Source organism: Taudactylus pleione, unplaced genomic scaffold, assembly GCF_031769625.1.
Source record: "Taudactylus pleione unplaced genomic scaffold, aTauple2 ptg000195l, whole genome shotgun sequence".
In the NCBI taxonomy this organism is placed as follows: domain Eukaryota; kingdom Metazoa; phylum Chordata; class Amphibia; order Anura; family Myobatrachidae; genus Taudactylus; species Taudactylus pleione.
In genome coordinates, this window is record NW_028284597.1 from 3779479 (window position 1) to 3923657 (window position 144179).

Sequence of the window (144179 nt, forward strand, 5' to 3'; positions counted from 1 at the left end):
GCTGGCTGTTGTGCATAACCCATATAGGGGCTGGCTGTTGTCCATAATCCATATAGGGGATGGCTGGCTGGCTGTAGTCCATAGGGGCTGGCTGGCTGTTGTCCTGTCCATAGGGGCTGGCTGGCTGGAGGTGCTCTGTCCATCAGGGGTGCTCTTCTTCACCCCCAGTGTGAAAATAAAAACAATTTTTTGGGTGTGCGTGTTAGCCACAGTTATCAGCAACGTAGGTGCACAGGGGTGCTGTGTTGCCTGTGTCGTTTATCAAGAGGCTGGTGCCTCATTCGGGTGCTCTCCCTCCCAACTGCCCCCCAAAAATTAAATCAATCAATCAATCTGTTTTTTTTCTGTGTGTGCGTTAGCCATGGCATCACAAAACACCTCTGCTGAGATTTGCATAAACATTTCCAAAGGTGAAATTAGAGGATATGGTTTAAAAAATGGAATAAAGAAGCTAAAACTGCGTTCTCTGATTATAGTGTCACTGCCTATGGCCTCTCTTCCTGAATTTCAGTGAGTCAGAGGGGCAACTCCATGCAACTGTATTCCAGAGTGTAGCTGCTCCTCCTGTAGCCCAGGTCAGAAGATGTGTAGGGGGTGTGGTGATGATATGGACTATTGGAGCTCACATCCATTAAAGTGGACAATGAATCCCCAATCTAACAGGGAGCGTAGCTGTAATTTATAACAACACAGGATGGGATGACGATATAGGCTTGGGTGAGGGTATAATCTGGGGTGATGTATACATCATCTTCTTCACACAATATTAATTTGTACCCACTGGAATCCACCATTACAGGTGCCTCTGTAATTTTTGCATGGAATTGACGGTAAAGATCTTTCTCATAGAGTTTGTAGTTCATTTTGATAGGCATCATCTTTTCCACATTTTGGGGAAGTAGTCTCAGGCCGATCACAGACAAGGTTCCTGGCTGTGCTGAAAACTCTTTCTGAGTACACACTGGAAGGTGGGCAGCTCAAGTAAAGCAAAGGCAGTTTTGTGTAAGGGCCTCCAAATTGCCTCTTGTTCCTGTCAGTAGTTATTTACATCTCCTTAGATCTGTGTCCGTTGGGAAGAAAAAAACAATGTCTTCATCCCTTCTGGGATGAAAATCCACTCCCAGCAGCAGGCATGGCACTCAAGAATTCTCAAGAAAGACATAATGTAAGACTTAAACCTTTAAATGTTGCATTTGCTACTCTGTTCTGCTTGTCCACAATATCTGCTGCGGTTAAGTGGACAGTAGGTACAATGGCAGTTTGAACTGAAGGCCACTAACTATGTTTTTTTTAATGTCTCTGTACAGGTTGTGAAATGCCTTTACAGGAGGTTTGCAAAGGATTATTTGTTGTTTTTGAAAAGCACTCTTCCTGGTCCCCTTCTGCGATGAAAATCCACTCCTAGATGCAGAAGCAGGCGCAGGATTCTCAAGAAAGACACAACTTAAGTCCTTAAATCAGGGGTAGCCAACCTCTGTCCTCGAGAGCTACTAACAGTTCACGTTTTACAGACACCTAGCTGATGCACAGGTGTATTCATTACTCACCAACATATTTGGAAAGATCCACAGGTGGAGTTAATTATTTATTACACTTGTGATTCTGTGACAAGACCAGGAAAACATGCACTGTTGGTAGCTCCCGAGGACCAGGGTTGGCTACCCCTGCCTTAAATCATAGATCTTATGTTTGTCCACATAGCTGTTCTGGCTAAATGGCACTTTGAGGTCACTAACTAACTATGTTTTTTTTAATGTTCCTGTACAGGTTGGGAAATGCTTTTTCATGTGGAAAGTCTTCCTGGTCCCCTTCTGGGATGAGAAAATCCACTCCCAGCAGAAGCAGCAGGCTTGGCCCTCAAGGATTCTTCTGGGGCAAGGACTGACGTGAATGAGTAAAATATTTTTTTGTAAATGCCTCCCTTCCTCCCCTCCCCTACTCCCTCATAAATTTTCTTTGGAATCAAAAAATGAAATTAAATTTACTACCAATCAACCCTTCCTGTCCCTGCCCTGCCTTCAACTACATACATACTCCAACTCCCTCAGGCCGCTCTTGAATAATAAAAACATTTCTTGCCTGATGTGCCATGTTGAAATTTTAACTGCCACGTGCTTGTGCGCCCACTGCTGCCACTTAGCTTAGTCAGCCAGCTAGCTTGGTGCAAATTTTGGGCCTAAACTGGATGAAAACAATATAGTGAGTTGTGAGGTGGTCAAAATTGACTGGAAACGAGTCAAATGTTACAAAAAGACACAGGATAATTACATACATAAGTGTTAGGAAGCTATGAGAACCATTTTTTTATAGGATTTTCTTTTGTATTCTTGTTGCGGGCAGTCCCACTGCAGACTCCAACAGTATAGTAACATCCGGCTCAAGACGGTGCTTTTCTTGAAGTCTGGATGCTAAAAGCTCAGCTCCTTTTTTCGATAAATTCAAGTCACAAATTAAATCATTTAGTTCCTTTTGAGAAAATTTGTTTGGAGTAGAGGAACTTTCTTCAAACTCACTTTTATCTGTGTTGTCACTTGCACTGGATGAAATTAACATTTCCACATCATCACATTCAACATTGCACTAAGAACTGAATGATGGTACAGGTAAATCTTCGCAATGTGGTATCGGTTGTTTTGCAGAATTCATACTTGGGTATTCCCATTTGCATTTCTTAAATCATTTCATACCCTTCACAGCACAAAAATAGCAGTAACTCAAGTGATCTTTTGGCTCACACCATATCATAGGTATGCCGAAATCAAGTCCTTCTCGATCACCTTTAGTCCAATTGCGGAGTGATTCCATGCAGGTTTTACAAACTTTGTGAGGCACCCAAATCCTGTCTTGCTGGCTTATGTGATGTCCAAAATAAGCCTGATACTCTTGTTTTACGAATACAGTTAAATTTTTTCTTTCATTTGCAACACTGTATTTGCCACAAATATAACAAAAAACATCAGGGTTGTTAGTACACCGTCTGCAAGAGGAATTAAATTGTTATGGAGAAAACGTTTTGTTTCACACATTCAGTGCTAACTCCCAACAAAAGCCGGATGTACTGAACAACACAAGCCCAACCGGTGGGAAATTGGTTGTGGTGGGACAGAAAGAGGGACGAACAAAGGAACAGGAGGTATGCTAACTGCGTCACTCGGTCCTCTCCATTGCTCCTCTCTGTATGCTGGGAGGAGGCGTGGCTGTGGTGTGAGGATGTCCCAGCAGGCTCAGCAGTGCACTGCCACGCCTCCTCCCAGCGTTAGTGAGGAGATATGAATGTGTTATGTGTTGCTCCTCTCTGTATGCTGGGAGGAGGCGTGGCTGTGGTGTGAGGATGTCCCAGCAGTACACTGCCACGCCTCCTCCCAGTGTTAGTGAGGAGATATGAATGTGTTATGTGTTGCTCCTCTCTGTATGCTGGGAGGTGGCGTGGCTGTGGTGTGAGGATGTCCCAGCAGTACACTGCCACGCCTCCTCCCAGCGTTAGTGAGGAGATCTGAATGTGTTATGTGTCTCAAACGTGACTACCAGCTATGTTATCACAAATAAAACAAATTCTTGTTATTGTTGAAAGAGGGTAGTTGTTAAAAAAGCTAAATTAAGTCTATTATGTTAAGTAATGCAGGCCTAGACTAGTAAGGTACTTCACATGGAGAAAATAATTGAATTTTATAATTTTTCAGTAATTTGAAAACTGGAACCAATTCAGCTATAGCGAAGATCTAATGCTAGAAAAGGGCCTGCGAGTACTCTCAAACCGAACTTAAATTCTTGGCAATAAAAAAAAAATTTCCCAAATTTAATGGATGCAAGTGTGAGCCCTAACATAGGTGGAAGTTTAATATATAGTTTTATTTATAATACATATTAATCAGATATTTTTTATTTACTTCAATCACCCAGTCTACAGACTATGCCAAGTTTGCAAAAACAAATCACCTCATTTGCAGATTGTTGTTAATCTCAATGAAAAGGTGCCAGACTAATTGTGCAGCTTGTTCTGTGGTTGCTGTGCGACTGGCTGTTAGTGAGAATTTCCTTTTGCAGTTGCTGTGCGACCAGCTGCAAACCTAACTGCTCACTGGGTCTATAGAATGTTAACGTGGACACTATGGGCCATGCTTATTGTTTACTGTATAAAAGGGTCTGATCTGCTTCTACCGAGTAAACGGAATTCTTTTTTTCCCATATCTGACCCATCACCCGCTCTTAGGCACTGCCTGAGGAACAGATTACCGTTTATAAAACAGTCCTAACATATATAAAAACTGTATATTGTTTTCTGCAATAGTATATATAGGTTAAAAAAAGCAATTGTAAGTTTGAAGATTAATAAATGAGTGTAGTTTAGAATAGCAATAGATAAGTAATAGAAATAAGTAACACAACCAGACTAAAGTTCCACATGTCAGTAGTTGCCTGTGTCATTCCGGCAATCTCTCACAGTTGCTCACATCCCGCTGCTGTGTGGCCTCGGCCTAACATATACAAAAGACAAGTCCTTCACTTTAATAGACAGCTCCACCCAAAATCAAATTTTAATTGTAAATTTGAAAAATGTGGCACCCGTTATAGGCCCCCTCCTTTTGTCTTGTCACTTCCGCTTAAGGCGCTGATTCAATCATTGGCAATTTTGGCGCGAGAAGAACGCTCATAATGGCGGCACATCATGACGGCAACATAGCTAATTTTTCTGTACGTAGCCACACATCGCGGATAATCGAATATTCCCCTAAAACGTCCATCGCTGATCCAACTACATGGCGACATTCCAAGTGCGTCACCCACTTACAGGTATGTGTTATTGCTGTGCTGGTTTAAATAAACTGAAAAACAATCAATGACAATAACATCAATAAATTATTCAATAATAACATACAATATAAAAATGCAAGTAAAAATCTTTAAAAAAAAAATTATTCAGATGATAAAAAAATATCAAAAACAGCAGATGATAAAGCTGGTTTTTAGTACATGGTTAACCCCTTTTAGATACTGTCATTTCAGTTTTATTTGATAGCCCTTCTTCATTTATTAAACATAAGGTAAATGTGTTATACACACAGCGAAGAGTAATGGTGCATACACACGATCAGATCTGTCAGATGAACGATTTGAACGATTTTACCAACGATTTGAACGATTTCAGATAGTATTAAAATTAATGAAATTGCCAAAATCTGACTGCAAACACAGATGATGTCAGATATCGTTATCTATCAAACGGGAACGAGCATCGTTTATCGTTGCAGGCTCACATGTCAGATTTTCTTTCAGATATGAATGATCGAACGATTTTTTAAATCGTTATCGTTCATATCTGACAATCTGACCGTGTGTATGCACCATAAGTCCCTAGTCAACTAATAGGCTCCATTGTCAGGAAGAAGAATATCCTTTCAGCCCAAGCAGTGGCTGCCTCCACTATATGTGAACGATGGGAATACTCTCCTATGACTGCTGTCGCTTATGTTGGATTGGTAATCCATAGATAATGTCTGTCATGGGTCACAGGGCCTGATTCAGAACCGCTCGTAAGCGGCCGCTCATTCGCTCCGAGCAATGTTTGCCCAACTGCGCATGCGTACGGATCGTAATACGCAAGCGCGAACCAGTCAGTGCGGTCGAAATTCATGTGCTCGCAAAATAGCGAATGCCTGAAAATTTGAGTGACAGAAAGAGGCGTATGTGGGTGGTAACGGGAAGGTGCTTGAAAACGGGGAGTGGAGATCCGAACGCAGGCGTGCTTAAAGGTCAAAACGGGTATTTTATGGGTGTGCATAATTAAAACAGCAGCGTCATTAACCACGTCACTCGGTTATTTTATAGCCAGAACTGCTCGCAAAATTGTGGTAGGAAAAACCAACCACAAGAATAGCGAGCAGTTCATACCCTGGTTGATGTACTCGATTAATCTAATAAATAGCGGACATGACATAGGATGCGAGCGGCCAGGGGGCGTATTTTTCCAAAAAACGACCGCAAGTTTTTTTCGCTCGTTCAGACCTAGAGGCGTGAACAGACCGCAAAGAGCGAACAGTTCATTTGAATAGCCACCCCTATTTTCTGGACGAGCGAGCGCTAATTGCGTCCGGCTCTGAATCAGGCCCACAGTCCCTTCAATGTTGTATTACAGTGTTTGTACACGTTTATTCAAATACTGATTCAGAAAGTCCATGGAACTTGAAGTCTTCTACAACTTGCTTGGAGTGCTTTATTTTAGCTGCCAGGGCTTCAAAAACATCAATCTGGTCCACGGCGGTAGCAATTTTATAAATGAACTCTTCTGACGATTCGAGACCACGGAGGCCGAGGTTGACGCCACAGCCTGCAAGAGAGCAGCAGAATAGAGACCTTATCATGGAAAGAGAGGGGAACAGGCTTAACTTTGACATTTCGTGCCTTAAAACCGCATTTCATTTTAGTCCAGTATTACATTATATAATAATGCACTGGAAAACCTGGTCTAGAAATAAGATGTAGCAACAGATGACATGACAGGCTGGGAAGAAGCAATAGGAGCAAAAATGTAGGGGTATATATAAGTGCAGGTTTTCAGAAGTGTAGATGTTGCCCATAGCAACCAATAAGATTCATACTTGCCTACTTTTGAAAAACACCTTCAGGGAGATTGCAGATGGCAGCAGTTGAGGGGCGTGTCTAACTCCACCTATGGGCGTATATATTCCTATAAACTGAGATCCTAGCTCCCCCACTGACATTAGCATATCTCTGCCCTGACACATTTACATTAATACACCATCTCACCCTGTCACATTCACATTAATAGATGCCATCCTACTTTTGAAAAGTGGTTTCAGAGAAACCATAGATGGCAGTAGAATGTGCGGCACGCAGCGTCATTGAGGGGGCGTGACCAGCTCTGCTAAATGGGCATGTCTATCCACCTGGAGGGCTACCCATAGCATCTTCACACCTAAGGCATGTATAGTGTGTGTGTATGCATATTTCTTTTCTGTTTTGTATACATATATGGCATTAATATTGCCATGCTACTGGTACCATGTATGATATGGGTAAAACCGAGCACGGGCTTATTTCTTTTCTGTTTTGTTTCAAAATTTTGCCTTGTGCTATCATGGCAGCTTTCAATTAAGGCTATAAAAGGCCTAGTTGGGCGTGGCTAACAGCCAGCCCCTGTATAGATGTGTCCCTCTGTATCTAGGAGGTGAGTACATTTAACTGCAATGTAATGATGTGCTAGGCATATATGCTAGTGTTAGGGACCTGCAGAAAAATGGGGTCCCTTGATGCTGGGCTGCAGGCTTAAATGCTTTGATCAAATCATGACAAATTCCCCTTTGCAAATTTATGTGTGTGCAGCAAATAAAACAGTGTATTATTGTTAGCGCCAATAGCAAAAGTTTTTCTGTAAATATATATATATATATATATATATATATATAGTAGTTGGCTGGACCAGTAAAGTCATTACTAGTGCTTACCATGGGGTCTCCCCTATTACCTGTCCCGGTGCAGAGCACTCGTCCCCCGACACAGATCACTCTGCTCAGCTGCTGCAGCACTAGTCGCTTGTATCGGACTCCGGGCGGGGAGGAACTGCACTGAAGTACAGCTGCACGATGGGCTAAGCGCCGGTGGCCAGCACTACCCATAGCCCCGTGCTGGCCGGCCTATAGTATTAAAGACGTCACACGTCGGGCCCGGGCCCCACCCCAGCTACATCAAAATTTTCATTGGGACAGTGGGGAAACCAGGGGATCCTGTGTACTTTCTGGGGCAGCGGGAAGCTCCCATGTAAATTGGGAGGGTAGGCAAGTATGATCAGATTCTACTTAACATTCACCTTCTAGAAGATAATAGCTAGAATCTGATTGGTTGCTATGGGCAACATCTCCACTTCTAAAAACCTGCATTTAAGTAAATATACCCCGTAATATGGGTCAGCCACAAGAGGTGAGACACTTCATAAATAATGCCCCATAGCTGAGCACATAGACAGCCCACTAATAGGTTTATACTGGTAGAACTTGCTGAATTTCTAGAAGTCATTGTTCTTAGGAATAATTTTGGCAAGAAAGGTGGGGTACAGAGGACTGGAGTGTGCTCTTTAGTAATTAAAAAAAAAACAATTCACTTAAACATAAGAATAGCGTAACTTTTGTCTTAGCTTAAGGCCTGATTCAGAGATGTACATTATGCCGACATTTACACAGCGATTATCGGTAAACTGCGCATGCGTCTAAGCCACACAGCGCATGCGTCAGGGTACAGTAGCATAGTCTCTCGCTGAGACTCGCAGTGTGATTGACAGTTAGGGAGCGTTTGGGAGAGGTAAAGGGGAGTGGCAGCACAGAAAGCAGGCCTGTCGCGATTGTTTGGGGGCGTATTATATCCTGCATCTGCAATCCCGTACGCAAGAAAATGGCTCGTGCGTCTCAGTTCCCGCAGCTATTCTGAGTAGCCACAGAGTTGCTCAGAACTGTGATAATCGAATGATCTTTGTACGCAGATGCCTGGATTTGCAAAGCCGTGGGTGGACGTCTCAATACATTCCACGGGGTCTGCGACATTTGCATATTTCCGCATAAGTAGCTGCATTCACACATGCACTAGTGGCAGCATTAATGCACAGCTCTGAATCAGGCGCTTCATTCGAAATTTCAGTGTAAAAATCAAAGTTGTCCAGTATTTTCCATGCATGCATATAAATAAATAACTGTATTTTCACCCCTTGCATTGCAACAATTGCACCTTTTTTTTGCTGGTATAAATAACTTTGAATAAGGCCACCAATGCCCATCACAGACAACAGTAAATCATTCACAACTCATCCACTCTCTAGTGCAGATGTTCTCAAACTCAGTCCTCAGGACCCCACACAGGTCACGTTTTCCAGGTCACCTAGCAGGTGCACAGGTGTAGTCATTACTCACTGACACATTTTAAAAAGATCCACAGGTGGAGCTAATTATTTCACGTGCGATTCTGTGAGGAGACCTGGAAAACATGCACTGTTGGGAGTCCTGAGGACCGAGTTTGAGAACCTGTGCTCTAGAGAGATGTAAGAGTTAATTACAGGCTTTAAAATGAATTATAAGGTAAATGAGTCTACTAATCACAGAGGGGCAGAATAGGCCCACACCGTTATTGAATAGAATGGCCTTTAAAAGGACTTTAATTCGCCTTTTAGGTAAAAAATTTACTGCATTGCATTTCCCATCTTATCCAGAAGGGGGAGCTCTGCAATGTCCAAAGCATTGTTTAAGTACAATGCAATTGCCAAGATAATATGAATGAGGCTGTCAGCTTAGCGGAAGCTACAAAGTAGTAACATACAGTTGTAATCCATAAAGCCATAAATTGACTAGCATTACCATTATTCCGGCAATGCTCAATTGAGACAAAGCTTATTGATTTCCTTTTTGAGCACTTTAAATTCTATTATAAAAATAAAAGCATACACATAAAAGTACAACAATTAAATAAAATGGATTAAACATTTAAATCTTTTTTAAATATTTAATAGAGAAAAAAATTATATCAAAGTGCTTTCATTTATAAGCAAATCCCTTTTGTGTCTATTTGTGATAGATGCTATGGAACAGTTTCTGAACCTGTACGCAAAAACAGGATGCAGTCAGGAAGCCGACGGTCGCAATGCTGAACGCCGGCTTCCGACTGTCTAATCCCGGCAAGGGTCTAATGGCAGGCATCGAGATCCTGACGCCTGTCACTTTACCTACGCCAGGAGACCAGCATACTGATCGAAGGTAAGCCAGCACAGGGCACGGACAGCCGTGTGGGGGGGGGTTAGGGTTAGGTTAGGTTAGGGACTCCCGGGGGGGACTTAGGGTTAGGCTAGGGGAAGGGGGAGTTAGGGTTAGGCACCCCCGGGGGGATGTTAGGTTAGGGCCCCCGCCGGGGTTAGGTTTAGGCAGCGGGGAAGGGGGGATTAGGTTTTGGCACTTAGAGGGGGGTTAGGGTTAGGCACTAGGGCGGGAGGTTAGGGTTAGGCACCCCTAAAGGAGGGTTAGGGTTATGGAGAGGGGTTAGGTTAGTTAGTACTTACCTTTAGTGCAGTCGGGATCTTCACTGGTGCCATGCTTGCGGGAACGGGATTGAACCACCGGACATCGGTCCAGCGGTATTTCAGACCGTTCCCTGCAAAAACATATGGTCAACTTTGTTCTGTGACAGTATCTGCCTCACTCAACACTTGGGGCTTATGTAATAGAGCACAACTAACAACCTCTGTGGAACTCCTGCAAATCTTTCTGTATTTTTAAAGCGGCAATTATTTTAAAAGCAAAATCAAGCTGGTTTTGCCTTTAAAATGATTGCTGCTTTAAAAATGTAGAAAGCCTCGCAGGAGTTTCTGCGGGGGCTGGAAGCTATTACATAAGCTCCATGGTGTCCGAATTTCTCACATCAGCAGAGGAATATGGCCTAAAGTGTTGTACGTGGGATTCCCACTTCTTTGTATTCTGTCCCTATAAATGATGTTCCGGCCGGACCTCCCTTATATGTGCATCATAATTACTCAGTGGTTAGAAAGGGGTCATGTTGAGTTTCCACCCTCAGTTCAAAAATATTTTGGTAGGTTAATTAGCTGTGGACAAATGTGGATACTAGAGTGTGTGTGTCTGTGTATGGTACAGAATTCAAACTGTATTAAGTAATATGGTGGTGCCATAAGAATAATGCTAATAATTATAGCCCTACCAGTGGCTGATACGGGAAAAAAATTACATGAGGGACATCATAATACAAATAATAATATTACATATACGGGCCAACTACCAATTAATATGAACTCAATAAACAAAATAAATTATTGCCTCAATAATTAATTTATAAATAACATTGGTCCCTTAATTTTTATTAACTATTGTCTGCATACCCTACATTTTTTTTATGATTTACTATTTACATGCCCACAATAATAAATGAATTAAATATTTGTGCCCTATGAGAAAGCACTGATTATTGCCCATTATTATTGCCCATTTACTCTGCTTCCCGCTATCTTCCCAGATGTCCATACCGCCTTGGGGTTGGCCCAAGTGAATACCGGAAGGTCCATTAGATTTTACGCCTTGACACTACCAGTGCAAATCCCTCACTAAAAAAAATCAGGATGGTGATTTGCAGCGACAGGTGATTGAAAATCAACAAATTTTGGTGTTTTTACGGTAATTTTCACTTTTTTTGGGTGGTTTGTAACTCACCCAAAAAATTTCCATAAATTGGTAATTTCAACATTTCACACTATAATAAAATTTTCCTATTGAATCCCATACAAGAAATTACAGATCAATGATTCTGGAATGATACAGAGAATAAATAACAACTCCCTTTCACTATATATGACAACAAACCATTCAAACCCTTACAAAGTATTGCAGGGGGTATGATACCATCTAGGAATTAGCAGATCATTTCCCAAAGGCCTCTCATTTTGTTTCCTTAAAGGCTCTTCCCCCGGCCCCCAAGCTTGTGATTAATTTCATTGACATTTTTCAGCTACAGAATTTCCCACAAGAGACCGGGGTCCCATCCTTCCTGAGTTACCATTCTGTTCTGTTGTACCAGCTGTGTAGTTTGGAGTTACTCAAAATTTGGAGTCTGATCAAGAAAAACCTTCAAAAGATGCCCATCAGATATAAACTCTTTGGAGACAGGAAGAGGAAAGTTAGTCCTAAACTTCTCCCTGGAGAATGCGTCTGTCTCTCCAGCTTCAACTTGGGTATAATAGTACCTAGCATTAGTAATACCACGTGGTCCTTTTAAGATTCTCCAAGTAGTGGACCCTGTATCTTTCATTAGAGCTCCTTCATACCCTACAAGTTCCTAATGCAATCCTCCTCTACTCATTAATCATTTGACTTCTATCACTCCTTCTCCCTCTTCTGTTAAAGTCCATCAGTAAGAATTTGAAGTGAACCAACTAATTCATTTTAGGATTATAGAGGCACTCTATAATTTTGAGTAGACTGGAAGGGCTTTAGCCCAAAAGAGCGCTGTTGGGAGAAAGCTTCAGATATCCATGCACCTTGTCTTCTACGTTTTTTTCACAAGAGCTTTCCCCACAAATCCTTTACAGGGTGTCCTGAGACCACCACTAAGAAAGAGGTAATGTCACACACCGCCAGAGCCCGACATGCTCTTACCAGGTCCAACACCTCTGCTTCCCGCTCTCCTCTGGTTTCCCCCAACCGCCAGCAAATGTTCAACTTTCTTCTATCATTCATGGCTTGCTTTATTTCCCCTGTGCATGACCCAGTCTGTTTGACCTACTCTCTGGTACCATCTCTCCCTGTTTGGTGCCACATTGTGATCGCCTGTTACTGATCTTGGCTTGTGTGTTGTTGACTACTCTATCTCATATATCCCTGTGGCTCGGACATTACTGCTCTGTGTACTAGACCTTGCCTGAGAAGGGGGATGTGTTTTATAGTAGCTACTTAGTAAAGTTCTATTTATTGTTATTAAAAACACAGATGATGTGCACCACCAGGGATGTGCAGCCTATTGCAACACTGCATGCACAGTTTTCCTCTTGGTTGTGCCTCCTACTCATATACTATGGAGGAATATTCCTCTGGAATCCTGCCCAGTCACTCTGTGTGTCAATAATCAGCAAGTGCAACAGGAAGATAAGTCAGATCATCAGCAAGTGAGCAGGGGAGAAACAGAAACAGCAGTTGGTGAGTGGGGGTGAAATGTTAACATTGCCAGAATGTCAACATTAGAGATAGATGGCGGGCCGGGAGGTTTAGGCTATGGGGGAAAAAGGTTAGGGTTAGGCACTAGAGGTAGGGGATAGGGATAGTATACTCACCAAAACACAGCTTTGTCATATGACTCTGCCGGAAGTGACACACATGATCACCAGGACCCAGAAGATGCAGCTGAAACTGCTGGAGCAGGTAAGTCACCGCTGGACCACCAGGGATTATATGTCAACATTCTATCATATCTATAATTAATCTGTGTCTACATGATGAATGTTGACAAGGTCAATGTCGACATTATGACCATGTCAACACTCTCATGTTGATAGTATGTTGACATATCATACCTAAATTGATTATTATGGGAGGTAATAAGGGAGTTTTTGGTTTTTATATTCAAGTTAGGACCCGAGGACTGGGATGACAGGCTGTAGCTGCATAGTGGTGGTAGGATCAGAGGTCTACTCATGGGTGAGACCCATGTGGTAAATGCCTGGGGTCTTGTGGTCAGTGATACCTGCAAGGCTCCAATCTGCCCCCGGAACCAACTGAGTGGCATTCATCCCCTTATCCTGAATATAGGGATAAGGGGCTGGAACCAGTGTTTGAGAACTCAGGTAATCGGCAGCCCGTCTGGAATCTGCTAACAGATGCTGCAGACCGATTATCAGAGCTGGGTCACTGGAGCCTAATTTCTAAATGAGAAACCTAAATCCAGCATCCAGTCGCCAACAACCGGAATGAACACTGTAGCAGACACTCAGCACAAACCTCAACACTCTAGAAGAGAACCCATAGGGCAACAACCTCCATCGATAGGGGTACCGATGGTATGGTGAGTATTGAGTCCCAGAGTAGGTCAAGAGCTACAATGCTAAGTAAAGGCAATATAATTACAGCTATCAGAGTGCAGGGTTTGTTAACATATTCCTAAAAGTATTGCTTTGTATGCAAGATGAAAGCAATGTGAAATGTTTGCTTGGTAGTAAAATATAATGGTCTCCCCAGACCTTCCCGCAGGTGCTGTTTATGCCTGATTGCCAGTTTGCAAAGCTAAGTATTCTGTTTACCCATTTCATATTGACTAGTTTTACTGTGTTGAGTCATGGCTTAAAATAAGAGGCCTCTTATAGCTGTTTTATATGTGTCCCGGATACTTTAAATAGGTAAATCTTCAGTAGCGTTTATCTGAAAATATACTGAGGTAGCTTCACTAATTTGTTGGGAAACTGCAGGATGTAATAGACATAATCTTAAATATTCAAGAAGTCTCAATAGCTCTTAATGTTTCATATATTGAGAAGACGATATGAAGCAATGGAGTCATGGTCTGACCAATCAGCTTTTTGGATTACAGCATGTGATGTGTATTGACCCTGGCTTAGGGGTAAATTTACTAAAGTGAGAGTTTTTAGAAGTGGAGATGTTGCCCATAGCAACCAATCAGATTCTACTGTACTTAACATTAACTAGCACCCTCCAGAAGATAATAGTCCCTGATTGGGACTGTGCCATGACCACAGTCCCAATCAGCTTACTCCCAATGTTACCTAAAGACAGGCTTTGCATTGCGAGAGTAGCTGTACAGGAGTTGGAGGAAAATCCCCCGAGTCTGAAGAATCCTGGGATGGGAGTAAATTGAGTAGTGCATCTTTTATAAACCTTTAAAAGTTTATTTTACTTACTGTGTTTTTTTTAATATCTATAATGGAAATAAACAGTAAATAAAGAGTTATGTTATGTGACCCAGTCGGACCTGTATCAAAGTTCAGCACCCGAGCAGCTTCTCCCTCTAACGTGACCACAACATTGTCTCCTTCAATGAAAGCAGACGTCACCCTCCTATATGACAGCATGATCTCAAATAGTCTGCGACTGCACTGCAGGTGAGGGAATGTTAAGTCGCTCATTCTGGGCTCGATGTCAGTCTTGTAAGCATTGAATGACTGGTGGAAAATGTTCTTCATGACCTGGAGGTAGAGAAACCAGTGACATAATCGTATGAGACAAATATATTCAATGTATTAAGAACAGTACATGACCTGCAAATATGTAGCTGACAATACTGTTTAATTGTGCGTCCAAAACTATTAGTTGTGTCGTGCTATATAGATGTATCGCAAACACTGTGCTTATAAAGAAAATACACCTGTAAACCTAATTTGTTCTACTTTTAAGCCCAACATTCCTGCACCAGGCAGTGACAAACCATCTTAGGGGTGGTGACTAGTACTGTGGGCCCTTCTAATGAGAACTTGCCCCATTTAGATTGTCCATTTCTACATAGAAAAAATAGCGGGTCAGTGATCAGTCTTGAAGCGTCAGACTAATGCCGCCATCAGAGCTACCACCTCTTGTGGCATACGTGGCACAAACCAGGGGACACAAAACAAGGCATAGGAGATTCACAGTATCAAACCTTCTAAAAAGAACAGAAAATGATAGCTATATTCTTATCGGTTGCTATAGGCAACACCTCTATTTTTACTTTATAGAAGATTTGATAAATCACCTGTCAAAGCTGGATAATTGGCTGAGACAAGATCAGTTTAAAATTGAAGCGTGCGCGACGCCATCTTGCGAATGGCAGCTAGACTCCATTTTAGAAACAAGAATCTGCAAGACGCCATTTTGCGACCAGCGTCACTTTAAGTTACAACTCACGAGCTAAGAACAGATGGCAATGTTTTTGATAATCTAAATAGAATAGACAATGCACCAGAAACTGTGAGTGTTTCACATACAAATTGGGAATCCCTATTGGCAATTGTAATATAATCCAGGCATTGATCGACACAATTGGATTTGTCTGAATCCAAACAGGTTTTAGTTTCATACCCAGACAGGATGGTTTAGTTTCACAGTTGGAGGTCACATTTGCATTGCAGTCTGAAACTGTGAGTGAGGAATGATATGTGTGTGTATGTGTGTGTTTATATATATATATATATAAAGTCCATCATAGATGGAATCTCATGCATAAACACCGCACATTACGCACAATTGAGCTGCTAACATGACGCCCAGTAGCGAATGCACAATTATTAGCATCATGTGATTGCATCTTTCACCATTTTACATACACACATTATGCTTAAGACCCCGAATGAAATACCGTTTAGTAGCTAAATGCGCACCCATCTGTCCCCAGTTAACTAGTGTCTTCATATCAAACCCCGAATACTCACACATTACATATTCACACATAAGGTTTAATAAGCTTTTAAAGTATATGCTTTAAGTTGATTCAGTTAGTTTAAATGCTGAGAAATAAAGATATTTGGCAACTAAGGTTTTATACATGCTAAACAAGTCGTGTTTGGTTTCGTACTGATGCGTACTCTTTTTACAGTATTTCAGTGTTATCGGTGGGGAGGTCGCATCATGCATTCTCGAGTTATGGATCGCAGAGGCTACAAGCAACAAAATGTATATTTCATGAACAACTGTTAGGATGTTACAGGGGGCGGGAAGGGAAAGACACCCAGCTGTTAGAGGCAGGGAGAGTCTATTTGAACCAGCCTGTTAAATGCTTTGTAACAGATGCTTCTCCCCTGGGAACCAATGACATCAGCAGCAAACTTCTCTATTGTCTTGTATATTCTGGGGGGGTATAAATATGTGTGCTCCAACACTGGGTCTTTAGTCTTCTTGCTGAATGCTGACTGAGGGGTTTCTTGCTGATGCCTAACATCTGGTACCGGAAGCGCTGTGTATGTATACTGTACTTGGGTCTGTATAATTCCTTTTGCGCCTAAATTGTGTCTGGATCAATTACGTGTAACTGTCTGAACTTTTACTTGAATAACACTTGTGCTTTGGAACCACAGATTCCAGGTCTAAGTCTTTATTTACTGTATGACTGCGTACGCAAATTAGCGTCATCCTTAGAGGTTTATAGGAAGGATTTTAGAAGGTACAGGCAGGGGTATATAGAGGTTAAATTTTAATATCATCACACCCCATCAGATTCCTCCTAGAAACAGCCTCCCTATAGACCAACACATTCATGTTAGGACTCTGAGAAAATAATCCCTGTTGCCATTGTCACCAACCAACCAAAGTCCACCATGCCAATTCTCCTAACCCTAGAGGTAGGAGCATATATGTTTCTTTTGGGGAGATGTATCAAACCTTGGAGAGAGATAAAGTAGAAAGAAATAAAGTACCAACCAATCAGTACTTTATAGCTGTCATTTTTCAAACACAGGGCCTGATTCAGAGCCGGATGGTAATGCAAACGCCACTGCATTCTCTCACAGGTCGCGGTTGCTAAAATATACTAATGCCTTCCAAAGCTTACCCGAGCCAGGGGCGTATCTATAATGGGTGCAAGGTGTGCAGGGCACACGGGCCCCTGGGCAGGGCCGGATTAAGGCTTGAGGGGGCCCCCGGGGCAACTAAGTTGTGGGAGGCCCTACCAGTAAAATTTCCACACACCCCCGCAGCCACTATTACTATGCCCCTTGCCGGGAGAGAGAGAGAGGGGATAGAGTAAAAGAGAGAGAGGGGGGAGAGAGATGGAAAATGGGGGAGATGAGGGAGACAAAGAGAGGGAGAGAGAGACAGAGAAAGAAAGAGATGGGTAGGGAGAAAGAGGGTGAGAGGAAGAGAGGGGGGGAGGGAGAGAAAAGGAGAAAGACAGTTTGGGATGGAGACAAAGAGAGGAGAGAGAGACAGAGGGAGGGAGAGAGAGATGGGGTGACAGAGGGAAAGAAGGAGGGAGACAGAGATGAAGACCGCATAGTACCTGTTTCTGCTTCATGTTCCTGACAGGGGAGGGCATGCGACGGCATTAGCCCCGCCCCCTACCCATACACCCATAAATCACGGCATCTACGCAAGGGGGCGGTGCTTAGAGATCAGCAGTCATTGCCACCCACTGTAGAGGCGGAGAAATGCTGCTGCTGTCTCCGTCTTAAATCCTCAAAAGTCCATCAATAAGTGACAGACTGCCAGGAGCCGGCCAGGGAGGAACCAGAGTGGCCCGGTTCAGGACCATGTTTGCTGAGTGTCGGGGCCCCCAATGTGTGGGGGCCCCTGGATGACCGCCCCGTCCACCCTGCCTATAATCTGGCCCTGCCCCTGGGTCCAGGGGAACCCACACAGCACCCATCTTTTGAATACTTACCTCTCCGGAGTCCCACATCGGTGCCAATCGATTGGGAAATTGCCGCGGTGGCCATTTTTCCAGCGTTTTGCGAATGCACAGTAGACTCTGGGCATAGAGTCTACTGCTGCACCCCAGCGCTCAATGCACTACCGGCTGCCGGAGAGAGAGGGGTGCCCCGGACGGAGACTGCACACGAACCCCTCCTCTCTTAAAACACCCCAGACCCGAGCATAGGGACACCCACTGCTGTCTTCTTATATCCGTATGGCGACGTGCAACAGCGTAAACATCGATGCACATCAGACAGTCACACAGCATATAAGTCACGTCTGACCAACCACAAACACTGCAGCTCTCCTAACACACAGAGGGCTCTCATGCTGCACAGGAGATCACAATGACTAATATATGCACGTGGGTCCTCTGTGCGTGCATGATCGCAATGCAATTGCTGAATGTGCGCAGTGCGGCGTTCGTGCATGCACATTAGCAAACAATCGCTCGATCTGCGTAAAGATCACCATTGCTTGTCTCTGAATCCAGCTCACAGCCTGTAAAATGACAGTTAGAAGCTGATTGGCTGGTACTTTACCTCTCTCCACTTTATATCTCTCCAATGTTTGAAATAGCTCCCCCTATGTTCCACAATAAAAAAAAAAAAATGCTATCAAAATAACCCCGTATAGTATGGCGACAGAGCTGTGGAATTGTGCCATGGGACACTTCTTGCAACAACTGCAGTAAGATGAAAAAGTGAAACACTGATAACTATAAGATCTACATTGGTTTACTGCTTCAATTGGTTTACTGCTTCAATAAACTTTAACACCTTCTTAACTTACTTAACTACTAAATATAAGTAAATAAAGACACGGACACCAGAGCTTGGCTAAAAAAGGTCACAGCTTTTTATTTATCAATTAAACAATCAACCTAACCAGGGTGGCTAAGAGACGCTGCAAGCTCAGTTCTAGCTTTTACGCTGAACAAAACTCGGAGGACTACTTAAAAGTCCCCCCTCTAGACGCACTAACGATGTGAGAGTCTCACTTCCCTCTAGGGCCAATCCGAGGTGCTACCGTACAGCCAGCACCCGGGTCCTCCCGCGCGGAGCAGGACAAATTCGCCAGGGGCAACGAGGGTCAGTGCCCCCACAAAGTTGTCTTACGCCACTTAAAGCCACTGAGTTGCAGCGTACTCCCGCCATGCTGTGCCTCACCTGTTTGGAAATAAAAGTTAGTGTACACAACTTAAATAACTGGGTGGGATGGTGGGTGAAGATGATCCACTTACAAGAGACCGAGCTGAGCTCTTGCAGCACTTTAAATAGACTCCCTATAACTCCTCCCTCTAAACATCCCATAGGCTAATCCAAACAAATTGACACACACAGATTAACCCAGTAACAAGGCTGTCATCAATCCCACACCAGCAGAAAACCAGCAATTTTATCTTCCCTCAATTCTATCCAAATTTCGTCTTCTATAAGATCTACATTGGTTTACTGCTTCAAATAAACTTTAACACCTTCTTAACTTACTTAACTACTAAATATAAGTAAATAAAGACACGGACACCAGAGCTTGGCTAAAAAAGGTCACAGCTTGTTATTTATCAATTAAACAATCAACCTAACCAGGGTGGCTAAGAGACGCTGCAAGCTCAGTTCTAGCTTTTACGCTGAACAAAACTCGGAGGACTACTTAAAAGTCCCCCCTCTAGACGCACTAACGATGTGAGAGTCTCACGTCCCTCTAGGGGGAAAATCCGAGGTGCTACCGTACAGCCAGCACCCGGGTCCTCCCGCGCGGAGCAGGACAAATTCGCCAGGGGCAACGAGGGTCAGTGCCCCCACAAAGTTGTCTTACGCCACTTAAAGCCACTGAGCTGCAGCGTACTCCCGCCAAAGCCAGGCCCTAAAAACTGGCCAGCCACCCAAAACAAAACTAGCCCAAAAACGAGAATAAGTCCTTCACGAATAAAGCTGTACGCAACCCATTCAGATGCACACCATCATTCCGGAAAAACTTCCCAAGCTCCCCAACAAGAAAAACATGCCTAATTGCCACACCATCCAAAGACTCGACATGCCTAGTAACCGCCACATTCACTTTCTTCCGAGTCCTCTCTATCGCCCCATGCTTACGCACTCCTCTCCATTGCAAACGAGGCATCATGTCCGACCATACAATCCGCACAGATGGCCAACGTACGTGAATCTCATCCAACACTCCACGCAGTCTCACAATCAGCTCCACTCCTTTCACTTGACCCAAGTCATTCCCTCCAATGAGTAAGACCAAGAATGTTGGAACTCCCCATTTTGCCACTGAAGACATCAGCAATGCCAACACCGCCTCCACACGCAAACCTCTCACGCCAATCCAGCGGACACTAACGCTACTAGGCCACAAGTTCTGGCCTTGCGACAAAACATGCTTTTCGGCCCAGAATACATAAGAATGGCCCACTAGCCAAACTGTCCCGTCTTCTTTTGCCAATTCTGTGAAAAAAGAAAACCCTAACCATGAGAACCTCACCATACCCACAACTTAACCACTTTAAGCAAAACACAACTTTACAAACACATAGCAACTAATCTAGCAGGGATGCCAATGTGGGGAAAACTGTAACCCGAGTGAAGAAGAAAACCCAAAAAACCTTCCCGTGAACCAAATTGGGCCAAATCATGGCTAACGGGAGGAAAAATTAAAAAATCCCTTCACACCCCCAATTGCTCAACGCTAATCATTGAACAACTGGCGGGTAAGCGACGCTTTCGGGTTGACGCAAGGAGCGCATCTAATACTCAAACACAAGGCACAACTATATCTTGTCGCATCGCACATATTTTGAAGCGCCTGATAGAGCAGCGCAAGTAGCAGCACCAATGCGAAAGGAATGAGTACCATATTCTGACGGATCTATTCCTAATTCTACTAAGCCTTTCTTAAATACGGCAGCAAATTGGTACTTAGTGAGAGGAGATTTGTCAGCATGCACTAACCATTGATTTCCTCCAGAAGGACGTATCCCCATATAACTTGACACTAATTGGACTGGACAAACGCTCTTGCCGACCTGTTGACTCAAAGCAACCCACTTGCCTCTGCCGGTTTGATCGGTTTTAGAGAATCGAAGCTTGCAAAGCACAGCCGAATCCCGAAAAACGATGTCACTTAACAAGATTCCCGAGGAATTAGAAGTTTTACTGGAAGCCACCAACTCACTGACCCTAAATGCACCAAAAAATGCAGCTGTAAAAGCTAGTCTAAACAAAGCAACTTCAAAATTATCTGAAGCTATTTTTCCCAAAACTGATAACAAACCCTCCAACAACTGTATATCTACTGGTCGACGGGCATCCGACCGAGCGGGTACCCGCCGAGCCCAACCCTTCATAGACTTCACTAAAACAAAAGACCTAGTAGGGTCGTGCAAACCCTTTAACTTGCAAAAAAAAGAAATACCGGCAAGCGCAGATGCCATGGAGGCCCTGGACCTACCCTGTTTAAATCTCTCCCAAACAAAGGAAGAAATTAACTCATCTGTTGACTTACCCTCCTTTTCAGGTAGCGAACCATGTGCGCACCAATCACGCCAAGCCGCCGAGTAAGCCTTGAAAGTTGCTGGGGCAAGCGATTGTAACGCCAAACCTTCTAAACCGGTCTGATGATCTGCCACACAAATGAGGGGCACACCAAACCAACGTCAGAAGCCGACGGGACAAGTGCTCTAAAGCGCGCAAATTGAAAACGGGACAACGCATCAGCAATCTCATTGGACGTTCCTGGGACATGTCTAGCTCTGAATCTTATATTACCCTCAAGGCAGCGCAGAACTAAATGCCTCAGTAAACGCAACACCAAAGGCGAAGAGGAACGTTGATTGTTGATAGCGTGAACTACACCCAGATTGTCACACCAAAAAACTACATGGCAGTTACTCAGTCGTACGGACCAGAGTTCCACCGCTACGACAATTGGGAATAGCTCCAACAACAACATGTTGTTCGTCAGTCCCTCCTCTCGCCATTCAAGAGGCCACGACGCAGCACACCATTCCCCATTAAAGAAAGCCCCAAAACCGGACGAACCCGCCGCATCAGTGAAAAGTTGTAGTATGCTGTTCGCTAGCGGAGGCGAAGGCCAAATACGTTCACCATTGAATTGTAACAAGAACCTCGACCAATTACGAAGATCATCCTTGATTTCGGTCGACAGGCGAACAAACTGATGCGGCCGAGTCGCCCCGACTGTGGCTCTCTCCAATTTTCTACAAAAGACTCTACCCATGGGGATGATCCTACAGGCAAAGTTCAAAGAACCTAACAGTGACTGGACCCTGCGCAATCTAACTGAGTCCTTTGCTAAACAAACTGCAATAATCTCAAGTAGTTTCTCAACTTTATCTCGAGGTAGTCTACAACAACCCTCCACCGTGTCAATCTCAATACCTAAGTATGATAAACAAGGCACCGGACCCTCCGTCTTCTCGTGGGCAATGGGGACACCTAAAACTCTAAACAAAGCCTGCGCAGAAAACAAGAGATCAGAACAAACCCCGCTCTCTCCTGGGCCTATGAAGAGAAAATCATCCAGATAGTGCGCTATGCCCGTCTGACCTGTTCCGGCATGCAGACACCATTGGAGAAAAGAGCTGAATTTCTCAAAATAGGCACAGGAAACCGCGCAACCCATTGGCAAACATTTATCTACAAAATACCCAGACCCCAGACGAAAACCCATGAATTGCATGGCCTCAGGGTGCATAGGCAACAAACGAAAAGCCGCTTCTATGTCTAGCTTCGCCATTAAAGCGCCACGCCCAAAACTACGCACTAAGCTTAAGGTATCATCAAAAGATTGATACACCACCCTGCAATAGCTATCGGGTATAGCGTCATTAACTGAGCCGCTAGGAGGATGGGAGAGATGCTGAATCAAGCGGAACTTGCCTGGCGTTTTTTTGGGTACCACCCCAACTGGTGATATACAAAGGTTACGCAAAGGAGGACAAGAAAAAGGACCCTCCATCCTCCCCAGCAAAACCTCCGCATTCACTTTATCACTCAATTCCCTGGGAAATTCCCTCGCAGAGCGCAAGTTCTGTGACGCCCTAATAATTAAAGTCTCTGTTATAGGTAAGCGAAAGCCAACTGAAAAACCTTCCAACAAAAACAAAGCATCTTCTCTACAGGGATACAACTGTAACCATCTAGTGAGAGAAGTCAAGCAAACTGGGGAAACAGCTTTAACTAACTCATTTGTGCCCCTCCCCTTTGTCCTGTGAAAGACTTCCAGCTCCACGTCGACAGTCCTTGGCCGGATGCTTCCCCCCGCAGAGACGACAGGAGTGGCGAAAACGACAGCCCGAACCCCTCGTACACTTGGAGTCGTTATACGCAAAGCATTTTCCTCTCCCCAAACCTGCCGTCCCTTGTCTGCTGGTAGAATAAATCTTGCGGGAGGGGGCTCCGTCCACGGGAGCCCGACGCTGCTGAGACACCGCCAGCCATACCTCTACATCTTTTACCCCAAACGGAATGACGGGAGCACCATCATGCTTCTTTCGAAATTGAGCGTCATATTCACGCCATGCCAAGTTGCAAGACCGAACGAACATGTCAAGAACCCAGAATAAGTATCTCATGATATTCACATGCTCGTCTGCCCTGGTCTCCAGGTAACATGTCGTGAAAATGAGCATGCCTTTCAACCAGGTATTAAAATTGCAAAAGGCATCTTCGCCAATGCCTCCCGCCTTTTTCGCCTGCGTGAAACCTTTCTTCATCTCATCAGTGAGTGAAAAAAGGTCCACAAATTTTCCTCTTCGAATTCTGTGTCTGACACTTTTTTGCAAGCCGCGCAATACCGCAGTATTCGCGCAATGCACTGTGTCTGCGCCTGTTTCTTGCGCCTTAGCCCCTGACTCGACATTTTTCTTAGCCAAGTTACTCGCCTTTTTCTTCAAACGCCGCGCCACCATTCTAGCAATCTTACGGGGGCGTGCAGGGGAACCAGAGGAGTGGGAAGAGGAAGATTCAGAGGAAGAACAAGCAGTGTCATACTCACCAGAACCGGATGGGCCAGGAACTTCATCACTCGCTTCAACTGCCCCGACCATCTGTGTCAAGTCGTCCTGAACCGGTTCGGGCAAAGAAGGCACCACTTGACTAACTCCCGCTTGACCGCTAGCCATTTCGGATACTGCAACTGAAATAGACGTGTGAGGCACCGGCAAAGAGGGCACAGTGGAAGTGGAGGGAGGGGGGGTACGCACCCCGACATTGGGGGAAATGTTTGGAGGACGGGTAGTAGATGTATGCAGAAAACCATCCACAATAGGTGACACGGGTGCCGGGTGAGGAACGCGGGGGAGGGGAGGTGCTTGAAAAGATGGCGTTGAATGGGGAGGCGGGTAAACCTGCAAAGGCGCCATATAAGGGTAATAAAATTGCTGGTGTTGCACGGGTGGCAGGTAGGGCATAGAATGTGTAGCGAAATAAGGTGCGGACATGGTTGAGGAAGGAGCCACTGCAGGGGAAGCTAACACTGGTGGAGCAAAACCAGAGCTCCAGGATGCATGAATACCTGATGGCCCGGTGCCGGCCGAAGGCATTGAAAATGTGCTCGCCGCCGCCTGACTTACTGATCCCGTCAACCAGGGGGGAGCAATTGAAGATTGCGACACCAAGCCGACGGTAACAACCCCGCTCTGAGCAGGGAGCCAGCCTGCTGTTGTTAAAGCAGGCTGTAAACTGCTGCTAACTGGCAGGAAGGAGTTTAGAAAATGGGGGGAGCTCCTACTCAAAATGGCCGCCGGCTGCGAGATGGGCGCAAGGTCCGCCGTATAAGCCAGACCAGCGTGTCCACTCACGGGCAGCAATGCGGGGGCCCGCTGCTCTATGGGGAAACAGCCCAGCAACCGCCCTGGCGTAAGGCCAAGCAAGCGGTGCTGAGTATGGGCTGTGAAGCACCGCTGCCGTCGGGAGCCCTGCAAACCCATGACCCCCGCTGTGCTGCACGCTGAAGGGATTAGCCGGCGGAGCAGAGCTGGCCACGTAGCTACTACCTGTGGGTGCTTGCACGGTGAAACTGCCGAGGAACGCGCCGGAGGCTGGAGATGCTGAAGCGGCAGTGAGCGTGGGGGGATGCGCGGGTGCCTGCCCGTCCACGTGACCTCCGTCGCTGCGTGTAAGGGAGGGGGAAGCCCGGATGCCTGAGGGAGAGCCCAGAGAAACAGGTGGGGCGTCTGCAGGGACAGGAACAGCGGGGGCAGGGGAAACTGCGGGAGGGGTGGAATTGCCGGTGGGGGATGCCATGGAGAGGGGAGGCTGGGAGATGGGTGATGAAATGAGGGAGGGAGAGGCACGGGCAGAGTGCTCAAAATCCGCCAGCCGGCTGGGTGGGGGAGCAGAGCGACGGGGCCTGGACATGAAAGACAAACTTAATTTGAAGGTAAAAGAAATAGCAACTGAGCTAAATAAACAGCAACAGCTAACAACACTGATACTTAGCTGAAGATGATCCACTTACAAGAGACCGAGCTGAGCTCTTGCAGCACTTTAAATAGACTCCCTATAACTCCTCCCTCTAAACATCCCATAGGCTAATCCAAACAAATTGACACACACAGATTAACCCAGTAACAAGGCTGTCATCAATCCCACACCAGCAGAAAACCAGCAATCTTATCTTCCCTCAATTCTATCCAAATTTCGTCTTCTATTAAAGCTGCATAAATGGAAACCTTATAAGAGCCTAAATTACTGGAAATGCAAGTATAGTGTTGGTATTTCTTACATACATACATAAAAAAAAAAAAAAGTATTGAGGAATTTTAAAATGGCAACCAAGGAGTTAAGTGAGGGGGTTCGCCTGAACCTGTACTTTGGTAACTTGGTAACCAGATGAGCAGGCAGGTTAGTGAGTAAAGGGAGGCTATTGAGTCCTGTGACTCACCATCATTTCACATCGCAAAAATAATGAACTGCAGTGACTCACAACAGTAAAACGCCAGTAAATGACCTTTAGACAATGCATGACTTGTGTTTATAATTGGTAGGTTGCAGTACAAAGCAATGCTCCCAGGGCACCCATACACTGAATGGAATACAATGTGTATCTGGAGAACTACAGTAGATGGTGCTATTTATGTAAATGGTTTTCTATCTTCAGAATCAGAATATAATGTATTATGCTTTGTATTCCTAGTGCAGTGGACTCTGAGGGCCTGATTCACTACCATACGTAACTCCGTATGCAATAGCGATTACGCACGCAGTTCAACTGTGATAGTATGCTAATATGTTGAGATCGCAATGCCCTCACAGCACAAGTACGCCCACTTTACTCAGCACACATACGTACTGTTTAGCAAGACTACGAAACCAACGGTACAATCGAGTACATTCGCAGTCTCGCGCACACTTGCTAACTTCCACGTACGCTATGTGACCTCAGGCTGCATATGGCATCGCAGTGGCTTTATGCACGCCCATGCAACGGCGTGCGAATGCACTGGCACGCCTGCATTTCCCTGACCACCTCCCCGTTACCACCCACAAATGGCACTTTCTGTCAATCACTCTGTGATGTGTCTGTGTAGCCAGGGACATATCTATAATGGGTGCAGGGGGTGTGGTGCACACTGACCCCCAGGTCCCGGGGGGAGCCCGCACCACACACCCTTCACTCATATTATCTAAAACGTACTCCTCCAAGGTCCCACGTCGGGTGTCTCAGTGCTGCACTATATGCCGGAAAATGGCCGCCGTGGCTTTTCCAGGGTTTTGCGCATGCGCAGTAAGGAAATCGCCGAGAAAATGGCGGCCACTCCATTTCCCTGGCGATCTGCGCATGAGCAGTAGACTCTGGGCACACTCTAATGTCCAGAGTCTACTGATGCTGCGATGGCCGGCCAGCCGCGTCAATTGTCTGCTGGCCACTGGGGAGAGTAGAGGGGGCCCAAGATGGGGAATGCACACGGGCCTCCTCCTCTCTTAAGACGCCCCTGTGCGTAGCCTCTGTGATCCCAGTCCCGATCGCGGCGGTCAGTTCGCGCTCTGCGATGCGTACGCATGTGCAGTGAAATATAATCGGCCGAAAGTAGAGACATGGTCATTAAGCCTCTCACGAAGCTGTTTGATACAAAAAAACGCGATAGGCAGACCTAGCGAACAGAACCAGGATTACCTTGCACAAGAAATCCACTGGACTAATAGGATACTTTTTGAGTGAACTTTCTGTCCTAACATTCTACCCCTCAAAAAGGCACAGGAAGATAGGAACCCTCAAGTGAACTGCACAGAGCTGCACAAGAATTTCAGACACTAAGAGGTAAATTTACTAAGATCTGTGTTGGTCCCAATTTGCATTTTCAGGTGATAATATAACTTTTTTGCAAATCGGGAATTTACTATCATTAAAGTCGGGTGATTTCTTAATTTTTTCAGGTTGAAGTCGGGTGGTTTAATGCCACGAATTCGTCCGGTTTGAACAATAGAAATGATATCACCATCGGCTCAATTCGGGAAGTACTTTTCACTTATTTCATACAAATCGTGAATTTACCATTATTCGTTTTGCTAAAGTCGCCCGTTTTACACTCAAATCGAGACTCAATAGAAGTTTTCAATGCACCACCTCCTGAGCTGCGAGTTGTCATCGAACATACATAAATCAGTGTGATTTGTGTATGTTTCTTAATGGCAAGTGTGTTCTAAGGGTTAATTAAATAAAAAAAAATGACATGAGGTCCCCCCCAAAAGGCTAACCAGCCCCGGACTTGCCAGCCAGTCCTGGTACCTAAAATTACGGGGAACAAAACGTGTAGGGTTCCTCAGTAAATTAGGTACCAGCACCAGGCTGCAGGGCCAGTCCTGGTTTTAATTATAGGGGGGAAAAATTGCGTAGGGGTCCCCTTATAACTAAAACCAGTACAGGACACTTTCTAGCAGGGGGCTGATGCCACAGCCAGGGGAGCCCTGTCACAGGGCCCCCCAGCCGCAGCATCAGTCCTGACCGCTAGTCAGCCCAGGCCAGTGACCTCAAATAAAGGGGTCCCCCTCTCCAGGGCACCCCTAGCCTAAGCTGATAGCCCGGGGCTATCCCCACCACCCAAGTCGGTGGGTGGCGGGATGATAGTGTATGTAGTTGAATTAACAACATTGTCTTTACAGTGGAACTACAGGTCCCAGCAAGGTTCCCCCGCATGCTGGCTGGTACTTGGAGAACCACAAGTACCAGCATGCGGGGCATTAAGGCCCTCTGCTACCTGTTGTTCACCTGTAAAGAAATGTGTAAAAAAACACACAACACACACACAGTGAAAGTACAGTTTTATTTCATACATACACACACACACATACTGACCTACATTACTAGGAGTGGTCCCCTTGTCCAAAGTAGGCATCCAAGGTCTTAGAAAACAAAAAATTGAAAATCGCGACCCACGCAACAGATAACAACCAGGATGGTTGATATCTCCCGAATGAAATGCTCAGACGCGGCTTCTGTCTTTATAGAGCCGTATCTGAGCGTTCATTGGCTGAGAGAGGTGAGCCCCCACCTCTCTCAGCCAATGAACGGTTCCTCCATTGAAGTCAATGGTGGGAGCCGCAGGTTACTAAAGTTTATTCTGCGGTTCCCACCATTGACTTCAATGGAGGAGCGGCATTTCATACCGATCCCATTTGTACAGTATGTATTTGTCATAGTGGATTACTAATCAGAGCTTAAATGATATTTATGGTAAAGAAAACTCCTGTTCAAGTTATATCATACAGTACTGTAGATGATTTTATTATTTTAAGATGAGCTTTATCTATGTCGATCTCTTCTTCCCAGATATGTAAAAATACAGCCAGGAGTGAAGCTGATAAGTCTGTGGTAGATCATGCAGATGTTTCGCTAGTTACATCTCTCAGATAATATCTTCTGGTAGGATGCAATACATCACACTCTCCATGCAACAAGTACAGGGGGGGAATCACAAACACAACTCGCAAATCAAGTACAATTTATAAACTAACTGCACAAACATGTTTATCGTGACAGTTGCACAGAGCAGACGCAGATCTTGTTTTTTTCTTGGAACCTTTGAGGTCATTCAAGAGATATTAATGAGGACGGGAACTGAAATCCAGAAAAATAATCAAGGCCGGAAACTCACCAAACAAGTGAAATAACACAGCAAGCAACTTCAAGGGTAAAAGCAGTCTAGGCACAGGCAAAGGAGCAGCAAAAACCACTGGGAAAATGGCGGTGGCCATTTTCCCAGTGACCTGTGCATGTGCAGTACTAGTGTCCCCGGGAAAACCACGCAGGCGCCATTTTCCCGGAGACCCGCGCATGCACAGTAGAGTCTGGCTCCAATCCAAACACATACTGGTAGGTTGATTGACAAAAATGAACACGTGTGTGTGTATGTATGTCTATGTGATAGGGAATATACAGGTCTATGTACTATTAGTACACTTTCTGTGGTGTGACAGCAGCTCCTGCTTCAGCTCAAAGAAGGAGGGAGCTACCTCTCTGTTTACTAATAAAGCAGCTGCCGAAGAGGGTGACATCTTAGATACTTTCTGTCTGCTGGTTCTTGTCGGCACATGCTCCCTACAAGCACTTACCTGCATGACCTCCGGCGTCTGCGTGACCTCTCAGCCGCCCAGGCACCTGGAAGCAGAGATGACGTCCTTAGTAACACCTGCTTCCCTTAGCCTCTGTGCTCAGTGTACATAGTTTTTCCTCTATCTCATTGGTTGGTATGAATAAGTAAACGCCATGTTTGTTTTCCTCCTTTGAGCAGATTGGTTGTAGCTGAATTTTTGTGGCATTTCAGAAAATGATGAGGGTAACTTAGCTCTGAGCTATCCTGTGTTGCCTGTATTGTGTAGCGTTGAGGCTGTTCTTACAGCTCATCTGCACATATATTGTAAGATAAATACCTTTATACTAATTTGACAACCTAGTGCCGACAAAGCTGTCAGCGTCTACCCGTGTCACACTCAACAATAGGGTATGTTATAGGGTGGGGCTATTACAGCATGGATGGCCGAATATCAGTAATTTGGATTATGTTTCCTCTTTATAAAACTTGTGTACTGGAAAAGGCTCCTGCCTATTTTATGGCCGTATGGCTGGATTAAGAGGTATTTGGAACATGGACAGACGTGACAAGACAGTGCTGCGGTGTCAATTTAGTTTAGATTAGGAATGGTATATTGATAGAACATTTCAGCCTGATGTTCAGATTGAGTTGCAGTGATCAAGAAATAGTTTGGCTGCTCATAACAAAGTTGATAGGGACTTAATTTGACACAAAATACACAGTCGAGTCACATTATTATTACCATCAGCTAATAGCCAGAGTAACCGCCGTGTGCAGCATGGACAGAAGCTAGACGGGCTGGGAGTGACTCAGTGAGGTGCTGGTAGGTTGGCACAGGTATCTGGAGCCATGCTGACTGCAGTACATCCCACAGCTGCAGGAGGGTGTGTGGTGGAGTATCCATAGAGCAAACACAACAATCAATACAGTCTCACAGATGCTCAATTGGGTTCAAGTCTGGGGAATTAGGGGGCCAGGGAATTACTTGGAAGTCTTGGTCGTGCTTGTCCAACCACTGCCAGACATTTCTAGCCGTGTGACATGTCACATTGTCTTGCTGGAACATCCTATCCGCCTCAGGGAAGACAATGTATGGGTGTACGTAATCTGCAAGGATGGAGTCATAACCAAATTGGTTGCGGGTGCCTTCTACATGGATGAGTGGGTCCAGAGAATGCCATGAAAACATTCCCCAGACCATGATGCTCCCACCACCAGCTTGTGTTCTTCCAGCAATGGGTGCAGGGTGTTTGTTCTCCAATGTTTCTCGTTTGACCCACCAACATCCATCCGTCCAATGAAACAGAAAACATGACTCATCGGAAAAGGCAGGTCCAATTTCGATAAAGGCTTGAAAATTGAAGCCATTTCCACCGATGCACCTTCGTTACCATAGGTGCAGTGACCATCTATCTGCTTCAGAGCCCCATACGCAGCAGGGTTCGCTGAACTGTCTTTCTAGACACATTTCTGATGGCCCCCAGGTCGATTTTGACAGTGAGCTGCTCCACTGTAGCGTCTCGGCCAGCCCTCAAGCACCTTCGTAGCCGGCGTTCACCTCTCACATCAATGGCACGTGGTGCCCCGCAGTTTCCAAGACTGTTATTCGCAATGGTGCCATTTATCCAGTCACGATACATCTTCACCACAGCAGCACAAAACTGCGCTGTTTCAGAAATACTGCCACCCTTGGTACGGAAGCCATTAATCATCCCTTTTTGCAATTCTGATAAATTGCCCCTTTTATTCGTGACAGCAATGAGTGATATGTGTGCAGACGGCATATCGCACACCTTATATACCCACCAAGCCAGCGCACAGCACCTGACTAACTTCATGGGCTATACGCTGCCGATGTCAAATGTAGGAGGTGGTCATAATAATGTGACTCAACTGTGTATATTGGTAGCCTACTCGTATTTTACTGACTGAGAAGAGCATTAGATAGAGCATTGGTTCTCAAACTCAGTCCTCAGGACCCCACACAGGTCACTTTTTCCAAGTCACCCAGCAGGTGCACAGGTGTATTCATTACTCACTGACACATTTTAGAAGATCCACAGGTGGAGCTAATTATATCACTTGTGATTCTGTGAGGAGACCTGGAAAACATGCACTGTTTGGGGTCCTGAGGACCGAGTTTGAGAACCTGTAAGATAGAGGCTTCATTTTTTTTTTTTTTTTTAAATGTCAATTTAATATGGAATGGGTACAGGATGCCGACATTTGGGATCCCGGCGTTCAAAATACAGACGACGGAAGGGTTAGGCTACCGTCAGTATCCTAACCCTCTCCCTACCCTAACTCTAATCTTCTCCGGTGCCTAAACCTAACCTCCCCCCTAGTGCCTAAACCTAACCTCTCCCTCCCTGTACTCTAAACCTAACCCTCCCCCCTAGTGCCTAACCCTAACCCTCCCCCTAACCCTGCTACTTACCGTAGGAATTCCAGCTGTCGGGATGCTGGCGCCGGATGTCTGACAGGTCTGGATTCTGGCGCCTGCGGAATCCTATCTGCGAGATATTGAACATGGAATCGGTATGATTTACCGTCGGACCCATGCCCGGCGGTTGGAATCCCGCCTTCCCCTCCACCTAAACCTAAGTCCCCCGGGGGGGTGCCTAACCTTAAATCCCCTCCCGGGGGTGCCTAAGCCCCCTTCCCCTTACCTAAACCTAACCTCCCGAGGGGTGCCTAACTCTAAGTCCCCCCCAGGAACCCTAAACCTAACCCCCCCCCGTGGCTATTCGCACTCGGCACCCGGCGTCCCTTTGATCGGGATGCCGGGCGTCGGGCTATATAAGGTCCGCTAGCTTCCCGACTGCATACCATTGAACATAACCCATTTAATATTCCCTGCCTGTTTGGACTGGAAGGAGTGAAGGTGCCTGATTTCTGAAAGTATCTGTACAACTAAGAATATGATTTTATTTTAAGTTCAGTTTAAATTCAAAGTAGATGTACACTGATTAAACCTTTACTGTCACTGTACAATTATGCAAATTATAATTAAAGTGTCTGGAATGCAGAAAGCATCTGTAAAGTCAGGAGAACAAACATACTTAAATAGAAAATACTGGTTGCCTAATGGTGGTAATTGCTGAAAGAGGAGTGTGCTACTGCTCAGACTCCAGGCTTCCTGTCTCTACAAGGAGGCTTCATGTCCTGTTCCAAGATGGCCACTGAGCTCACTACTGAGCTTGGGCAGGGGCCATCTTGTGTTTGCTGTGAAGAGTGACATGATGGGAGACAGTAGTCTCCTACTTAGCTCATATATGAGAGACCAGGTTATTACCTGCTATTGACGCTGTTCCAGTATCCTACTCTGCTACCCGTTTGCTGCACACCTTCACCAGTTGGTAAGCTATATAGCCCCCCGTTCTGCTCATGCTCTGTTCCATTACCATGCTTTATTAATTAGACTTATAGGTGACTGATACCACTTTTACACCTAAATTCCGGGTCTGCCCCGGAGTTGGAACAGGGTTCCAACTCCGGATCAGACCCAGAATTTAGCCGGCGCCGACCCAAGACATTCCCGAGTCGGCGCCGTTCACACCAGACCCGGCTTTTCAGGTATTGAAGTGGACGCTTGGAGATGACATCATCTCCAAGTGCCACTGAAGCTGGACCAATCGGCTGGCTTGCGGCACGCTCCAGGTCATCGTGACCCAGAGCGCGCCGTTCACACTGCAGGGTTTCATGGGTTACTCCCGTGTTAAACCCTGCTAGTTAGTCACTCGACCCGGCGATCCAACCCTCTCCCCTTTTACACCAAGGAGCTACCTGGGTTAACCCTGTAAAAACCCGGGTTTTAGCTCCTGTGTAAAAGGGGTATGAATTTGACTGCAGAGTATTCTACCTCCTGTGCCTGCTTTATTAATTAGACTTATAGGTAACTAGCTTTTTCTTTACTGAATCCTTATGCTATTGTTCCTAATGCCTTATGATTTGTAATAGTTAATTTGTTATAAGGATTCTCTCCAGCCTATTGACCAAAGTGAGTGCTTGATTTATTTCTAGCCCTAGATGTTTGGTAAGTGTCGCTTTTTTACTTAAGCCATTTTTATTGCTAGCTGTCTTTTGGATGGCCAATGGGGGGGGTTTTCATTAATTAGTGTCCACACTTGCCTGCATCTCTGTATAAGTGTCAGTATATAGGCTGAATAGCTGGCTAGCTGGCTGGATGGTGCAGTTTCTAAAGTGCAGTCTTTTTTTAGTGCAAAACTGTAGCGTTATACCTGCGTTAAACCGAAGCTAAACAGAAGGAGAAAACTCTAAGGGCCTGATTCAGACCTGGTCGCAAGCGCTGAGCGCTCGCAACTGGGTCGATGTTTGCCCACTGGGCATGCGCACGTCGTGCGCATGTTCGAGACCTGGCTAGCGATGGGTGCTCCGTCACTCCGGGTCTTGCACCAAAGGGGATGAGCTGTCAATGGTGATTGACAGCTCGCCTCGTTTGGTAGGTGGGCAGGGGGGGTGGCTAGCCAAACGGAAACGCCTGCCATTTGGGGGCGGCCCCGCTGACATCACCAGTGATGTCAGTGGGAGAGCTTCCGGCTCTATTAGAAATCCTTCACTCTCTTGGTCTATGTGGCACTGCCCTCTCCTGGCTGTCCTCCTACCTCTCTGATCGTTTCTTCTCTATCTCCTCTCATGACTCCTCTTCCCCCCCATTTCCACTAACAGTAGGAGTTCCTCAAGGTTCTGTTCTTGGACCTCTCCTGTTCTCCCTATATACCTCCTCTTTAGGTGAACTCATAAACTCTTTTGACCTCCAATATCATCTCTATGCTGATGATACTCAAATTTACCTTTCCACAGATGAGCTCTCATTCCCGCTCCTCACCCGTATCTCCAACTGTCTCTCTGCTGTCTCTTCATGGATGTCCCAGCACTTTCTTAAATTTAACATGTCTAAGACTGAGCTGATCATCTACCCACCCTTCTCCACTACCTCACTTCCCACAATTTCAGTATCTATTGATAGCACAACTATCTCCTCTAGCCCCAAAGTGCGCTGTCTTGGAGTTATCCTAGACTCTTCCCTCTCCTTTAAACCACACATTCAGCACCTCTCACAGTCCTTCCATTCCACATAAAAAATCTCTCCAGGACGCCACTAAAACCCTCATCCACTCGCTGGTCATCTCCAGATTGGACTACTGTAACCTTCTCCTAGCTGGCCTCCCAGTCTCTCACCTCTCTCCACTCTCTCCACTACAATCGGTTCTCATTGCTGCTGCTCGGCTCATCTTCCTCTCCAGATGTTCTACATCTGCTTCCCCTCTCCTTCAAGCCCTACACTGGCTGCCCTTCCCCTTCAGATGCCAATTCAAGGTTCTTACACTCGCCTACAAAGCCCTCACCAAATCCTCTCCCACATACATTTCTGACCTTCTCTCCCTTCACACTCCCGCCCACCCACTTCGCTCAACAAATGCCTTTCTTGCCAACTGATTACTTCTTCCCACTCCCACATCCAAGATTTTGCCTGTGCCACTCCCTACCTTTGGAACGCTCTCCCTACCCTTTCAGACTCTCCACCTATCTACAAATCTTCAAATGGGCTCTTAAAACCCACTACTTCATCAAGGCCTTCCAGCTCTCATCCTAGCCCACTTCATGTTCTTTCCTCCCTATCTTCCCCTTCTGTGTCACGCCTGTCTGTCTGCCCCTCCCTTTATAATGTAAGCTCTCACGAGCAGGGCCCTCTTCCCTCATGTGCTTCTTTTTACATTTTCTTCTACTCCTTACTCCCCATAAGGGCACCTAACACTTGACTGCCAACTCCGTGCTGCTGCTTATTGTGAGTGCTTTAATCGCTATTGCAGCAATGTAGGAGGGTTGTTCAAATAGTAATGCCTAAATGCTCATAACTATGAAATAATATGCAACATTTATTTGAAACTTTGTCAGATTGTAGTTTAATATGTCTGCTAACTATATTTGTATTTTTGTTTAGGTAGTCCAAGAAATACCATGGAATCCAAGATGAAACAAAGAGCCGTCATTGAATTTCTGGAAAAAAAAAGGCTGCAGTGCTACAGAAATCCACAGAAGACTGAAAAAAGTGTATGGTGAGCGTACAATTGACTATAGCAATGTCAGAAGGTGGATGAAGCATTTTCAATTGGGAGAATCATCTGTGTGCGACAAACCTTGTGGTGGCAGATCATCAACTGCAGTGACAGCAGAGAACCGACACAAAGTCAATGCCATGATTCAGAAAGACCATTGTGTGACCATCAGAGATATCAGTGATGAACTTGAATGTAGCCACGGCACTGTAGAAACACTAATCAATGATTTGGGATATCGTAAAGTGTGTGCTAAATGGGTTCCAAAGCAATTAACCAGGGATCATAAGGCCAAGAGAGTTTGGAAGTGTGCAATGACCTTTTGACCAACCTTGAAGCCAACCCTGAGACGGTTTTGGAAAATGTCATTACAGGAGATGAGACCTGGGTATTCCTTTATGACCCAGAAACAAAGGCCCAATCAAAGCAATGGAAACACCTAAATTCACCTAGGCCAAAAAAGTTTAAACCACAGCGATCCGTAAACAAAGTCATGGCCACATTCTTCTGGGATTGCTGAGGTGTTATTCTCATCGATTACTTGGAACAAAACCAATCAATCAACAGTGATCGATACATTATTACACTTAAGAAGCTGAAAGAAGCCATCCACAAAAAAAGTCAACAATTCGACTTTAAAATGTCATCTTACACCACAACAATGCCAGACCTCACACTTCGTTAGCAACCAGTAGCGGCTCCAGGCACGGGCAAGCCGATCCATCGCCCGGAGTGCTACTGTTTCTGGAGGGCGCAGGAAACGTCCACCTCCCTCCCAGCGCTATAGGATATATTTAAGCTCAGTGGGAGGGAGCGGAGGAGGGAAGGGGCAGCAACACAGGACGGCGCTGGGCGCAGCACAGCCTAGCGCCGGCCCTGATGGCAACATCTGCGGCCATTGACAAAATGAGGTGGGCAATAATGCCAATTCCACCATACAGTCCTGATTTGGCCCCTTCTGACTTTCATCTGTTTGGCCCTCTCAAAAACTGTTACCGTGGTCAACATTTTGAAGACATAGAGGTTGTTAAAAACGCCATACGTTCCTGGGTCAAACACCAACCAATGGAATTTTTCCAAAGTGGATTCACAGCTTGGGTTGAGAGGTTGAGAAAATGTTTGAGGGCAGATGATTAATTTTTTGAGTAGAGTCATTCTGTTACTAAGACTTCAAAGTATTTTACTGCAAATTTTAAAATCTATATCTATAATAAAATTTGAGTTCTGAGCATTTAGGCATTACTTTATGAACAACCCTCATATATAAATCATGTCCTTGTCCTGCACTGTAATGTACTGTAAGTTACTTGTTTCTTGTTCACTTACTTGTTTTATGTACTATGTAAGGCGCTGCTAAACACTTGTGGTGCCATATAAATAAAAGATAATAATAATAATTACCAGTGTGCATGTAACAGTGAGTACAACTGTACCTGCTATCTCTCAATTAACCAACACCACTGGTTAAGTAACTGGGCTGTTCCTAGCTTGAGTCATTTATTTATTTAAAACTTTTCTTTTGCACCGCAAAGATCTGTGCTGATGATCAGTAGCAAGGGTGTATCTACCATGGGTGCAGGGTTTGTGGGGGCCCTCACTGCACACCCTGCATTCATTGATTATACTTATTTGTCCTCTGACACCATAGAAATCAATGGGAAATGGTGCAGATTTGTGCACTCGCTGTAGAGTAATCACAAGGAAAATGGGGGCCAAGCTCCTAGAGATCTATGCATGCAAAGTAGATTCTGGCACAGTGCCAGATGCTACTCAGAGAATGAGCTGGAAAGGGGTGATGGGGGCATGTAGATTGCACATGGGCCCCCTCCTGTCTTAATCCGCCTCTGATCAGTAGCAGCACCACGAATGTTTGATCCAGCGGTAGAGGAACCACAACAACTACATCTCCTTATATTGATGCTGCCCCCTGTAATATGGGGAGGACGCCAGCAAAGCAGGAGATGTACAAGTTACGTTAATACATTTTTCTGTACAGTGTATTGTTACAGATATGCGGTTGAGTAGTTGAGTTAATTACAATAGTTTCCCTGATAAATATAGAATAATGAATAATAGTAATTCAAGGTTACAGGCTGCCTTGAAGTACAAAGAACTGCATGAGCTGTAATCTAGTACAATATACTGTCGGGTGGTTCTAATATGTCTTCAAGGTTTTGTTATAAGCTTCCTATACATTAAATCCTGAGTCAACTTCAGTTTTTTTACATTGAGCAACATGAGCCAAATTGTACTTACTGAAGAATTGGGAGTATATCTCAGAAATCGGACAACTTTGGCATCTGAAGCTCTACATGCTAAAGCCATATATCGATTCCGAAATGTCCCGTAGATTTTCAGGTGAAATCCAGGCTTGCCCGATGTGTCTTTACCACTGCTGGCGACATCAATTCCGTAGGCTGATAGATCAAAGTATAAATTGTGCGCTCGGATCTCAGGAGTTGGTACCTGGGTACGTGGAGAAAAACAACTATTAATGAGCTGAACATTTCCAGGTCTGATAAATCAAAGTGAGATAACTATTTCCCCTAATCCAAACATCAGCCTAATTTTGTCCAATTATAATAAAACAAGTACATAATTACTGATTCTGAGCGTTGCCATAGCGATGTTTCAGTAAGTAATTATGCTTTCTATTTGAATAGTTATCAGCAGAGAATAATGTTTCTAATTATATTTGCAGATGTTTAATTTCCTGTGATAAACTAATATAAAGATTATTGTAGTAGCAACATAATACAACAAAAGGAAAAAACAACTCTACCTCAACGAGCTGAACATATTTCAATGAATAAACAATGGAAAAGAGAAAAAAGAATAAAAAAAAAACACAAAATGTTTTGGGGTTGTAATTTTTAGTTGTGAAATGGGAGTAGATATTTAAAATGCTGAAAGCATAAAGGCTTTTTTTAAGTGTTAATCTAACCACTATAACCATTTACCTGGAGTCATGGCACTCGGAGCAAGTGCATGTCACAGCACCCCTTCACCCCCCCCCCCCCCCCCAGTGGATGTCTGGCGCCACCGTGTGGCGGTGTTTAGAAAGTCTTTTCTGCATTACACACCAATACTTGATCTTTTTTTTATAGTTTTTATAGAATTCCCTTTAACTATTGACACACCTCCCCTTGTAATGTTAATACTTCCAGATATTCTTTCTGTGACTAATTCCTGTTTTCCCCAGTAGTATAACTAATCCCCCTCCTCAATATAGCTCCCTAGGTGATGCCACCTCCCCTTCATTGATTACAGATCCCCCTATTTGCCCTCCTCCCCCTCCAACCTCAATGAGATTCATGAAACCAGGGTACCCACCCTTAGAGGCAGCTCTGGAATGTCACCAACATATTTTAGTGTTGTTTGGACAATACTAGTAGAGAGCTAGTTAGACCTTTAAAAACAACTTTATGAAGTCTTCACCTATAGAAAGCTGTCTTTCCCTTAAAGCTGAACACACTTACCTATACTCAGATGCACCACAGGTGTTCAACTCCAGGTAGTAAAGGCATATCACTCCAAACTCAAGGTATTACCAAAGTTTAGCGATGGACAGGATAATAAACAGAAGTACTAGATATTATTACTAGATGAAACAGGAACTGGATAGCCACTGGCAGATGGCTATAGCCAAGATTGCCAAGTAGGAGCTTGTAAGCAACAGAACTGGTAGCAGACAGATAGTATAATATTTGCATTGGGGGCTTGGGCTGGCAGATAAACTGTACAAGTAAATTTCTGGGTTAGCTGCAGACAAACTTTATTAATAAACAATAATGGTTCATGGCTGGTGACAACCAAGTTACAGTAAGTATACAATATGGGGTCAGGGCTGGCAGTAGACAAGCTATATTGAGTATACAGTCCAGGGTCAGGACTGGCAGTATGCACACTATACAGACTAGAGTATACAATCTGGGTCAGGGCTGGCAGCAGACAAAATATAAACCAAAATCAAGACAAAGGGGCCTATTCATGGTGTTAATTATCGAGGTCTGAACGGACCCCAATAATTAACATTCTAACTCGCCACTGAATCTGAAGCAATTCAACATTGCTCCGGCGCGGTGACAGCTGATGCAAAATCAGCTGTCCCCGCAAGCGGCTTTCCTGCACCTTTTCGGAGCAGTGAATCTTTTCACTGATCCTTACGGAGCATTGACGGTAGTGCGCATGCGTGACCTACAGGTCACGCATGCGCACAAGAACCCCGACGTCCGGCGGAAGGAACCAGACAGGGGTGGAGGCATCTGAATGGATCCCTCTTGGCAACCTGGACCTCCATCCCATAGGGAAGGAATAGGTTGCGATCCACTAGCGGGAGCACTCGCCATCTGAAGATGGTGAATGCTACCGCACTCAAGCTCCGAAAATAATGTATTTTCGGAGCTTGTTGAATTCTGTCCCCATACTAGTGTATGGGGACAGCGGGCCATTCCGCGAGTGGAAGATAAGTAGGAGATATCTGTGATACTAGTGTATGGGGACAGCGGGCCATTCCGCGAGAGGAAGGTAAGTAGGAGATATCTGTGATACTAGTGTATGGGGACAGCGGGCCATTCCGCAAGAGGAAGGTTTAGTAGGAGATATCTGTGATACTAGTGTATGGAGACAGTGGGCCATTCCGCCAGAGGAGGGTAAGTAGGAGCTATCTGTGATACTAGTGTATGGGGCAGCGGGCCATTCCGTCAGAGGAAGGTAAGTAGGAGAGATCTGTGATACTAGTGTATGGGGACAGTGGGCCATTCCGCCAGAGGAAGGTAAGTAGGAGAGATCTGTGATATCTCCTGCTTTACCTTCTTGATGAATGGCCCGATAACTTAATCTTTTACAACTTCAGGTGAAAATGTTCATTTTCACCTGCTTTTGTAAAAATTGAGTGATGATGAATAGGCCCCATACTCAGGACAGGAGAGGGTATCCAATGAAAAACTGAGTCAGCAGCTGTAAACAGGACACAGGAATGCAGGTTCACCTTGTAGCAAAGCAGAAGCTATAACTGGTGCTGGTACTCTCCTTCTTCTGCATCCTCTCCTTTCTCTGCATCCTATCCTGTGGGGCTTTGCTAAACATCACTGAATCGCTTACAGCAGGCATTGGGTTATAGAGGGAGAACATCTTTCCGGTTTAAAGTGTCCACGCTCCTATTCACCCATTATACCCCAACATATTCCAGTGTCCTCTAATAAACTCACAGGGGAGAATTTGCGAAGCAGCGGCTTCAGTAAGCCGCTGCTTCCAGGCGGGTTGCAAGTGAGTATTTTAAACGGCATAGGGAGTCAGTGTTAAGCACGTTGGCTTTACACTGACTGTGGGAGCCATTTTAAATATGTACCCGCAACCCGCCGGGAAGCAGCGGCTTACTGAATCCGCTGCTTCGTAAATTCTCCCCAATGTATAGAAATCCTGTTTTTACATTTCCTTAATACACAGATCAAAGATCAATTTTAAAGAGAGTGGATCATTTCAACACAAATTATAGGGTAAAGGTTTCTGCAACTGAAAAAAAAAAAGTAATCTCAGTAACACTTTACAGTTATACAGATACCATGGAAGCACAGCATATGTCTGACGTACATACCCTGCTCACTCGCAGATTACACAGATATATTTAATCCATTCAGCCGTGGATCACACTTAGATAAAGCTTTGACGAAAAAAAAAAAAATTAAACAATGGTCACCCCCCTTTTTTTTCAACAAAAGTTCTTTATTCACAAAGGCAGGATGTCATTAATTTAATGGTTGTTTACCACGCTTTATGCTGCAAATGACGTTCTTTGCTTGCACACAAGACTGTTATTATCTTTGCAGATAGCTTCAGTAAAAACGTCTGCATCTCATTGCAGTTATGGATTATAGTATTGCATGAGTAGCTGCAGAGTTTTCTTTATTATTATTTATTTAACAGCCTATTCCATTGCACTTTGCAATTGGGAACAAACAGTAATAGAACAAGACTGGGTAATAACAAACAGACATAGAGGTAGGAGGGCCCTGCTCACAAGCTTACACTATATAGAGAAATAGGCATTGATACACAAGGATAGGTGCTACCTGTTACATATCAGACGTGTATATGATGGGTCATGGTAATGGTAATTTTATTTAGTTTGGAAAGCAGTGGTCTTAGTAAACATGAGACAGCAAAATAACAGTGGGTTCTGCAATTCACAGGCCCAAAATTATATTCATAGGTGTAAGAGTACATTGTAATGTCTTAACCCAAAACAATCAGTCTGCATAAAGAGATACACAGATATAGCGTTACCATGATATCCGTCACGCCATTGCAACATCTGATGACGTACAAGTGTTACCATAATATAACAATATTACAGTCCTCCGCCACAAATCACACACACCAACATCCGCACTGAAAGCTCTTGGTTAGGATTCTTGCCCACTGCCATTTAAAAAATGGTTGTTAAAAATATAACGGCGCAATAAATAGTAAAAAATAAGAAAAAGATACTTTCCAAACATGGAACACATCCACATTGTTATCATAGTTTCTATGTCAGACCCATTTTTGTGTTTCAGTAGCATACCCTACAGTATATAAAGCTTGTAAAACATATGTAAAAATTTGCAATTGGTAAGTAAGTACCCAATAGCGGAAGCCAATAGTGGGAATGGGAGAGCTCTGCCTGGCAAAGTGATTAGCATATATATGTAAAAAGAGAAAAACAGCGCTACTACTTAATTAATAATCAATTAGAGATGGAGTGGTTGTAGTGTCTAAAATTAATTTAATACAATTCTATAAAAAATAATATTACAATTTGTGTATGGTAGATATAGCAGCAATAGACAACACAATAACAAGTGCAATGGTAGTCAGTTAAAATAATTGGAAATTAGTATGCCCCACTATCCTATATTTTTCATGGGATATAAACAGTTACTTAGCAAGAATTAATAAATATCCAGCAGTGTATAGATACCACAGCCAATTGCAGGGGTTCCTTAACTAGCGGACATGATTCACGCAGGAGTAAGAGTCCCTTGGCTTTGAATTGTGACAAGTGTTGTTGTTCTTTGTATCACAGCTATTCGAGTGGCCAGGAGGCCGCTCCGAAAAGTAAGAGGGATGGCCCTGATTCAGAGCGAGCGCTCTGTCAGAGCGTCCGGCTCTGAATCAGGGCCAGAGCCTCCATGTGCATGCAATTATCCCTGTCTGTGAAATGAGCATTTCTGGGTGTCAACTAAGTGTTCCATCCGGCACTCTTCTTACACTGCCTAGCACCCAGCGCCGGCCGGAATACAGAGTACTGCACAGAGTCGCCCCCGCCTCCATCTCGATCCAGGCTGGCAGACAGAGTGTTTGGTCAGTACAGGCTGTGCTCTCTGCAGTTAGGGATTGTTCGGTCTGTACCTCAAACTACCCCGCCGCCTCCCCAATTTTTTGGCGTTTAGTCGGAGTTCCGTGCTATTCTTAGGCATACGTATATAATGAAGGAACACCTATTTCTGGCGGATCTCTTGCGCCCAGCATGGGTTAGGTGCAAGTGGTGATACAGATGATGATGGTTTCAGCTGTGGATGGAAAAAATTGTGTGTGGTGCAACTATATGCATGGAGCCCGGGCTTCCTGAGGGGCCTGGCGGGGGCCTGGGTCCGACACTGTCCCCCCTCCCTCACAGCAGACCAGCACACAGCGTGTGCTGAGCTGCAGTGGGAGACTGCTAGTGGCTGCTGAGCAGCAGCCACAACAGTCTCCTATGCCTTTAGGGGGAGCGATCACACTGATCGCGCCCCCCCTGGCTTTGTGCCGGGCTGAGGGGGCTCAGAGCGCCCCCCTCGCCAGCGAGCGGCGCTGATTTTTTTAAAAAGGGGGCGTGGCCACGCCTCCCTCTATTAGGCCACGCCCCCTGTTACCCGGGCCTGCCGCAGCTCTTGGCAGGCCTGGATCTGGGGCGAGAACTGAGTTCGATTCAGGTTTTCCCACCAGGCTTGGATCTCAAAACGAGGCAAAACGTCATCCTCCCGCTGTTGGATTCTCGCGGGGCTTTGGATCCTATAAAGGTCCCCGTGCTTGCCGCCATTTTCATTCCGGCTGTGGAGAGTGAAGAGGAAGCTAGGGAGGGGCTGTGCTGTTGTTGTCCATAGCGGCTGTGCTGTTGCTGTTGTCATAGGGGCTGGCTGCTGTTGTCATAGGGGCTGTCTGGACTGTGATGTGCTGTTGTCCATAAGGGCTGTGTTGCTCTCTATAGGAGCTGTGCTGCAGACAGAAGAGGGGGGCTTCAGTGGCTCATGTGTCACTGCAGTCCATAAAGGGGTGCTGTTGTGTTGTCCAGGGAGTGCTCTGTCCATCAGGGTTGCTCTTCACCCCCAGTGTGAAAAAACAAAAAATGTAAAAAGAGGTTTTTTTTTCTGTGTGTGTGCGTGTTAGCCAAGCGTGCTGCCTGTGTTGTTAATCAAGGGGCTGCTGCCTTGTTCAGGGGTGCTCTCCTCCATTAATAAGTGTTTTTTTTCTGTGTGTGTGTGTGCGTTAGCCGCACTTATCAACAACGTAGCTGCACAGGGGTGCTGCCTCTGTCGTTTATCAAGGGGTTCTTATCAACAATGTAGCTGCACTATAATTGCTTGGTGACACTGCTGCAAGACCGCAGTGAGTATGGAGGACAGTCACATGACAGCAGGATCCACATACCAGTCATGATGACAATGCAAGGCCGTCATCACCATCTATGAAGGCCGATGCACCAGGGCATAAGTTAGGCCATGTTAAAATTTTACCCTGTTAAAGAAAAAAAAATCTAAAGCTAAGTTAGCTTTAGAGAAACAAAAAATTGCCAATATGCCATTCACTACACAAAGTGGCTAGGAAAGGATAAGGCCTTGGCCTTTATTTATGACTGATGGTTCTAGTTGTGATGATTTAAGCCCTTCTGCTTGTAGTAGACTTATAAAAAATAATTAAATTGTTAAGACGAGTAAGACACCGGAACCAACTGTGTGCTCCGAAAAATCACAAATTCTCGAGGAGAGTCCAAGTGTGTCCGAGGTTGCCATGCGTGAGCCTGACCTTTCAAATAGTGTACTTAAAGAGGATCCTCCTTCCAACATTTTTGTGCCCTCTATAAATGTGGGGAAGGGCAGTCAACATATTGCCAACATAGAAATCGAGGATGCTTCTGTGGAATTGCACCAGGAGGATGAGGATGATATTCCTGTAGTAATTGGCACTGTCGCTAATAAAGATGATGAGGATGTTGCTGATGAGGATGTTGATGCCGAGGAGGATGTTGTTTGTGCATGTGGAATTATTTCCACCCAAATCCGGACAACAACTGTCAAGCTATCTGTACCCTTTGCAAAGCAAGAGTGAGTAGAGGTAAGGACCTTAACCATCTTGGAACCTCCTCCCTCTTGCGTCACTTCACTTGCAGCGCATTCATCAAAAGTGTTTACAAAATGTAGACAGTTTAGCTAACAAATGTAACAACAAGCAGTCCACTGTCACTGCTCCCTCCTCTCTGTTACATCCAAGCGCCTGCAATCTCCACCACCAACACCTGCATCATCAACATCTTCAATCTTCATTGGAAGTAGTCCTTCATCCAATTTCCAAAGACGAATGACTAAACTCATCTCCTATCCGTGATTCCTGAGAAGGATCCTTGACTGCTATGCCTGTTGCTGCTGCTGCTGCTGTTGCTGTTGCTGTGAGTGGATCTTCATCCCAGAAGGGGACCAGGAGGAAGACTACTTGTACTTTAACAAAACAATTGACTGTCAAACAATCCTTTGCAAGGGGGAGCAAGTACGACAGCAGTCACCCAGTTGCACAGCGGATTACTGATGACATAACTCTCCTTCAGTGACAGGAGCCGGGTGCTGCACTGTATAAGTAAGTGCAGCACTCGGCTCTTGACACAGTGAGGAAGCCAGCCGCCACTGAAAACAGGGCAGTCCACACCTTCGGCATCCCCCCTGCCCCCCAGTAATAACGGGACCGCACGGGGTTTAGCCATGAGGCCACACCCCCTTCCTGTGTGGCCACACCTCCTTTTCGCAAGTGCGTGGCTGCGCCGTGCAAACAGCATCCCTCCCTCCCGCGTGGAGGGTCGCCACTGGCCGTGAATAGCAGTGATGTGCAGTAAGGTGAGGCAGGGCCTCTCCTGTCATACACAGGTATACTCCAGAGTTTTGAGTATAAAAATTCTAAGAAAAATGTAAAGAAAATATTCTAAATATCTATAAAATATGTATGGCATGTTAGGCACTGCCTCCCCTCTCTACCTTTTCCACACATCCCTAATCAAAAAACACCACATTTTCAGCACTAAATACTGCTGCACCTTTGTATAATGCCCACATGAACCCTCGGGTTCATATATGTTTGTGTAAATCTGGCACTGATACTAGCCAGTGCCTCTCCAGCCATTTAATTCACTGCACGTCTCTGGCATATAGCAGTGACGTGCGGTGAGGTCAATGACTGGGGAGGCACACATGGAGATGGGTCTGAGCGCTGGGAGCCTCTCTCACCCCTACTCACTGTAACTCTCCCTTCACTACACTAAGCTTCAGTGTCCATTGAATCTCCTGCCTGCATCACTGTGTCTTCTTGTGCTGCTGCTGACCGAGCTCCGATCTCTGAACACTGCAGTGCACTTCCTGGTCATATGACACATCCAAGGTATCCATTAGTGCTCAAGGTACACACCCCCATACTCAGAGGCATGACTCTATTAGCTCTCTTACTGTGCATCATACTGCCTGTGGTGTGGCCCCACCTCCATCTCTGCAAGCAGTGAGGCTGAGCTGTTGTTGCCTCATCTCTCGTCTCTCTGCAGTCCCATGGAGCTCCACAAAGCTGGTTAGTGTTAACTCTAAAAATGATTACAATAAACAAAGAAGATGTTTATAAGTTATAACGGGGAGACGTACTAACGGCGAAAATGTGGTAAAACCCCCGAAAATGCAGTTTTCGGGGGTTTTACCGCATTCCCCATATGTACTAAGCAGCAGAACGCGATGCATTCTGCTGCTTTGCGTCGCTAGGTGACGCCACCTTCAGGTGGTGTTACCCAATAGAAGCCTATGGGCTTCTTAACGCGACGCTCGTGGCTGGGAGGGATCTGATCGGATCCCTCCCATGAGCCCCCGCAGCCCGCGTCCTTCTGCGCATGCACAGAAGGACTTCTGGGTGTTCAACCCAGAAGTCCCTCTGCCCGGCAGCATCGTAAAGGCCAGCTCTTATCGAGAGAGCTGTCCTTTGCAAAATCTTTTGTACATACCGCAGTAATTAACCGCGGTATGTACGCGAAGTCAGGGGGGATGTACCACATCGTGATAGTGATGCTTAGTACAAGTCCCCCTAAATATCTTCTTTGTATTATTCTAATCATTTTTATATGAAATCTCAGTATGACAGGGGAGGTTCTGCCTCAGCAACCTACAGTAAACGGCAGCATTCATTTTCTGCCGATTCAACCATATAATTATGTTGCAGTGCTAAGATATTTGCACAATTATGCAAATACCTTAGAGAATCAGTTTCTTTCAGAGGGAAATTTGATCACTTTCCTCCATAGATTCAAAGCTGAGATTGACCAGGAGGTCAAGGAGAATCCTTTGCTCTGGTCAGTGTATCGCTTATGGCATATATTGACACGTAAAGCCACTTTGAGTTTAAATGCACATAGGTCTTTATTCTTGAACTTTCTGGGTAACCATGCATTCCAACATGGGAGACGGACTCCCCCTTCTAAATTTTATGGGAGGGGCTTACAAACATCAGAGGTGTGGTGGACCCCTCTACTAAAAAGCTAAGACTGTTTGCAGAGGCCAAACAAATCTTTCCATTGGCATATTTCCACATGCAACATCACGCCAACTTAGTAATTGGGGTTTTTTCAGAACTAGATTGGTCAAATACTCTAGATTGCTTGTTGGGGTCTCCACTTGCCACCAACAAAGCGATATCCACACATTATTCTTTTTTGCGATCTCCGATGGACCACTCTGTTACTCAGTCGGAAGCACAACAATGGCTAACAGGCTTCCCATCACTTAGTTGCCCTATATTACTTAAAAACTTGATTTATTCATGCCGTTTGCTTCCCTCAATACAATACCAAGAAATGTTCTCAAGTATATTTCATAGAGCATGTTTCGCCCCATAGGCCATACCTGGCAGGTATGTCTGCTTCCCATGAGTGTCGTAGTTGCCGTATACCAGAAGCAGATCTTTTTCATTGCTTTTGGGCATGCCCTTTGATAAGACGATTCTGGCTATATGTTCAGAATTATTCAATGGAACATTTAGTGAATGATTTACCGTCCACTGCGGAATGGGCGATCTTTGAAATTATTCCTGAAAACCAGAGGTTGTAGAAAGCTACTGCCGCAGCCCACAAATCTGTCTTGCAAGCATGGATTCTTCCCCTCCCACCTTCTCTGAACCTCTTTAAAGGGAAACTACACCACATTTTTCAAATGGACTGGCTGGAGACGACCTTAGATAAAGGGAAATTAGTTTAAAAATATTTTAAGTCCTGGGAAACTTATATTGCTATCCTCCCAAATAGATTTTCAGGGTCAGATTAGACATTCCCTTAGAAATACGAATGGTACGAAACCAGATTGTTGCTGGATCATTCCCCTATAATATTGGATAGTTAGCTTCTTGATAATTCTTTATTCCTTTTGGATAATTGACTCCTCCTGTCTCCAACAAGGGCGCTATTGGGATATGGGCCTGGAAATGATACTGTACTCAATATGTACTTGCTATTGTGACAGCTGTATTGGGCGATTTAGTCATGTGAATGACTACATTTATGTATATTACTGTATATGATTATAAACATGGAAGTGTTTTTCTATTTTTCTTCTGTATACTTGACACATTGTGCTTGATGTTTGTGATTTGGTGTGATGCTGTAATAAAGTGTTTTTTTTTTTTTTTTCTTTGTAAATCTCTTTATTAATGGTTGAACAGGACATAGTTATACAGACAATATAATATATAATTTTCTTTTTTTCCTTGCATAACAGTAGGAATTAAAATAATAATAGAAGAAAAAGAAGAAGAACAGTCACATATTCCTATTATCTATTGTACATTTAATTTTTATCAAGAGTGTATGAATTGTCACATGTATCCATATGGGCATCCTATCTTGACAAATAAAATATAAAACATAAAACACAAGAGATATATAAAGTAGGCAAAATATCACCATTCCAGAAATCAAAAAAAAAGAAAAAAAGCTAATGTGACCAGAAAATGCATCACTGCGGCATACACTACCACAGTAATCCCTAAGAAGAGCTAATAAGTTGTCTTATTACATACCATTCGGTACCTTCAAACAATTTTAAAATCGAATGTTGTGTATGATTGTCTAGTTGGTCTATAAAATAGGACCATTTTTTATAGAAAGTTTTAACTCCTTTCTCTATATTAGGCAGTGTGGATCTCCTATCGAAATATAATAGTTTTAATAGCCATGACTTAAGTTGAGTAAGAAATGGAGAATTTTTAGAGATCCATTTTTTTAATATAATCTTTTTTGCTACCGTTAATATAACTGTAAGGAGGGGAATAATGTCCCGTTTATTGGGACCTAGATCCCAATTCGAGAATATAACAAAGAGGAGTGCCAGAGGATCAGGATGAACATTAATAGAAAACAATACGTTAATATATGCCACAATCTTATTCCAAAATAGTCTAATCTTTGGACATTCCCAAAAGTTATGGTAATAAGTAGCTGGATAATGATGACATTTAGGACAGACTCCAGATTCATCCTGAACCATGTGTTTGCGTTGTTGTTGTGTTATATATGCCCTATTTATAAATTTAAAGTGGACTTCCTGAAGAAGAGCCGATTGGGCGTATTTCATGGTGGAATCAAATCGTGATAATACATCCAAGGATTCTGGGTTGCATGCCATATCTGATGCCCATCTAGCATTGGTGACCCTCCATATCTTCCTCACATTTCTGTCTAGTAAGTCTCCATAGAGAAGTCTGGTATGGTATGTGTTACTTTTAATAAAGACAAGTAAATCAGATAAGATGTCTGTGGAGTCATCAAGAGACCCTAACGAAGGAAGGGAGTTTGCAAAATGTCGGGCCTGTAAATACATAAAAAATTGGGCATGAGGTAAATCGAAAGCTATTCGAAGATCACCAAAAGAGCTCAGATTTCCTCCAGGATCAAAAATATCTTTTATTTTCATTATTCCTTTGTCTCTCCATTGTAAAAATCTGATATTTTCCAAGGCAGGTGTGAAAGCCGGATTTCCCCAAAATGTAGTGTAATGAGAGCTACTGAAGTTTCTATTAAGTTTACGGTTAATAAATAACCAGGCATTGTATGTATCGAAAAACAAAGGATTGTGGAGTATATCTCGAGGAATTAATGAACGGGGAGAGTGTAGTAATGCTGCTGGTGAGAAAGGGGCTAATATAGCCTTGTCTATAGAGATGTCAGTGTATAGATCTCTGTCAAGCAGCCAATCTGATATATATCTGAAAAAAATTGTCTGCGAGAAAATTTTTAGATTTGGGAAACCCAACCCTCCGTCTGCTCGTGGAAGGTATAATTTATTCATATTTATTCTGGCCTTTTTTCCCTGCCAGATAAATTTGGAGAATGCTTGAGTGCAGGATGTAAGGTCTGTTTTGTTAAGTGATATGGGTAACATCTGTATGATATATGTTATTTTAGGGATAATTATACTTTTTATTAAAGCAATTCGCCCCAACAGGGAAAGGGGGAGGCTTTTCCAGAGGTCTAAGAGATGGAACATTTTTTTAAGTAATGGTGTGAAATTGCTTGTATATAGATGTTTCAGGTCTGACGTTATAAAGGTACCCAAATATTTCAGTTTTGAGTTAGCACGTTTGAATATAGAAAGGGGTGAGGGTAAGGGATTGTGGGTTGAGCATCCCGAGACCGTAAGAATCTCCGATTTATCAACATTAATTTTATAACCAGTGAAAGACCCGAACTCAGAAATGATATCTAAAATGTTTGGAATGGATTGTGATGGGTTGGAAATAAGTAACATCATGTCATCTGCAAAAAGACTGACTTTTAATTCTAAATGTCCAATTTTGATACCACTGAATAATTTGGATTGTCGTAAGGCCACCGCCAGGGGTTCTAATGCTAAGGCAAATAGCAGTGGTGATAATGGACATCCCTGACGTGTTCCACAAAGAATCGGGAAAGGGGAGGATAAAAATCCATTGCATAGAATTTGGGAAGATGAGTTTGAGTATAGGGATTTAAGAATATTAACAAATTCATTAGGGAAGCCAAATCTTGTCATTGTGTCAAATAGGTGGACCCATGATACTAGGTCGAACGCCTTCTCGGCGTCCAGTGAAATAAGAACACTGGGAGTCTCTGGATTATGAAGTTTTATGTAGTGAATTGCAGACAGTACTTTACGAATATTAGTCACTGAATGACGTTGCCAAATAAAGCCAGATTGGTCTTTATGAATTAGTTGTGGCATTAAAATTTTAATACGCTCTGCCAATATTTTAGTGAATAATTTGTAATCCGTATTTAACAGAGAAATCGGTCTATATGACCCTGGTAAAGTAGGGTCTCTTCCCGGTTTAGGAAGTAATTTGATCAGAGCAGCATTAAAATATTTAGGTATAATTTTATCGTTCAATATAATATTAAACACACTAACAAGTATATTTATAATCTTTGGTTCTAAAATTTTGTAATAATCACCTGTAAGCCCATCAGGCCCAGGTGCTTTCCCTGGTTTTAAAGCTTTAATGGCATTCTGAATTTCCTCCACTGTGATTGGTAAAAGCAATTTTTCTGCCAAAGTATCAGGTAGTTTTGGTATATTAATATTGGACCAAAAAGAAGTTTGATTTTTATCATCGTAAGATTTTTGGGTATATAAAGATTCATAAAATGAGGAGAAGACTGATAAAATTTGTGAGCTAACTGAAGTGATAGTACCATTAGGTTTAGTTATGTGTTTGATGGTGGTGGAAGGAAGCGAGCCCCGTATTAAGTTGGATAGCAGTCGTCCTGATTTGTTACCTAATTTGTGAAATTGGAAGTCTCTATTGAATGAGGATCGATCACCTAACTGATTAAGAATTTCTTCAAACTGTGTTTTTCTCTGGAGGTAGTCAGCCTTATGAATGGTAGAAGGGGTGTCTTTGTATTTTTGGTAGGCCTCTGTCAGGTCTCTCTGAGCCGCCATGTAAGATTTAGAGAATTCTTTTTTTGTGTAAGCAGTGTATGATAATATATTTCCTCGTAGTACGGATTTGGAGGCCTGCCAGAACAGAAGTGGGTCTTCTGATTCGTGAGTTGAGTTATTAATCTTGTATTCTTCCCAAAAAGTTTCTATTTTACTTCTAAATTTAAGAGATTGTGTTAAGTATGACGGAAATCTCCATTGTCTATGCGACCCCAAGTCAGCAGCCATAGACAACGAAAACCATACCAAGGCATGGTCCGATATAGAAATGGGTTCTATCTCTGTCGTATTAATCCGTGTAAATAAATGATCTGAGACTAAAATATAATCTAATCTGGATAAGGATCCATGTGCCGCAGACAAACATGTGTATTCTTTATCAATTGGGTGCTTAGCCCGCCATATATCAATAAGGTTAAGTTGTTCATTTATATACGGAATACCAAATTTTGGTGTCTGTGTGCAACGTCTGGACTGTGATTTTCTATCTAGTTTTGCGGAGGAAACTACATTAAAATCTCCACATATAATTAAAGAAGAGGAAGAATAAGGGAACAGTTTTGTCAATAGGGACATCACAAAAGTTTTATCATATACATTCGGGGCATAGATATTACACAAAACAATGGGGGTATCATTTATTTTCATATCGGCAATTACTAATCTACCTGACGGATCACTGTACGAATTTTGTAGTTGAACATTAAGGTGTCGTTGTGCTAAAATCACCACACCTCTTGATTTTGTCGAGTAAGGAGCTGAGGCAACCACTGACCACCTCAGCATACCGAGTTTACGAATTTCAATATCTAACAAATGGGTCTCCTGTAAGCATATAATATCTATTTTTAATTTATTTAGATATGTCAAGATTCTTTTTCTCTTGATAGGTGAGTGGATGCCTCCTACATTTAAAGTTCCTACTTTAATTTGTGACATTGAAAATACCAAGGCATAATTAAATTGAACTCACGGTACATTAATTTCCATGGAAGTACATGACTGTTATAAAAAAAAGAAAAATCATTATCACACAGAACCACCAAAATGGTGATCATAATAATAAAAAAAAAATTTTGAAAGAAAAAGAAAAATGATAAGAATATGGTCTCGAACAGAGGAAACCACATTAGAATTATGTAGATATATATATATAACTTCCAGTATAAGAGCAAATAAGTAAGTTATTAAACTAAGTTATAACAAACTCTGCGACATCCGCTCCTAAACCACATCCAACTTCATTTTTAAACTCAATATATAAGAATATTAAGTGTTATGAGAGAACATTGAAGACAAATAGCATTATCAATAGCGGTAATGTCAGAAACATTACAAATTATGTTCTGAAAATGTAGGAGCATAATAAAGAAAGTATTCTTTTAAATTGTGTCATATGACAGATGCTTTGAACGAAACATAGAATACTAATATAACCATATAACAATATAATCTAAACCGGTGTCTGATGTCATGAATTAACTAGAGTCCCAGAGAGAAAAATGGAGGTGACATCCGCCACCGTCGTCACAAGTAAAAGCGAGGGGAGGTATGAAATAACATGCGAGATTGTAGGGAGATCACGAGTAGTCATTATGTGATTCATTTGCCTCTTCTGCGGTCTGTTCTTCATCCAAATATGCCTCTGCATCCATAGCTCTTGTAAAATCAATAAACGAGGAACCACTGTAGATTCTTAAACGTGCAGGGAACATTAACGCAAACTTGCGGCTTATTTTGATAAGTCGAGTACACACCGGGGAAAAGGCTTTACGCGCCTTAGTAACTTCAATAAAAAAATCTTGGAAAATGAGGAGTCTGCTATCATTCCACAATAAATTTCTGGTTTTCCTAGATGCTAGCCATAGTGCATCTTTATGTGCATAATTTAAGCAGCGAAAAATCACTACCCGTGGCCTAGGATTTGAATGATCTCGGATTGGACCAACTCTATGTGCACGTTCCACAATGATCTTAGGGTAGGAGTCAGAGATTTTCAGTAACTCAGGGAGTGTTGATTGAAGAAAAAAATATAGCTCAGCCCCTTTAAGGGTTTCTGGCAGGCCTAGTATTCTCAAGTTGTTTCTCCTGGATCTATTTTCCAGATCATCAATTTTATTAATAATCTGGTTTTGTATTTTAGTAGTTTGAGAGACAGAACCTTTCAAAGTATATACATCTTGATAAATCTCCCCCAATCTACACTCAGAGGATTCCACTCTGGTGGAAATCTGCTGTACTTGATTCTTAATATCTTTGATTGCCTGTGTAAAGTGTGCAGTTTGCTCCTGCATTAAGGGTTTCATAGTGTCTTGTATGGCTTTCACCATAGTGTCATAGGTGATTGGAGTACTCACTGTGGCTGTATTAGGCAGTAGTGCTGGGGGAGGCTGAGTATCAGACTGAGACATAACACTGCTCAACTCCGTCTGAGACGCCAGCGATTCAGGCGCGGCCGCCATCTTGGATTCTGAGCGCAGCTTCTCAGCTTTCTGAGTCTGGTGTCGTCTGGGCATCTGTGGGGGGAAATATTTTTCCATACACCGGACGAGTGTCTCCGCTTAGTGAGGTAAGCGTTTGTTCTCCGATGGAGGCTGATAAACAGCCGTGCACGCCGTGTGAAGCTGGGTGGTAACGGAGCTGAGCGCTGAAGCGTCTCACCACATCCTCACCACAACCGGAAGTTGTAATAAAGTGTTTTTAAAAAAAAGAACCAATTCCCTCTCCAGCTCTCCTGTGTAGCCTCACTAGATAAAACTAGGAGACCTCAATAGCAAATTGACCTCAGATGTCTAAATAGAACAAGGAAAGACAGATGTAGACAATTAATATTCGGTAAAGACTGAGGGCCTGATTCACTACGGATCGCATTATAGCGTACACATGCAGTTTTACTACGAATTTATGCTAATCCATATCGATCACAATAACCCCGCAGCACTACATAAGGATGCCCACTTCACCTACTCGAACGTCTGTAATGTTTAGCAAGACTTTGAACGGTACAATCGAGTACCATCGAAGCCTCACGCACAGTTAAGACAGGAATTGCTTACTTCAGCGCACGGTATGAGGCTTCAGGCTGCGTATGGTATCGCAGTGGATAATTTATGCACGCTCCTGCAACGCCGTTGAAACATTGGCACGCCTGCATTCGGCTGACCCACCCCACTGTCACCACCTACAAACGGCACTTCCTGTCAATCACTCTGTGATGTGTCTATGTAGTCACTGCAGTCCCGACCGCGGTGGCTGGTTCGTGCACCGCGATGCATGTGCAGAATGCAACAATCGGCCGATTGCGTTCGTATAAGCAACTGCGTTCCTTGCTGAATCAAGCCATGGGACAGTAGCTCTATAAAACATCATTGTAGAAAGCTACAGTACATGGTGAGTATCGTGTGAAGATACAAAATCACAGTATAGCTATGTATGATCAGAGTTCTGGTTTACAGCAAGTTTGGTTACATTGCATGTTAACATGTTACTAATCACACACACCTCTGTTGCCACAACAAACACCTAAACGTCTGAGCTGTGGCACCCAAAATATTATTGTATGCATTATACTAAGATGTGCAGTGAATCTTCATGGCACATGTCAAATCCTGAATATAACCATCCCCATACTCCAATCCTATTATAACAGCAGGTTTGATATATTTATGATCAGTATTCTACTTGTTATGAGAGAAGTAACTACACATTGTGCTCTTCATATTTCACATAAATCCTTGTTGAATACATGGACAAAACAGCAGACTGCACACGCAATGAATTCAAATAAAGATACAATGAGCCACTGGATTTCCAAGCAATACTTTTTCATTATGGATCACAATTTTGATTGCAGCTGCGATTAAGCTCGCAGGTCCATTGTGAAAATATGCTAATGGATGCATTCGCAAAACTAGTATAGAGACACCCATAGCCAGCATAGAGACACCCACTACCGCTGCGCACATCCATAATATTTTGCAATCCTGAGTATTCATCGGGAACATCGAGTAACATCGGCCCCTCGTTAACAATTACAACAGGTCTGACCTTACTCAGAAATTGGTAACCTCGTCGCACGCAGTGAGTACACAAGTTGCGTATGACGTCGCAGTGGCTAATATATGCACGCCCAAGTAACGGCGTTAAAGCAGACAGGCACGCCTGCGTTTCTCCAACCGCTCCCCTGTTACCGACCCCAAACGCTCACTTCCTGTCAATCACTCTGCGATGGGTCTGCGTAGTCTCTGCGATTGCAGCACGATCGCAGTGGAGGCTCCAGGCACGCACACTGCAACGCATGCGCAGTAGGGAACAATCGGCCATCTGCGTGCGTGATCGCAGTTGCGATCCCTAATGAATCAGGCCAAAGGTGCATTACTTTGGCTAGTGAGCACTCATGAGAAGGCGCATCCGCTGTTATCTGGCTGGGCAGCTACTGGTACAATCAGGAGTGAGTGCAGTTAGAGGAGCGTGACATAAGGAAATAGAAAGAGTTTCTGTACTACAGCCACAGTTTTACAGTTTGGAAGTGACACTCACTGATAGACATGTTTCCATGGACAGCAAACATCTAGGGCCTGATTCAGAGCCGGACGCTCTTTCAGAGCGCTCGCTCTGAATCAGGGCGGCATTTTTTTTTTTGTGAGCCGGCCTCCTGGCCGCTCGCTAAGCTGTGGGTGATCACCCACAGCTTCTGCGCGTGGCCAGGTGATGGTCGCGATAGTTGCGACCATCGGGCTTGCGACGAGACCCTTGTGGTAGGGTCTCGTTCATCGCAAGCCCCAGTGATAGAGCCGGAAGCTCATTACTGCAGGCATTCCTTCGGGAACGCCTCCATTTGGCCAGCCACACCCCCTGCCCGCCTCCAAAACGGGGCGAGCTGTCAATCACAATCGACAGTCGCCCCGTTTTGGTGCAAGACCCATAGTGACGGAGCGCCCGTCGCTTGCCGGGTCTCGCGCATGTGCACGCCGGAGCCGGCTTGCGCATGCGCAGTGAGGGACTATCGACCCGCTTGCGAGCGCTGTGCCTGGTTCAGCCTGATTCAGGGCATAATGCAGCCACAACTGCGTGCAGATATGTACGGAGAGATGCCCACCGGCTGCTAATAAGCTGCTGAGATGCACCATCGGCCACACATTGGTCGCACCATCGAACATTGCACCAGCCCTATGGAGGTGCAGATTATCCACTGAACATGGCCGCGAAAAATCAGTGCAACTACGCCAAAAGACGCAGTTGCTGATGTGACGATGGCTGGCCACCCATCTGTTACCTCCCAGGAACGCCCACCGAAATTCCGTCTCTGCGGACAAATTTGTTCTGCATCCCCCGGGGGTAACCATCAGAACGCATACACTGACTTGTGGCCTTGTGGCATCTCTTTGTGTAAATGGTTCTAGATACATTTTGGGGAGTACTGTATATATACACACCACACAGCACACAATCTATATGCTCAACTCTAGCTCAGCCCCAGTATTTGAAAATGTACATTTCATGACATTTATATTCTATGAATGGAGGTGGGAAAACAATGGTCAATAAATTGTGCGGTGTGGAGTGACTAGAGTAGGACTGGTAGCATTTAAGGCCAAACTCTGCCAGTGAAACATGTAACGTATCACGGCCAGTTGCAGAATGATGGAAATATACAACACTTGCTCATCCTTATTAGATGAAATATTTTTGTGGATAATAGATTATTAGCCTGTATACAGCAGTAGTGCTTTGCTGCTCAGGGCAATCAGGAGATAACTTCACTACAAAATACAGATCTCATTAATAACATAGGAACGTGTATTGCAGCCATTTGTGGACATTATGGAAATGTTTTCTGTAATGTGTCCAATTTCCGGAAGGCAGAATCTTCCGGAGTGCAATAAATAGCCTGTAGAACAGAACTGAATGTCTAACTAAGCAATTGCTCTATAGGAGGAAATGCAGATTCTAGTTTTATTATGAGCCGCCCTGATCAGCAGATTTGTCACTGTCACTTTCCCATTCATTTTTAAGTAAACTAGTTAAAGGGAAAGTACAGTATGTGGCTGTTACGGAATGCGGCTGTCAGGTTTCCGACTTCGGCATCTACGCTACTGTCGGTCTTCTGGCCGGGTAGTGGCATTCCGGCGCCGGCATTTCGTCATTCTTACATTCATCTATAGCCTTCATCTACAGTATATCGTATACAACTTACTATTTGGCCTTTGAGATAGTCACAATGGCAAAAGGAAGCAAAAAAGACACTCACTCAAGTGGGACCTTTTGCCCTATAATTTCTGTCGCTTGGAATTAATAAAATCAAAACCTGCAAATTCCTTAATACTGTATGTGGAAACGAACTTGGCCTGTGATGTGGTGTTTTCATATGGTCACTGACTCCTTATATATCCGTATATTTCCATATATGTGTCCCGATGGTTACTGCCATCGGACACAGGGCCTGATTCAGAGCCAGACGCTCTTGAAGAGCGCTCGCTCTGAATCAGGGCGGTTTTATTTATTTTTTTGTTGCAGCCGCCTGGCCGCTCGCTAAGCTGTGGGTGTGGCGATTTCAGGGACTGCTTCGGAAGACGCAGCTTTACTGACAATACCAGCCAAATACCGTCAGACATTCTGAGCAACCATAGGGTGGCGCAGAAGCCCGATGGTGTGGCTGATGTCCGTTTGATGGCGCCTTTGTGTGCACCACAGTAAAACAGAGCTACAGCCGGTGGACGTCTTAATAGACATCATTTTGCTGAGCATCCACCACTGAATTAGGCCCTGTGATATTGGGTGAGATGTTATTTTCACATATAAATATCACCTAGATCTTAGCACTTTTCTTAGCAATTGAACACTGGTAATTAGATCTATACTTTATTTACTTGGCTGTAAACTTATACTTATTTTTCACTGATGGCTAAGGGGCTTATTCAAAGTTAAGTGGAAAGAAACCATTCCCATACTGTGCACCAAAAATGCATATGCTAGGCATACACTGTCCAATCGGCCCGACCAGCCGATAATCATCTGATAGGGACGATAATTGCATAGTGTATGGCCGCGACCGATCAGTAACTATCGATCTGCCGGACATGCTGAAATCGCCCAGCATGTCCGATAGATCCGATCACTGGTTGGCTGCACCTGGCAGTGTATGCGCTGCCGCGGCGACCACCCAGCATTGACCCTGTTCCTTCACAGGTGAGGAAAGGAAAGGGGAAAATGTTTCCTAACCAGGGAAGGAGTGCAGATATCATGTCCATACAGAGTGACATATCTCAGTGTATGGCCACGATATATGATGGTTTCAGGCTGTCAGATAAAACGTCTGTCGGCCTGACAAACATTTTACCTGACAGTGTATGCCCAATGCTACTATGACCGTATTCAGAGTTTGTCCTATTTTGCACTTACTGTATGACTCTTACTCGTTTAGAGAGGAGGAATGGGAGAGGAAATGTAAGTCATACTTGCCGACACGGGGAGGAGATTCTGTTGACATCTTTGAGGGGCGGGGCCGGACTGTATATGTCATTAGGCCCCGCCCCACCACAGGTAAAGGCTGCGATTTATGAGTCCACATGTAGGGGGCGGGGCTAAATAACGCGATTCGCGTAATTTTAGCCTCGCCCCCTACTCGTGGACCTGAAAATTACCCATAAAATCTCCACATCCTGCCCATTTAACTAGGAAGTGAGTGGGATGCGGGAGATATGTCTACTCTTCCAGGGGTGTGGGGAGTTACCTAAAAAATCACAAGCCTCCCGCAACTTTTTGAGACTGGGGTAGACTTGGACACAGAAACACCTATACATGTCAGACGGTGTAGCTCTTGAAGGTGCTGTAGGCCAGTATACGATATGATGATGAGGAGGAGGATGACAATCAGACGCACTACTGTAGCTAGTAGATTCTGAATGGCAGATTACAGATTGAATTCTCAAGTTAGGGTTTGGTATCTTATTTTGACATGAGATTGTAAGACAAGTGAGCAGTGAGACAAGTGCGCATGCGTGACCTTCAGATCAAGCATGCTCACAAGATCCCCGACGTCCAGCGGAAGGAGCCGGACAAGGGCGGAGGGATCCAACAGGATCCCTCTTTGCAACCCGGGACTCCTTCCCTATGGAAGTTACGAGCCCAGAGCGTGAGGACTCGCCATCTGAAGATGGTGAATGCTCCCGCAATCATGCTCCGAAAATATTGTATTTTCAGAGCTTGATGAATTCTGTCCCTATACTAGTGTATTGGGACAGCGAGCCATTCTGCCAGAGGAAGATAAGTAGAGGATATCTGTGATACTAGTGTATGGGGACAGCGGGCCATTCCGCCAGAGGAAGGTAAGTAGGAGATATCTGTGATACTAGTGAATGGGGACAGCGGGCCATTCTGCCAGAGGAAGGTAAGTAGGATATGTCTGTGATATGTCCTGCTTTACCTTCTTGATGAATGGCCTGATAACTTAATTTCTACAATGGCAGGTGAAAATGTTAATTTCCACCTGCTTTTGTAGAAATTAATTGATGATAAATAGGCCCCATAGTGATTATTCCCAGTATTCAGTACACCTGTTTATACCCTACATCTCATATATACAGTCCAGTACACCTGTTTATACCCTACATCTCATATATACAGTCCAGTACACCTGTTTATACCCTATATCTCATATATACAGTCCAGTACACCTGTTTATACCCTACATCTCATATATACAGTCCAGTACATCTGTTTATACCCTACATCTCATATATTCAGTCCAGACATTTATCACAGGCTTTTAGAATCTATTGTCAGTCAAATATTCACAGTATTTTTTAATGTATAGAACACGAAAATATTGTTTTTGGGAGACTGATAATGTAACAATACCCCAACCCCAGACTAGAGATGATTGGCCGGTTTTGCTGACAACTGAACACACCTGAACTTTGGGGTTCAGAGTAGAACCGTCTCCCGACTTGGGTCATCTCGCCAAGTTTGGAAAGCGGATCTAAAAACTGGATTCCGCTTATTTTGGAATGCATGTACAGTAAGTCTCTCCCTCATGATCAAAACTGACTGGCAATGATTGTTATTGATGTAAATAATACTATAGGGACAAAACAGGTCCAAGTGACATGATTTTAGCTGTTTTTATACATTTTTTAAAGAAATCCAAAATCAAAACCGAAACAGAACCAAAACACCTGAGAGTGGTTTTGCCAAAACCAAAACACGACAAGAATTTAAAACCAAAACCAAAACATGGGGGTCTGAGCACATCCATACCCCACACCACAGTATCCTACATGGCTATACATCATAACAAATATGCAGGTCTATGTAGGAGTACTAAGCCTTGGGGAGAGAGATAAAGTGGACGGAGATAAGGTACCAACCAATCAGCTCCTAACTGTCATTTTTCAAAAGCAGCCTGTGAAGTGACAGTTAGGAGCAGATTGGTTGGTAATTTATCTCAGTCCACTTTATCTCTATTGAAGGCTTAATACAGAGACCTCATGGTTCTATAAACTTATAGGAGGAGACGTATGAAATCTTCGAGATAAATAAAGTGGAGATAAAGTACCAACCATTCAGCTTCTGTAATTTTACAGACTGTGGGCCTCATTTATTAACGAGTTTTATCATCAAAACGAGTGATACATTTCACTGTGTATGATAATGGTGCTCCAGCCAATCAGCTCCCAACTGTCAACTGTTAGAAAAATGACAGTTGGGAGCTGATTGGCTGGAGCACCATTTATCATACACAGTGAAATGTATCACTCGTTAATAAATGGGGGCCTGTGTGCTTGGAAACTGACAGAAGCTGCTTGGTTGATACTTTATATCTCTCCAAGGTTTGATACATCTTCCCCATGAGAAAACCTTCCCACTAATGTGCATCTCACAGTGCAATGCAATACGTACAGGGAATGTTTTTACACTAAAGTAGGAATCCACCCTTCCTATAAATACATAGATGAGATAGATTTAGAGTCACAGTCTGCTCTGTTTTACAGCTATCAGAGTGCAGGGCTTGTTAACATATCACTAAAAGTATTGCTTTATATGCAAGATGACCTTTGCTGAAAGCAATGTGAAATGTTTGCTAGGTGTATTATAATGGTCTCCCCAGACCTTCCCGCAGGTGCTGTTCATGCCTGATTGCCAGTTTGCAAAGCTAAGTATTCTGTTTATCCATTTCATATTTACTTCATTTTGTGTTGAGTCACTGCTTGAATTAAGAGGCCTCTTATACCTGTTTTATATGTGTCCCAGATACTTGAAATAGATAAATCTTCAGTAGCGTTAATCTGAAAATATACTGAAGTAGCTTCACTAATATGTTGGGAAACTGCAGGATGTAATAGAGATAATCTTATATATAAAATTCATCGGTCTGTTTGTTTGTCTATTCGGTTATGGATTCGGACACCCCTGCACCGATAGGGATGAAACCAAAGCGAGGTGGCCCAATTGGATCCTGGACAGGTTTTAGAGGGGTTAAGGTCCCATTAGGACACTGGGCAGAACTTTGACCCGGGGAGCTTGTTCTGAGCATTCCACTGGATGGATTTGGATGAAAACTTCACAGAGCAGTAACATTGGATCCAGAAGACATACTAGGGGGTTGAGGCTCCTGTTGGCCCGTGTACGCTGGCCAGAACTTTGACCCGGGGAGCCTGTCCTGGGCCTACCATGGATTTGGATGAAAACTTCACAGAGGGGTGGCAATTGGTCTGGGATGCCTAACTTAATAACTTGAAGAATAGGTCCCGGTTGGGCCTCCCATTGGTGTATGCTGGGCAGAACTTTGACCCGGGTAATCAGCTTGTGGTCTATTTAGACACACAAGGCTGATCACAGACGTTGTCTCCCGGCTCTGCTCTGCCTATCGGAGCAGAGCAGGAGTTGGTGAGACAGGGGAAAGCCTGGATAACGGCATCTCCAAGTGGCGTTATTATCGCTAGGCTTCCCCCTTTATTTATTTACAGTTTTATTTTGTTAAATTTGAGCAGATCACATTTCCCATACCAAGTATGGGGCAATCTGCTTACTAAAATAATGCAAACGTAAGGGCTTGGAGTAGTTTTTTTTTTTAATGAAAACTCCTACAAAAGCTCTTTAATACGGAACCTGCGAGAGGCTCTCGATTTTTTTCGGGTAGCCCCGCACCTCCAGAAGGGTAGGTACTCCTCCTGCATCCCACCCACTCTTGCTGCTAAGCTAGACCTGGCGCATAGTGAGCTGCTCCTAGCCAAACATATGCACCATAGGCCTCTTGCAGTGATTATCTATTTTCCCTACTTTACGGTTTCATATTAATGACCATGTTTTAAGTCTCTTCCTAGCAGTATTTTTACTGGGTGATTTTAAAAACATGTAAAAAACATTTATATCAGTCTGGAATATGTTATGTCATATTCATGGTTACGTATGTAAGAAAGATTTATTTTGGCTCCCTCCATAAGTAGCAAATTTTATGTCCTTTTTTTTCTTCAGGGTATTCATAGACTGTTTATACTGACATACACACTCATACGCTGTGCTGGTGGTTTTGGTCATAAATGGGAGATTATACAGGCAGAGGATGAGGACTTTTAGAGGCAAAACGAGGCAGCGGAACAGGTTTGGAATTAGAATATGCAGCACACTGTATTAGCCTGGATCTGTGGGCTATGCCTATAAGATTATTAGGTTCTCTTTATTTGAGATTTTCTATATTATATAATACTAAAAAAACGTTACTCCATGGCAACCACAAAGACAATATAACCTGTGGCATAAATCCTTGTAATTCTTCCTATTAACATGAGACATCATTCAAAAATCTCTCTTATCTATAACCATCATCCCTGATGCAATAACTATAGGTGTCAACACAATGACTATCGGGTAACGGAGAGGTCCATTGTCTGCAAAAATTAATAGAGTTAGTTCTTCAGTAAACAACCAACAAATACATCATATTATCACCAGTACGGCATTGGACCTGCTACGATATTACAGCAACTCATCCGGCCTTTTCACACAGAGAAATCAGGTTGGGGAATTTGGTGATAATTGTTCAAATGGCCCCACATTTGCTCCAAGTTTGGATCCAAAGTAACCAGAAAACCCAAGTTACAATCCCACAAAAACCTGAATGTGTGGACATTAGCTGACCACTGGGGTTGGGCCCCAAGTGATCAGGTCATCTAGCCTGAACATGACCAAACAAATCTACTGGACAATTTAGACACGGTTTAATTTTACTACATCTGTCAGCACAAGGAAACCAACAGATAAGGGCAACATAAAATCTTAATGTAGGATAAGGATATATGGATATAAAAGTCATTACCTGCCTCTGGTCTGGTCTTTCCAATGCTGCGTTGGCCCCATATGCGTTACAGGATTCCACAATATATTCTGAGTTGACCCCCAAAAGCGAACTTGACTCTCCGCAGGATCCATCAGCAACTATGATAATCTTGGGCCACTGCATTTGAGACATCTTCCTTATGTACTCTTCTGTAAACTAAGGGGATACAATGTTATCATTTATCATCAGTTCATAAACCTGAAATTATTATAACAATGGGAAAAAGCACTTTCTGATAGTTTAAAATCCAATCTGATTCCAGGAGCAACATACCTGCCTGATAGAGAAATGCACATTGGCAACAGAAAATGTCCAGTTACATTTTATGGATTGCAGAATACATATTGTTAAGATATGTAATATGAAATAAAGAAAACTTTAAAACTTTGGGCTACGTTTACTAAGATGCGGGTTTGGTGTAATTTAAAACCTGCAGGAAACCACCGTCAATTGACTGCATTTTTCATGTCAATTTGCTAGCATTTACTAATGGTCAATTTTGATGTCTAAACATAAATCACTGTCGATCCTCATTGGATTAGAAATGGCTACCCACCACGGTACGTTCTATATGGCGGCAGTTTCTATTGAAACCACTGTGGAACAGAAGCTGTTCTATTCATATACATCTACTTGTGCCATTCTATTTGTTACAGAAAGCACTATTCAAATGACATCATAGAAACAGAACACCGTGGACCAGATTTTCCCTACCGAGACCACACCCCCTTTTCGGATGTGCCCACCTCCGGGATACAGGGGATCTATTGAGCGCACTGGGTGTCACTGAACCCACTCATGCCACTGGCACAGATCACTAGGCTTTGTTAGGTATAAAAGTGTTTAAATTGTTAAAAATAAAATAAAATCATGTGCCCCCACCCCCCTTCTCATTGAGCCTAGGCTGGTATATTAAAATAGGAAAAAACGGCATGGGGTTCCCCCTACTTTTCAATAAGCAGCACCAAGCTGAACCAGCCGGGGGGAATAATGCTATAGCAGGGAGACACATAGCTTGGGGACCCCCTGCCATAATGTAAACTAGCCCCAAGCTGCTCAGACCAGGGTTGGAAAACCTGGGGAAGCGGGGATCCCCTTTGCCCCCCCCCCAAAAAAATTGTTCCTCTCCCCAAGGACAACCAGCTAAAAGCCTAGGGCTTTACCCCGCACCCAATGAGCTTTGGGTGTGGGGGTAATGGTCATTAAATAGTTAAATTATATTGTATTTTATAGGTGGCCTACAAGTCTCAGCAAGCGTGCCCCGGCATGATGGCACTTGTTGAACCACAAGTGCTAGAATGACCAGACATTAATAAATGTATACAATATTCAGTGTCCGTATTTTGGGCTTCATTCAGAGCCGCTCGTAAGCGGCCACTCGTTCGTTCCGAGCGATGTTCGCACATCTGCGCATGCGTACGGATTGCAATACGCATGCGAGAACCAGTCAGTGCGGACGAAAATCGTGTGCTCGCTAAATAGCGAATGCCTGCTATTTTGGTTGACAGAATGAGGCGTATGTGGGTGGTAACAGGGGAAGGTGCTTGAAAACGGGGAGTGGAGATCAGAACGCAGGCGTGCTTAAAGGTCAAAACGGGCGTTTTATGGGTGTGCAATATTAATAAAGCAGCGTCATCGACCACGTCACTTGGTTGTTTTATAGCCAGAACTGCTCGCATGATTGCGGTAGGAAAAACCAACCACAAGAATAGCGAGCAGTTCTTACGCTGTTTGATGTACTCGATTAATCTATTAAATAGCGGACATGATGTATGATGCGAGCGGCCAGGGGGCGTCTTTTTCCAAAATACGACCGCATGTTTTGTTCGCTCGTTCAGACATAGAGGCGTGAACAGACCGCAAAGAGCGAACGGTTCATTTAAATAGCCACCCCCTTTTTCTGAACGAGCGAGCGCAAATAGCGTCCGGCTCTGAATCAGGCCCTTATTTTCATATATTTTTTTTAAGGCTGGACTACAGGTTCCAGCGGGTCCCTAATGTCCGGGCATGCTCGCACTTGTGGTTAAAAAAAAAAATACAGACCTACTGTATCTAACCAAAAGGACCACAACAGCAACACTCATTGTCTCATCCATTTTTAGTCCATTTAGTAAGTCAGAAACAACATACTGTACAGCAGGGGCGTTTCTACAGAGGAGGGGACCCGTGTGCACTCTCGGGGCCTGATTCAGACCCGCTCGCGAGCGCTGAGCGCTCGCAAGCGGATCAATGTTGGCCCAGTGCGCATGCGCAAGACGGAGACGGCTCCGTCATGCGCATGCGTGAGACCCGGATAGCAACAGGCAAGCCAAAGGGGGCATGCTGTCGATGTTGAGTGACAGCACGCCCCCTTTGGTGGGCATGCCGGGGGCATGGCTGCCCAGACGTAGGCATTCCCATGGGAACGCCTACCATCTAGGGCCGGCCCCACTGATATCACAATTGATGTCAGTGGGTGGACTTCTTGCTCTGTAAGAGCAAGAAGTCCACTGGGACTTGCGGCAACGAGACCCACAAGGGTCTCGTCGCAAGTCCGATGGTTGTGATGGTCTTGACCATCGCGACCATCATCCTGGCCGCTCGCACTAGCTGTGGGTGGTCACCCACAGCTATGCGAGCGGCCAGGAGGCCGCTCTAAAAATACAATAGGCGGGCACTGATTCAGAGCGAGCGCTCTGAAAGAGCGTCCGGGTCTGAATCAGGCCCTCTGTCTGGGCCCCCTCCTCTCTCTGCGGTGGCGGACACTCTCAGCGCCGCAGCACTTGTAAACTCTGGGCACTAGAGTGTGCTTGTAGTCTACAGCGTATATGCACATCACACTAGGGTTATTTCCCTAGTGCGCATGCACAGAGCACCGGACAAATGTCCGCGGCGGCCATTTTTCAGGTGTTTTCTCCCGCGAGACACCCCAGCACGGGACTTCAGAGGGGTGAGTAATTAAAATATATGGGTGCAGGGTGTGCGGTGTGGTCCCCCCCAGATCTTTTGCCCGTGTGAACTGCACACTCTGCACCCATTATAAATACGCCCCTACTGTACAGTATACAAAACCAAACAAAGAGAGTAGAGCAGAATTGCATAACAAATACGTATTGTTTCACATCTTTTGCTGTTTGCATTTACAGCCTCTAATGCAGATGGATTCAAATCACAAACCGTTTCATGAGCATTAAGAAGAACTGTACAAGCTGTGTAAATTAATTGAGGATAGTCACACGCGGGCATAAAAGAAACACGTCTTTTTACACCAGCGATATCTGTCAGTCATATTATTAAAGTAATCCTATGTTTTCACTATGGAATCAGCTTATTACACAAGATTTTAGGATACATTTAGGGCTCAGTTCTCCTGCAAGTGTTGGGTGTCCTAATTTAAAACCCTAGAATATAGATGTGCCCTGCAACATCTTTGCCGATCGTGCTACAAACATCGCACCATGTGCTTACCCGCAGCAGCGTACGCTATGGCGCACACTATGATCACACCATGCAATCCTATGGTGGTGTGGGTGCGAACGCAGCATGCGTATCCATTCGCGGGATATGCCTCACGCCATGACACATCTGTTTAGTAATTTCAGCAAATGGAAAGAATTCATCAACGCTTCTGATTCTGTACTCAACAACTGCCTCACTACACAATCACAGTCTTAATAACCATTTTCCAAGCTCTTCTATAACTAGGATTATCTGCAGGTGATTGGTTGGAGCAGTCATATTTCCATAGTCAGAGATCCCGAAAACATGAGCTGTTGGGAATATGTGAGTGCCGGATTTGGGAACACTGTCTTATACTGGGCAACACGGTTGGAGTAAGGGTTAGCATTACTGCCTCACAGCACTAGGAGTCTGATTTAGAGATGCACCCAATGCTGATGTCGGATGCAGTTGAGCAATTTTTGCTATTGCACATGCACCAAAGCTGCACTGATTAGCAATGATGGCCACAGAGAGGATTTATTGCAAACTGAGTGACAGGTAGTCAGCGTCTGGGGAAGGGAACAGGGGGCGGCTAGAAAAAACAGACGTGTCAGGACTGTTGTCTGGGTGTGCCCTATTGTGCCTATCAGGGTAGGCAGGGGAGGTAGTGTCTCCCCTGTCATTCTCAGGAGATTTGATATAAAAATGATTAGAATAATAGAAGATATTTATAACTTATAAACATCTTCTTTGTTTATTGTAATTATTTTTAGTTAACACCCACCAGCTTTGTGTAGCTCCCTGGGACTGCATGGAGACAAGAGATGAGGCAGCAATAGCTCAGCCTCACTTCTGTATAGTCAGACACTGTTTGCAGAGCTGGGGGACGGGCCACACCATGGGCAGTAAGCTGCACAGAAAGACAGCTAATAGAGGCATGCATCTGAGTATGGGGGGCATGCCTTGAGCACTGATGGAGACATTGGATGTGTCATGTGATCAGGAAGTGCACTGCAGTGTTTAGAGATTGGAGAGAGTCAGCAGCAAGAGAAGACACAGTCATGCAGTTAAGAGAATTAATGGACAGTGAACCTTAGTGTAGCGAGGGGATAGTTACAGTGAGTAGGGTGTGAGACAGGCTCCAAGCGCAAAGACCCATCTCCATGTGTGCCTTCCCAGCCATTGACATCACTGCACGTCACTGGCCCCATTTTTCCAAGACCCGCACATGCGCAGTAGATTCTGACACTAAGCCAGAATCTACTGCACTGTGGTGCCACCAGAGAGAAGAGGGAACCCGCACTGAAAATGCACACTGGCCCCCTCCTCTCTTAAAACGCCATTGACAATTGGTCACACTATCGAAAATTGCAGCAGCTCTATGGAGGCACAGAATGTCTATCTGATCATGGCCACTGAAAATCAATGCAAATGCACAAAACGTCACAATTGCTAACCGTGACAGACCTGCAAACTGTCTAGCCAGTGTGTTACCATCCCCCCGCGACCACCCAGGAATACTCACTGAAATTGCCTCTCACTGTGTCCAAATACGGACTGCTTCCCCTGGCAGTAAATATCAGGGCACCACCTTTCTCCCAGCTGCCGTCCACTTATACAATACAAGCGGCTGGTCCGGGGGGAGCTGATGATGCATTTCACGCTGAATTGAGTCATCGTGGCCCCGCCCCCTTGACATTGTATAACCGAAGGCAGGGCCACGATTGGGCGATCATGCAGTCATGCCCCCCACTCCGCCCCCAAACGTGTGCCTCGCAGCTCACACCGCTCCCTGCTGTGCCGACCTGGCAGCCAGATTGTCGGCAACCATGTCTCAACCTCAATCCTCAGGTTTTTCCAATAGCTCATGTTTTCAGTATTTCTATCTGTGGAAGCAGGTGGGATAATTACTGACCTAGGAATATAGATTAACTCACCTGTGCATGATTAAAGAAATCCACAAAACAGGTCCTGTTGGTGAAACTTGAGGACTGGAGTTGAGAACCACTGATGTATTGTAAACCAATGTATGCCATAAGGCCCACAAACATCTGTGGCAGATTGGGGCAATTTGGAAGTAATTGGGCCTGATTCATCACGGATCTCAACTGCAACAGCGTATACAGATTGGCAGATGGTGCTCACCAACGCCGTAACTGGACGGCAGTGCGCCCTGTGCAGCACTGCCGCCCCTCTTGCTCCCTCTCTGCCTCCCTCCTCCCCCTGAGCGCTTACCTTTCCTTCCAGGGGGTGGAGGGCGGGCGGGATCCTGCACCGACGTTATTCGTGCGCCGCGCACCACTGCCGGAGGTCTCTTCCCGCAGACCTCCGGCGCCGGGAAGTGTGTGGCCAGTGCCGCTGGAGGATTCCGCCCTATGCGGAGGCACCGGCCACACCACCCTCCCTATGGCCCTGGTGCGTACTGTGCATGTGTATGCATCTCAGTGTGCATGCGCCGGCCAGTATTGTGATCGCACTGCAATCACGCACGAAGATACAAAGCCATCGCAGAGTGAGTGACAGGACGTCAGCATTTGGGGTGGTGATGTGAGAGTGGTTGGAGAAACACAGGCGTGTCTGTCCGTTTGAACGCTGTTTCCTGGGCCGTGCATAAATGAGTCACTGAGGCGCCATTTGCAGCTTGTGTACTCACTGCGTGTGACGAGAGTTACAATTTCTGAGACAGGTCAGACCTGCTGTAATTCTGCGTGAGGATCCGATGTTACTCGATGTTATTACCGATGTATACGCAGGATTGCGAGGTCTTACGGATGTGTGAAAGCGGCTGACGGGTGAGCAGTTGTAGACATTAGCATATTTTCGCAGCATAACTGCGTGCGTAATTACAGCTGCGACTGCAATAGCGATCCGTAGTGAATCAGGCCCACTGTCCCAATAAATTTCCAATGTATGTGCTTCCCCAATTGACGATTACAATCAAAAAGTGATCGCAATTGCCAAATCAGGTTCTTCAACATGTTGGATTTGGCAGATTAATAGGGGCTGTAGACTGCTAGTTTGTGGTACTGATTTGCAGACTGCTACTAGTAAAGGGGCCTATACACTAGAAACGGTTTGCCGCGTTCCTGCGATCCTGAGATGCTGGGTTGCAGGATCGGTGAATTCCAACATGTTGGATTTCACTGATTTTCTGATCACGATCAAAATATGATTGTGATTTGCAAATCTGTGAAATTTAACATGGAGAATTTCACCAGTCGGATCGAGGAACATCGATGGCCACCGGTCGGTGTTTCCGATCCCATGGCAGGATCCCGCAATTTGTCGTTAAGTGTATGGGCTCCTTAAAATTATGAGACTTTCAAGATTGGCAAATCTGTCTTCTCTCTGCAAATCACTGAAAAAGATCTGTAATGTATGGGCGCAGATTGCTAGACTGAGAAATCGTTAAATCGGGCAGCAAATCGTCAAATCGTTCAGTTGTGGTTTTCTGATTGCTGATGTATGGGGACCTTAAGCTACGCATTTGTCTTTTTGGAACGGACCAGGGTACAATGGAGTTAATCTGAATATACAGCTTGGCACATTGCCTACCAATGTTACAATATGTACTCGTAAAGTGGTTAGTGGTAATTGGAATAAATAACTAGAAAATGCTTGGCATGAAAACAGCATTTTTCTATGTTTGCCTGTTGCGCTAATAAAGAGACCAAACAGTGCTTGCTATGGCCGGTAACCAACAATCACAACTAACCCCAAAGGAAAACAAAGCTGGGGATATTTAATTAAACATATCTTTCATTTATTTAATTTGGAACATGTTCTCTGTGTTTCCTGTTAGTTGATTTTTTGTTAGTGTTAATAAGATGGACTTTAATTTGTAACTAAAGATTCACACTCTGCTAAAGCTTATCATAGTTGACAAATGTTTGGAAAGTCATTAATTTCGCTTTGTGTTGGCATGTTTTGAATAAACTCATTGTTCTGTACTGGGAAGACGGGTCTGACTGGCTGTATTGTTGGACGGTTAATTGCCTCATTACATGGCAGGTTTCAGTCTCATCAGATAATCAGAACGCAAAGTTCCTCTTTAAATATTTGACTGGATTGCTCTCCATAAAATGCATGAGCCCGGTTAGTCCCCTGTGCTGTCAGGCATCAGTGGGCGTATAATTGGGGTGTTTCAGCCTCAGACGGTATTTGCTATCGCAGCTGCTAACATGTTTTGCATGCATTACTGATCTGAGCTGCGCCCATGGCATGGATGGAGCGGGTTACTGGTATCGGACATGTTCTTTTACTCTAGATTGTATATTTTTCTCTCAACATTGCTATTTTTTCCTTTATTTTGCTCGATTTAGCTTATAGTGTACTGTTTCGGATTTGTATGCAATACGATGGTTTATGTACAAATCCGATGTTTGGGGATAGGCACATGCGCAGGATCCGCTATGCGCATGTGCAGAACGGGTCTTGTGACATCGCTCACAGTCCCAACGTAGTGAAAGTATGATCGCAGCGGCGCTTGGGGAGCAGAGTGGGGACAGAGACCGGGACCATTTTACAAAATGGGGGGGGGTGTTGCCCCCGTTTTATAGGGAAGCCGAGCTTAGGGCCTGCATCGCCAGACTCAGACTTCCTGGACCCGGCTGACCAGTTCTGATGGCCAGTCAGAGTAAGCTTCGGCTTATGCAGATTGGACGAGGGCTGCGACCATCACGACCATTGATCGTGATGGTGCCACTTGCAGAGGTGCCACAGGTGGTCCAAAACCAAATCAGTTTATTTGCGGTAAATGTGATAGGCAAAACCAGAGCTGGTGGCTGCCAATCATAAAATATGTGGACAAACAGAGCACAACACTGTCAACCATCACATAACTGAACCTAGACATATAAGCACAATTTACTTACTTTAAAAAACTTACCAAAAACTTTTGGCCTAGCGGTGCCATGAAAAAAATGTTGATACTCTATGGTGCCGTAATTCAAGAAAGTTTGGGAACCACTGCTGTAACCTATATATCATACCTACTGTTTACTATTTTATATACATTGATTGAGCTGTACAACAGTGGCGTCCCTCCCCGCGGTGACACCCGGTGCGGGATGCCACCCGAAAAGGGCCTTGGCCTCTGAGAGAGGGCGTGACCTTGGGAAGGGGTGTGGCCTCACTTATCAATGGGGTGAAGGGGGGCGCCGGAGGTGTGGGCTGTGCCGGCTCCCTCACTGTGACAGGAGCCGAGTGCTGCACTTAATGCTACAGTGCAGCACCCAGCTCCTGTCACTGAGGTGTAGTCTGCACCTTGGTGTCACCCCTCGGCGGGTGACACCCGGGTGCGGCCCGCACCCCCCTTGTGACGTCGCTGCTGTACAAACATAACACAATATTACAGACAATTATTACTATATAATCTACCCTCAAAATTCAGGTCTATAAACAAGACATGTTAAACTATTAGAAACATTAGAAACTATTAGAAACATTTCCCTCTATCATAACTTCTTCAATCAGTGATTTTCCAGATGTTTTTGAATTACTGGTTTTTCTTTTCGGATTTTTCCATGAAAATGTTGATCTACTGTAGTTACATGAGGTTACCATCCACGTGTACTGAGAAAAGCATGCTTGCAAAACAGTGGAAATTTTCACTGGAAGAGGCGGAATGGAGAAGAACATGGTGAAAGCTAAATCCCGGCACTTAAAAAAATAAATAATGTCTTGAAACCAAATCTAATTGATAACAGCCGCGAGATTTTGCACCGTAGACAGAACTTGGCCTTCTAAGTGAGATACAGTATTAATATAGAAAGTGTTTTGCCAGATTACTTTGGAACCTTGGGCATGATCTGCTACATAGAAAATGTTTTCTTTATTTGTGTGAAGTAGGGAAGAAGCTTTATTTACATAAAAAAAATATAAAATAGGGTGTGCATCATGATTCACTAATTTCAACACAATAAAGGGGCCCATACAGCAACCACAAAAGAAGAATTCACAGATCCTGTGATTTTCTTTCCCCAATCTAATAATTTCCCAATTCACCATCTGTTCCCATACATTACAGATCTTTTTTAGTGATTTGCAGATCTTTTTCAGGAAAGACAGATCTGCCAATCTTGAAAGGCTCAACATTTTTACTAGTGATCATCGGCAAATCGACTTATCGTTACCATACTTTACACTACAGCCTATAGCCCTGATTGGTTGGTGAAATCCAGTATATTGGACAACCTGATTTACAGATTCCAATCAGTTTTAGGTCGGAATCAGCGACTGGTGTACCCCATATAATATCATTTTTTTTTCCCCAATCATCGGAAAAATGGGGAATTGTCCCAAACCATTGTTAAGTCCTAACACAGGGGGCTAGATTTATTAAGCAGCGGTGCTTGAACTCGACTATTAAAGGCTCTAGTGCTGATGACAGTTTCTGCTCCAACATGGTCGACACATGATTTTTCTTTAGTTTTTTTTAGGGTTAGGTACTCACCAGAGAGTTAGGGTTAGGCAGTTGCCCCGATGGAAGGAGTTAGGCACCAGGAGGGAGGGTTAGGCACTTAGCGGAGAGTTATGGTTAGGCAGTTACCCCGATGGTTAGAGTTAGGCACCAGGAGGGAGGGTTAGGGTTAGGTACTTACTGGAGAGTTGGGGTTAGGCAGTTACCCCGATGGTTAGAGTTAGGCAACAGGAAGGAGGGTTAGGTACTTACCGGAGAGTTCTGGTTAGGCAGTTACCCCGACGGTTAGATTAGGTACCAGGAGGGAGGGTTATGGTTAGGCACTTACCGGAGAGTTAGAGTTAGGCACTAGAAGGGACGATTAGGGTCAGGCACCTACCCCGACAGTTAGGGTTAGGCACCAAGGGGATGGTTAGGTTTAGGGTGAAGATTAAGACTAGAAAAAAAATCAGGTGTCGACCATTATTGTGTGTCGACCTTTTTACCATGTCAACTATCTGGAACTGTCGACCTTCTTACATGTCGACCTTTAGTGTGTCGACCCATTGTCGCTGTCGACCTATTGGCTGTCTAACATCTGGTGTCTACCTAGACATTGTCGACCTTTTTACTGTCTATCTATAGTCCGGAACCCGGTTAAGCCTGTAGATGCTTTAGTTTAGATCACTAAAGGTGTTTTTACAATAAAATAAACATAAAAGAGACTACCATTGGTAGGTTACATTATATATGCTGACCACTGCACAGTACTACTTCTCTTGTTCTTCATCTTATATGCAATTGTCAGTGTTTGGACATCGTCCATTTGCAGATAGCAATACCTGCCCATTTGATGGACCATAGTATTACCCTTCAAAGAACATACTATATGTATCTTATGTTTTAACATGTAGCCCACCTATTTGTGCGTCTTGTAGAACAAAGGGGTCAACCTCATGACAGCCCAGTTAATGCTAAAGTTAAAATAGTGCTTCTAAACTATTATATTGTTCATGAGTAGTTCTTCAAATCAATAAAAATTGATACTTGCACAGTAGCACAAACACAGACCGGTCAGTCAGTATCTCCAGGGCCAGATTACCAATGGGGCGGGTGAAGCTGCAGCTCCAGGCCTCCCAATCAAAATAGGCACATAGGAAAAAATAATCCTGTTACAGCCTGCCAGCTGCCATCTGGCTAAGGCCCATCCGCCCCCCCCCCCCCCTTCCAGACCGTCCGCAGTAGTTGTATCACCGGGCATACTGTGACACCCACATGGCTGCCGCAGCACATTGGAACTGGAAGGCTTTACTAGCCCTCCCTGCTCTGCATAGCACAGGGGTCAGGGAACTTTTTTTACCTTTTACCCCAAAATATATTTAGATACGCCGACGTTACCCCCTTGATTTGTAAGTAAGGAAATCATATAGTAGTGCCCCCATATAATGCCCCTGTAGTAGTGCCTCCATAGTTATGCCCCTGTAGTAGTGCCCCCATAGTTATGCCCCTGTAGTAGTGCCCCCATATAATGCTCCTGTAGTAATAATCCCATATAATGCCCCTGTAGTAGTGCCCCCATATAATGCCCCAGTAGTATTGCCCCCATATAATGCCCCTGTAGTAGTGCCCCCATATTATGTCCCTGTAGTGCCGCTTGTACAAAAAAAACCACTTACCTTAATCCCACTCCTGCATCCGCCGCCGTCCTGTCCTCCCGGCTGCTCCTCGGAACTATGGGAGGCATCATGACGTCTCTCCCATAGTGCGCATGGAGAGAGGCGGGAGCTGAAGTTCAGAAGAGAACTCCAGCCTCCGGCTAACGCGGCACTGCAGGGAAGGAGCCCGGTGCCCACTGGTAACAACATCTCAGCAGGCGTCCGGCTTAGAGCCTCCCTGCAGCACAGCCGGGCATACATATGAATCATTCTATATTCGCTGTCCGTCCATTACCCCAGGAATTTCATTTTTACCCCATGTGGGGTAATTTACCCCTGTTATCTGACCACTAGCATAGTGTCATGTGCTGGCATCTCCACCACTCCGCGTGACGTCATGTAGATTCATTCCAAACACGCAGCAGCAGATGTACCCACATCATCCCTGCTGTAAAAGATACGTCTGCCCGCCCGGTTAGCGCCCCAGTTACTATGGAGAAGGGCAGAAGCACAGGATCTTGCTGCAAGACTTCATCCTCCAACAATAAGGTACAACCTCATAGTGGGCGAAGCACAGCTTTAATAAAGCCTGCAATGCTGAGGCAGCACTGCAGACACCAGCCCACACGGAGCACCCGGATAGTGGTGACTCTAAACAGCTACCCATTGGACCCTCATCTCCACAGCATCAAACTCCGATCTCCTGCTACTGCCAGTACCCCCTTCCCAATCTCCACACTTACCTGTTCCTGTCTGCTCACCTTCCCTCACCAACCTACTAATATTTCCACCCTACTCATACCTATTATAGTATACTAATCCTGCTACTATCCAGCTGTATTTAAATTAATGCTTGTATAAAATCCAATTTATTTTTATCCATCTCATTTGCCACTGTATATTCTACCATTAGCTATGTCTTCTACAACACACATCCTTCTGCCGGCCACCACTAGCACCAGTCTTCTAGCCATCGTAATTTGGCCCTTGTCAAAGTCACTCAGAGCCATCAGCTTGCCCATTTTTCTTGTTTCCAATATCAGTTGTTGCCAAATATATATATATATATATATATTTACACTACCATATGTCAGGTCACCTCAGTGTCCCCCTTCTCTGCCCCACCCACTTGACCACCTCGCAGCCCCACATGCACTCCAACACTTACCCTGTTCTTGCATCTGAGTCCTCCTAGGCTAGGTCTGCCCCTTCTCCCAATGCACATGCATGTCGATTCAACACAAATGGCAACATCGGCCATCTGGACCTCCCACTTTACTTGGGAAGTCTGCGGGAGGCTGCAGGCGTCTCTGGGAGACGCCTTAGGAAAGGGTTCTAGGTAGCCCTGAATATAGCTATATATTTATTATTTGTGGCATTTACTAACTCTTGATATTTAATTCTCATTATGGTTTTGAGATCTAATTTAATCTCAGTATAGCTATTAATAGGGTAAGGTCTCTCGTTTTTATATAGAGATTTCACAGTCATTACATCACTAAGTGACCGCTATGCTATTTAATAACAGGGCTTCATATTTACATCATCACTAAGTGCTATTATTTTTGACAGATTATGGTCACGTTAACAAGGGTGTTTCCCTTTGTTCATAGACTCACACTACTCTATTAATAATATATCCCCGTGCAGGCCACACCCCCACAACACTGGTCACACTTCCCACATCACTACTCACATGCCTATGGCACTAATCACACACCCCTGCAGTGGCACACAATAGGCCCTTGGCACTGGGTATCTCTACATCCAACTAATTGGTAGGTACTGGGCCTGATTCCTGACGGATCGCAACTGTGATCGCAGCTATGACTACGCACGCAATCTCACTGCAAAAATACGCTAATGATTGCTATCGCAATGCCGTGGCAGCCTAAAATAAGGATGCCCACTTCACCTTACACACATCCGTAATACTTAGCAAGCCTGTGAAACTATCGGTAACATCGAGTACCATCGCAGCCTCACGCACACTTGCACAAGCTCTGAACTTATGCAGGAATTGCTAACCTCATTGCACGCAGTGAAAGCCCAAGCTGCGTATGGCATCGCAGTGGCTAATTTATGCACGTCCCTGTAACTACGTTCAAACACACTGGCTCGCCTGTGTTTCGCGACACCCCCATCACCACCCCTAAATGGTCACTTCCTGTCAATAACTCTGCAATGGGTCTGCGTAGTCACTGCGATCGCAGTGAGACCTTTGCACACACACTCTGCGATGCATGCGCAGGACACAACAATTGGCCGTCTGCGTGCATAATTGCAGTTGCGATTGGTAATGAATCAGGCCCACAATGAGATATATGGAATAATGCACTCGCTAATATATATTATTGAGATATTAAGGGGCCTATTCATCAACACTAAAATAAAGTTTTTAAGGACATTTTCCTTAATTAACGTTATTTTAGTATTCATGAACACAATTAGGGTCTGATTCAGAGTTGGGAATAGAGGGCCTGATTCAGAGTCCCGTTCGCTATCTGCGTACGCTCGCTGGATGCGTATGCAAATTTGTCAAAGTGACGCCACGGGAAGCGATCGCTCGCCAAGGCATAAGCACGCCCACCATGTCTTAGCAAGCGGCCACTTTGTGTATGCGTACGCCCAATCGCACAGGCAGAGCCGCCCACCAGCACCACGTCATCTCCAGGAAGTGTATTAAAACTAGGGGTGTGCACCGGCCACTTTTCGTGTTTTGTGTTTTGGTTTTGGATCTGGATCTTTCTTCGTGTTTTGGATCTGGATTGGTTTTGCCAAAACCACCCTTGCGTGTTTTGGGTTCTGGGTTTTGTGTTTTGGATCTGTATTTTTTTGAAAAAAAGCATAAAAACAGCTAAAATCACAGAATTTGTAGGTTTTTCTGCTCCTATGCTATTATTAACCTCAATAACCTTAATTTCCACTCATTTCCAGTCTATTCTGAATACCTCACACCTCACAATAGTGTTTTATGTCCAAAAGGTTGCACCGAGGTAGCTGGATGACTATGCGGCACAAACACGTGACCCATCTAGGCGTGAAACTGCAGTGGCAGACAGGATGGCATTGAAAAACTAGGCCCCAAACTGTACATAATGCAAAGAAAAAAAAGAGGTGCAAGATGGAATTGTCCTTGGGCCCTCCCACCCACCCTTATGTTGTATAAACAGGACATGCACACTTTAACAAACCAATCATTTCAGCGCCAGGGTCTGCCACACAACTGTGGCTGAAATGATTGGTTCGTTTGGGCCCCCACAAAACAAGCTGGCAATTTATCTGTCCCTGCACAAACTGGCTCTACGGAGGCAAGATGTCATCCTCATCCTCCTCATCCACCGATTCCTCACCCTCTTCAGTGTGTACATCCTCATCCTCACAGAGTATTAATTCGTCCCTGCTGGAACCACAGGTCCCTCTGTACGTTCTGGTGGCTGGTCTCCCTGGAAGAGTTGATAATTCATTTTATGAACATCATCTTCTCCACATTTTGTGGAAGCAACCTCCTACGCCTTTCGCTGACAAGGTTCCCGGCTGCACTAAACACTCTTTCGGAGTACACACTGGAGGGGGGGCAACTCAGGTAAAATAGAGCCAGTTTGTACAGGGACCTCCAAATTGCTTCTTTTTCCTGCCAGTACAGGTACGGACTGTCTGACATGCCTACTTGGATGCTGTCACCGATGTAATCCTTTAACAGACAGACGCATGCTTGTCGCTGCTGCTTTGAGGATTCAAGTGCGGCTACAGCCCACACAATTCACAAAGACAGAAAAAAAAAAAGAATATTTTTATTGTTTGTGTAGAACACTTTGAGGTGTCACCACCCTTTAACAGACAGACACACGCTTGTCGCTGCTGCTTTAAGGATGCAGGTGCGGCTACAGCCCACACAATTCACAAAGACAGAAAAAAAAAGAACAATATTTTAATTGTTTGTGTAGCACACTTTGAAGGTGTCACCACCCTTTAACAGACAGACGCACGCTTGTCGCTGCTGCTTTGAGGATGCAGGTGGAATCTAGACGGGATTTGGAACCGAGGACACACTACCTCCATCAATTGTCTAAATCCCACTGCACTAATGTCGGATACCGGACGCACGTCTAACACCAACATAGCAGTCAAGGCCTCAGTTATACGTTTTGCTTCAGGATGACTGCTGTCGTACTTCATCCTCATCGCTAGGGACTGTTGGAGGGTCAATTGTTTAGTAAAAGTAGTGATGTTCCTACTTCCTCTCTGGGATGATGAACAACTCCCAGCAGCAGCAACAGCACTAGGAGGAAGTGGTTCTTGATCTTTCCCTATTTTATTTTTATCGGAGAAAGTTTGGTCCTCCATTTATGTTATATTGATATATATACGTGCGGCTAAAGCGCACACAAACACAGAAAATATTATTTTATTTTTGCTGGAGAGTAGTGCACTTTGTGGGTTACACCACCCTTTAAGAAATGAGCCAGCCGGCTCTTTACTTATGGGACACAGGCGCACGCTTGGCGCTGCTCCTTTGTTGATGCACGTGCAGCCACAGTGCACACAATTCACAAACACAGAAAATAATTTTTTTTTTGGTTTGGACTGGAGTGTACTTTCGGGGGTTACAGCACCCTTAACGGTCAAGCCAGCCGGCCCTTTACTTATGACACAGGCGCACGCTTGGCACTACTTTGTTGATGCACGTGCGGCTACTGCGCACACAATTCACAAACACAGAAAATAATTTTTTTTTTGGTTTGGACTGGAGTGTACTTTTGGGGGTTACAGCACCCTTAACGGTCAAGCCAGCCGGCCCTTTACTTATGACACAGGCGCACGCTTGGCACTACTTTGTTGATGCACGTGCGGCTACTGCGCACACAATTCACAAACACAGAAAATAATTTTTTTTTTGGTTTGGACTGGAGTGTACTTTCGGGGGTTACAGCACCCTTAACGGTCAAGCCAGCCGGCCCTTTACTTATGACACAGGCGCACGCTTGGCACTACTTTGTTGATGCACGTGCGGCTACTGCGCACACAATTCACAAACACAGAAAATAATTTTTTTTTTGGTTTGGACTGGAGTGTACTTTCGGGGGTTACAGCACCCTTAACGGTCAAGCCAGCCGGCCCTTTACTTATGACACAGGCGCACGCTTGGCACTACTTTGTTGATGCACGTGCGGCTACTGCGCACACAATTCACAAACACAGAAAATAATTTTTTTTTTGGTTTGGACTGGAGTGTACTTTCGGGGGTTACAGCACCCTTAACGGTCAAGCCAGCCGGCCCTTTACTTATGACACAGGCGCACGCTTGGCACTACTTTGTTGATGCACGTGCGGCTACTGCGCACACAATTCACAAACACAGAAAATAATTTTTTTTTTGGTTTGGACTGGAGTGTACTTTCGGGGGTTACAGCACCCTTAACGGTCAAGCCAGCCGGCCCTTTACTTATGACACAGGCGCACGCTTGGCACTACTTTGTTGATGCACGTGCGGCTACTGCGCACACAATTCACAAACACAGAAAATAATTTTTTTTTTGGTTTGGACTGGAGTGTACTTTCGGGGTTTCAGCACCCTTAACGGTCAAGCCAGCCGGCCCTTTACTTATGACACAGGCGCACGCTTGGCACTATTCACAAACACAGAAAAAATTTTTTTTTTGGTTTGGACTGGAGTGCACTTTCGGGGGTTAAAGCACCCTTAACGGTCAAGCCAGCCGGCCCTTTACTTATGACACAGGCGCACGCTTGGCACTACTTTGTTGATGCACGGGGGTTACAGCACCCGTAACGGTCAAGCCAGCCGGCCCTTTACTTATGACACAGGCGCACGCTTGGCACTACTTTGTTGATGCACGTGCGGCTACTGCGCACACAATTCACAAACACAGAAAATAATTTTTTTTTTGGTTTGGACTGGAGTGTACTTTCGGGGGTTACAGCACCCTTAACGGTCAAGCCAGCCGGCCCTTTACTTATGACACAGGCGCACGCTTGGCACTACTTTGTTGATGCACGTGCGGCTACTGCGCACACAATTCACAAACACAGAAAATAATTTTTTTTTTGGTTTGGACTGGAGTGTACTTTCGGGGTTTCAGCACCCTTAACGGTCAAGCCAGCCGGCCCTTTACTTATGACACAGGCGCACGCTTGGCACTACTTTGTTGATGCACGTGCGGCTACTGCGCACACAATTCACAAACACAGAAAATAATTTTTTTTTTGGTTTGGACTGGAGTGTACTTTCGGGGGTTACAGCACCCTTTAACGGTCAAGCCAGCCGGCCCTTTACTTATGACACAGGCGCACGCTTGGCACTACTTTATTGATGCACGTGCGGCTACTGCGCACACAATTCACAAACACAGAAAAAATTTTTTTTTTGGTTTGGACTGGAGTGTACTTTCGGGGGTTACAGCACCCTTAACGGTCAAGCCAGCCGGCCCTTTACTTATGACACAGGCGCACGCTTGGCACTACTTTGTTGATGCACGTGCGGCTACCGCGCACACAATTCACAAACACAGAAAATAATTTTTTTTTGGTTTGGACTGGAGTGTACTTTCGGGGGTTACAGCACCCTTTAACGGTCAAGCACTTGGGGGGAGCACCCCTGATGGACAGAGCACCCCCTGGACAACACTGCAGCACTCCTTTAGGACTGGGACACTGCACAGGACTTTGGAGTGGACACAGCCCCTATGGAGAACTGACTGCACAACACAGTCCAGCCAGCCCCTATGGACTTTGAAGTAGTGGACACAGCCCCTATTAACAACAGCAGCACAGCACAACACAGCCAGCCCCTATGGACTTTGAAGTAGTGGACAACAGCAGCACTACACTACACTACACTACACAGCCCTAACTCCCACCCTCCCTCTTCACTGTCCACAGCCGAGTGAGAAAATGGCGCCGACGCGGGTACCTTATATAGGATCCAAAACCCGCGAGGCTCGGAAGGCGGGATGATGACGTTTTGCCTCGATTTCAGATCCGAGTCAGGCGGGAAAAGTCGAGCCTGATTCGGATCGGACTCGGATCGGGGGGGCTCGGGGGGGTTCGGATTTCAGAAATCCGAACCCGCTCACCCCTAATTAAAACATTGGTACATCGAGCACCATCGGATGTGAACGCAGTGCTTGAGGTAGCTTTACCCTAATGTAAGCACTGCAAGAAAATCAGTGTAAAAAAGGCAAGTGACGTGTACTATGACGCTGCCTGTTAATTATGCACGCCTCTAAAACGGTGTTGAAACACTCAGGCACGCCTGCGTTCGCATCTCCAACCCCCCCGTTATTAGTGTCCTGCCCCTGTTACCACCCACAAACGGCCTCTCCTGTCACTCATTACCCTGGGCTGCCTTTGCTGGGTGTGCGAGAGCGATGCGATCGCATTGTGTAGTTTGCGCACGCGCAGCACGAAGCGTGCGCGTGCACATACGCAGAACATCGGGCCGCTTGTGAACGCACAGTGCGAGCGAGCAGCTCTGAATCAAGCCCAGAGTGAGATATCTCTCTCAACTGTGAACCTGAACAAACCATATTGCAATGCAAGGGGTGTAAATACATAAATTTTTTTACATGTGGGGTAAATACTGGCTGCTTTTGCATGTAGCCCACAAATACTGCACAGCTTTATTATTACTCTACAATTTAGATGTCAGTTTGGAAACACTCCTCCCAAATCTAAATCTCTCTGCACATTTTAAATCTGCCCCAAATATATATATATTTTTTTTCTAAACTGTACAGTGTGCTGCTGGGAGAACAGGTGACAGAACAGCCACCGGAGGCGCTGCAGCAGGCAGGTAGGTGCGGGGACGGGGTTAGGTTAGCGGGGGGGCGGATGGGGGGACACAAACTTACCGCCGCTATAGGCAGTGCTGCGCATGCGCTGGCTTTACGAATGTAACAGCGCATGCGCAGAACGGATTCTAGCTGCAGTAAGGTAGTGTAGATAGAGATGACTATCTATTTCCCGAAAAGCTGTCATCCCAATAATAACAGCTTTTCAGATTAGATAGTTATGGAGAGGAGGAATGATGAATTCCTCCGGTAATTAGGTAGAACTCCATGCGAGTTCTAAACCTAATTACCTCCAGAGAGTTTTAAGGTATGATGAATAGGCTCCTTAGTCACCAAGGAGTTATATGACTATGGGGCCTATTCATCAACACTAAAATAACGGTTTTAAGGACATTTTCCTTAATTACCGTTATTTTAGTATTCATGGACACACTTAACACAGGAGATATCACTGACATCTCCTGGTTAAATCCCCCTGCATTAATTTCCACACTCCCCATACGTTAGTACATTAGTACGGGGATATGGAAATTATGGTATTCATCAAATTTGATGGTGTTGCTCTACGCCACTCTCAGGTGGCATATAGCAGGTTACACTTACCTGCTGTCAGCGTGAGCAGGTCCTCCTCTACTCGCTGTGTCGCTCCCTGGTCCCTCCTCCGGCTCTGGCTGCTGTTCTGAAACGTTTTTTTTTTTCCCCCTAAACTTTACTGTGTTCTGCCGGGAGAGCACAGTGTCAGAACAGGAGCCGGAGGCGGCTGCAACGGCCGGGTAAGTGGGAGACAGGGGGGTGGGGGTTAGGGGGGGACACAGAATTGCCACAGCTGTAGGCAGTGCTGCGCATGCGCTGCCTTTACGGATGTAACGGCGCATGCGCAGTACTGATTACAGCTGCGGTAGGGTAGAGTAGATAAGGAAAACTGTCTATTTCCCGAAAAGCTGTAATCGCAGAAATGACAGCTTTTCATAACAGATACTTATGGAGAGGAGGAATGATGAATTCCTCCGGTAATTAGGTAGAACTCCAAGCGAGTTCTAAACATAATTACCTCCAGAGAATATTTAGTAATGATGAATAAGCCCATTATACGTATACACAGGGCTCTAGGTTGAGAATTTTTATACAGGTCACAGAAATCCAAGGTGACTTCTTATATATGTGCTAATTTACAGTATGGGGAGAACTCATGATGTTTAAAGATATTATTTACAGGAGTCAATATATTTATTGTCATTACTTGTGTATTATATGAACACATTTTCACGTATATTACAATGCTATTATTATTAATTTATTATTGAACTAAGCAGCCTGCAAACAGCTGTATGACACCCCCTTATGCATTTGTGATCCCAGCACTGCGACTGAGGTCACAGGCTGGAATCACCATCGCGACCATCGCGCTTAAGTATCCAACTTGCAGCGGGGGAAACTTGACACCGGAGCAATTCATCATTGCTCCGGTGCGGGGACAGCTGCTCCACGAAGGTCACATATGCGCAAAGCCACCTGTGAGGTAGTGAGGAGGCGGCGGACATCCCCGGAACTCCTTCTCATAGGAAGGAGCAGGGCTACGAGGGCAAGTGTCGTCTGAAGATGGAAGCAAACTCCGAAAACTTTCAGTTTTTGGAGTTTGCTGAATATCAGGGGGTCCATTTGGGACCTCTTATGATGAATAGCCCGTTAACCTAAATACTAGCGTTTCCGCATGGCTACCGGGCCATTGATTAGTTGATGAATAGGCTCCAGAGTGTTTAACACGGCAAGACGGTATGGATATAGGGTAAACAGGTATTAAGGGCTGGATAAAAGGGGGGGGGGAGACAGGGGCGGACGCACAGAGGGGTCCCACACTAGAGTACCTAAACCCCCCCGGCGGACCAATTCCCCCCTTCACTGACCGTAACAACCATTAGCAACCTGCAGCTGCTGCATACAAATGTAAGTGTGTCTGTGTACTGTTTTATTGTGTATATATGTGTATGTGCTATTGTATATACAGTTAGTGTGTGTATACTGTGTATGTGTTAAGGAGCGTACACACGGTCAGATTTGTCAGACTTGTCAGATTTGTCAGATGAACGACTAAACGATTTGAACGATTTGAACGATTTGACCAAAGTTTTGAACGATTTGAACGATTGAACGATTTTAGACTGCATTAAAATGAATGGAATCGTCCAAGTCTGACTGCAAACACATCAGATATCAGAAATCGTTATCTGACCATCGGGAACGCGCATCGTTGATCGTCCATCGTTCAGGCATGTCAGATATGAACGATTTTCCTTCAGATATGAACGACTGAACGATTTTTAAATCGTTATCGTTCATATCTGAAGGAAAAATCTGACCGTGTGTATGCACCATTAGTGTGTATATGTGTGCATGTGTGTGTTAGTGTGTGTATACTGTGTTTCTATGTGTTTATGTGTGTGTATACTGTGTATTTATATGAGTTAGTGTTTTTGTATGTGATTATGTGTATACTGTATACGTGTGTTAGTATGTTATATATAATATATACGTTTGCTATATATATATTATACATATGTGTCTGCGTATTTAACACACGTGGGGGGTAGGCTCCCTGTGGCTTGGTGGGGGCCACCGCAACCTAGTTGCCCCAGGGCCCCCACAAGCCTTAATCCGGCCCTGCGGGTATTAAAATATGTATTAACTAAACCTTCCTACTCACCGAAGTTTTGGTCCAATCCATCATAAACAACTAGAAGATTTGGGGGGGGGGGCGAATCTTAGCGACGGACATTTTCTTGTCCGCCGCTAATGTTAGTAAGGATCAGTCAGGTACCCGAGAATAGTCTTGGAGAGGAAGATCTGGCAAAAACATTCCAAAGGACCCATTCCTTGGTTATAGTAAATGGAATATGTAGGGTGTAGATAATATAATGTTGTAGCTGACTTCACCCTAGGACTAGATCATAAATAGTGTAAGATATTTGCGTCAGGGCGTCACATTTGTAGCATTTCCTGGTGGTAGATGCACCCATCAGATGTTTCAGCTTAGGAGTGTAATAAGCTCTATGCACTGTGCCTGATTTACAGATGTACGTTCACCCGCTGATGGTGCTCACAAATGCAGCAAGGTGTCTGACATTAAGATGGACGGAATCGCAAAGCTGCTTATGGGCGGGTCTGCAATTCCGTCCATCTCTGAATCAGACCCACTGTTTATTCTTTGTAAGCCAGGACTGAACAGAGGTAGCAAGACTACTATCAGGAAAATCAGATGTACAGTTTCCGATTCCACTAGTGAGAGAATTGAAACATAATAGAGGACGAGAAAATGAATAAACATAGGAAACAGAAAAGAGCCATGAAGGGCAATGACAGACAACCATCCAAGCTACAAGGAAGCTCTGCTCCGTGAGCGTGTGTAATACCTTCTGTACACAACTCAGGGCTTATAGGAATAATAGGACAGTTTAACAAAGGAATGTTTCTAGGTGTTGAGAATATGTAATGGGTCATATAGAAACTGATAAATAAACCTCAAGGGGTAAATTTACTAAGAATTGTGTCTGGTCCGAGTTTATACTCTTACAGCATCGCTGAAACTCGGGTGACTGTTGCCAGCTGAAATTCACAAATTTACCAGGAATCGTGATTTGCTGAACCAAGTTTTTCGATGGTGTATGTGATCGAGATTATCACCAAGTGTCCTGACTCTGGGCCTGATTCAGAGCCGCTCGCAAAAAGCGAGCGCTCGCTCTGAATCAGGGTGGCCGCATGTTTTATTTTGTTCGGCCTCCTGGCCGTTCGCTAAGCTGTGGGTGACCACCCACAGCTTTAGCGAGCGGCCAGATGATGGTCGCGAATGGTCGCGACCATTGTGACCACCGGGCTTGCGACGAGACCCTTGTGGTAGGGTCTCGTCCGTCACAAGCCCCAGTGAGCTTGCGGCTCTAATGAAGCCGGAAGCTCACCACTCACATCACTCGTGATGTCAGTGGGACCGCCCCCAAACTGCAGGTGTTCCTTCGGGAACGCCTCTGTTTGACCAGCTACCCCCCCCCGAAACGCCTACCAAACGAGGCGAGCTGTCGATCAACATCGATAGCCGCCCTTTTGGATGCGAGCGCCGGAGCGAGTGATTTCTCGCTCACTCCGGGGCTGTGCGCACTGCCTGGCCATCGACCCGCTTGCGAGCGCATAGCGCTCGCAAGCGGGTCTGAATCAGGCCCTCTGACCGCAGCCGAGCTCACCTAAACATGCAGCCTGCACATACTGTATCAGTGAGATATCAGTGAGATACGTGCAGGCTGCTTGTGTGGGGTTAAAAAAAAAATAAAGTGTTAATGTTTTGGGCTGACTAGCTTGGGGTGATAATGCGTTGGCTGGGGAGACTCAGTGAAAGGAACACTCCTGCTAGGTTTGAGTCCGGTGCTGTTTTTAAAAATAAGGGGAACCCCACGCCATTTTTCCCCCTCGTATATTTAGAACCAGGACTGGCTCAGGAGCCCGGGGCTGGTTATGCTTTTTGAGGGGGGACCCTACCTATTTTTTTTTTTTTAAATTAACTTTAATTAGAGGCAGAAACATACACAGAACACACTCATTTATGTATGTTTCTGCCAGACTCACAGCTCAGATGGTAGTCTATTTAAAACTTCTATTTAGGACCGAGTTTGCTAAAATTACACTCATGATTATAATCACGTTTCTTGGTAAATTGGGAGTTTGGCCAATGGTGTATTTTTTTCTATTTGTGTTCTTACCTGAGTTTTGCAGTGAGTTTCATGATTTCTCACCCGAGTTTGCCTTTAGTAAATTTGCAAGTTGTAAAAAATGGCCAAACGCACCTGAGACTGCAATGTTGACCAAACACGAGTTTTAGTAAATTTACCCTCAAGCCCCACATATTCCATGTGTGAGGATGATACTCACGGCTGAAAAGCAGAGTTGCTCCACAACGTGTTGTGCAAGTTGTGCTTAGTAAAATATTATCCTTAACCTCAGGGGGGAGGACTGTATAATGCTGGTGTAGAAGGGAAATTAATTAATTTAGAATTTAACAACGAATGTATTTCCTCACGTTAATTCTAAAAATAGATGAATAGAAAATAAATGATCTATACAGATGCAGAAATGGGTTGAATTATGTTAATGGGTTATCGAGAACATTTGCTGCTGTCTTCATGCCGCTGAGTGCGGAAAATGGATAGGAAATCATTTGGGCAATTAGGATGTTGGCGCGTGAGCTTGTGTTGGGTGATGTGACATGTCTGGACCACACGGATCAGTGGGCAACTTGGGAGTGTCAGTGCACAGCCATGCTACATATTCATAATTGAAGGTATTTGCAATACTCCTGCCAGAACATGTAATACTACCAATCCTTTCCTGGCATCTACTCCTGTTCTGCACGATCAGCCTCAAAAATGACAATCCTTATTGGGCTGTCTCCTGTTTGCATGGTAACTGCTTCAGGTTATTTTTTCTGAAAATCAATTTATAGTAATCATGTCTTATATGCTAAAGGCATAGTTACCGACATTTGGCCTGCTCCCTCTGGGAGTGGGGACGGTTTAGGCAGGCGGAGCTGGAGCATATCGACGCGATCGCGTAATCGTGGCCCCACCCCCCGCTACATAATGCTGATACATCACCGGCATTATAAAGCAGGGGGTGGGGCTACGATGACGCGATCCAGCGCAAATCATGTCATCGCACCCCCGGATCGCCCACTTTTGCAGCGATCACAGACTACACATTTTTTTTAGAGATGAGCGGGCTCGGATTACTTCGGATTACCACACCAAGCTCGGATTTTTCCCGCCAAAAATCGGGACTCAGAAACAGGCAAAACGTAATTTTTCATTCACAAACATAATTCCTAGACAAAAGTCTAATTTTTTTAAGGGGCTACTGGTAGCAGGAGTGTATCTATAATGGGTGCAGGGGGTGGTCCATACCAAACACCCTGCACCCATTTATTCAATAATTACCTCTCCAGAGTCCTGCGTCGGCGGTAGCAGCACTGTACAAATCACCTGCAAAATGTTTGCTGTGGCCATTTTCTGTGTTTTGCCCATGCGCGGTAAGGAATTCGCAGAGATAATGGCTGCCGTGCCATTTCCCCGGTGGCCTGCGCATGCACCTAGTGCCCAGAGTCTACTGCCCGGCTCAGTGTGCTGACGGCCACCAAGTAAAGAGGAAGGTGGGGCCGGACGGAGACTGCAAATAGGCCCACATCTCTCATAATAAGCCCCAGCATGGCAGTAGCCATTAATAGATTGCCATAAGCACTGTCTCCTGCAAAAACTGATGTTTCCTCACTTAATAAACAGACCTATGGGTGTACTGTACTTTATATAAAGTGAGACAGCCTCACTAGCCGAGTGAGAGAAACAGATTTGTTTGGTCAATGCTACTCAGCCATTCTCCAGCACAGACACACTGTATGCCATCTGGGATTGGGCAGCAGTCTGGCGACTTCTAGGGAAATATGGCACATGTGCAGAAGTTTTATGCATGCGTCAGCGCCTTTTTTTTCTAGTGAGATGGAGACCTGATATGGGGACCACGGACACCTGCACATGGACTCCATCTTGTCTTAAATACTCCTGAGTTCAATCAAGATGTTTAACTAAAACAGTTGTACATTCTTGTCACTTTTCTCGGAAAGACATTAAAAATGATATCTCCCAGTCCCCATGCAAACTGCTGCAAATAATGAATAAATGATAGCAGGCACAGCAACTCGGAACACTGCAGCTGAATTATATGTCCCCTGATGCTCTGCAGATAGCAGAGAGAGCTGGAGTTCTGGAACTACCAATTACTCTATTGTAAGGTAAATGCAGTACATATTGTATCATGTAGATGGGTTATAGGATGATCAAAAAAGATAAAGTAAGTATCTAGCCATCGAAAAAAGAACAAGAAATAAGAATCAACATTCGTTTTTTTCATAGGTACTGTACTCTTCAGGTTAGCAGCACAAACACATCTTTACATAATAAGACAGAGAGCCTATATGCTAGAATGTACTCGGCATCCCGCCGGTCAGAATCCCGACTGCTGACATCCCGATGGTAAATATTAGGGTTAGGCACCAGGGGAAGGGTTGGCCTCCGGGGGGGTTAGGGTTAGGCTGCAGGGGAGAGGGGTTAGGGTTAAGCTGTGGGGGGTGGGGGTTAGGGTTAGGCTGCGGAGGGGAGGGTTTGGGTTATACTACTGGAGGGGTGGGTTAGGGTTAGGCTGCAGGGGAGAGGGGTTAGGGTTAAGCTGCGGGGGGGGTTAGGGTTAAGCTGCAGGGGAGAGGGGTTAGGGTTAAGCTGCGGGGGGGTTAGGGTTAGGCTGCAGGGGAGAGGGGTTAGGGTTAAGCTGCGGGGGGGTTAGGGTTAGGCTGCAGAGGGGAGAGGTTAGGGTTAAGCTGCGGGGGGGGTTAGGGTTAGGCTGCAGGGGAGAGGGGTTAGGGTTAAGCTGCGGGGCGGGTTAGGGTTAGGCTGCAGGGGAGAGGGGTTAGGGTTAAGTTGCGGGGGGGGTTAGGGTTAGGCTGCAGGGGAGAGGGGTTAGGGTTAAGCTGTGGGGGGTTAGGGTTAGGCTGCAGGGGAGAGGGTTAGGGTTAAGCTGCGGGGGGGGGGTTAGGGTTAGGCTGCAGGGGAGAGGGGTTAGGGTTAAGCTGCGGGGGGGTTAGGGTTAGGCTGCAGAGGGGAAGGATTGGGTTAAGCTACTGGAGGTGTGGGTTAGGGTTAAAATACTAAATTCTATCGGGATTCTGGCTGTCGTTCCCAACCCTATATTGTAAGGAAATGTTTCCTTTTATACATCTCATCCTCATAAGGTAGTGTAAATGTACTTAGGATTTCAAGATGCAGTGACCATGAATGGAAGACACAGCGTAGGGTGGGCCAGGAGACATGCATGATGAAATGTCTGAAAGTTTAAAACTTTTGAAGATAGAAATGTAATTATGTTAGTAGTCTCTAAATTCAATGGACCTAGAATGTGACACCTACAGTACTGTAAACTAGCCAACCGAGGCTGTAATAATGTATTCAGGGCTGCTGCTTGGCTCTTAAGTGCCCCAGGACGAACCCACGTCTACCCCTCCTCCTCTTGCCTGGTGAGAAGCTGTGGGACAGACGGCAACTTCTATACTTGGGAGTGTGGAGCTTGGCTGTGCCAGCCTATTACAACTTAAAGGAGCAGTAAAGTGACAGTTTAGGTGCCCCCTACACCCTGGCACCCTAGGATCGCCTAAAGGTAGCACCGGAATGTATTCCAATTTCCTATATTAAGCAGTTTGCACAATTTTATGAGTTGTCAGGAAAAAAAATATTCAAAACATAATTCAGAATAAGCTCTAAACAAATACAAACTGTATTATTTAAAAATAAAAATATAAAGCAGGGATAAAGTGTCAGAACACTACTGTAAAAGTATTATGTGCCCCATACATTAGCAACGGATTGTCGCAATTCCCCAATCCCCAAACACCAGGGTCCTGGCATTGGTGAAATCCAGCATGTGGGATTTCCCTGATTTGCTGATCCCAACCAAAATATGAAAGGAGTTGAAAAATTGGGGATTTTCAACATGAAGAAATTCCCCGATGGATCGGTGATCATCGATCGCCGCCGATCTGTTTTTCCGACTGGCGGTTCCGGTCGGATCGAGGAAACAGCCACCTGAAGTCACCATTCTTATAGTAACAAAATTATGTAGCTCCTTCAACATATTAATTTACAAAAATGTTCCAAGCTATAAAGAGCTGGCTGTTCAGAGAAATGGTGCAATATTTTTAGAATTTTTGTGTAGTTACATAGATCAGCACTTTGTCTACTATTTCTACTGAGGATTGTTTATTGCAAACCTACTGCAATGCGGTCATGGGATCATTTTTTAGATATTGTCCTTTTTACACATTGGCTTGAAATTTCAAAACTTTTTTTTTTGTTTGTTTTTTTTGTTTTGTTTTAATATGCCTTAGTTGTTCCTAGCATTCTACTGATGGTGTCTGTCTGGCCGAGCGGGGAGTTGAAGTTTATTGAAAGCTGAAGAATCACAGGTTATACATGTTTTATTATTAGGATAGTGTCCAAAGTCTCATAAAGGAATCATTTATATTGTGATCATTCGAACCACATCACATATACCCTGACAGTGCGTTGCATTGATTCTACAAGCTGATGTACAGTTTCACAGATGTACAGTACAGTATGTGCTATTTCACAATGAAATTATCATCCAGTAAATATGTCAAACAAATTGACATTATCTGATGAATTTTCATTCAGTAAGCCATTCCAAGCACAAGTGTACGGATTGTGGCCACTTTATGTAAAGAAAAAAAAATACTAATAATAAAAAGAGTGAAAAATTCTAACAGTAGGCAAGTAGTTTGTTGCTGTTGGTACTGTCGACAGTTCAAATGTCGACACTGTAAAGTATTGTAATGGTGTTGGCATTATAACTTTAAACATGTTCGCAAAGCATCATGTTTAAAGTTATAATATTGATTGCAATGCTTTAAATTATATAAAGTGTCAGCAATCTCTTGCCTATATAATGTTGTTGAGATTTTGACTGTCAACAGCATCAACAAGATGTATTTATATGTTATTCCAAACCCTAGTACTAACCTCTACCTCTAAAGTGTTAGGGGGAGATGTACTAAATCATATGAGAGAGTTAAAGTGGAGAGTGATAAAGTACCAACCAATCAGCTCCTAACTGTCAGTTTACAGGCTGTGTTTGAAAAATTACAGAAGCTGATTGATTGGTACTTTATCACTCGTCACTTTAACACTCGCCAAGGCTTAGTACATCTCCTCCTTTTTCTTTATACTGAAAACTAAAACTAAAATAAAAATATCACAATTCACATTATTACCTCTATGTGCTTAGATAACTGCATAGTCATAATTTATGTCATACATGATACTGTAAAAGCTTCAAACAAAGCGATCAACTACTGGTGTTGAGATTAACCCCTGAAGACTGGTATAATCTGCCGCTGGTTCGGCACTTGAGACGTTATCATCTGTGAATGATATGAACTTTTTAGGAATAATACATACTGTAGTATGGCACGGATCTAAGTATGCCTAACGCCTACGGTTACCTTGGTTCCCAGCAAGATTCTAATGTCCAGTGTCTGTTTCCTCTGTTCTAGAATGCTCAGGAGGTGCTCGTGGAAAACGCCAATCTTGGTGAAAAAGTGGTCATTGTGCCAGCAACCTTCAATATTGTCAAAGTCGACTCCAAGAGCAAGGAGAAACTTGACACTTCGAGGGTCCAAGGCTATTTGCTGTGGCCTGCAGAGCAAGGCAGTCCTGGAGCGCTCATCCAAGACTGTTAAATTCAGCGCTTTGCCTGAGCGGACAGCCACGAGCGCCGCCGTCAACCCAACAGGCCCGGCGCCCACCACTAGAATAGACACCCGGGCTCTCCATTGCCGAATTCCATCCAAACTAAGCTTCACCACAATATACACCAGAATGACTGCTAGTGTGCTCAGAGCTGTATCCAGAGCAAGACCGTCCCGTAGCTCTTGTCCACTGTCCAGGTGACCCTCTACCCTCTCCATCTTTTCCGACGCAGTTAAAGACAGGTACGCCAGGTGTTCAGCACCTTTGTTTCCCAGGCGTGCACCATGCAGTCACTAATTTAATGCAACACCAAAGAGAAATCTTTACTGCCAAAGCTTTTGTTGGATGAATCATAATCAAATGACTTATAAGATGTTACTGCTCTCTCCTTAAAAAGGCAGGATTCCTATCAGCGGGCCAGACTGTACTGAGAAGCAAAGAGGCACCTATTGTGATCATGCACGGCTACAGTAGCTTAAAACACTTCTACACTTCAAGGATACCCTCCACCTCTCTTCTACTGATAAACAATCAACTTCCTCCCATTGGCTGTCGGCTTCCATCAGCTTCTGAATACATTACACTACTCCCTCTCTGTGTGGCTTATGTGTCTGTATCAGGCTACACATAAATCTCTGGTTGAGCCTCTCTCCTTTCCCAGACTATTTTCTGTAAAACATCTTCAGCAAATATCATCTGGTGACTTTAACCATTTCCGTGCTGGAGAGGTCTGCGGATCAGAGCTGAATCGTGCAAGCAGTGCTCTTTTGTACCTAGATTTCTAATTGATATGTGTACATTTACATGCATTAGTTGCAGGCAGTTTACACAAGAAACATACAAAAGAAAATTCTAGTTGTTACAGGAATATCACTGGCTGCTCATTTTCTGCACAATTAATTTCAGGCGAGGTGAAATGGTGACGCACAAGGCACTCGTTTGCCAGCAAGCACCTTCTCTATCTCTTATAGCCTGGGTGCCCCCTGGCAGCCTGTTTGCGTTATTTATTTGTACCCCCAACAGTTGCAATTAGCTATTAGATCAATTGTTTAGGCGTCGCTACACATAAAAGCAATACACGTGGTATAAACAAGATTTGAAAAAGATGACACTAGAATAGAATAATTTATACATATGAAAAATATAAAACTGACAATAAAATTATAGCCCACGTATTCTTTCTTTATAGGGATACAGGGATCAATGATGCAAGTAGTTTTTATTTTTTTCTCTGTGTGCGCGCCTTCAGTGCAGGGGGAGTGGCCACACATCATTTGGGTGTCCTCAGGACAGGCCTCGGTTTCCCGTTACTCTGGGGGGGGGGCATGTTCAGTGCTCTCGGTACTGCTGGGCTGCCCTTGGTCACTCATGGCCTGGCGTCCATCTCACCACCGATCACTGTGACTCGCATGATAGCGCCGCTAATGGCGCCAGCGGTAAGGTGGTAGGGGGTAAATTGTATAGGCTACTAATTTCTTCATGGTACGCTGAACTGGCCTGTTTCACCTTACTTGCACCACTGACAGGGATAGACTTCTTCATTTTGTTAGCAGAGTCCTACTGTGAGGCACGAGGCACCAGGACACTGTTATAACTATGGGCCTGATTCCAATTTTGAATGTTGAATCTTGATGGATTTTTACCATACAGTGCATGCAAAGATCGAATGTACACATTTTGCGTACCTACGTCTGATTATGGGTCGGATAGATCTCTGCCGGATCATGCTTTGCGTGAAATGGACTAAAACTGGACGGCAACTCACAAGAGATCTGTCTCGTGTCATGTGCCGATACTAATGATGAGGGTTGCATTCATGGGTGGCGCGTCTTGTCGCATTAGCTGTACGGAATCTCGCATTAGCCATACGAATTCTGCTTTAGCTGTACGGAATCTCGCATCAGCTGTACGGAATCTCACGTTAGCTGTACGGAATCTCGCATCAGCTGTACGGAATCTCACATTAGCTGTACGGAATCTTTCATTAGCTGTATGAATTCTCACATCCGCTGTACGGAATCTCACGTTAGCTGTACGGATTCTCGCATCAGCTGTACGGATTCTCGCGTTAGCTGTACGGATTCTCGCATCAGCTGTACGAATTCTCGCATTAGCTGTACGAATTCTCACATCAGCTGTACGGATTCTCGCGTTAGCTGTGCGAAATCTCACGTTAGCTGTACGGATTCGCACGTTAGTTGTACTGAATCTCGCATCAGCTGTACGGAATCTCGTGTTATCTGTATGGAAACTCATGTTAGCTATACGGATTCTCGAGTTTGCTGTATGGAATCTCGTGTTAGCTGCATAGGTGTACGGAATCTCACATTAGCTGTACGGATTCTCACGTTAGCTGTACGGATTCTCGCATCAGCTGTACGGATTCTCGCGTTAGCTGTACGAATTCTCACATCAGCTGTACGGATTGTCGCGTTAGTTGTACTGAATCTCGCATCAGCTGTACGGAATCTCGTGTTATCTGTATGGAAACTCGTGTTAGCTGTACGGAATCTCGCGTTAGCTGCATAGGTGTACGGAATCTCGCGTTAGCTGCATAGGTGTACGGATTCTCGCGTTAGCTGTGCGAAATCTCACGTTAGCTGTACGGATTCTCACGTTAGTTGTACTGAATCTCGCATCAGCTGTACGGAATCTCGTGTTATCTGTATGGAAACTCGTGTTAGCTGTACGGAATCTCGCGTTAGCTGCATAGGTGTACGGAATCTCGCATTAGCTGTACGGATTCTCGCATTAGCTTTACGGAATCTCACATCAGTGTACGGAATCTCGTGTTATCTGTATGGAAACTTGTGTTAGCTGTACGGATTCTCGCGTTAGCTGTATGGAATCTCGCATTAGCTGCTTAGGTGTACAGAATCTCGCATTAGCTGTACGGAATCTCACATTAGCTGTACGGATTCTCGCATTAGCTGTACGGAATCTCGCATCAGCTGTACAGAATTTCATGTTAGCTGTACGGAATCTCGCATCAGCTGTACGGAATCTCGTGTTAGCTGTACGGAATCTCGCGTTAGCTGCATAGGTGTACGGAATCTCGCATTAGCTGTACGGATTCTCGCATTAGCTTTACGGAATCTCACATCAGTGTACGGAATCTCGTGTTATCTGTATGGAAACTTGTGTTAGCTGTACGGATTCTCGCGTTAGCTGTATGGAATCTCGCATTAGCTGCTTAGGTGTACAGAATCTCGCATTAGCTGTACGGAATCTCACATTAGCTGTACGGATTCTCGCATTAGCTGTACGGAATCTCGCATCAGCTGTATGGAATCTCATGTTAGCTGTACGGAATCTCGCATCAGCTGTACGGAATCTCACGTTAGTTGTACGGAATCTTTCATTTGCTGTATGGATTCTCACATCCGCTATACGGAATCTCACGTTAGCTGTACGGATTCTCGCATCAGCTGTACGGATTCTCGAATCAGCTGTACGGATTCTCGCGTTAGCTGTACGAATTCTCACATCAGCTGTACGGATTCTCGCGTTGGTTGTACTGAATCTCGCATCAGCTGTACGGAATCTCGTGTTATCTGTATGGAAACTCGTGTTAGCTGTACGGAATCTCGCGTTAGCTGCATAGGTGTACGGAATCTCGCGTTAGCTGCATAGGTGTACAGATTCTCGCACTAGCTGTGCGAAATCTCACGTTAGCTGTACGGATTCTCACGTTAGTTTACTGAATCTCGCATCAGCTGTACAGAATCTCGTGTTATCTGTATGGAAATTCGTGTTAGCTGTACGGAATCTTTCATTAGCTGTATGGATTCTCACATCCGCTGTACGGAATCTCACGTTAGCTGCACGGAATCTCGCATCAGCTGTACGGAATCTCACGTTAGCTGTACTGAATCTTTCATTAGGTGTATGGATTCTCACATCCGCTGTACGGAATCTCACGTTAGCTGTACGGATTCTCGCATCAGCTGTACAGATTCTCGCGTTAGCTGCACGGATTCTCGCATCAGCTGTACGGATTCTCACGTTAGCTGTGCAAAATCTCACGTTAGCTGTACGGATTCTCACGTTAGTTGTACTGAATCTCGCATCAGCTGTACGGAATCTCGTATTATCTGTATGGAAACTCGTGTTAGCTATACGGATTCTCGAGTTAGCTGTACGGAATCTCGCGTTAACTGCATAGGTGTACGGAATCTCGCATTAGCTGTACGGATTCTCACGTTAGCTGTACGCATTCTCGCATCAGCTGTACGCATTCTCGCATCAGCTGTACGGAATCTCGCATTAGCTGTATGGATTCTCACGTTAGCTGTACGTATTCTCGCATCAGCTGTACGGATTCTCGCATCAGCTGTACGGATTCTCGCGTTAGCTGTACGGATTCTCACATCAGCTGTACGGATTCTCGTGTTAGCTGTACGAATTCTCACATCAGCTGTACGGATTCTTGCATTAGTTGTACTGAATCTCGCATCAGCTGTATGGAATCTCGTGTTATCTGTATGGAAACTCGTGTTAGCTGTACGGAATCTCGCGTTAGTTGCATATGTGTACGGAATCTCGCGTTAGCTGCATAGGTGTACGGATTCTCGCGTTAGCTGTGCAAAATCTCACGTTAGCTGTACGGATTCTCACGTTAGTTGTACTGAATCCCGCATCAGCTGTATGGAATCTCATGTTATCTGTATGGAAACTCGTGTTAGCTGTACGGATTCTCGAGTTAGCTGTACGGAATCTCGCATTAGCTGTACAGATTCTCGCATTGGTTTTACGGAATCTCACATCAGTGTACGGAATCTCGTGTTATCTGTATGGAAACTTGTGTTAGCTGTACGGATTCTCGCGTTAGCTGTATGGAATCTCGCATTAGCTGCTTAGGTGTACGGAATCTCGCATTAGCTGTACGGAATCTCATGTTAGATATACGGAATCTCACGTTAAATGTACAGATTCTCGCAATAGCTGTACGGATTCTTGCATTAGCTGTACGGAATCTCACATTAGCTGCATAGGTATACGGAAGTTAGCATTAGCCGTACAAATTCTCGCACCAGCTGTATGGAATCTCGCATTAGCTGTACGGAATCTCACATTAGCATAGTAAATTTGGATTAATGCAAAAACAGCCACTTTGCATCAGAATCAAAATCAGACCCTATGGGGAATATTCAGTTGGGTGCGAGACTATCTAAAATCCTGCACCTGCAAGGTTTTGTCTGCAGGTGCAGGATTTTTGATATTCAGTTAGGTGCGTGTCTGTTTTTTTTCCCCATGTCGGGAGGTTTTTTCCTCGCACCTCCAGAGCAAGTGTGATTTTTAATAAAATCGTTAATTTTAGGCAAAATCAGTGGGACTTGCTCTGGGCCTCCTGGCGGCACCCCCCCCCCCTTAGGACTAATTAAGCAATTGGAAGTTTAAAATTAGCTTAATTAGTCCTTAATTACCCACCTTCTTCAGCGCTGTCTTCTGCATCCAGAGTCGGGAGACTGCTCTTCTGCAGCAGGGTGAGTATGTCAGTGTGTGTGGTGTTTGTAAGTGTATATGAGCATGAGTGTGTGTGTGTGTGTGTGCATGCTCTTGCAATTCTATCTTTCTGGGGACTTGGGGTGGACAGCACACCAACACCGGTGGTACATCTAGCACAGTGGGGACCTAAAATGAAGTACATGTGAGTCAAACCATTGGGGACAAAAGAGGAGGCATGTCCCTGTTACCCCACATAGCAATTGGGCATGTCCCTGAAAATCACGTTTCCAAGAGTGTTGTGGGTGTCAGTGTGCATGCCGTGCTGAGGGTGTGTGTTTAAGAGATCTCTGACCAACAAAAAAAAAAGGGAAGAAAACTTTTGGGCACTGCCGCAATACTGATTTCAACCTGTAAGTGGCGACTGGGCTCCCCGTGGCAGCAGCGAGGATTCCCAGGGAGACTAAAAAAAAATTACAGGAGTGTTGCTGCACCTGGGGGGGTGTGTCCCCACCTTAGACTCTACCCAATGTTTTAAATTCATGGGTGGCTATTTAAAAAAAAAAATATTGGGGTGCAGTGGCGCTGTGCATCCACCCTGCCCGAGCTTCAGGATAGCATGGGAGATTCTGCGAACAATGCAGCCTGGCCAGGGCTCCAGGAAAGCATGGGAGATTCTGTGAGCAATGCAGCCTGGCCAGGGCTCCAGGAGAGCATGGGAGTTTCTGTGAGCATCGCAGCCTGGCCAGGGCTCCAGGAGAGCATGGGAGATGCTGTGAGCAACGCAGCCTGGCCCGAGCTCCAGGACAGCATGGGAGATTCTGCGAGCAATGCTGCCTGGCAAGGGCTCAAGGAGAGCATGGGAGATTCTGTGAGCGAGGTGTCCTTGTCCGATCTCCAGGAGAGCATGGGAGATTCTGTGAGCGAGGTGTCCCTGGCTGAGCTCCAGGAGAGCATGGGAGATTCTGCGAGCGAGGAATCCCTGCCAGGGCTCCAGGAAAGCATCTTTGATTCTGCGAGTGTGGCGTCCCTGCCCGGGCTCCAAGAGAGCATGGGAGATTCTGTGAGCAATGCAGCCTGGCCAGGGCTCCAGGAGAGTATGGGAGATTCTGCGAGTGAGGCTTCCCTGCCCGGGCTCCAGGAGAGCATGGGAGATTGTGCGAGCAATGCAGCCTGGCCATGGCTCCGGGAGAGCATGGGAGATTCTGTGAGCATGGCGTCCCTGCCCGAGCTCCTGGAGAGAATGGGAGATTCTGCGAGCAACGCAGCCTGGCCAGGACTCCAGGAGAGCATGGGAGATACTGTGGCTGAGCTGGCCCGACCAGGAAACCAGAGGGTGACCGGGGTGAGAGCCCCCTCCGTCAGTGCTTGAGCCCCATTGGTCTCACAGCAAGGCTGAATGGGTATATCCCTTCCGTGCGGCACACTGCCACCCGGTGGTAGACAGGGGAACTGCAACCTTTGGAAGTCTCGATGAGGTTTTGAAAAAGGGCTCGATGCCGTGACCCAGTTCCAGGAGGCCAGGTAAAATCCGCCGGTGGCGCGCAGCAGTGATGCCGTGACGTCCGGGGGAATTCCTCGGGTGGGTTCACAGGTGGTGAAGAGGCGAGAGAGAGAGCCAGGAAGAGATCCCTGGGGGAGAGGCTTCCCAGCCAATGCTCCAGGAGAGCATGGGAGATTCTGTGAGTGAGGCGTCCCTACCCGAGCTCCAGGAGAGCATGGGAGATTCTGTGAGCGAGGTGTCCTTGTCCGATCTCCAGGAGAGCATGGGAGATTCTGTGAGCGAGGTGTCCCTGCCCGAGCTTCAGGATAGCATGGGAGATTCTGCGAACAATGCAGCCTGGCCAGGGCTCCAGGAAAGCATGGGAGATTCTGTGAGCAATGCAGCCTGGCCAGGGCTCCAGGAGAGCATGGGAGTTTCTGTGAGCATCGCAGCCTGGCCAGGGCTCCAGGAGAGCATGGGAGATGCTGTGAGCAACGCAGCCTGGCCCGAGCTCCAGGACAGCATGGGAGATTCTGCGAGCAATGCTGCCTGGCAAGGGCTCAAGGAGAGCATGGGAGATTCTGTGAGCAATGGAGCCTGGCCAGGGCTCAAAGAGAGCATGGGAGATTCAGCAAGCAACGCAGCCTGGCCAGGGCTCCAGCAGAGCATGGGAGATTCTGTGAGCAACGCAGCCTGGACAAGGCTCCAGGAGAGCATGGGAGATTCTGTGAGAGAAGCGTCCCTGCCCGAGCTCTAGGAGAGCATGGGAGATTCTGCAAGCAACGCAGCCTGGCAAGGGCTCCAGGAGAGTATGGGAGATTCTGTGAGTGAGGTGTCCCTGCCTGAGCTCCAGGAGAGCATGGGAGATTCTGCGAGCAACGCAGCCTGGCCATGACTTCATGAGAGCATGGGAGATTCTGCAAGCGAGGTGTCCCTCCATGAGCTACAGGAAAGCAATGGAGATTATGCGAGCAACACAGCCTGGCCAGGGCTCCAGGAGAGCATGGGAGATTCTGAGAGCGAGGTGTCCCTCCCTGAGCTCCAGGAGAGCATGGGAGATTCTGCGAGCAACGCAGCCTGGCCAGGGCTCCAGGAGAGCATGGGAGATACTGTGAGCAACGCAGCCTGGCCAGGGCTCCAGGAGAGCATGGGAGATTCTGCAAGTGAGGCTTCCCTGCCCGAGCTCCAGGAGAGCATGGGAGATTCTGCGAGCAACGCAGCCTGGCCATGGCTCAGGAGAGCATGGGAGATTCTGTGAGCGAGGCATCCCTGCCCGGGCTCCAAGAAAGCATGGGAGATTCTGCGAGCAATGCAGCCTGGCCATGGCTCCAGGAGAGCATGGGAGATTCTGTGAGTGAAGCGTCCCTGCCCGAGATCCTGGACAGCATGGGAGATTCTGTGAGCAACGCAGCCTGGCCAGGGCTCCAGGAGAGCATGGGAGATTCTGTGAGTGAGGCATCACTGCCTGAGCTCCAGGAGAGCATGGGAGATTCTGTGAGCGAGGTGTCCCTGCCCGAGCTCCAGGATAGCATGGGAGATTCTGCGAACAATGCAGCCTGGCCAGGGCTCCAGGAGAGCATATTGGAGATTCTACGAGTGAGGTGTCCCTGCCTGAGCTCCAGGAGAGCATGGGAGTTTCTGTGAGCATCGCAGCCTGGCCAGGGCTCCAGGAGAGCATGGGAGATTCTGTGAGCAACGCAGCCTGGCCAGGGCTCCAGGACAGCACGGGAGATTCTGCAAGTGAGGCGTCCCAGCCCGAACTCCAGGAGAGCATGGGAGATTCTGCGAGCAACGCTGCCTGGCCAGGGCTCAAGGAGAGCATGGGAGATTCTGCGAGCAATGCAGCCTGGCCAGGGCTCCAGGAGAGCATGGGAGATTCTGCGAGCGAGGAGTCCCTGCCAAAGCTCAAGGAAAGTATGGGAGATTCTGAAAGCGTGGCATCCCTGCCCGGGCTCCAAGATAGCATGGGAGATTCTGCGAGCAATGCAGCCTGGCCAGGGCTCCAGGAGAGTATGGGAGATTCTGTGAGCAATGCAGCCTGGCCAGGGCTCCAGGAGAGCATGGGAGATTCTGCGAGCAATGCAGCTTGGCCAGGGCTCCAGGAGAGCATGGGAGATTCTGCGAGCGAGGCATCCCAACCATGCTCCAGGAGAGCATGGGTGATTCTGTGAGAGAGGCATCCCTGCCTGGGCTCCAGGAGAGCATGGTGATTCAGCGAGTGAGGCATCCCTACCTGAGCTCCAGGAGAGCATGGGAGATACTGCGAGCAACGCAGCCTGGCCAGGGCTCCAGGAGAGTATGGGAGATTCTGTGAGCGAGGCATCCCTGCCAGAGCTCCAGGAGAGCATGGGAGATTCTGCGTGTGAGGAATCCCTGCACGAGTTCCAGGAGAGCATGAGAGATTCTGCAAGCAACGCAGCCTGGACAGGGCTCCAGGAGAGTATGGGAGATTCTGCGAGTGAGGCGTCCCTACCTGAGCTCCAGGAGAGCAATGGAGATTCTGTGAGCAATGCAGCCTGGCCAGGGCTCCAGGAGCGCATGGGAGATTCTGTGAACAATGCAGCCTGGCCAGGGCTCCAGGACAGCATGGGAGATTCTGCAAGTGAGGTGTCCCTGCCCGAGCTCCAGGAGAGCATGGGAGATTCTGCGAGCAACGCTTCCTGGCCAGGGCTCAAGGAGAGAGCATTGGAGATTCTGTGAGCAATGCAGCCTGGCCAGGGCTCCAGGACAGCATGGGAGATTCAGTGAGCAAACGCAGCCTGGCCAGGGCTCCAGGAGAGCATGGGAGATTCTGTGAGCAATGCAGCCTGGCCAGGGCTCCAGGAGAGCATGGGAGATTCAGTGAGCAAACGCTGCCTGGCCAGGCCTCCAGGAGAGCATGGGAGATTCTGCGAACAATGCAGCCTGGCCAGGGCTCCAGGAGAGCATGGGAGATTCTGTGAGCAATGCAGCCTGGCCAGGGCTCCAGGAGAGCATGGGAGATTCTTTGAGCTATGGATCCTGGCCAGGGCTCAAAGAGAGCATGGGAGATTCTGCGAGCAATGCAGCCTGGCCAGGGCTCCAGGAGTGCATGGGAGATTCTGTGAGTGAGGCATCCCTGCCTCGGCTCCAGGAGAGCATGGGAGATTCTGTGAGCAACGCAGCCTGGCCAGGGTTCCAGGAGAGCATGGGAGATTCTGAGAGCAACACAGCCTGGCCAGGGCACCAGGAGAGGATGGGAGATTCTGCGAGCAACGCAAACTGGCCAGGGCTCCAGGAGAGAATGGGAGATTCTGCAAGTGAGGCATACCTACTGAGCTCCAGGAGAGCATGGGAGAGTCTGAGAGTGAGGTGTCCCTGCCCGAGCTCCAGGAGAGCATTTGAGATTCTGCGAGCAACGCTGCCTGGCCAGGGCTCAAGGAGAGAGCATGGGAGATTCTGTGAGCAATGCTGCCTGGCCAGGGCTCCTGGAGAGCATGGGAGATTCTGTGAGCAATGGAGCATGGCCAGGGCTCAAAGACAGCATGGGAGATTCTGCGAGCAACGCAGCCTGGCCAGGGCTCCAGGAGAGCATGGGAGATTCTGTGAGTGAGGCATTCCTGCCTGGGCTCCAGGAGAGCATGGGAGTTTCTGTGAGCATCGCAGCCTGGCCAGGGCTCCAGGAGAGCATGGGAGATTCTGTGAGCAACGCAGCCTGGCCCGAGCTCCAGGACAGCATGGGAGATTCTGTGAGCAATGCTGCCTGGCAAGGGCTCAAGGAGAGCATGGGAGATTCTGTGAGCAATGCAGCCTGGCCAGGGCCCTAGGAGAGCATGGGAGATTCTGTGAGCAATGGAGCCTGGCCAGGGCTCAAAGAGAGCATGGGAGATTCTGCAAGCAGCGCAGCCTGGCCAGGGCTCCAGCAGAGCATGGGAGATTCTGTGAGCAATGCAGCCTGGACAAGGCTCCAGGAGAGCATGGGAGATTCTGCGAGAGAAGCGTCCCTGCCCGAGCTACAGGAGAGCATGGGAGATTTTGTGAGCAAAGCAGCCTGGCCAGGGCTCCAGGACAGCACGGGAGATTCTGCAAGTGAGGTGTCCCTGCCTGAACTCCAGGAGAGCATGGGAGATTCTGTGAGCAACGCTGCCTTGCCAGGGCTCAAGGAGAGCATGGGAGATTCTGTGAGCAAAGCAGCCTGGCCAGAGCTCCCGGAGAGCATGGGAGATTCTGTGAGCAATGGAGCCTGGCCAGGGCTCAAAGAGAGCATGGGAGATTCTGCGAGCAACGCAGCCTGGCCAGGGCTCCAGGAGAGCATGGGAGATTCTGCGAGTGAGGCATCCCTGCCTGGGCTCCAGGAGAGCATGGGAGATTCTGTGAGCGAGGTGTCCTTGTCCGATCTCCAGGAGAGCATGGGAGATTCTGTGAGCGAGGTGTCCCTGGCTGAGCTCCAGGACAGCATGGGAGATTGTGCGAGCAATGCAGCCTGGCCATGGCTCCAGGAGAGCATGGGAGATTTTGCGAGTGAGGCGTCCCTGCCCCAAGCTCCAGGAGAGCATGGGAGATTCTGCGAGAAATGCAGCCTGGCCAGGGCTCCAGGAGAGCATGGGAGATTGTGTGAGCAAACACAGCCTGGCCAGGGTTCCAGGAGAGCATGGGAGATACTGTGGCTGAGCTGGCCCGACCAGGAAACCAGAGGGTGACCGGGGTGAGAGCCCCCTCCGTCAGTGCTTGAGCCCCGTTGGTCTCACGGCAAGGCTGAATGGGGGATATCCCTTCCGTGCGGCACACTGCCACCCGGTGGTTGACAGGGGAACTGCAGCCTTCGGAAGTCTCGATGAGGTTTTGAAAATGGGCCCGATGCCGGGACCCAGTTCCAGGAGGCCAGGTAAAATCCACCGGTGGCGCGCAGCAGTGATGCCGTGATGTCCGGGGGAATTCCTCAGGCGGGTTCACAGGTGGTGAAGAGGCGAGAGAGAGAGAGAGCAAGGAAGAGATCCCTGGGGGAGAGGCATCCCGGCCAATGCTCCAGGAGAGCATGGGAGATTCTGTGAGTGAGGCATCCCTGCCCGAGCTCCAGGAGAGCATGGGAGATTCTATGAGCGAGGTGTCCTTGTCCGATCTCCAGGAGAGCATGGGAGATTCTGTGAGCGAGGTGTCCCTGCCCGAGCTCCAGGATAGCATGGGAGATTCTGCGAACAATGCAGCCTGGCCAGGGCTCCAGGAGAGCATATTGGAGATTCTACGAGTGAGGTGTCCCTGCCTGAGCTCCAGGAGAGCATGGGAGTTTCAGTGAGCATAGCAGCCTGGCCAGGGCTCCAGGAGAGCATGGGAGATTCTGTGAGCAATGCAGCCTGGCCAGGGCTCCAGGACAGCACGGGAGATTCTGCAAGTGAGGTGTCCCTGCCTGAACTCCAGGAGAGCATGGGAGATTCTGTGAGCAACGCTGCCTTGCCAGGGCTCAAGGAGAGCATGGGAGATTCTGTGAGCAATGCAGCCTGGCCAGAGCTCCCGGAGAGCATGGGAGAATCTGTGAGCAATGGAGCCTGGCCAGGGCTCAAAGAGAGCATGGGAGATTCTGCGAGCAACGCAGCCTGGCCATGGCTCCAGGAGAGCATGGGAGATTCTGCGAGTGAGGCATCCCTGCCTGGGCTCCAGGAGAGCATGGGAGATTCTGTGAGCGAGGTGTCCTTGTCCGATCTCCAGGAGAGCATGGGAGATTCTGTGAGCGAGGTGTCCCTGGCTGAGCTCCAGGAGAGCATGGGAGATTGTGTGAGCAATGCAGCCTGGCCATGGCTCCAGGAGAGAATGGGAGATTCTGCGAGCGAGGTGTCCCTGCCCCGGCTCCAGGAGAGCATGGGAGATTTTGTGAGCAAGGTGTCCCTGGCTGAGCTCCAGGAGAGCATGGGAGATTCTGCAAGCAACGCAGTCTGGCCAGGCCTCCAGGAGAGCATGGGAGATTCTGTGAGCAATGCAGCCTGGCCATGGCTCCAGGAGAGCATGGGAGATTCTGTGAGTGAGGCGTCTCTGCCCGAGCTCCAGGAGAGCATGGGAGATTCTGTGAGTGAGGCGTCCCTGCCCGAGCTCCAGGATAGCATCGGAGATTCTGGGAACAATACAGCCTGGCCAGGGCTCCAGGAGAGCATGGGAGATTCTGTGAGCAACGCAGCCTGGCCAGGGCTCCAGGACAGCATGGGAGATTCTGCAAGTGAGGCGTCCCTGCCCGAGCTCCAGGAGAGCATGGGAGATTCTGCGAGCAATGCAGCCTGGCCAGTGCTCCAGGAGAGCATGGGAGATTCTGTGAGCAATGGAGCAGGGCCAGGGCTCAAAGAGAGCATGGGAGATTCTGCGAGCAACGCAGCCTGGCCAGGGCTCCAGGAGAGCATGGGAGATTCTGCGAGAAATGCTGCCTGGACAGGGCTCCAGGAGAGCATGGGAGATTGTGTGAGCAAACACAGCCTGGCCAGGGTTCCAGGAGAGCATGGGAGATACTGTGGCTGAGCTGGCCCGACCTGGAAACCAGAGGGTGACCGGGGTGAGAGCCCCCTCCGTCAGTGCTTGAGCCCCGTTGGTCTCACAGCAAGGCTGAATGGGGATGTCCCTTCCGTGCGGCACACTGCCACCCGGTGGTTGACAGGGGAACTGCAGCCTTCGGAAGTCTCGATGAGGTTTTGAAAAAGGGCCCGATGCCGGGACCCAGTTCCAGGAGGCCAGGTAAAATCCACCGGTGGCGCGCAGCAGTGATGCCGTGATGTCCGGGGGAATTCCTCGGGCGGGTTCACAGGTGGTGAAGAGGCGAGAGAGAGAGAGCCAGGAAGAGATCCCTGGGGGAGAGGCATCCCGGCCAATGCTCCAGGAGAGCATGGGAGATTCTGTGAGTGAGGCATCCCTGCCCGAGCTCCAGGAGAGCATGGGAGATTCTATGAGCGAGGTGTCCTTGTCCGATCTCCAGGAGAGCATGGGAGATTCTGTGAGCGAGGTGTCCCTGCCCGAGCTCCAGGATAGCATGGGAGATTCTGCGAACAATGCAGACTGGCCAGGGCTCCAGGAGAGCATATTGGAGATTCTACGAGTGAGGTGTCCCTGCCTGAGCTCCAGGAGAGCATGGGAGTTTCTGTGAGCATCGCAGCCTGGCCAGGGCTCTAGGAGAGCATGGGAGATTCTGTGAGCAATGCAGCCTGGCCAGGGCTCCAGGACAGCACGGGAGATTCTGCAAGTGAGGTGTCCCTGCCTGAACTCCAGGAGAGCATGGGAGATTCTGTGAGCAACGCTGCCTTGCCAGGGCTCAAGGAGAGCATGGGAGATTCTGTGAGCAATGCAGCCTGGCCAGAGCTCCCGGAGAGCATGGGAGATTCTGTGAGCAATGGAGCCTGGCCAGGGCTCAAAGAGAGCATGGGAGATTCTGCGAGCAACGCAGCCTGGCCATGGCTCCAGGAGAGCATGGGAGATTCTGCGAGTGAGGCATCCCTGCCTGGGCTCCAGGAGGGCATGGGAGATTCTGTGAGCGAGGTGTCCTTGTCCGATCTCCAGGAGAGCATGGGATATTCTGTTAGCGAGGTGTCCCTGGCAGAGCTCCAGGAGAGCATGGGAGATTGTGTGAGCAATGCAGCCTGGCCATGGCTCCAGGAGAGCATGGGAGATTCTGCGAGCGAGGCGTCCCTGCCCCGGCTCCAGGAGAGCATGGGAGATTTTGTGAGCAAGGTGTCCCTGGCTGAGCTCCAGGAGAGCATGGGAGATTCTGGAAGCAACGCAGTCTGGCCAGGCCTCCAGGAGAGCATGGGAGATTCTGCGAGCAATGCAGCCTGGCCAGGGCTCCAGGAGAGCATGGGAGATTCTGTGAGTGAGGCGTCTCTGCCCGAGCTCCAGGAGAGCATGGGAGATTCTGCGAGCGAGGCGTCCCTGCCCCGGCTCCAGGAGAGCATGGGAGATTTTGTGAGCAAGGTGTCCCTGGCTGAGCTCCAGGAGAGCATGGGAGATTCTGGAAGCAACGCAGTCTGGCCAGGCCTCCAGGAGAGCATGGGAGATTCTGTGAGCAATGCTGCCTGGCCAGGGCTCCTGGAGAGCATGGGAGATTCTGTGAGCAATGGAGCATGGCCAGGGCTCAAAGACAGCATGGGAGATTCTGCGAGCAACGCAGCCTGGCCAGGGCTCCAGGAGAGCATGGGAGATTCTGTGAGTGAGGCATTCCTGCCTGGGCTCCAGGAGAGCATGGGAGTTTCTGTGAGCATCGCAGCCTGGCCAGGGCTCCAGGAGAGCATGGGAGATTCTGTGAGCAACGCAGCCTGGCCCGAGCTCCAGGACAGCATGGGACATTCTGCGAGCAATGCTGCCTGGCAAGGGCTCAAGGAGAGCATGGGAGATTCTGTGAGCAATGCAGCCTGGCCAGGGCCCTAGGAGAGCATGGGAGATTCTGTGAGCAATGGAGCCTGGCCAGGGCTCAAAGAGAGCATGGGAGATTCTGCAAGCAGCGCAGCCTGGCCAGGGCTCCAGCAGAGCATGGGAGATTCTGTGAGCAACGCAGCCTGGACAAGGCTCCAGGAGAGCATGGGAGATTCTGCGAGAGAAGCGTCCCTGCCCGAGCTACAGGAGAGCATGGAGATTTTGTGAGCAAAGCAGCCTGGCCAGGGCTCCAGGACAGCACGGGAGATTCTGCAAGTGAGGTGTCCCTGCCTGAACTCCAGGAGAGCATGGGAGATTCTGTGAGCAACGCTGCCTTGCCAGGGCTCAAGGAGAGCATGGGAGATTCTGTGAGCAAAGCAGCCTGGCCAGAGCTCCCGGAGAGCATGGGAGATTCTGTGAGCAATGGAGCCTGGCCAGGGCTCAAAGAGAGCATGGGAGATTCTGCGAGCAACGCAGCCTGGCCAGGGCTCCAGGAGAGCATGGGAGATTCTGCGAGTGAGGCATCCCTGCCTGGGCTCCAGGAGAGCATGGGAGATTCTGTGAGCGAGGTGTCCTTGTCCGATCTCCAGGAGAGCATGGGAGATTCTGTGAGCGAGGTGTCCCTGGCTGAGCTCCAGGACAGCATGGGAGATTGTGCGAGCAATGCAGCCTGGCCATGGCTCCAGGAGAGCATGGGAGATTTTGCGAGTGAGGCGTCCCGGCCCCAAGCTCCAGGAGAGCATGGGAGATTCTGCGAGAAATGCAGCCTGGCCAGGGCTCCAGGAGAGCATGGGAGATTGTGTGAGCAAACACAGCCTGGCCAGGGTTCCAGGAGAGCATGGGAGATACTGTGGCTGAGCTGGCCCGACCAGGAAACCAGAGGGTGACCGGGGTGAGAGCCCCCTCCGTCAGTGCTTGAGCCCCGTTGGTCTCACAGCAAGGCTGAATGGGGGATATCCCTTCCGTGCGGCACACTGCCACCCGGTGGTTGACAGGGGAACTGCAGCCTTCGGAAGTCTCGATGAGGTTTTGAAAATGGGCCCGATGCCGGGACCCAGTTCCAGGAGGCCAGGTAAAATCCACCGGTGGCGCGCAGCAGTGATGCCGTGATGTCCGGGGGAATTCCTCGGGCGGGTTCACAGGTGGTGAAGAGGCGAGAGAGAGAGAGCCAGGAAGAGATCCCTGGGGGAGAGGCATCCCGGCCAATGCTCCAGGAGAGCATGGGAGATTCTGTGAGTGAGGCATCCCTGCCCGAGCTCCAGGAGAGCATGGGAGATTCTATGAGCGAGGTGTCCTTGTCCGATCTCCAGGAGAGCATGGGAGATTCTGCGAACAATGCAGCCTGGCCAGGGCTCCAGGAGAGCATATTGGAGATTCTACGAGTGAGGTGTCCCTGCCTGAGCTCCAGGAGAGCATGGGAGTTTCAGTGAGCATAGCAGCCTGGCCAGGGCTCCAGGAGAGCATGGGAGATTCTGTGAGCAATGCAGCCTGGCCAGGGCTCCAGGACAGCACGGGAGATTCTGCAAGTGAGGTGTCCCTGCCTGAACTCCAGGAGAGCATGGGAGATTCTGTGAGCAACGCTGCCTTGCCAGGGCTCAAGGAGAGCATGGGAGATTCTGTGAGCAATGCAGCCTGGCCAGAGCTCCCGGAGAGCATGGGAGAATCTGTGAGCAATGGAGCCTGGCCAGGGCTCAAAGAGAGCATGGGAGATTCTGCGAGCAACGCAGCCTGGCCATGGCTCCAGGAGAGCATGGGAGATTCTGCGAGTGAGGCATCCCTGCCTGGGCTCCAGGAGAGCATGGGAGATTCTGTGAGCGAGGTGTCCTTGTCCGATCTCCAGGAGAGCATGGGAGATTCTGTGAGCGAGGTGTCCCTGGCTGAGCTCCAGGAGAGCATGGGAGATTGTGTGAGCAATGCAGCCTGGCCATGGCTCCAGGAGAGAATGGGAGATTCTGCGAGCGAGGTGTCCCTGCCCCGGCTCCAGGAGAGCATGGGAGATTTTGTGAGCAAGGTGTCCCTGGCTGGGCTCCAGGAGAGCATGGGAGATTCTGCAAGCAACGCAGTCTGGCCAGGCCTCCAGGAGAGCATGGGAGATTCTGTGAGCAATGCAGCCTGGCCATGGCTCCAGGAGAGCATGGGAGATTCTGTGAGTGAGGCGTCTCTGCCCGAGCTCCAGGAGAGCATGGGAGATTCTGTGAGTGAGGCGTCCCTGCCCGAGCTCCAGGATAGCATCGGAGATTCTGGGAACAATACAGCCTGGCCAGGGCTCCAGGAGAGCATGGGAGATTCTGTGAGCAACGCAGCCTGGCCAGGGCTCCAGGACAGCATGGGAGATTCTGCAAGTGAGGCGTCCCTGCCCGAGCTCCAGGAGAGCATGGGAGATTCTGCGAGCAATGCAGCCTGGCCAGTGCTCCAGGAGAGCATGGGAGATTCTGTGAGCAATGGAGCAGGGCCAGGGCTCAAAGAGAGCATGGGAGATTCTGCGAGCAACGCAGCCTGGCCAGGGCTCCAGGAGAGCATGGGAGATTCTGCGAGAAATGCTGCCTGGACAGGGCTCCAGGAGAGCATGGGAGATTGTGTGAGCAAACACAGCCTGGCCAGGGTTCCAGGAGAGCATGGGAGATACTGTGGCTGAGCTGGCCCGACCTGGAAACCAGAGGGTGACCGGGGTGAGAGCCCCCTCCGTCAGTGCTTGAGCCCCGTTGGTCTCACAGCAAGGCTGAATGGGGATGTCCCTTCCGTGCGGCACACTGCCACCCGGTGGTTGACAGGGGAACTGCAGCCTTCGGAAGTCTCGATGAGGTTTTGAAAAAGGGCCCGATGCCGGGACCCAGTTCCAGGAGGCCAGGTAAAATCCACCGGTGGCGCGCAGCAGTGATGCCGTGATGTCCGGGGGAATTCCTCGGGCGGGTTCACAGGTGGTGAAGAGGCGAGAGAGAGAGAGCCAGGAAGAGATCCCTGGGGGAGAGGCATCCCGGCCAATGCTCCAGGAGAGCATGGGAGATTCTGTGAGTGAGGCATCCCTGCCCGAGCTCCAGGAGAGCATGGGAGATTCTATGAGCGAGGTGTCCTTGTCCGATCTCCAGGAGAGCATGGGAGATTCTGTGAGCGAGGTGTCCCTGCCCGAGCTCCAGGATAGCATGGGAGATTCTGCGAACAATGCAGCCTGGCCAGGGCTCCAGGAGAGCATATTGGAGATTCTACGAGTGAGGTGTCCCTGCCTGAGCTCCAGGAGAGCATGGGAGTTTCTGTGAGCATCGCAGCCTGGCCAGGGCTCTAGGAGAGCATGGGAGATTCTGTGAGCAATGCAGCCTGGCCAGGGCTCCAGGACAGCACGGGAGATTCTGCAAGTGAGGTGTCCCTGCCTGAACTCCAGGAGAGCATGGGAGATTCTGTGAGCAACGCTGCCTTGCCAGGGCTCAAGGAGAGCATGGGAGATTCTGTGAGCAATGCAGCCTGGCCAGAGCTCCCGGAGAGCATGGGAGATTCTGTGAGCAATGGAGCCTGGCCAGGGCTCAAAGAGAGCATGGGAGATTCTGCGAGCAACGCAGCCTGGCCATGGCTCCAGGAGAGCATGGGAGATTCTGCGAGTGAGGCATCCCTGCCTGGGCTCCAGGAGAGCATGGGAGATTCTGTGAGCGAAGTGTCCTTGTCCGATCTCCAGGAGAGCATGGGAGATTCTGTTAGCGAGGTGTCCCTGGCTGAGCTCCAGGAGAGCATGGGAGATTGTGTGAGCAATGCAGCCTGGCCATGGCTCCAGGAGAGCATGGGAGATTCTGCGAGCGAGGCGTCCCTGCCCCGGCTCCAGGAGAGCATGGGAGATTTTGTGAGCAAGGTGTCCCTGGCTGAGCTCCAGGAGAGCATGGGAGATTCTGGAAGCAACGCAGTCTGGCCAGGCCTCCAGGAGAGCATGGGAGATTCTGCGAGCAATGCAGCCTGGCCAGGGCTCCAGGAGAGCATGGGAGATTCTGTGAGTGAGGGGTCTCTGCCCGAGCTCCAGGAGAGCATGGGAGATTCTGCGAGCGAGGCGTCCCTGCCCCGGCTCCAGGAGAGCATGGGAGATTTTGTGAGCAAGGTGTCCCTGGCTGAGCTCCAGGAGAGCATGGGAGATTCTGGAAGCAACGCAGTCTGGCCAGGCCTCCAGGAGAGCATGGGAGATTCTGTGAGCAATGCTGCCTGGCCAGGGCTCCTGGAGAGCATGGGAGATTCTGTGAGCAATGGAGCATGGCCAGGGCTCAAAGACAGCATGGGAGATTCTGCGAGCAACGCAGCCTGGCCAGGGCTCCAGGAGAGCATGGGAGATTCTGTGAGTGAGGCATTCCTGCCTGGGCTCCAGGAGAGCATGGGAGTTTCTGTGAGCATCGCAGCCTGGCCAGGGCTCCAGGAGAGCATGGGAGATTCTGTGAGCAACGCAGCCTGGCCCGAGCTCCAGGACAGCATGGGACATTCTGCGAGCAATGCTGCCTGGCAAGGGCTCAAGGAGAGCATGGGAGATTCTGTGAGCAATGCAGCCTGGCCAGGGCCCTAGGAGAGCATGGGAGATTCTGTGAGCAATGGAGCCTGGCCAGGGCTCAAAGAGAGCATGGGAGATTCTGCAAGCAGCGCAGCCTGGCCAGGGCTCCAGCAGAGCATGGGAGATTCTGTGAGCAACGCAGCCTGGACAAGGCTCCAGGAGAGCATGGGAGATTCTGCGAGAGAAGCGTCCCTGCCCGAGCTACAGGAGAGCATGGAGATTTTGTGAGCAAAGCAGCCTGGCCAGGGCTCCAGGACAGCACGGGAGATTCTGCAAGTGAGGTGTCCCTGCCTGAACTCCAGGAGAGCATGGGAGATTCTGTGAGCAACGCTGCCTTGCCAGGGCTCAAGGAGAGCATGGGAGATTCTGTGAGCAAAGCAGCCTGGCCAGAGCTCCCGGAGAGCATGGGAGATTCTGTGAGCAATGGAGCCTGGCCAGGGCTCAAAGAGAGCATGGGAGATTCTGCGAGCAACGCAGCCTGGCCAGGGCTCCAGGAGAGCATGGGAGATTCTGCGAGTGAGGCATCCCTGCCTGGGCTCCAGGAGAGCATGGGAGATTCTGTGAGCGAGGTGTCCTTGTCCGATCTCCAGGAGAGCATGGGAGATTCTGTGAGCGAGGTGTCCCTGGCTGAGCTCCAGGACAGCATGGGAGATTGTGCGAGCAATGCAGCCTGGCCATGGCTCCAGGAGAGCATGGGAGATTTTGCGAGTGAGGCGTCCCGGCCCCAAGCTCCAGGAGAGCATGGGAGATTCTGCGAGAAATGCAGCCTGGCCAGGGCTCCAGGAGAGCATGGGAGATTGTGTGAGCAAACACAGCCTGGCCAGGGTTCCAGGAGAGCATGGGAGATACTGTGGCTGAGCTGGCCCGACCAGGAAACCAGAGGGTGACCGGGGTGAGAGCCCCCTCCGTCAGTGCTTGAGCCCCATTGGTCTCACAGCAAGGCTGAATGGGGGATATCCCTTCCGTGCGGCACACTGCCACCCGGTGGTTGACAGGGGAACTGCAGCCTTCGGAAGTCTCGATGAGGTTTTGAAAATGGGCCCGATGCCGGGACCCAGTTCCAGGAGGCCAGGTAAAATCCACCGGTGGCGCGCAGCAGTGATGCCGTGATGTCCGGGGGAATTCCTCGGGCAGGTTCACAGGTGGTGAAGAGGCGAGAGAGAGAGAGAGCCAGGAAGAGATCCCTGGGGGAGAGGCATCCCGGCCAATGCTCCAGGAGAGCATGGGAGATTCTGTGAGTGAGGCATCCCTGCCCGAGCTCCAGGAGAGCATGGGAGATTCTATGAGCGAGGTGTCCTTGTCCGATCTCCAGGAGAGCATGGGAGATTCTGTGAGCGAGGTGTCCCTGCCCGAGCTCCAGGATAGCATGGGAGATTCTGCGAACAATGCAGCCTGGCCAGGGCTCCAGGAGAGCATATTGGAGATTCTACGAGTGAGGTGTCCCTGCCTGAGCTCCAGGAGAGCATGGGAGTTTCAGTGAGCATAGCAGCCTGGCCAGGGCTCCAGGAGAGCATGGGAGATTCTGTGAGCAATGCAGCCTGGCCAGGGCTCCAGGACAGCACGGGAGATTCTGCAAGTGAGGTGTCCCTGCCTGAACTCCAGGAGAGCATGGGAGATTCTGTGAGCAACGCTGCCTTGCCAGGGCTCAAGGAGAGCATGGGAGATTCTGTGAGCAATGCAGCCTGGCCAGAGCTCCCGGAGAGCATGGGAGATTCTGTGAGCAATGGAGCCTGGCCAGGGCTCAAAGAGAGCATGGGAGATTCTGCGAGCAATGCAGCCTGGCCATGGCTCCAGGAGAGCATGGGAGATTCTGCGAGTGAGGCATCCCTGCCTGGGCTCCAGGAGAGCATGGGAGATTCTGTGAGCGAGGTGTCCTTGTCCGATCTCCAGGAGAGCATGGGAGATTCTGTGAGCGAGGTGTCCCTGGCTGAGCTCCAGGAGAGCATGGGAGATTGTGTGAGCAATGCAGCCTGGCCATGGCTCCAGGAGAGAATGGGAGATTCTGCGAGCGAGGTGTCCCTGCCCCGGCTCCAGGAGAGCATGGGAGATTTTGTGAGCAAGGTGTCCCTGGCTGAGCTCCAGGAGAGCATGGGAGATTCTGCAAGCAACGCAGTCTGGCCAGGCCTCCAGGAGAGCATGGGAGATTCTGTGAGCAATGCAGCCTGGCCATGGCTCCAGGAGAGCATGGCAGATTCTGTGAGTGAGGCATCTCTGCCCGAGCTCCAGGAGAGCATGGGAGATTCTGTGAGTGAGGCGTCCCTGCCCGAGCTCCAGGATAGCATCGGATATTCTGGGAACAATACAGCCTGGCCAGGGCTCCAGGAGAGCATGGGAGATTCTGTGAGCAACGCAGCCTGGCCAGGGCTCCAGGACAGCATGGGAGATTCTGCAAGTGAGGCGTCCCTGCCCGAGCTCCAGGAGAGCATGGGAGATTCTGCGAGCAATGCTGCCTGGTCAGGGCTCAAGGAGAGCATGGGAGACTCTGTGTGCAATGCAGCCTGGCCAGTGCTCCAGGAGAGCATGGGAGATTCTGTGAGCAATGGAGCAGGGCCAGGGCTCAAAGAGAGCATGGGAGATTCTGCGAGCAACGCAGCCTGGCCAGGGCTCCAGGAGAGCATGGGAGATTCTGCGAGAAATGCTGCCTGGACAGGGCTCCAGGAGAGCATGGGAGATTGTGTGAGCAAACACAGCCTGGCCAGGGTTCCAGGAGAGCATGGGAGATACTGTGGCTGAGCTGGCCCGACCTGGAAACCAGAGGGTGACCGGGGTGAGAGCCCCCTCCGTCAGTGCTTGAGCCCCGTTGGTCTCACAGCAAGGCTGAATGGGGATGTCCCTTCCGTGCGGCACACTGCCACCCGGTGGTTGACAGGGGAACTGCAGCCTTCGGAAGTCTCGATGAGGTTTTGAAAAAGGGCCCGATGCCGGGACCCAGTTCCAGGAGGCCAGGTAAAATCCACCGGTGGCGCGCAGCAGTGATGCCGTGATGTCCGGGGGAATTCCTCGAGCGGGTTCACAGGTGGTGAAGAGGCGAGAGAGAGAGAGCCAGGAAGAGATCCCTGGGGGAGAGGCATCCCGGCCAATGCTCCAGGAGAGCATGGGAGATTCTGTGAGTGAGGCATCCCTGCCCGAGCTCCAGGAGAGCATGGGAGATTCTATGAGCGAGGTGTCCTTGTCCGATCTCCAGGAGAGCATGGGAGATTCTGTGAGCGAGGTGTCCCTGCCCGAGCTCCAGGATAGCATGGGAGATTCTGCGAACAATGCAGCCTGGCCAGGGCTCCAGGAGAGCATATTGGAGATTCTACGAGTGAGGTGTCCCTGCCTGAGCTCCAGGAGAGCATGGGAGTTTCTGTGAGCATCGCAGCCTGGCCAGGGCTCCAGGAGAGCATGGGAGATTCTGTGAGCAATGCAGCCTGGCCAGGGCTCCAGGACAGCACGGGAGATTCTGCAAGTGAGGTGTCCCTGCCTGAACTCCAGGAGAGCATGGGAGATTCTGTGAGCAACGCTGCCTTGCCAGGGCTCAAGGAGAGCATGGGAGATTCTGTGAGCAATGCAGCCTGGCCAGAGCTCCCGGAGAGCATGGGAGATTCTGTGAGCAATGGAGCCTGGCCAGGGCTCAAAGAGAGCATGGGAGATTCTGCGAGCAACGCAGCCTGGCCATGGCTCCAGGAGAGCATGGGAGATTCTGCGAGTGAGGCATCCCTTCCTGGGCTCCAGGAGAGCATGGGAGATTCTGTGAGCGAGGTGTCCTTGTCCGATCTCCAGGAGAGCATGGGAGATTCTGTTAGCGAGGTGTCCCTGGCTGAGCTCCAGGAGAGCATGGGAGATTGTGTGAGCAATGCAGCCTGGCCATGGCTCCAGGAGAGCATGGGAGATTCTGCGAGCGAGGCGTCCCTGCCCCGGCTCCAGGAGAGCATGGGAGATTTTGTGAGCAAGGTGTCCCTGGCTGAGCTCCAGGAGAGCATGGGAGATTCTGGAAGCAACGCAGTCTGGCCAGGCCTCCAGGAGAGCATGGGAGATTCTGCGAGCAATGCAGCCTGGCCAGGGCTCCAGGAGAGCATGGGAGATTCTGTGAGTGAGGCGTCTCTGCCCGAGCTCCAGGAGAGCATGGGAGATTCTGCGAGCGAGGCGTCCCTGCCCCGGCTCCAGGAGAGCATGGGAGATTTTGTGAGCAAGGTGTCCCTGGCTGAGCTCCAGGAGAGCATGGGAGATTCTGGAAGCAACGCAGTCTGGCCAGGCCTCCAGGAGAGCATGGGAGATTCTGTGAGCAATGCTGCCTGGCCAGGGCTCCTGGAGAGCATGGGAGATTCTGAGAGCAATGGAGCATGGCCAGGGCTCAAAGACAGCATGGGAGATTCTGCGAGCAACGCAGCCTGGCCAGGGCTCCAGGAGAGCATGGGAGATTCTGTGAGTGAGGCATTCCTGCCTGGGCTCCAGGAGAGCATGGGAGTTTCTGTGAGCATCGCAGCCTGGCCAGGGCTCCAGGAGAGCATGGGAGATTCTGTGAGCAACGCAGCCTGGCCCGAGCTCCAGGACAGCATGGGACATTCTGCGAGCAATGCTGCCTGGCAAGGGCTCAAGGAGAGCATGGGAGATTCTGTGAGCAATGCAGCCTGGCCAGGGCCCTAGGAGAGCATGGGAGATTCTGTGAGCAATGGAGCCTGGCCAGGGCTCAAAGAGAGCATGGGAGATTCTGCAAGCAGCGCAGCCTGGCCAGGGCTCCAGCAGAGCATGGGAGATTCTGTGAGCAACGCAGCCTGGACAAGGCTCCAGGAGAGCATGGGAGATTCTGGGAGAGAAGCGTCCCTGCCCGAGCTACAGGAGAGCATGGGAGATTTTGTGAGCAAAGCAGCCTGGCCAGGGCTCCAGGACAGCACGGGAGATTCTGCAAGTGAGGTGTCCCTGCCTGAACTCCAGGAGAGCATGGGAGATTCTGTGAGCAACGCTGCCTTGCCAGGGCTCAAGGAGAGCATGGGAGATTCTGTGAGCAAAGCAGGCTGGCCAGAGCTCCCGGAGAGCATGGGAGATTCTGTGAGCAATGGAGCCTGGCCAGGGCTCAAAGAGAGCATGGGAGATTCTGCGAGCAACGCAGCCTGGCCAGGGCTCCAGGAGAGCATGGGAGATTCTGCGAGTGAGGCATCCCTGCCTGGGCTCCAGGAGAGCATGGGAGATTCTGTGAGCGAGGTGTCCTTGTCCGATCTCCAGGAGAGCATGGGAGATTCTGTGAGCGAGGTGTCCCTGGCTGAGCTCCAGGACAGCATGGGAGATTGTGCGAGCAATGCAGCCTGGCCATGGCTCCAGGAGAGCATGGGAGATTTTGCGAGTGAGGCGTCCCTGCCCCAAGCTCCAGGAGAGCATGGGAGATTCTGCGAGAAATGCAGCCTGGCCAGGGCTCCAGGAGAGCATGGGAGATTGTGTGAGCAAACACAGCCTGGCCAGGGTTCCAGGAGAGCATGGGAGATACTGTGGCTGAGCTGGCCCGACCAGGAAACCAGAGGGTGACCGGGGTGAGAGCCCCCTCCGTCAGTGCTTGAGCCCCATTGGTCTCACAGCAAGGCTGAATGGGGGATATCCCTTCCGTGCGGCACACTGCCACCCGGTGGTTGACAGGGGAACTGCAGCCTTCGGAAGTCTCGATGAGGTTTTGAAAATGGGCCCGATGCCGGGACCCAGTTCCAGGAGGCCAGGTAAAATCCACCGGTGGCGCGCAGCAGTGATGCCGTGATGTCCGGGGGAATTCCTCGGGCGGGTTCACAGGTGGTGAAGAGGCGAGAGAGAGAGCAAGGAAGAGATCCCTGGGGGAGAGGCATCCCGGCCAATGCTCCAGGAGAGCATGGGAGATTCTGTGAGTGAGGCATCCCTGCCCGAGCTCCAGGAGAGCATGGGAGATTCTATGAGCGAGGTGTCCTTGTCCGATCTCCAGGAGAGCATGGGAGATTCTGTGAGCGAGGTGTCCCTGCCCGAGCTCCAGGATAGCATGGGAGATTCTGCGAACAATGCAGCCTGGCCAGGGCTCCAGGAGAGCATATTGGAGATTCTACGAGTGAGGTGTCCCTGCCTGAGCTCCAGGAGAGCATGGGAGTTTCAGTGAGCATAGCAGCCTGGCCAGGGCTCCAGGAGAGCATGGGAGATTCTGTGAGCAATGCAGCCTGGCCAGGGCTCCAGGACAGCACGGGAGATTCTGCAAGTGAGGTGTCCCTGCCTGAACTCCAGGAGAGCATGGGAGATTCTGTGAGCAACGCTGCCTTGCCAGGGCTCAAGGAGAGCATGGGAGATTCTGTGAGCAATGCAGCCTGGCCAGAGCTCCCGGAGAGCATGGGAGATTCTGTGAGCAATGGAGCCTGGCCAGGGCTCAAAGAGAGCATGGGAGATTCTGCGAGCAACGCAGCCTGGCCATGGCTCCAGGAGAGCATGGGAGATTCTGCGAGTGAGGCATCCCTGCCTGGGCTCCAGGAGAGCATGGGAGATTCTGTGAGCGAGGTGTCCTTGTCCGATCTCCAGGAGAGCATGGGAGATTCTGTGAGCGAGGTGTCCCTGGCTGAGCTCCAGGAGAGCATGGGAGATTGTGTGAGCAATGCAGCCTGGCCATGGCTCCAGGAGAGAATGGGAGATTCTGCGAGCGAGGTGTCCCTGCCCCGGCTCCAGGAGAGCATGGGAGATTTTGTGAGCAAGGTGTCCCTGGCTGAGCTCCAGGAGAGCATGGGAGATTCTGCAAGCAACGCAGTCTGGCCAGGCCTCCAGGAGAGCATGGGAGATTCTGTGAGCAATGCAGCCTGGCCATGGCTCCAGGAGAGCATGGGAGATTCTGTGAGTGAGGCGTCTCTGCCCGAGCTCCAGGAGAGCATGGGAGATTCTGTGAGTGAGGCGTCCCTGCCCGAGCTCCAGGATAGCATCGGAGATTCTGGGAACAATACAGCCTGGCCAGGGCTCCAGGAGAGCATGGGAGATTCTGTGAGCAACGCAGCCTGGCCAGGGCTCCAGGACAGCATGGGAGATTCTGCAAGTGAGGCGTCCCTGCCCGAGCTCCAGGAGAGCATGGGAGATTCTGCGAGCAATGCTGCCTGGTCAGGGCTCAAGGAGAGCATGGGAGACTTTGTGTGCAATGCAGCCTGGCCAGTGCTCCAGGAGAGCATGGGAGATTCTGTGAGCAATGGAGCAGTGCCAGGGCTCAAAGAGAGCATGGGAGATTCTGCGAGCAACGCAGCCTGGCCAGGGCTCCAGGAGAGCATGGGAGATTCTGCGAGAAATGCTGCCTGGACAGGGCTCCAGGAGAGCATGGGAGATTGTGTGAGCAAACACAGCCTGGCCAGGGTTCCAGGAGAGCATGGGAGATACTGTGGCTGAGCTGGCCCGACCTGGAAACCAGAGGGTGACCGGGGTGAGAGCCCCCTCCGTCAGTGCTTGAGCCCCGTTGGTCTCACAGCAAGGCTGAATGGGGATGTCCCTTCCGTGCGGCACACTGCCACCCGGTGGTTGACAGGGGAACTGCAGCCTTCGGAAGTCTCGATGAGGTTTTGAAAAAGGGCCCGATGCCGGGACCCAGTTCCAGGAGGCCAGGTAAAATCCACCAGTGGCGCGCAGCAGTGATGCCGTGATGTCCGGGGGAATTCCTCGGGCGGGTTCACAGGTGGTGAAGAGGTGAGAGAGAGAGAGCCAGGAAGAGATCCCTGGGGGAGAGGCATCCCGGCCAATGCTCCAGGAGAGCATGGGAGATTCTGTGAGTGAGGCTTCCCTGCCCGAGCTCCAGGAGAGCATGGGAGATTCTATGAGCGAGGTGTCCTTGTCCGATCTCCAGGAGAGCATGGGAGATTCTGTGAGCAAGGTGTCCCTGCCCGAGCTCCAGGATAGCATGGGAGATTCTGCGAACAATGCAGCCTGGCCAGGGCTCCAGGAGAGCATATTGGAGATTCTACGAGTGAGGTGTCCCTGCCTGAGCTCCAGGAGAGCATGGGAGTTTCTGTGAGCATCGCAGCCTGGCCAGGGCTCCAGGAGAGCATGGGAGATTCTGTGAGCAATGCAGCCTGGCCAGGGCTCCAGGACAGCACGGGAGATTCTGCAAGTGAGGTGTCCCTGCCTGAACTCCAGGAGAGCATGGGAGATTCTGTGAGCAACGCTGCCTTGCCAGGGCTCAAGGAGAGCATGGGAGATTCTGTGAGCAATGCAGCCTGGCCAGAGCTCCCGGAGAGCATGGGAGATTCTGTGAGCAATGGAGCCTGGCCAGGGCTCAAAGAGAGCATGGGAGATTCTGCGAGCAACGCAGCCTGGCCATGGCTCCAGGAGAGCATGGGAGATTCTGCGAGTGAGGCATCCCTGCCTGGGCTCCAGGAGAGCATGGGAGATTCTGTGAGCGAGGTGTCCTTGTCCGATCTCCAGGAGAGCATGGGAGATTCTGTTAGCGAGGTGTCCCTGGCTGAGCTCCAGGAGAGCATGGGAGATTGTGTGAGCAATGCAGCCTGGCCATGGCTCCAGGAGAGCATGGGAGATTCTGCGAGCGAGGCGTCCCTGCCCCGGCTCCAGGAGAGCATGGGAGATTTTGTGAGCAAGGTGTCCCTGGCTGAGCTCCAGGAGAGCATGGGAGATTCTGGAAGCAACGCAGTCTGGCCAGGCCTCCAGGAGAGCATGGGAGATTCTGCGAGCAATGCAGCCTGGCCAGGGCTCCAGGAGAGCATGGGAGATTCTGTGAGTGAGGCGTCTCTGCCCGAGCTCCAGGAGAGCATGGGAGATTCTGCGAGCGAGGCGTCCCTGCCCCGGCTCCAGGAGAGCATGGGAGATTTTGTGAGCAAGGTGTCCCTGGCTGAGCTCCAGGAGAGCATGGGAGATTCTGGAAGCAACGCAGTCTGGCCAGGCCTCCAGGAGAGCATGGGAGATTCTGTGAGCAATGCTGCCTGGCCAGGGCTCCTGGAGAGCATGGGAGATTCTGTGAGCAATGGAGCATGGCCAGGGCTCAAAGACAGCATGGGAGATTCTGCGAGCAACGCAGCCTGGCCAGGGCTCCAGGAGAGCATGGGAGATTCTGTGAGTGAGGCATTCCTGCCTGGGCTCCAGGAGAGCATGGGAGTTTCTGTGAGCATCGCAGCCTGGCCAGGGCTCCAGGAGAGCATGGGAGATTCTGTGAGCAACGCAGCCTGGCCCGAGCTCCAGGACAGCATGGGACATTCTGCGAGCAATGCTGCCTGGCAAGGGCTCAAGGAGAGCATGGGAGATTCTGTGAGCAATGCAGCCTGGCCAGGGCCCTAGGAGAGCATGGGAGATTCTGTGAGCAATGGAGCCTGGCCAGGGCTCAAAGAGAGCATGGGAGATTCTGCAAGCAGCGCAGCCTGGCCAGGGCTCCAGCAGAGCATGGGAGATTCTGTGAGCAACGCAGCCTGGACAAGGCTCCAGGAGAGCATGGGAGATTCTGCGAGAGAAGCGTCCCTGCCCGAGCTACAGGAGAGCATGGGAGATTTTGTGAGCAAAGCAGCCTGGCCAGGGCTCCAGGACAGCACGGGAGATTCTGCAAGTGAGGTGTCCCTGCCTGAACTCCAGGAGAGCATGGGAGATTCTGTGAGCAACGCTGCCTTGCCAGGGCTCAAGGAGAGCATGGGAGATTCTGTGAGCAAAGCAGCCTGGCCAGAGCTCCCGGAGAGCATGGGAGATTCTGTGAGCAATGGAGCCTGGCCAGGGCTCAAAGAGAGCATGGGAGATTCTGCGAGCAACGCAGCCTGGCCAGGGCTCCAGGAGAGCATGGGAGATTCTGCGAGTGAGGCATCCCTGCCTGGGCTCCAGGAGAGCATGGGAGATTCTGTGAGCGAGGTGTCCTTGTCCGATCTCCAGGAGAGCATGGGAGATTCTGTGAGCGAGGTGTCCCTGGCTGAGCTCCAGGACAGCATGGGAGATTGTGCGAGCAATGCAGCCTGGCCATGGCTCCAGGAGAGCATGGGAGATTTTGCGAGTGAGGCGTCCCTGCCCCAAGCTCCAGGAGAGCATGGGAGATTCTGCGAGAAATGCAGCCTGGCCAGGGCTCCAGGAGAGCATGGGAGATTGTGTGAGCAAACACAGCCTGGCCAGGGTTCCAGGAGAGCATGGGAGATACTGTGGCTGAGCTGGCCCGACCAGGAAACCAGAGGGTGACTGGGGTGAGAGCCCCCTCCGTCAGTGCTTGAGCCCCGTTGGTCTCACAGCAAGGCTGAATGGGGGATATCCCTTCCGTGCGGCACACTGCCACCCGGTGGTTGACAGGGGAACTGCAGCCTTCGGAAGTCTCGATGAGGTTTTGAAAATGGGCCCGATGCCGGGACCCAGTTCCAGGAGGCCAGGTAAAATCCACCGGTGGCGCGCAGCAGTGATGCCGTGATGTCCGGGGGAATTCCTCGGGCGGGTTCACAGGTGGTGAAGAGGCGAGAGAGAGAGAGAGCAAGGAAGAGATCCCTGGGGGAGAGGCATCCCGGCCAATGCTCCAGGAGAGCATGGGAGATTCTGTGAGTGAGGCATCCCTGCCCGAGCTCCAGGAGAGCATGGGAGATTCTATGAGCGAGGTGTCCTTGTCCGATCTCCAGGAGAGCATGGGAGATTCTGTGAGCGAGGTGTCCCTGCCCGAGCTCCAGGATAGCATGGGAGATTCTGCGAACAATGCAGCCTGGCCAGGGCTCCAGGAGAGCATATTGGAGATTCTACGAGTGAGGTGTCCCTGCCTGAGCTCCAGGAGAGCATGGGAGTTTCAGTGAGCATAGCAGCCTGGCCAGGGCTCCAGGAGAGCATGGGAGATTCTGTGAGCAATGCAGCCTGGCCAGGGCTCCAGGACAGCACGGGAGATTCTGCAAGTGAGGTGTCCCTGCCTGAACTCCAGGAGAGCATGGGAGATTCTGTGAGCAACGCTGCCTTGCCAGGGCTCAAGGAGAGCATGGGAGATTCTGTGAGCAATGCAGCCTGGCCAGAGCTCCCGGAGAGCATGGGAGATTCTGTGAGCAATGGAGCCTGGCCAGGGCTCAAAGAGAGCATGGGAGATTCTGCGAGCAACGCAGCCTGGCCATGGCTCCAGGAGAGCATGGGAGATTCTGCGAGTGAGGCATCCCTGCCTGGGCTCCAGGAGAGCATGGGAGATTCTGTGAGCGAGGTGTCCTTGTCCGATCTCCAGGAGAGCATGGGAGATTCTGTGAGCGAGGTGTCCCTGGCTGAGCTCCAGGAGAGCATGGGAGATTGTGTGAGCAATGCAGCCTGGCCATGGCTCCAGGAGAGAATGGGAGATTCTGCGAGCGAGGTGTCCCTGCCCCGGCTCCAGGAGAGCATGGGAGATTTTGTGAGCAAGGTGTCCCTGGCTGAGCTCCAGGAGAGCATGGGAGATTCTGCAAGCAACGCAGTCTGGCCAGGCCTCCAGGAGAGCATGGGAGATTCTGTCAGCAATGCAGCCTGGCCATGGCTCCAGGAGAGCATGGGAGATTCTGTGAGTGAGGCGTCTCTGCCCGAGCTCCAGGAGAGCATGGGAGATTCTGTGAGTGAGGCGTCCCTGCCCGAGCTCCAGGATAGCATCGGAGATTCTGGGAACAATACAGCCTGGCCAGGGCTCCAGGAGAGCATGGGAGATTCTGTGAGCAACGCAGCCTGGCCAGGGCTCCAGGACAGCATGGGAGATTCTGCAAGTGAGGCGTCCCTGCCCGAGCTCCAGGAGAGCATGGGAGATTCTGCGAGCAATGCTGCCTGGTCAGGGCTCAAGGAGAGCATGGGAGACTCTGTGTGCAATGCAGCCTGGCCAGTGCTCCAGGAGAGCATGGGAGATTCTGTGAGCAATGGAGCAGGGCCAGGGCTCAAAGAGAGCATGGGAGATTCTGCGAGCAACGCAGCCTGGCCAGGGCTCCAGGAGAGCATGGGAGATTCTGTGAGAAATGCTGCCTGGACAGGGCTCCAGGAGAGCATGGGAGATTGTGTGAGCAAACACAGCCTGGCCAGGGTTCCAGGAGAGCATGGGAGATACTGTGGCTGAGCTGGCCCGACCTGGAAACCAGAGGGTGACCGGGGTGAGAGCCCCCTCCGTCAGTGCTTGAGCCCCGTTGGTCTCACAGCAAGGCTGAATGGGGATGTCCCTTCCGTGCGGCACACTGCCACCCGGTGGTTGACAGGGGAACTGCAGCCTTCGGAAGTCTCGATGAGGTTTTGAAAAAGGGCCCGATGCCGGGACCCAGTTCCAGGAGGCCAGGTAAAATCCACCGGTGGCGCGCAGCAGTGATGCCGTGATGTCCGGGGGAATTCCTCGGGCGGGTTCACAGGTGGTGAAGAGGCGAGAGAGAGAGAGCCAGGAAGAGATCCCTGGGGGAGAGGCATCCCGGCCAATGCTCCAGGAGAGCATGGGAGATTCTGTGAGTGAGGCATCCCTGCCCGAGCTCCAGGAGAGCATGGGAGATTCTATGAGCGAGGTGTCCTTGTCCGATCTCCAGGAGAGCATGGGAGATTCTGTGAGCGAGGTGTCCCTGCCCGAGCTCCAGGATAGCATGGGAGATTCTGCGAACAATGCAGCCTGGCCAGGGCTCCAGGAGAGCATATTGGAGATTCTACGAGTGAGGTGTCCCTGCCTGAGCTCCAGGAGAGCATGGGAGTTTCTGTGAGCATCGCAGCCTGGCCAGGGCTCCAGGAGAGCATGGGAGATTCTGTGAGCAATGCAGCCTGGCCAGGGCTACAGGACAGCATGGGAGATTCTGCAAGTGAGGTGTCCCTGCCTGAACTCCAGGAGAGCATGGGAGATTCTGTGAGCAACGCTGCCTTGCCAGGGCTCAAGGAGAGCATGGGAGATTCTGTGAGCAATGCAGCCTGGCCAGAGCTCCCGGAGAGCATGGGAGATTCTGTGAGCAATGGAGCCTGGCCAGGGCTCAAAGAGAGCATGGGAGATTCTACGAGCAATGCAGCCTGGCCATGGCTCCAGGAGAGCATGGGAGATTCTGCGAGTGAGGCATCCCTGCCTGGGCTCCAGGAGAGCATGGGAGATTCTGTGAGCGAGGTGTCCTTGTCCAATCTCCAGGAGAGCATGGGAGATTCTGTCAGCGAGGTGTCACTGGCTGAGCTCCAGGAGAGCATGGGAGATTGTGTGAGCAATGCAGCCTGGCCATGGCTCCAGGAGAGCATGGGAGATTCTGCGAGCGAGGCGTCCCTGCCCCGGCTCCAGGAGAGCATGGGAGATTTTGTGAGCAAGGTGTCCCTGGCTGAGCTCCTGGAGAGCATGGGAGATTCTGGAAGCAACGCAGTCTGGCCAGGCCTCCAGGAGAGCATGGGAGATTCTGCGAGCAATGCAGCCTGGCCAGGGCTCCAGGAGAGCATGGGAGATTCTGTGAGTGAGGTGTCTCTGCCCGAGCTCCAGGAGAGCATGGGAGATTCTGTGAGTGAGGCGTCCCTGCCCGAGCTCCAGGATAGCATCGGAGATTCTGGGAACAATGCAGCCTGGCCAGGGCTCCAGGAGAGCATGGGAGATTCTGTGAGCAACGCAGCCTGGCCAGGGCTCCAGGACAGCATATTGGAGATTCTACGAGTGAGGTGTCACTGCCTGAGCTCCAGGAGAGCATGGGAGTTTCTGTGAGCATCGCCGCCTGGCCTGGGCTCCCGGAGAGCATGGGAGATTCTGTGAGCAACGCAGCTTGGCCAGGGCTCCAGGACAGCACGGGAGATTCTGTGAGCGAGTTGTCCTTGTCCGATCTCCAGCAGAGCATGGAAGATTCTGTGATTGAGGTGTCCCTGCCCAAGCTCCAGGATAGCATGGGAGATTCTGCGAACAATGCAGTCTGGCCAGGGCTCCAGGAGAGTATGGGAGATTCAGCGAGTGAGGTGTCCCTGCCCGGGTTCCAGGAGAGCATGGGAGATTTTGTGAGTGAGGCATCCCTGCCCGGGCTCCAGGAGAGCATGGGAGATTGTGCGAGCAATGCAGCCTGGCCATGGCTCCAGGAGAGCATGGGAGATTCTGTGAGCATGGCGTCCCTGCCCGAGCTCCTGGAGAGAATGACCGGGGTGAGAGCCCCCTCCGTCAGTGCTTGAGCCCCATTGGTCTCTCAGCATGGCTGAATGGGTATATCCCTTCCGTGCGGCACACTGCCACCCGGTGGTAGACAGGGGAACTGCAGCCTTCGGAAGTCTCGATGAGGTTTTGAAAAAGGGCCCGATGCCGGGACCCAGTTCCAAGAGGCCAGGTAAAATCCGCCGATGCCCCGCAAAAGGTGGCGCGCAGCAGTGATGCCATGACATCCGGGGGAATTCCTCGGCTGGGTTCACAGGTGGTGAAGAGGCGAGAGAGAGAGAGCCAGGAAGAGATCCGTGGGGGAGAGGTATCCCCGGCCAATGCTCCAGGAGAGTATGGTAGATTCTGTGAGTGAGGCGTCCCTGCCCGAGCTCCAGGAGAGCATGGGAGATTCTGTGAGCGAGGTGTCCTTCTCCGATCTCAAGGAGAGCATGGGAGATTCTGTGAGCGAGGTGTCCCTGCCCAAGCTCCAGGATAGCATGGGAGATTCTGTAAACAATGCAGCCTGGCCAGGGCTCCAGGAGAGTATGGGAGATTCTGCGAGTGAGGCATCCCTGCCCGTGCTCCAGGAAAGCATGGGAGATTTTGCGAGTGAGGCATCCCTGCCCGGGCTCCAGTAGAGCATGGGAGATTCTGCGAGAAATGCAGCTTGGCCAGGGCTCCAGGAGAGCATGGGAGATTGTGTGAGCAAATGCAGCCTGGCCAAGGCTCCATGAGAGCATGGGAGATTCTGTGAGTGAAGCGTCCCTGCCTGAGTTCCAGGAGAGCATGGGAGATTCTGTGAGCGATGTGTCCCTGCCTGAGCACCAGTAGAGTACGGGACATTCTGCGAGCATCGCAGCCTGGCCAGGGCTCAATGAGAGCATGGGAGATTCTGTGAGCAATGCAGCCTGGCCAGGGCTCCAGGAGAGCATGGGAGATTCTTTGCGCTATGGATCCTGGCCAGGGCTCAAAGAGAGCATGGGAGATTCTGCGAGCAATGCAGCCTGGCCAGGGCTCCAGGAGAGCATGGGAGATTCTGAGAGCAACACAGCCTGGCCAGGGCACCAGGAGAGGATTGGAGATTCTTTGAGCTTATGGATCCTGGCCAGGGCTCAAAGAGAGCATGGGAGATTCTGCGAGCAATGCAGCCTGGCCAGGGCTCCAGGAGAGCATGGGAGATTCTGTGAGTGAGGCATCCCTGCCTCGGCTCCAGGAGACCATGGGAGATTCTGTGAGCAACGCAGCCTGGCCAGGGCTCCAGGAGAGCATGGGAGATTCTGAGAGCAACGCAGCCTGGCCAGGGCACCATGAGAGGATGGGAGATTCTGCGAGCAACGCAACCTGGCCAGGGCTCCAGGAGAGAGTGAGTGATTCTGCGAGCAATGCAGCCTGGCCAGGGCTCCAGGGGAGCATGGGTGATTCTGCGAGCGAGGAATCCCTGCCAGGGCTCCAGGAAAGCATCTTTGATTCTGCGAGCATGGCGTCCCTGCCCGGTCTTCTAGAGAGCATGGGAGATTCTGCAAGCAATGCAGCCTAGCCAGGGCTCCAGGAGAGCATGGGAGATTCTGCAAGTGAGGCATCCCTTCTCGAGTTCCAGGAGAGCATGGGAGATTCTGTAAGCGATGCGTCCCTGCCCGAGCTCCAGGAGAGCATGGGAGATTCTGTGAGCGAGCTGTCCTTGTCTGATCTCCAGGAGAGCATGGGAGATTCTGTGAGCGAGGTGTCCCTGGCTGAGCTCCAAGAGAGCATGGGAGATTCTGCGAGCAACGCAGACTGGCCAGGGCTCCAGGAGAGAATGAGTGATTCTGCGAGCAATGCAACCTGGCCAGGGCTCCAGGAGAGCAAGGGAGATTCTTTGAGCTATGGATCCTGGCCAGGGCTCAAAGAGAGCATGGGAGATTCTGCGAGCAATGCAGCCTGGCCAGGGCTCCAGGAGAGCATAGGAGATTCTGTGAGTGAGGCATCCCTGCCTCGGCTCCAGGAGAGCATGGGAGATTCTGTGAGCAACGCAGCCTGGCCAGGGCTCCAGGAGAGCATGGGAGATTCTGTGAGCAACGCAGCCTGGCCAGGGCTCCAGGAGAGCATGGGAGATTCTGAGAGCAACACAGCCTGGCCAGGGCACCAGGAGAGGATGGGAGATTCTGCGAGCAACGCAACCTGGCCAGGGCTCCAGGAGAGCATGGGAGATTCTGCAAGTGAGGCATCCTTACCGAGCTCCAGGAGAGCATGGGAGATTCTGAGAGTGAGGCATCCCTGCCCGTGCTCCAGGATAGCATGGGTGATTCTGTGAGCGAGGTGTCCCTGCCCGAGCTCCAGGAGAGCATGAGAGATTGTGCGAGCAATGCAGCCTGGCCATGGCTCCAGGAGAGCATGGGAGATTCTGTGAGCGAGGCGTCCCTGCCCAGGCTCCAGGTGAGCATGGGAGATTTTGTGAGCGAGGTGTCCCTGGCTGAGCTCCAGGAGAGCATGGGAGATTCTGCGAGCAATGCAGCCTGGCCAGGGCTCCAGGAGACCAAGGGAGATTCTGCAAGCAATGCAGCCTGGCCAGGGCTCCAGGAGAACATGGGAGATTCTGTGAGCAATGCAGCCTGGCCAGGGCTCCAGGACAACATGGGAGATTCTGTGGGCAATGCAGCCTGGCCAGGGCTCCAGGAGAGCATGGGAGATTCTGCGAGCAACGCAGCCTGGTCAGGGCTCCAAGAGAGCATGGGAGATTCTGTGAGCAACACAGCCTGGCCAGGGCACCAGGAGAGCATGGGAGATTCTGCAAGTGAGGCATCCTTTCTCGAGTTCCAGGAGAGCATGGGAGATTCTGTGAGAAATGCTGCCTGGCCAGGACAGCACGGGAGATTCTGCAAGTGAGGCGTCCCTGCCCGAACTCCAGGAGAGCATGGGAGATTCTGTGAGAAACGCTGCCTGGCCAGGGCTCAAGGAGAGCATTGGAGATTCTGTGAGCAATGCAGCCTGGCCAGGGCTCCAGGAGAGCATGGGAGATTCTGCGAGCAACACAGCCTGGCCAGGGCTCAAGGACAGCATAGGATGATTCTGTGAGCAATGCAGCCTGGCCAGGGCTCCAGGAGAGCATGGGAGATACTGCAAGTGAGGCATCCCTTCTTGAGTTCCAGGAGAGCATGGGAGATTCTGTAAGTGATGCGCCCTGCCCGAGCTCCAGGAGAGCATGGGAGATTCTGCAAGTGAGGCTTGCTTTCTCGAGTTCCAGGAGAGCATGGGAGATTCTGTAAGTGATGCGTCCCTGCCCGAGCTCCAGGAGAGCATGGGAGATTCTGTGAGCGAGGTGTCCTTGTCCGATCTCCAGGAGAGCATGGGAGATTCTGTGAGCGAGGTGTCCCTGGCTGAGCTCTAGGAGAGCATGGGAGATTCAGCGAGCAACGCAGACAGGCCAGGGCTCCAGGAGAGAATGAGTGATTCTGCGAGCAATACAGCCTGGCCAGGGCTCCAGGAGAGCATGGGAGATTCTGCGAGCGAGGAATCCCTGCCAGGTCTCCAGGAAAGCATCTTTGATTCTGCGAGTGTGGCGTCCCTGCCCGGGCTCCAAGAGAGCATGGGAGATTCTGCGAGCAATGCAGCCTGGCCAGGGCTCCAGGAGAGTATGGGAGATTCTGCGAGTGAGGCTTCCCTGCCCGGGCTCCAGGAGAGCATGGGAGATTCTGCGAGCAATGTAGCCTGGCCAGGGCTCCAGGAGAGCATGGGAGATTCTGTGAGCGAGGTGTCCCTGCCCGAGCTCCAGGATAGCATGGGAGATTCTGCGAACAATGCAGCCTGGCCGCCAGGGCTCCAGGAGAGCATATTGGAGATTCTACGAGTGAGGTGTCCCTGCCTGAGCTCCAGGAGAGCATGGGAGTTTCTGTGAGCATCGCAGCCTGGCCAGGGCTCCAGGAGAGCATGGGAGATTCTGTGAGCAATGCAGCCTGGCCAGGGCTCCAGGACAGCACGGGAGATTCTGCAAGTGAGGTGTCCCTGCCTGAACTCCAGGAGAGCATGGGAGATTCTGTGAGCAACGCTGCCTTGCCAGGGCTCAAGGAGAGCATGGGAGATTCTGTGAGCAATGCAGCCTGGCCAGAGCTCCCGGAGAGCATGGGAGATTCTGTGAGCAATGGAGCCTGGCCAGGGCTCAAAGAGAGCATGGGAGATTCTGCGAGCAACGCAGCCTGGCCATGGCTCCAGGAGAGCATGGGAGATTCTGCGAGTGAGGCATCCCTGCCTGGGCTCCAGGAGAGCATGGGAGATTCTGTGAGCGAGGTGTCCTTGTCCGATCTCCAGGAGAGCATGGGAGATTCTGTTAGCGAGGTGTCCCTGGCTGAGCTCCTGGAGAGCATGGGAGATTGTGTGAGCAATGCAGCCTGGCCATGGCTCCAGGAGAGCATGGGAGATTCTGCGAGCGAGGCGTCCCTGCCCCGGCTCCAGGAGAGCATGGGAGATTTTGTGAGCAAGGTGTCCCTGGCTGAGCTCCGGGAGAGCATGGGAGATTCTGGAAGCAACGCAGTCTGGCCAGGCCGCCAGGAGAGCATGGGAGATTCTGCGAGCAATGCAGCCTGGCCAGGGCTCCAGGAGAGCATGGGAGATTCTGTGAGTGAGGCGTCTCTGCCCGAGCTCCAGGAGAGCATGGGAGATTCTGTGAGTGAGGCGTCCCTGCCCGAGCTCCAGGATAGCATCGGAGATTCTGGGAACAATGCAGCCTGGCCAGGGCTCAAGGAGAGCATGGGAGATTCTGTGAGCAACGCAGCTTGGCCAGGGCTTCAGGACAGCACGGGAGATTCTGTGAGCGAGTTGTCCTTGTCCGATCTCCAGCAGAGCATGGAAGATTCTGTGATTGAGGTGTCCCTGCCCAAGCTCCAGGATAGCATGGGAGATTCTGCGAACAATGCAGTCTGGCCAGGGCTCCAGGAGAGTATGGGAGATTCAGCGAGTGAGGTGTCCCTGCCCGGGTTCCAGGAGAGCATGGGAGATTTTGTGAGTGAGGCATCCCTGCCCGGGCTTCAGGAGAGCATGGGAGATTGTGCGAGCAATGCAGCCTGGCCATGGCTCCAGGAGAGCATGGGAGATTCTGTGAGCATGGCGTCCCTGCCCGAGCTCCTGGAGAGAATGGGAGATTCTGCGAGCAACGCAGCCTGGCCAGGACTCCAGGAGAGCATGGGAGATACTGTGGCTGAGCTGGCCCGACCAGGAAACCAGAGGGTGACTGGGGTGAGAGCCCCCTCCGTCAGTGCTTGAGCCCCATTGGTCTCTCAGCATGGCTGAATGGGTATATCCCTTCCGTGCGGCACACTGCCACCCGGTGGTAGACAGGGGAACTGCAGCCTTCGGAAGTCTCGATGAGGTTTTGAAAAAGGGCCCGATGCCGGGACCCAGTTCCAAGAGGCCAGGTAAAATCCGCCGATGCCCCGCAAAATGTGGCGCGCAGCAGTGATGCCGTGACATCCGGGGGAATTCCTCGGCCGGGTTCACAGGTGGTGAAGAGGCGAGAGAGAGAGAGAGCCAGGAAGAGATCCGTGGGGGAGAGGTATCCCCGGCCAATGCTCCAGGAGAGTATGGTAGATTCTGTGAGTGAGGCGTCCCTGCCCGAGCTCCAGGAGAGCATGGGAGATTCTGTGAGCGAGGTGTCCTTCTCCGATCTCAAGGAGAGCATGGGAGATTCTGTGAGCGAGGTGTCCCTGCCCAAGCTCCAGGATAGCATGGGAGATTCTGCAAACAATGCAGCCTGGCCAGGGCTCCAGGAGAGTATGGGAGATTCTGCGAGTGAGGCATCCCTGCCCGTGCTCCAGGAGAGCATGGGAGATTTTGCGAGTGAGGCATCCCTGCCCGGGCTCCAGTAGAGCATGGGAGATTCTGCGAGAAATGCAGCTTGGCCAGGGCTCCAGGAGAGCATGGGAGATTGTGTGAGCAAATGCAGCCTGGCCAGGGCTCCATGAGAGCATGGGAGATTCTGTGAGTGAAGCGTCCCTGCCTGAGTTCCAGGAGAGCATGGGAGATTCTGTGAGCGATGTGTCCCTGCCTGAGCACCAGTAGAGTACGGGACATTCTGCGAGCATCGCAGCCTGGCCAGGGCTCAATGAGAGCATGGGAGATTCTGTGAGCAATGCAGCCTGGCCAGGGCTCCAGGAGAGCATGGAAGATTCTGTGAGCAATGCAGCCTGGCCAGGGCTCCAGGAGAGCATGGGAGATTCTTTGCGCTATGGATCCTGGCCAGGGCTCAAAGAGAGCATGGGACATTCTGCGAGCATCGCAGCCTGGCCAGGGCTCAATGAGAGCATGGGAGATTCTGTGAGCAATGCAGCCTGGCCAGGGCACCATGAGAGGATGGGAGATTCTGCGAGCAACGCAACCTGGCCAGGGCTCCAGGAGAGAGTGAGTGATTCTGCGAGCAATGCAGCCTGGCCAGGGCTCCAGGGGGGAGCATGGGAGATTCTGCGAGCAAGGAATCCCTGCCAGGGCTCCAGGAAAGCATCTTTGATTCTGCGAGCATGGTGTCCCTGCCCGGTCTTCTAGAGAGCATGGGAGATTCTGCAAGCAATGCAGCCTAGCCAGAGCTCCAGGAGAGCATGGGAGATTCTGCAAGTGAGGCATCCCTTCTCGAGTTCCAGGAGAGCATGGGAGATTCTGTAAGCGATGCGTCCCTGCCCGAGCTCCAGGAGAGCATGGGAGATTCTGTGAGCGAGCTGTCCTTGTCCGATCTCCAGGAGAGCATGGGAGATTCTGTGAGCGAGGTGTCCCTGGCTGAGCTCCAGGAGAGCATGGGAGATTCTGCGAGCAACGCAGACTGGCCAGGGCTCCAGGAGAGAATGAGTGATTTTGCGAGCAATGCAACCTGGCCAGGGCTCCAGGAGAGCAAGGGAGATTCTTTGAGCTATGGATCCTGGCCAGGGCTCAAAGAGAGCATGGGAGATTCTGCGAGCAATGCAGCCTGGCCAGGGCTCCAGGAGAGCATAGGAGATTCTGTGAGTGAGGCATCCCTGCCTCGGCTCCAGGAGAGCATGGGAGATTCTGTGAGCAAACGCAGCCTGGCCAGGGCTCCAGGAGAGCATGGGAGATTCTGTGAGCAACGCAGCCTGGCCAGGGCTCCAGGAGAGCATGGGAGATTCTGAGAGCAACACAGCCTGGCCAGGGCACCAGGAGAGGATGGGAGATTCTGCGAGCACCGCAACCTGGCCAAGGCTCCAGGAGAGCATGGGAGATTCTGCAAGTGAGGCATCCCTACCGAGCTCCAGGAGAGCATGGGAGATTCTGAGAGTGAGGCATCCCTGCCCGCGCTCCAGGATAGCATGGGTGATTCTGTGAGCGAGGTGTCCCTGCCCGAGCTCCAGGAGAGCATGGGAGATTCTGTGAGCGAGGTGTCCCTGGCTGAGCTCTAGGAGAGCATGAGAGATTGTGCGAGCAATGCAGCCTGGCCATGGCTCCAGGAGAGCATGGGAGATTCTGTGAGCGAGGCGTCCCTGCCCAGGCTCCAGGTGAGCATGGGAGATTTTGTGAGTGAGGTGTCCCTGGCTGAGCTCCAGGAGAGCATGGGAGATTCTCCGAGCAACGCAGCCTGGCCAGGGCTCCAGGAGACCAAGGGAGATTCTGCAAGCAATGCAGCCTGGCCAGGGCTCCAGGAGAACATGGGAGATTCTGTGAGCAATGCAGCCTGGCCAGGGCTCCAGGACAACATGGGAGATTCTGTGGGCAATGCAGCCTGGCCAGGGCTCCAGGAGAGCATGGGAGATTGTGCGAGCAACGCAGCCTGGTCAGGGCTCCAAGAGAGCATGGGAGATTCTGTGAGCAACACAGCCTGGCCAGGGCACCAGGAGAGCATGGGAGATTCTGCAAGTGAGGCATCCTTTCTCGAGTTCCAGGAGAGCATGGGAGATTCTGTGAGAAATGCTGCCTGGCCAGGACAGCACGGGAGATTCTGCAAGTGAGGCGTCCCTGCCCGAACTCCAGGAGAGCATGGGAGATTCTGTGAGAAACGCTGCCTGGCCAGGGCTCAAGGAGAGCATTGGAGATTCTGTGAGCAATGCAGCCTGGCCAGGGCTCCAGGAGAGCATGGGAGATTCTGCGAGCAACACAGCCTGGCCAGGGCTCAAGGACAGCATAGGGTGATTCTGTGAGCAATGCAGCCTGGCCAGGGCTCCAGGAGAGCATGGGAGATTCTGCAAGTGAGGCATCCCTTCTTGAGTTCCAGGAGAGCATGGGAGATTCTGTAAGTGATGCGCCCTGCCCGAGCTCCAGGAGAGCATGGGAGATTCTGCAAGTGAGGCTTGCTTTCTCGAGTTCCAGGAGAGCATGGGAGATTCTGTAAGTGATGCGTCCCTGCCCGAGCTCCAGGAGAGCATGGGAGATTCTGTGAGCGAGGTGTCCTTGTCCGATCTCCAGGAGAGCATGGGAGATTCTGTGAGCGAGGTGTCCCTGGCTGAGCTCCAGGAGAGCATGGGAGATTCAGCGAGCAACGCAGACAGGCCAGGGCTCCAGGAGAGAATGAGTGATTCTGCGAGCAATGCAGCCTGGCCAGGGCTCCAGGAGAGCATGGGAGATTCTGCGAGCGAGGAATCCCTGCCAGGGCTCCAGGAAAGCATCTTTGATTCTGCAAGTGTGGCGTCCCTGCCCGGGCTCCAAGAGAGCATGGGGAGATTCTGCGAGCAATGCAGCCTGGCCAGGGCTCCAGGAGAGTATGGGAGATTCTGCGAGTGAGGCTTCCCTGCCCGGGCTCCAGGAGAGCATGGGAGATTCTGCGAGCAACGCAGCCTGGTCAGGGCTCCAAGAGAGCATGGGAGATTCTGTGAGCAACACAGCCTGGCCAGGGCACCAGGAGAGCATGGGAGATTCTGCAAGTGAGGCATCCTTTCTCGAGTTCCAGGAGAGCATGGGAGATTCTGTGAGAAATGCTGCCTGGCCAGGACAGCACGGGAGATTCTGCAAGTGAGGCGTCCCTGCCCGAACTCCAGGAGAGCATGGGAGATTCTGTGAGAAACGCTGCCTGGCCAGGGCTCAAGGAGAGCATTGGAGATTCTGTGAGCAATGCAGCCTGGCCAGGGCTCCAGGAGAGCATGGGAGATTCTGCGAGCAACACAGCCTGGCCAGGGCTCAAGGACAGCATAGGGTGATTCTGTGAGCAATGCAGCCTGGCCAGGGCTCCAGGAGAGCATGGGAGATTCTGCAAGTGAGGCATCCCTTCTTGAGTTCCAGGAGAGCATGGGAGATTCTGTAAGTGATGCGCCCTGCCCGAGCTCCAGGAGAGCATGGGAGATTCTGCAAGTGAGGCTTGCTTTCTCGAGTTCCAGGAGAGCATGGGAGATTCTGTAAGTGATGCGTCCCTGCCCGAGCTCCAGGAGAGCATGGGAGATTCTGTGAGCGAGGTGTCCTTGTCCGATCTCCAGGAGAGCATGGGAGATTCTGTGAGCGAGGTGTCCCTGGCTGAGCTCCAGGAGAGCATGGGAGATTCAGCGAGCAACGCAGACAGGCCAGGGCTCCAGGAGAGAATGAGTGATTCTGCGAGCAATGCAGCCTGGCCAGGGCTCCAGGAGAGCATGGGAGATTCTGCGAGCGAGGAATCCCTGCCAGGGCTCCAGGAAAGCATCTTTGATTCTGCGAGTGTGGCGTCCCTGCCCGGGCTCCAAGAGAGCATGGGAGATTCTGCGAGCAATGCAGCCTGGCCAGGGCTCCAGGAGAGTATGGGAGATTCTGCGAGTGAGGCTTCCCTGCCCGGGCTCCAGGAGAGCATGGGAGATTCTGCGAGCAACGCAGCCTGGCCAGGGCTCCAAGAGAGCATGGGAGATTCTGCGAGCAACACAGCCTGGCCAGGGCACCAGGAGAGCATGGGAGATTCTGTAAGTGAGGCATCCCTTCTCGAGTTCCAGGAGAGCATGGGAGATTCTGTGAGATTCTGTGAGAAATGCTGCCTGGCCAGGACAGCACGGGCGATTCTGCAAGTGAGGCGTCCCTGCCCGAACTCCAGGAGAGCATGGGAGATTCTGTGAGAAACGCTGCCTGGCCAGGGCTCAAGGAGAGCATTGGAGATTCTGTGAGCAATGCAGCCTGGCCAGGGCTCCAGGAGAGCATGGGAGATTCTGCGAGCAACACAGCCTGGCCAGGGCTCAAGGACAGCATAGGGAGATTCTGTGAGCAATGCAGCCTGGCCAGGGCTCCAGGAGAGCATGGGAGATTCTGCAAGTGAGGCATCCCCTCTTGAGTTCCAGGAGAGCATGGGAGATTCTGTAAGTGATGCGCCCTGCCCGAGCTCCAGGAGAGCATGGGAGATTCTGCAAGTGAGGCATGCTTTCTCGAGTTCCAGGAGAGCATGGGAGATTCTGTAAGTGATACGTCCCTGCCCGAGCTCCAGGAGAGCATGGGAGATTCTGTGAGCGAGGTGTCCTTGTCCGATCTCCAGGAGAGCATGGGAGATTCTGTGAGCAATGCAGCCTGGCCAGGGCTCCAGGAGAGTATGGGAGATTCTGCGAGTGAGGCTTCCCTGCCCGGGCTCCAGGAGAGCATGGGAGATTGTGCGAGCAATGCAGCCTGGCCATGGCTCCGAGAGAGCATGGGAGATTCTGTGAGCATGGCGTCCCTGCCCGAGCTCCTGGAGAGAATGGGAGATTCTGCGAGCAACGCAGCCTGGCCAGGACTCCAGGAGAGCATGGGAGATACTGTGGCTGAGCTGGCCCGACCAGGAAACCAGAGGGTGACCGGGGTGAGAGCCCCCTCCATCAGTGCTTGAGCCCCATTGGTCTCACAGCAAGGCTGAATGGGTATATCCCTTCCGTGCAGCACACTGCCACCCGGTGGTAGACAGGGGAACTGCAGCCTTCGGAAGTCTCGATGAGGTTTTGAAAAAGGGCCCGATGCCGGGACCCAGTTCCAAGAGGCCAGGTAAAATCCGCCAATGCCCCGCAAAAGGTGGCGCGCAGCAGTGATGCCGTGACGTCAGGGGGAATTCCTCGGCCGGGTTCACAGGTGGTGAAGAGGCGAGAGAGAGAGAGCCAGGAAGAGATCCGTGGGGGAGAGGTATCCCCGGCCAATGCTCCAGGAGAGCATGGTAGATTCTGTGAGTGAGGCGTCCCTGCCCGAGCTCCAGGAGAGCATGGGAGATTCTGTGAGCGAGGTGTCCTTCTCTGATCTCAAGGAGAGCATGGGAGATTCTGTGAGTGAGGTGTCCCTGCCCAAGCTCCAGGATAGCATGGGAGATTCTGCAAACAATGCAGCCTGGCCAGGGCTCCAGGAGAGCATGGGAGATTTTGTGAGTGAAGCGTCCCTGCCTGAGTTCCAGGAGAACTTGGGAGATTCTGTGAGTGAGGTGTCCCTGCCTGAGCACCAGTAGAGTACAGGACATTCTGCGAGCATCGCAGCCTGGCCAGGGCTCAAGGAGAGCATGGGAGATTCTGTGAGCAATGCAGCCTGGCCAGGGCTCAAGGAGAGCATGGAAGATTCTTTGCGCTATGGATCCTGGCCAGGGCTCAAAGAGAGCATGGGAGATTCTGCGAGCAATGCAGCCTGGCCAGGGCTCCAGGAGAGCATGGGAGATTCTGTGAGTGAGGCATCCCTGCCTCGGCTCCAGGAGAGCATGGGAGATTCTGTGAGCAACGCAGCCTGGCCAGGGCTCCAGGAGAGCATGGGAGATTCTGAGAGCAATGCAGCCTGGCCAGGGCACCAGGAGAGGATTGGAGATTCTGTGAGTAACGCAACCTGGCCAGGGCACCAGGAGAGCATGGGAGATTCTTTGAGCTTATGGATCCTGGCCAGGGCTCAAAGAGAGCATGGGAGATTCTGCAAGCGAGGCATCCCTTCTCAAGTTCCAGGAGAGCAGGGGAGATTCTGTAAGGGATGCGTCCCTGCCCGAGCTCCAGGAGAGCATGGGAGATTCTGTGAGCAACACAGCCTGGCCAGGGCTCAAGGAGAGCATGGGTGATTCTGTGAGCAATGCAGCCTGCCAGGGCTCCAGGAGGGCATGGGAGATTCTGTGAGCAATGCAGCCTGGCCAGGGCTCCAAGAGAGCATGGGAGATTCTGCGAGCAATGCAACCTGGCCAGGGCTCCAGGAGAGTATGGAAGATTCTGTAAGTGAGGCATCCCTGCCTGAGTTCCAGGAGAGCATGGGAGATTCTGTGAGCGAGTTGTCCTTGTCCGATCTCCAGGCGAGCATGGGAGATTCTGTGAGCGAGGTGTCCCTGGCTGAGCTCCAGGAGAGCATGAGAGATTGTGCAAGCAATGCAGCCTGGCCATGGCTCCAGGAGAGCATGGGAGATTCTGCGAGTGAGGCATCCCTGCCTGAGTTCCAGGAGAGTACGGGACATTTTGCGAGCATCGCAGCCTGGCCATGGCTCCAGGAGAGCATAGGAGATTCTGTGAGTGAGGCATCCCTGCCTCGGCTCCAGGAGAGCATGGGAGATTCTGTGAGCAAACGCAGCCTGGCCAGGGCTCCAGGAGAGCATGGGAGATTCTGTGAGCAACGCAGCCTGGCCAGGGCTCCAGGACAGCATATTGGAGATTCTACGAGTGAGGTGTCACTGCCTGAGCTCCAGGAGAGCATGGGAGTTTCTGTGAGCATCGCAGCCTGGCCTGGGCTCCAGGAGAGCATGGGAGATTCTGTGAGCAACGCAGCTTGGCCAGGGCTCCAGGACAGCACGGGAGATTCTGTGAGCGAGTTGTCCTTGTCCGATCTCCAGCAGAGCATGGAAGATTCTGTGATTGAGGTGTCCCTGCCCAAGCTCCAGGATAGCATGGGAGATTCTGCGAACAATGCAGTCTGGCCAGGGCTCCAGGAGAGTATGGGAGATTCAGCGAGTGAGGTGTCCCTGCCCGGGTTCCAGGAGAGCATGGGAGATTTTGTGAGTGAGGCATCCCTGCCCGGGCTCCAGGAGAGCATGGGAGATTGTGCGAGCAATGCAGCCTGGCCATGGCTCCAGGAGAGCATGGGAGATTCTGTGAGCATGGCGTCCCTGCCCGAGCTCCTGGAGAGAATGGGAGATTCTGCGAGCAACGCAGCCTGGCCAGGACTCCAGGAGAGCATGGGAGATACTGTGGCTGAGCTGGCCCGACCAGGAAACCAGAGGGTGACCGGGGTGAGAGCCCCCTCCGTCAGTGCTTGAGCCCCATTGGTCTCTCAGCATGGCTGAATGGGTATATCCCTTCCGTGCGGCACACTGCCACCCGGTGGTAGACAGGGGAACTGCAGCCTTCGGAAGTCTCGATGAGGTTTTGAAAAAGGGCCCGATGCCGGGACCCAGTTCCAAGAGGCCAGGTAAAATCCGCCGATGCCCCGCAAAAGGTGGCGCGCAGCAGTGATGCCGTGACATCCGGGGGAATTCCTCGGCCGGGTTCACAGGTGGTGAAGAGGCGAGAGAGAGAGAGCCAGGAAGAGATCCGTGGGGGAGAGGTATCCCCGGCCAATGCTCCAGGAGAGTATGGTAGATTCTGTGAGTGAGGCGTCCCTGCCCGAGCTCCAGGAGAGCATGGGAGATTCTGTGAGCGAGGTGTCCTTCTCCGATCTCAAGGAGAGCATGGGAGATTCTGTGAGCGAGGTGTCCCTGCCCAAGCTCCAGGATAGCATGGGAGATTCTGCAAACAATGCAGCCTGGCCAGGGCTCCAGGAGAGTATGGGAGATTCTGGGAGTGAGGCATCCCTGCCCGTGCTCCAGGAGAGCATGGGAGATTTTGCGAGTGAGGCATCCCTGCCCGGGCTCCAGTAGAGCATGGGAGATTCTGCGAGAAATGCAGCTTGGCCAGGGCTCCAGGAGAGCATGGGAGATTGTGTGAGCAAATGCAGCCTGGCCAGGGCTCCATGAGAGCATGGGAGATTCTGTGAGTGAAGCGTCCCTGCCTGAGTTCCAGGAGAGCATGGGAGATTCTGTGAGCAATGTGTCCCTGCCTGAGCACCAGTAGAGTACGGGACATTCTGCGAGCATCGCAGCCTGGCCAGGGCTCAATGAGAGCATGGGAGATTCTGTGAGCAATGCAGCCTGGCCAGGGCTCCAGGAGAGCATGGGAGATTCTTTGCGCTATGGATCCTGGCCAGGGCTCAAAGAGAGCATGGGAGATTCTGCGAGCAATGCAGCCTGGCCAGGGCTCCAGGAGAGCATGGGAGATTCTGAGAGCAACGCAGCCTGGCCAGGGCACCAGGAGAGGATTGGAGATTCTTTGAGCTTATGGATCCTGGCCAGGGCTCAAAGAGAGCATGGGAGATTCTGCGAGCAATGCAGCCTGGCCAGGGCTCCAGGAGAGCATGGGAGATTCTGTGAGTGAGGCATCCCTGCCTCGGCTCCAGGAGACCATGGGAGATTCTGTGAGCAACGCAGCCTGGCCAGGGCTCCAGGAGAGCATGGGAGATTCTGAGAGCAACGCAGCCTGGCCAGGGCACCATGAGAGGATGGGAGATTCTGCGAGCAACGCAACCTGGCCAGGGCTCCAGGAGAGAGTGAGTGATTCTGCGAGCAATGCAGCCTGGCCAGGGCTCCAGGGGAGCATGGGAGATTCTGCGAGCGAGGAATCCCTGCCAGGGCTCCAGGAAAGCATCTTTGATTCTGCGAGCATGGCGTCCCTGCCCGGTCTTCTAGAGAGCATGGGAGATTCTGCAAGCAATGCAGCCTAGCCAGGGCTCCAGGAGAGCATGGGAGATTCTGCAAGTGAGGCATCCCTTCTCGAGTTCCAGGAGAGCATGGGAGATTCTGTAAGCGATGCGTCCCTGCCCGAGCTCCAGGAGAGCATGGGAGATTCTGTGAGCGAGCTGTCCTTGTCCGATCTCCAGGAGAGCATGGGAGATTCTGTGAGCGAGGTGTCCCTGGCTGAGCTCCAGGAGAGCATGGGAGATTCTGCGAGCAACGCAGACTGGCCAGGGCTCCAGGAGAGAATGAGTGATTCTGCGAGCAATGCAACCTGGCCAGGGCTCCAGGAGAGCAAGGGAGATTCTTTGAGCTATGGATCCTGGCCAGGGCTCAAAGAGAGCATGGGAGATTCTGCGAGCAATGCAGCCTGGCCAGGGCTCCAGGAGAGCATAGGAGATTCTGTGAGTGAGGCATCCCTGCCTCGGCTCCAGGAGAGCATGGGAGATTCTGTGAGCAACGCAGCCTGGCCGGCCAGGGCTCCAGGAGAGCATGGGAGATTCTGTGAGCAACGCAGCCTGGCCAGGGCTCCAGGAGAGCATGGGAGATTCTGAGAGCAACACAGCCTGGTCAGGGCACCAGGAGAGGATGGGAGCTTCTGCGAGCAACGCAACCTGGCCAGGGCTCCAGGAGAGCATGGGAGATTCTGCAAGTGAGGCATCCCTACCGAGCTCCAGGAGAGCATGGGAGATTCTGAGAGTGAGGCATCCCTGCCCGCGCTCCAGGATAGCATGGGTGATTCTGTGAGCGAGGTGTCCCTGCCCGAGCTCCAGGAGAGCATGGGAGATTCTGTGAGCGAGGTGTCCCTGGCTGAGCTCTAGGAGAGCATGAGAGATTGTGCGAGCAATGCAGCCTGGCCATGGCTCCAGGAGAGCATGGGAGATTCTGTGAGCGAGCTGTCCTTGTCCGATCTCCAGGAGAGCATGGGAGATTCTGTGAGCGAGGTGTCCCTGGCTGAGCTCCAGGAGAGCATGGGAGATTCTGCGAGCAACGCAGACTGGCCAGGGCTCCAGGAGAGAATGAGTGATTCTGCGAGCAATGCAACCTGGCCAGGGCTCCAGGAGAGCAAGGGAGATTCTTTGAGCTATGGATCCTGGCCAGGGCTCAAAGAGAGCATGGGAGATTCTGCGAGCAATGCAGCCTGGCCAGGGCTCCAGGAGAGCATAGGAGATTCTGTGAGTGAGGCATCCCTGCCTCGGCTCCAGGAGAGCATGGGAGATTCTGTGAGCAACGCAGCCTGGCCAGGGCTCCAGGAGAGCATGGGAGATTCTGTGAGCAACGCAGCCTGGCCAGGGCTCCAGGAGAGCATGGGAGATTCTGAGAGCAACACAGCCTGGCCAGGACACCAGGAGAGGATGGGAGATTCTGCGAGCAACGCAACCTGGCCAGGGCTCCAGGAGAGCATGGGAGATTCTGCAAGTGAGGCATCCTTACCGAGCTCCAGGAGAGCATGGGAGATTCTGAGAGTGAGGCATCCCTGCCCGTGCTCCAGGATAGCATGGGTGATTCTGTGAGCGAGGTGTCCCTGCCCGAGCTCCAGGAGAGCATGAGAGATTGTGCGAGCAATGCAGCCTGGCCATGGCTCCAGGAGAGCATGGGAGTTTCTGTGAGCGAGGCGTCCCTGCCCAGGCTCCAGGTGAGCATGGGAGATTTTGTGAGCGAGGTGTCCCTGGCTGAGCTCCAGGAGAGCATGGGAGATTCTGCGAGCAACGCAGCCTGGCCAGGGCTCCAGGAGACCAAGGGAGATTCTGCAAGCAATGCAGCCTGGCCAGGGCTCCAGGAGAACATGGGAGATTCTGTGAGCAATGCAGCCTGGCCAGGGCTCCAGGACAACATGGGAGATTCTGTGGGCAATGCAGCCTGGCCAGGGCTCCAGGAGAGCATGGGAGATTCTGCGAGCAACGCAGCCTGGTCAGGGCTCCAAGAGAGCATGGGAGATTCTGTGAGCAACACAGCCTGGCCAGGGCACCAGGAGAGCATGGGAGATTCTGCAAGTGAGGCATCCTTTCTCGAGTTCCAGGAGAGCATGGGAGATTCTGTGAGAAATGCTGCCTGGCCAGGACAGCACGGGAGATTCTGCAAGTGAGGCGTCCCTGCCCGAACTCCAGGAGAGCATGGGAGATTCTGTGAGAAACGCTGCCTGGCCAGGGCTCAAGGA

General features: G+C 49.4%; 1 protein-coding gene across 2 annotated transcripts; it reads right to left on the reverse strand.

The window, feature by feature from the left end:
- Nucleotides 1–4922: 4922 nt before the first annotated feature.
- Nucleotides 4923–93932, reverse strand: LOC148518949 (uncharacterized). Of its 2 annotated transcripts, XM_088476815.1 has the most exons (6): nt 93468–93932; nt 64065–64241; nt 37779–37988; nt 14473–14686; nt 11757–11765; nt 4923–6325 (listed from the first exon to the last, which is right to left on the reverse strand). In XM_088476815.1, the coding sequence occupies exons 1-6, from the start codon at nt 93930–93932 to the stop codon at nt 6147–6149; spliced, it is 1254 nt and encodes a 417-aa protein (XP_088332941.1). In that variant the 3' UTR covers nt 4923–6146. The 2 variants fall into 2 exon arrangements, with proteins under 2 accessions (XP_088332941.1, XP_088332940.1); XM_088476814.1 differs by lacking the exon at nt 11757–11765.
- Between the last annotated feature and the right edge of the window lie 50247 nt (nt 93933–144179).

Bases quoted from the DNA above. Each gene is read 5' to 3' on its own strand.
- LOC148518949 (XM_088476815.1), bottom strand. From the start codon at position 93,932: ATGGAGAGGGTAGAGGGTCACCTGGACAGTGGACAAGAGCTACGGGAC. The intron at 37,989-64,064 runs GTAATGACTTTT...CCACGTACCCAG, and splicing joins AAAGACCAGACCAGAGGCAG to GTACCAACTCCTGAGATCCG. The intron at 14,687-37,778 runs GTAAGTACAATT...CTCTACCTCCAG, and splicing joins GATATACTCCCAATTCTTCA to GTCATGAAGAACATTTTCCA.